Source organism: Psammomys obesus, unplaced genomic scaffold (assembly GCF_907164565.1).
Source record: "Psammomys obesus unplaced genomic scaffold, mPsaObe1.curated_primary_1811, whole genome shotgun sequence".
NCBI classification, from domain to species: domain Eukaryota; kingdom Metazoa; phylum Chordata; class Mammalia; order Rodentia; family Muridae; genus Psammomys; species Psammomys obesus.
Genome location: NW_026586550.1, coordinates 10694686 through 10838864, shown reverse-complemented (window position 1 = coordinate 10838864; position 144179 = coordinate 10694686). Strand labels below are relative to the sequence as shown.

At 40.5% G+C, this 144179-nt stretch overlaps 3 protein-coding genes, 1 long non-coding RNA gene and 1 other non-coding gene across 16 annotated transcripts in view; all 5 read right to left on the bottom strand.

The window, feature by feature from the left end:
• Luc7l2 (LUC7 like 2, pre-mRNA splicing factor) overlaps positions 1-19149 on the bottom strand; it is a 54966-nt gene extending 35817 nt beyond the window's left edge. For 2 of the 12 annotated variants that reach the window (XM_055602054.1, XM_055602055.1), the window contains exons 1-4: positions 18731-18800; positions 15772-15855; positions 3381-3451; positions 1719-1813 (exon numbers count right to left, since the gene is read on the bottom strand). In XM_055602054.1, the coding sequence (XP_055458029.1) occupies positions 1719-1813; positions 3381-3451; positions 15772-15809 (204 nt within the window). In that variant the 5' untranslated portion in view covers positions 15810-15855; positions 18731-18800. Of the gene's footprint in view, positions 1-1718; positions 1814-3380; positions 4253-6391; positions 6460-8426; positions 8488-11975; positions 13989-15771; positions 15856-18730 lie in introns of those variants that run through there. The other 10 variants (XM_055602056.1, XM_055602063.1, XM_055602058.1 and 7 more) reach the window with 9 other exon arrangements.
• Positions 19150-24546: 5397 nt separating this feature from the next.
• Fmc1 (formation of mitochondrial complex V assembly factor 1 homolog) lies at positions 24547-29601 on the bottom strand. Its single transcript, XM_055602066.1, has 2 exons — positions 29406-29601; positions 24547-24827 (listed from the first exon to the last, which is right to left on the bottom strand). Exons 1-2 carry the CDS (start codon positions 29541-29543, stop codon positions 24624-24626), a joined length of 342 nt encoding a protein of 113 aa, XP_055458041.1. The 5' UTR covers positions 29544-29601; the 3' UTR covers positions 24547-24623.
• Positions 29602-30064: 463 nt separating this feature from the next.
• Positions 30065-30137, bottom strand: Trnar-ccu (transfer RNA arginine (anticodon CCU)). Its single transcript has one exon. It is a non-coding gene; the product is annotated as a tRNA-Arg (tRNA).
• Positions 30138-31606: 1469 nt separating this feature from the next.
• Positions 31607-36434, bottom strand: LOC129672605 (uncharacterized). Its single transcript, XR_008719517.1, has 3 exons — positions 36175-36434; positions 33044-33315; positions 31607-32913 (listed from the first exon to the last, which is right to left on the bottom strand). It is a non-coding gene; the product is annotated as an uncharacterized LOC129672605 (long non-coding RNA).
• A 22008-nt stretch (positions 36435-58442) lies between these two features.
• Ubn2 (ubinuclein 2) lies at positions 58443-137688 on the bottom strand. Its single transcript, XM_055601994.1, has 17 exons — positions 136618-137688; positions 130695-130787; positions 119973-120074; positions 114399-114536; positions 112566-112669; positions 111525-112014; positions 103496-103566; positions 93579-93708; positions 89206-89324; positions 88547-88660; positions 87894-88037; positions 86345-86395; positions 83242-83284; positions 78927-80471; positions 70174-70405; positions 69814-69903; positions 58443-67113 (listed from the first exon to the last, which is right to left on the bottom strand). The coding sequence occupies exons 1-17, from the start codon at positions 137041-137043 to the stop codon at positions 67064-67066; spliced, it is 3942 nt and encodes a 1313-aa protein (XP_055457969.1). The 5' UTR covers positions 137044-137688; the 3' UTR covers positions 58443-67063.
• Between the last annotated feature and the right edge of the window lie 6491 nt (positions 137689-144179).

Here is a 144179-nt window from a genome sequence, read left to right as displayed (position 1 = left end):
AGTTGTGAGCCACCATGTGGTTGCTGGGAATTAACTCAGGACAACTGGAAGAGTAGACAGTGCTCTTAAATGCTGAGCCATCTCTCCAGCCCTAGACATGATTTTTATTTTTTTTAAGATTTATTTATTATTTACATGGTGTTCTGCCTGCATGTGTGCCTTCACGCCAGAAGAGGGCAGCAGATATCATTATAGATGGTTATGAGCCACCATGTACTTGCTGGGAATTGAACTCAGGACCACTGGAAGAGCAGACGGTGCTCTTAACCTCTGAGCCATCCCTCCAGCCCCAACATGATTTTTATAAACGAAAGGCAAATATAAAAACCTCTCAACAGTATGTCACAATAACGTAAACAGTAAAATGCTGGTTCTGAAAACACATACACATACTTGTGCTGGGCGGTGGTGGTGCACACCTGTAACCCCAGCACTTGGATGGCAGAGGCAGGGGGATCTTCTGAGTTCAAGGCCAGCCTGGCCTACAGAGTGAGTCCAGGACAGCCAAGGCTACACAGGGAAACCCTGTCTCAAAAACAAACAACAAAAAATTACTCTAGACAAAGAAGAATGTGCAACTATTTGGACAAAACTAAGAAATGATTAAAATAACACAGCAGGATGAGTTGAGAAGAAAAAAAAGAAGCAATAGTAGAAAAGGACATAAAGATGTTACCACAACCCAGTAGGATTTGTTGGAGGCAAAAGAATTATTATTAGTTCAAGGCCTGCCTGTGCTACTGAGAGGCTGGAGAGTTAGCTCTTGTTAAGGGCACTTGTCTTACAAAGGGCCCAGGTTCAATTCCCAGGACCCACACAGAAGTTCACCTCCTTGGGCATCAGGAATGCATGTGGTACAAAACACTCATAGACACATAATAATAACAACAAATAAACCTAAATAAAAAGTTTTTAAAAATACAAGTCAAATTACAAAATGAAAGAGAATGGAAGCACCTAGAATGCTAACGAAAAGCAAAAGCAGATGATAGCACACACTTAAAAATTCCACTTGTCAGTTAAGCTAGATGTGCTGGTGCACACCTGCAATCCCAGCACTCAAGGAGGCAGAGGCAAGCTGATCTCGGAGTTCAGAGGCTAGGCAGGGCTTACACAAAGAAACCCTATCTCGTGGGGGAAAAATAATTCTCCTCTTGTATTTTCTTACACTAATTCTAAAAAATCTACAAAGAGAAGAATGAAAGACATTCAAATGTAAGTAATAATAACTTAGGTAAAGTACAAACATAACAAGTAATTTAAAAGTAGATAACACTAGTAGGACAAAGTGAAACAAAGACAAACTACAGAAAACACACTGCAGGCAAGTTCAGCAAAAACCATGAACATCTTGGCCCCTATATTTTGAACCTTCAGTCCCTTCCTTTGTTATATTTGTAAAATCACTTACCATCCAAATCACTGCTTGCTTCAAAACTCAGCTAAAAAATAAGAGAAAGTAGCCAGGCACATTGGCTTACACACTTACACGCCTGTAATCCCAGCACTCAGGGGAGGGAGAGGCAGGCGGATCTCTGTGAGTTCAAGGCCGGCCTGGTCTAGAAAGTGAGTCCAGAACAGCCAAGGCTACTGAGAAACCCTGTCTCAAAAAACTAAAACCAATAAAATGTAATTTGCCAAAGAAAAGAAACTGGGACTTTACCAAGAGCTTCATTTTCTTAGCACACTAATAATAAGACAATTTAATAACCACGTACAGTTCCAGATAAGACATCGTGGGGGCAACAGTTGAGAAGGTGGCTCTTGCATACTCTGTCATCGCTGAATTTGATTCGTTGACGAGTAGTATCTCCTGTAATATAGAAAAGTTAATAATATTCAAGGTTAGACAACTAGACAGTTTATTTTTTGAAAGTCCTAGTTATCACTAGCTTTTGGTGTGTGACTGTATACACACACTATAAATCAACCCAGGAGGGATTAGTTTTTATATAACACCCTATAGAAAAACTATTTTAGACAACATGCAGCTGCAGTATATGTACTGCAAATGTAATTCAAATAGTCAAAGTGGGAAAGCAAAGCATTCTGTTAAATAAAAGGACTTTAGAAAAGCATAAGATTTTAGAGCAGGAGTGGACTTTACAGATTATCAAGACCAACTCCTTCATACTGCAGATGAGGAAAAATGAGGCCCCAGGAGGTTAAGCAACTTGCAGCAGACCCACCAAGAGTTTCTACTGGTATACAATGGTCTCTTCTTGACAGTAAGCACTAATTTATTTTGTAATTATTTACATTAATTGAAAACATAAAAGTAATCTTGCAAACATTGCATACACACTGCGAATCCCCACTGAACCCCAGACGCCATTTCTTCCACTATTTTGTTCCAGTTGAAGTGTCTCCCTTTTGCTGCTGGGAGGAGTTAGAGGGTAGAATAAGGTGTTTAAGAACGTACAAACCTGGAAGAAGGACTTACACACCAGTCAAACAAAGCCACATTGCCTAAATGAAATGTTAACTTTAATACCTCCAAAGATTCCATACATCCAACTTTCATGTGGTCTGTGCTATATATTGCCAAACCAGGCAAAATAAAATACATTCTGTGCTCATAAAATTAAAAAAAAAAAAAAAAATCCTAAGCAACAGAAGCAACCAACCTGCTTATCAAATATAGCTATTTACTCAAAAGCTTAAACAATCTAGAAAAAGGAAAGGTAACTAGCTAGAGTAACAACATAGAAATGTTAGTTACAACTCTTTTGCTTAGAATCTCTGAAGAAATAAAAGAAAAACTCACAGGTTGTTTCCTCTATGCAGAATGGTAAGCCCTAAAATGTGGTTTAGCCTTAAATTGATATCACTGATAAACGAAAACCTACTGGTGAATTACTGAAGCAAAAACCATTGAAACAAACCCAAAGAGAATTGTAAACACCTCTGCAGCTCACAGTATACCTAGAGCACTCCAAACATTTCAACTAGGAAGTAATTCTTAAATTAACTTCTGTAGTTTCACATGTGAATAACAAAAAAGTTCAAACTTTACCCCTTTTAAGTGGTCTTACATTGAAGAGCTTAACTTAATTCAACTATACACTATGGGGTAAGATTTTGTTCAAATTGTTTTAACTTGGTTAAAAAGATTTAAAGACATTCTGATTTGCAACTAGGACACATACATTTTCAAGAAAAATAATACTGCTAAAATCATAGCTTCAGAGTAGTTCAACAATAGGTTTTCTGAGGCTAGTCTCTAGTAGGTTATTTGTGACACAATTTGGAATAATTCATTTAGTGTTTAAGCCTGCTACTATAATATAGGTCACTTTGATGGCCTTTTATTTTCTTTTAAACACAACTGCTTCTGTTCCACATTCATTAACACATCTGAAAAGTTAGTGATAACTCACGGCTCGGCGAATGCGGGGCCTTTCTGAAACTCCCTTGCAGATTGAAGTAGGCAGGCATAGATACATTGAACCTTTACAAATAAAACAAGGGGCCAGATTGTTCAGTTTGTATAGAATAGACTCTGCCAGCAATTTCAATACAGCACCTAGAAGTACATGTTGACTGTAAAGTTTCTTGTATATGAAAACAAAAGTGAACAAAATCAGAGTGTTCGCTTGATTTGGTGTTTTGTTTGTTTTTGTTTGTTTTTTTTTTTTTTAACAATACTGACTTAACAAATACAAGCCTACAGAAAAATGTAACTGAAGATAATTAAAGCCCAAGACTGGAGCTCTAGGTCTATGTGAGAAATGCTTCAAAGAAGACTAGTGAGTGTCTCATATCAGAACCAAACTAGAAAAAGCTCACACCAGAAAGGAAAAATAAGGTAGACCCTTTTTGATCCTGGGAGGAGGGAGGAAAAAAAAAAACCACTTAGTTTAAAACTCTACTGTGATTATGTTAAGAACTTTAAAAGTGATGAATTTTTAGGGGGTGAGAGGTACTTACAAATCTAGGAATTACCCTGCTATCTAAGCTTTTTGGTAATGAAGTAGTATTGTCAGTTCAGACAATTGTAAAACATGGTTCATAGATATTCGTGAGGTCTTACAATAATGTTAAAATTTACAGAAGTTTCATTAATCAAACATGTCATCTAATAGGGTGCTCATTTTTGCTTTAAAAAAACTGCATTAAGGCTGGGCATGGTGGCACACACCTGCAATCACAGCACTCAGGAGGCAGAAGCAGGTGAATCTCTGTGAGTTCCAGGCCAACCTGGTCTACAAAGCGAGTCCAGGACACCCAAGGCTACACAGAGAAACCCTGTCTTAAGAAAGAAAAAAGAAAGAAAGAAATCACATTAAATGTAATAACAAGGTACACATGCCCTAAAAACACTATTAGATAAAGCATGAACAATTACAAATACGTAATAACAGTAGCCCTAGTAAACTTTAAAATGAAAAAGGAATCAATCCCTATAAATGCCAAAAAAAGTAGCAAAAATACCTCACTACAAAAGTACCAAAAATACCTCACTACAAACAAGCAGGTATTCCATAAACATTTGATAACTGTAGCAAAAATATCAACAATAGCTTTCAGATACTAGCCATTATAAAAATCTTTTTAATGAAATAATAAAACTAGTAGACAAAATATAATAATACTTGAGAGGGACTTGCAAGTAAGGATCTGCCTATTGATATTTTAGAAGTTCTACTTTGGGAGACTTTATGGTTAATATGTTTTTAAACAATTTTGGCTGCAAAATTACAAAATTTTTTAGAATTTGAATAAATTTGGGCTTATGACATAAAGTATAATTTAACTATACAATTTTAAGACAAAAATGCTTTAAATTTTAATTTTTGTCATAATATCTGGCCCAAACCATGTTTTTCAAAAGAAACCAGGTAAATAGCACCCATATAAGAGAAAAAAGGGGGAAAAAAAAAGGCTACAAATAGGAAGTGAGTATGAACAAAATAACCCTATACTATAGGATCTTATCAATTCAACATTTGTCTTCCCTGGTCATTTAATTGTACAAAAAAAAAAAAAAAATCTGAGTTAATTCCCCTAATAAACTAATAATATTAGTTTAAAAAACTAATAATAAATAATAGGAGGAAACTGCCCTGTCAATGATACTAGATCCTAATCATAGAATCAAACCAATTAGTGACCCTATCCTCTGTGTTACAAAATGAAAACAGAGCTTAAGACAAATATTCTGCTCCCCAGGAGCTGCATTTTCACTAGAGAAGTAGAACATACAAATAAACAATAACCTAAAACAGCGTAATTCAAGTGCCAAAGCGGTGTTTTAAACATAGAAGAACTACCACCAAAAAGATTGGAGAAACTGGGAAAGGCTTCATGGAATAAGCAGAAGCCAAAATCTGGACACTACACAAGACTTAGAGGAGAAAGAAGCATTGAAGACCATAATAGTATCATGGACAAAAGTTTACTAGGGCTTGAAGGTTTGGTGGAAACAGTAAGTAAACTATAGTCAACTTTGGCACATGGCTAAGTATGTTTGGAAATACACAAACTGAAGCCAAAAGTACAATTTTTAGAGGGTAGAATTTGGTGTTTTTAAAAAAAATCTTTCTTCAATCTATGTTCATTGCATATAAATAAAATTTAAGAAAAATTTAAAACAGGGCAGCAATTAGATCAAGTTGAGTCAAAAACAAATTATATTACCTATAAAAAGTCTTTCTGCCCTATTTTTAACTTCCACTTAAAATTAATTAAGCTATATATATATATATATCTATATATATATATATAATCATAATGTCAAGATTTTAGAATAAAGAACTAGACTTTTTTACTTTTAAGGCAGGGTCTCATGCAGCTCAAGTTATCCTTGAACTCACTATAAAAAAAAATGACTGTGATTCTAAAACTCCTACTTCTATCTCCAAGTGCTGGGATTATATATAGGCCCGCATCACCAGGTCCAGTGAGGAATCTGATCTAGAATTTTGGGTGGCCACAAATTTTTCATTTGAACAGAAGCACCAAAAGTTTTATTAATAATGGTCACCTACTATGTTCAGATACTATGTAACTCTCCAGTTACTTAAACTAAGGTGGTACTGAGGCATCAGTTTCACTCCAGGCTATGGACAGGCCTCCTGTTAAAACCAGGGTTCCTATTCAAACTGTACTCATTACTGCTCTCAAAATTCCCTTCAGATCTGCTGTGCAGGAAGAAAAACTTCATTGTAATATCCAATATGAAATTATGATCCTACTACCTGATATAAATATTACTAGTAGCACATAAGACCTTGGCCTAAGTAGTATCTGACAATGTACACATGCATGCTATTTTCCCAACCCCCTCCCCCTCAATATCTCCCACCCTCTCCCTCCCTTACAAACAATAAATTAATTGAACTTTCATAACTTTAGGTGCTATTTTAAAAACATCAAAATTTTACTTTACCCATTCTCTCCGATGCTCCCTGTATTTTTTTAAGCTGTGAGTGGATGACCATGCTATGTGATCAACAACTGTGAAGTTAGCAAAAGTGAACTGAGTTTAGTATTGTAATTTCAAAAGAACCTTTAAAGTTTGTAATACTTGACATATTAATGGTATGCAGAATCCTATCTTACTGTATATCATCAGGCATTAATGGCAAGCAATTTACAAAAGCAGTCAATATTTCTTTGTATAGACTTAGCTCAGAGCTCAGCTTCAGGAAAAAAAAGAATGAGCAGGAAATGTATCAGCATACAAAGCAATGGAAGTACCCATGTCTATAAATGAAGCAGAGGCAAGGACGGGGAAGCTCTCCCACATTTTCCTAGTATGACAAATGAAGTGTCCACTACCACCATCTGTAGATGTTAGTCTAGGATGTTTTATCACTCAGTCAGCTTGGAACACAGCAGGCCCCTTTTTTCTGAATAATATCCCCTTCCCTGACAAGAAAGCTAGAGCTAGAAAGAACTGAAAAGTAGTAGCTTCTTGTTTACCTAATCTCTCTTGAACTTCTAAAGAGACAAGGTATTGCTACCCTTTTTTTTTTTTCCAATATAAGCTGCACATCCACATAATATTGTAGAAATTATATATAAAAACCTATGGCCAGTTTCTAGTCTACTCCAGGGCAAGGAGATAATTTAAGAAATGCAAAATTAACCCCTTGCTTGTGTTCTCACATGAGCCAACGTGACTACTATACTGAGGAGTCAATCTGTCTGCATCTGTGTCTGCAGGCAAGAAGAGGGCACCAGATCTCATTATAGATGGTTATGAGCCACCATGTGGTTGCTGGAAATTGAACTCAGGACCTTTGGAAGAACAGCCAGTGCTCTTAACCTGAGGCATCTCTCCAGCCTAAAGAGGCTATTTCTTCATAATAATCCTTTGGTTAAATACAGTTCTGTACTTTAACAATAATCACTAATAGTTACTGGTATAATTCCAGCCATAACCGTCTTGACAAGCTTTTTAATTACAAAAAAAAAAAAAGTTAAGTGGGTGCTAGAGAGATGGCTCAGCAGTTAGGACCACTGGCTCCTCTTCCAGAGGACCTGGGTTCAATTCCAAGCACCTACATGGCAGCTCACAGCTGTCTGTAACTTGTAACTCCAGTTCCAGGGGATCCAACACCCTCACGTAGACATACATCCAGGCAAAACAGCAACACACACAAAATATAAATATAAATAAATAGAAGTGGAGAAAAGGCTTATACAAACTTTAAGATGCTACTATAATAATAATGGAAATATAAAAACAAATTCTAAAGAAACTACATCCAAAGACTATGCTCCAATCTTGTCTTTACTCATTATACAAAGGATAGAGTCTTGACAAGTACCAAAAATTAGTGCCATTATATTCTTGGGGACACCTACTTCAGCATTTTTTTTTAAAATCAGCATACTTCTCAGATTTAAGAGAAACATTACAATAGCCTAAAGTGTTGCTTCAGAAATTAAACTACAAAAGTTCACACAAAGGCAGACATAGCGCCTCATGCCTGCAGCCTCAGAATTTGGGAGGCTGAGGCAGTAGGACTGGCATTAACTTGAAGCCAGTGGTACCACAGTGAGTTCTAGACCTGACGGGAAGAGCTACAGAGTGAGACCTTATCTCAAAATACTTTTTAGAGTAAGGTTACACAGAACTGAACATGTCAAAAATTGCAGCCTGTTCAATTCTGATACAGTAACACTTGTACTCTGGCTATCTGGTGCCTTCTATCTAGAATTTTCTACATACAAAATTAGAAGTAATGGAATCCTTTTTTTCCTCCATTCTTATAGTTTTTTTTTTTCTTTTCTTTTGAGACAGGGTATCTCACTATGTAAACCACATTAGCTAGAATGTCTGACTCTTCTGCCTCAGTTTCCCAACTGCTGGAATTAAAGATGTGTAGCATCTTTGAAGAAACAGCTGAAAAGAACCAAAGATTGAATTATTAATTTAAAATACTACCAAAGAGCTGGGTATGGTGGTGGCTCACCTTTAATCCCAACACTCCCAATTCTGTTCCAGGCTACCAGGGCTATATAGTGAGACCCTGTCTTAAAAACAAACAGGATTCAATTGTTTGAAATAATTATAAACATCAAGGAAAACATTCCCAAAAATCAAAAAGGGAAGAAGAAAAACGAGGGTACTAAAAAAATAAGTGAAAACCTAATGAGTTAAAACAAAACAAAACAAACAAAAAAAAAAAAACCCACAGCATCAGGAAGGAAAGATAGCCTTGAAGCTACAAAACAGCACAACAGAAAAACTGTCATACTGAACATATGTTATATTCATAAGGGTTGCCTCTGAGGATTCTGCCAGCCATTTTTAAAATATGACCAAAATGTATAAGGTACTATTTGTTTATTCATATTGGTGTTTTGTTTGCAAAATTAGGTAACTATAATCAGTATAAGAAGAATATATCACTTAAATATGAGTATTTGTTTGTAAATATTTACACAATAGTATCTCTGGGATTATTGGTATCTCATGCTGTCGTCCAAGCACTCAAAAGGCAGAGGCAGAAGAATCACCTTGGGCAAGCTTGGGCAAGAGAGACAAAAACTAAAAAAGAAATGAAGGAAACACAAAAAGAAATAAGAAAAAGAATAATTTGGAAGACAAGAGGCAGGCAGGTCTTTGGGAATTTGAGGGATTTCAAGGACAGTCAGGACTACAAAGAAGAGACCCTATCTCAAAACAAACAAACAAACAAACAAACAAAAAGGACTAAAGGGAATTGGGGATATCAAGGAAAGTAGTTGTAATTTTACTGCTATCAATTAATTATACCCTAAAGTATATCACCTAACAATCAACTAAAACACTACTGTGCAGGCCTGGAAAGATGGCCCAATAGTTAAAGGAATTTGGATGCTCCTGTAGAGGACCTATGCTTGATTCCCCACACCCACATCAGGCAGGTCACAACTACTGTGACTCCACTTCTAGGAGATCCAATGCCCTTTTCTGCCCTCCTCTAGCACTGTACACATGAAGCACATATGGACAAGCAATTATACACATGCAAATACATTAACAAAAGAACAAAACAGAACACCACTTTAGTAAATATTACCTCTAATACTACAAATCAAACTGTGACACAAATTCCTCTATGATAAATCATCTCTTCTTTCCTAGCAGGTATGACCCTCTTGGTCCCCTTTCATTAATCACAATTATGCTCTCCTCACAGTTTCTATCACTATATTCTCATTTCACATTGCCACTGTGTTTGTGAAATATTGCAGAACTGGTGAATCTCATGAACGAAAACACTAAGGAAAAATGAGAAGCTAAGTTAAACAAAGTAATTTCATTCTGCATGTCTGGATGATCTCCCTAGCCACAGCCAAGAACTCTCTATTTCACAAGTTTGTTATTTCTGATTAGTCATTTCTACTCATGAGAAGATATAGATGCTATATATATATATATATATATATACATATATATATATATATATATATATATTACATCTTAAATGAATACCTAGAACAGTATTTTCTAATATGGAATTGGCACAAGATGATTTGGGGTGTCATTCAATTTTATCAACAAGATACTTACCACACAGAAAGAAACATTAACTCAAGAAAAAAGTTTCTACTTAATACACCTGACAAACTCTAACCTTAAGCATATGGAATTCTAAGTGACAAGAGTCTAAACTGAGCATGGTGATGTACCCTCTTAATCCCAGCACTTCCTAGGCAGAGGTTGAGGTCATCCTGTTCTACACTGAAGAGTTCCAGGCTAGCCAGGGCTACACTGTAAAACCCTGTCTCAAAACAAACAAACAAACAAACAAAACCCAGAGTCCAGCTGTATTTTCATAGCATACCCTATTTGTATTTATGTTTAGAGTAATAAAAATGTCTTTTTAAAATTAAAGTTAAGAATGGCTTCAAGGCACAGTCAATAACACCAACTGCTTGGAGAAGCAGGACCACAATTTCAAAGTCTGCCTAGAGCTACAGAAGATAAAGGTCAGTCTGGTATACACACAGAAACCTTGTCTAAAAAAAGCAAGTGCTGGAATATAGCACAAACAGTAGAGTGCTTGCCTTGTCCAATACCAAGCATTACCTTCCAACAGCCTGCATGAGCGTGTGTGTGTAAATTTTTTAGAAAGTATAGACAAAAAAATATTAGGTGAAGTGGGATGGTCCAGCCTTTAATCCCAGCACTTAGGGAAGCAGAGAAAGACGGACTTCTGAGTTCAAGGCCAACTTGGTCTACAGAGCAAGTTCCAGGACAGCCAGAACTACACAAAGAAACCCTGCCTCAAAAAAAAAAAAAAAAAGCAAAAAAGCTGGGTGTGGTGGTAGACACCTGTAATCCCAGCACTCAGGAGACAAAGGCAGGTGGATCTCTGTGATCCACCTGTGGATCAGCTGGAGCTACAAAGCAAGTCCAGGACAGCCAAGGCCACAGAGAAAAACCCTGTCTTGAAAAAAACCAAAATGAAAACAAAACAAAAAAAGAGAGGGATAGAGAATGGGAACATGCCTTTAAGCCCAGCACTCAGGAGGCAGAGGTAGGTGGATCTCTGTGAGTTCAAAGCCAGCATGGTCTACAGAGTGAGCTCCAGGAGGGCTACACAAAGAAACCCTGTCTCAAAAAACAAAAAAACAAACCTAAAACAAACAAAAATTCAAAGAAACTTCGTAAGATTTCTTAAACACAGATTGCTGGCTTCTAGCTCAAGAATAAGCATTTGAGTCTCTAAAGAGACTAAAGAATGCAGCACTGCTAGTCTGGGACACACTGTGACCCAGAACAGTAACCAACAAATGTTTTTGACTGGGGTCGAGGAAGGTGCTTAAGAGAGTTTGAGAGTCTCATTCTGGAGCCCAGGTTGGCCTCAAACACAGAAATTCTCCTGCCCAGCCTCTCACTAGGCATGATTACAGGTATGAGCCACTATATCTAGCGAAAAATAAATGTTTATTCGTAGAGTGCTTTGCCAAGAATGCATGAAGCCAAAACAGTGTGACACCCTAAAATTAGATGAAATAGCCCATGTCTGAAATTCTAGCATTCTCAAGTTGATCAGGAAGATCAGAAGTTCAAGGTCATCCTAGGATATAAGAATTCCTACTTCTAAAAATAAATAAGTTTACAAAAAGCAAGAATCCATAGAACCAAATCTTTATTTAAAACATCTTCAGCTGGGCACAGTGGAACACATCTGTAATTCTAGCACTCAGGGGAGGCAGAGGCAGGCAGATCTCTGAGTTCCTGACTAGGCTTATCTACAAAGGGAGTCCAGGATAGTCAAGGCTACAAAGAGAAAGCCTGTCTCAAAAAAAAAAAAAAAAGTAAAAATAAATAAAACACCTTCAAGCTCTAACTGCAAAGAGCATAATACAGAACTGAATACAACACAAAACTTGATTCACTAAGCCTCCATAAATATCCACCCTCCCTAACTGAAAAGCAAAGTTTTAGATAGTTTAGCTCTAAAATATAAAATTGAGGCCTACAGAAATCTGAGGTCTCAAGAAAAAAAAAAAAAAAAACAATTTACCATATTCTTGAAACAGGACAAAAGATTCAGCAAGGGCAGTTGGTTAAATTCTTTTCACGTTGATTCAAATAGGTCAAACATCAGTTGTACATGGTTCACAACTAAATTAGAACATATGGGTCAATAGAGAGAGTGTTTTCTACAAAAAAAAGAAGTTAAGTTCTTTCTCTGGCCAATGTTAAGGAACAAGATAAGACATTTATTCAATTGACTATACTAAATGTTACTTTCTCATGCCTTTGACTCAGCTAAAACAAAAACATGATATAAACATTAGTTTTTTAAAAATGACTTTCCTCTTTGTCCTCAATAATCCTTTCTTCCCATTTTTACCCAAGCAGCTACTAGTAAGTGATCATTTAAACCCAAAAGAACAGAGTAGAACAATGGTACATGCTAGTTGTCCCAGAACTTGGGAAGCTAAGGTAAGAGAACTGCTTGAGTCAAGAGTTCCAAGACCGGTATAAAACAAACAGCTGGAGCAGTAACTTCATTGCTAACGTGTTTTCTTACAAGCACAAGGAACCCATGTAAAAAAACGTTACCCACAGTGGTACACACTTATAATGCCAGCCTGCACAGACAAAGGCAGATAAATGCCAGGTCACTGGTCAGGGAGACAACACCAAAAGCTGTTCTTTACCTCTACATATACAAACCTGCATGTACATGCATGCACAGAACCACAACCACCCACAACCAAAAGGAACAGATTGGTTTTCCTTTGTGTGCTAAAGCTGTTAAGATTCTTGTCACAAACTTACCCTGTTTCACTCCCTCATTTTTTTTCTCCAACAAGATGTTCCAACTTCTTTCATCTTCTTAGTCTACAATTTCTTCATAGACTGATTGGGGTGGGTAGGACTGTTATGTTTCCTCAAAGTAGCTGCCCTGACTTGCTTCAGACACTTTGTGAGTGTAACCTAGACTGACCTCAAACTCATCATCTTCCTACTTCAGCCTCCCAAGTGACAGAATGCTAAGATTACACATGTAATCTTACAGGGGCTGGCAAAATGGCTCAAAGGTTAACAGCACTGGCTGTTCTTCCAAAGGTCCTGAGTTCAATTCCCAGCAACCATATGGTGGCACATAACCATCTACAATAAGATCTAGTGTCCTCTTCTGGCCTGCCAGCACACATGCAGGCAGAATACTGTATAAATAACAACTAAAATAAATCTTTAAAAAAAATTAATCTCCAGGCTTTCAATTTCACTTTTTGTTAGTCTGAGATAAGCGTTCACTCTGTAGCCCAGCCTGGTAGGCACTCCTGCTTCAGCCTCTCAAGTGATGGGATTAAAGGTATGTGTCACTATGTCCAAGTGGAAGCTCAGTAAGAACCATTTATCTCATTTATCTGTCTTGCCACTTACTGACCTTCATTCTTGTTAAACCATATATATATGTGCTCAGTCCCACTGCTTAGCTGAACCCTCACCAACTTCCAAGTTTCACTGTCTGTAAGAATCATGTTACAATGAACATTCAATGAACCTGAACATGACCATAACACCTATTCACTTTTGTAGTCCCCATCCTGAACATTTTTTTATCCTTAGCTGACATCCTACTTTAACTAGAAACATAGTTGCTACTTACAGTGGTTGCAAATACATAAAAAAATCATTTTCCTTCTGTTTTTGTTTTTACCTGAAATACTGTCTCAGAAACATAGGCTTACTTGAGTGCTAAACAACTGCAGAGATTTCAAGAGACTAGGGTTCTGTGAGATTTTTAGTTTTCTGGGCTGCTCTGTAGATAGAAATATTATTTACAGTTCAAAATGCAAAATGAGGGGGAAGCTTTAACTGATTCACTATTTAAGTGCTAACAAGGCTTTCAATGTTTTGGAGATGCCTTAACACTAACAATATCAAACAGTTACATACAGAAAAACTGGCCTTAGATGTACATGTTCTAGTCTAAGAAATATTCCATTGTGTTTTTTAAAATGTGTACTTGTACATTAAAGGCTATACTTCTTTTACTTAAAATGAACCAAATATAATAAAAGGATGGCTTACAATTCACCAAGATATAAGTATGATTCATTAAGATGAGAAGAATATTAAGAATATGTGTTGATGATAAATCAAGAAACACAAATTACAATAAAGATGATTTTACAATGAAGATAATCCACAGGGTGAAAAAAAACAATACTTCAAACCTTTGATTCAATAATTTTGCAGAAAGGCAGTAATGTTCTACACAGATGTAGATGTAATTACTTATATATTACTAAATTTGTATTAGGAATAGGAAAATTACTTTCTGAACTGCATTTTTCAAGGCATCACCTAAGATGACGATCTTTTTCAATTGTATATGTTATGACACACTGCACAACTGCTTAGCAGTTAAGATTAGCATCCTGTATTGACTAAGAAAGTACCATGCAGCTCAGTAAAATTACTATCCTAAATAGCTAAAATTATCTAAAAATTTTATGTATGTTTTGGTGTTTTGTTGATTTGGCTTTTTGAAATGGGGTCTCATGCAGCCTAGGGGTTACCTCGAATTAACTATGTAGCTGAGTCTGGCACACTCTTGATCCTCTTGCCTCCACCTCCCAAATGCTGGGATCCGAGCAAAGCCCCATACACAGCCAACAATGATCTACTAATACAGTAACATTGACCGACAGCCCTGACTGGCAAAGAAGAGCCCTGTTGGAGGTAAACAACCACTGGAGTGGCTTTTGTCCCTCAGGAGAGGCAGAAGGTAGGTTGTGGTACTGAGGGTTGAACCTATAGGTTGTTGCACATGCTAACAAAGTGTGCCCCCACTGAGATACATCCCCAGCTGTAACCAACTTCAGTCTGCTCAAAACAGCCCATCATCACGGGTGATACCACACAATTTTATTTCTATGATCTATACTTTGGGTCTACAGGTTGGCTTCCAAAGCACATTTAAATATACACGGTCATTCCTGGTTCATGTTAACCTTTCAGAAATGGTTTATGCGCCCATTTTAAAACAATTTTAAAGGATGGTACCCTCAGGACAACTTTCTGAACTTCAAACTTCTAAATTTAGGATATAATCTAGGTCCAGGTCCTAGGCCTAAGGATATAGTTTAGGAACTCAGCTTCCCTAGAATATGCAATGCCCAGAGTTTGAGCCTACCAATGGGGAGGTGGTGGTGCTTCCTTAGTCTTTCTGGAATCATGGCCAGAGACTTATAACCAAACTGTGTGCTCACAAAGAAGCTTTATGCCAAGGGACATTCTTACAATTAATTCAATCTAGTTAAAATGACCATGGCCCATCAAGGGCACTGAAATACTTTCTTTCAACTGTCACAAAAACAAATCTCAAAATATTTCTTAAATTTTCCTATGTGGGCCTTCCTGCTACCATCTGGAATATGTTTAGGAAAAATAAATTACCTGTCTCTTTTCTAAGACAGAATTTTAAAAATAATTAATCTTAAACTGGAGATAAAATAAATACTAGCAATGGGTATTGTGATTTTTCTCAAAAAAAAAAAAAAAAAAAAACAAACCTAATTATAGTTATTCAACACTTTTAGTATAACACAGAAAATTATTTCGCTTCCCATATACAACAGACTTAATTTGAGGCAAAAAGGTTATGTGACTTACCCAAGCTTCTAATTAGAAACCAGGTCTCCTGAATCTCAGCCCAGTGTTCTTTTCCTTAACCTATGATGTTTTATTAGAAAATTCCAAATATAGACAGACTCCCCTCCCCCCGTTACATGGGTTTGAGTTACACTGATTCACATATACAAACTTTATATAGTGTGACCAATGTTTCAACTCACGCGGTACCCTGCTTCCATATATGCAGTATGCCAGGCATCGGCACGATTTTCAGTGGCACACAGGCGGTTGCCACCACCAGGGCCCTAGGCAAAATTGCAAAGAAGGCAAAGTTTGTCTTTGGCCCTCCCATCTCCCTTATGCATTTCTCTCCCACCTCCTGGTCATCCCTCTGCCCAACCTCCCAATGCCATCATGCTGCCCTTCTGACTATCCAAAGCCCCACACACACCAAAGACCGTCCTTTCTTGAAGTGCCCAGTAATCTGAGTTACCTAGTTTCCTACCACTGCAATTCCTACTCCAAAGGGTTCTAGTGAGGTTTAATTACTTGCGTGATTAGCTGATTTAAGTAACTGATCATACACTTAACCAACAGACTTAAATCTCCAAGCAATTGAAAACTTAAAAATGCTTAGATAAGTTAGGGAAGAAATCCTTAGAAAGGGAGAGCAACATTTCCCAGAGCCCCAGAATTTCTTTACCATTTCAGACTCCTTCACAAAGACAATAATAAAGGTTAGGGCATAATCGCCATCTTAGGCACCACTACCCAAAATAGTCATGGCTGTTTTGGCTGCTTTTTTATTCTACAAAAGCCAAATCTCCTTTAAATACCCACCCTTACCTACCTTTTCCATCTCTCTCCCATTTCTGGATCCCCAATTCCACCTCTTAAAGCCAAACACACAGCATTTTTGGTAAGCTGCCCATGTGTGTAAACACACAATTTTCCATTATGTGATTCAGTGATATACCTATATCCCCTATCCTTGGATAACTTTAGGTTTACTGTATGCAAAAATAAACTAATTCTGATTTTATTTCAAGGTCCTGAATTACAAATTCATTAAATATGTGATAAGAAAGAAACGTATTATGTTATCTTGCATATATGAAAGAATTAATACGAGTATATCAAAAAAGTGAGTTTTTGTTTTTATCGAGCTACAGTCTCAACACACTAACACACCTGCCTAAATATTCATCCCCCTTTTCCACTTATCAATCAATCTATCAATCTATCTATTTTGTTTGAGGCAGGGTTTTGCCTTGACTCAAACTAGCCTGGAACTATGTATCCTAGGCTAGCCTTGAACTCACTGAAATCCTGCCTCAGCATCCTACCAAGCCAGAACTGATGTTTCTTAGAAATCAACACAGCACTGAAAATCAAATCATTTCAACTAAATACTATTGTTTACTCATAAACATGAGTTCATTCATAAGTTCAATTGGTCTGGTGGAAAAAAAAAAAAAAAAAAAAAAAAATCATCCAGGGCAAAGAGACACAAATATAAATTAAAAAAACAATGAATTTTAAGAACCCAGCTTCCTGCTAGGACTACACTGAGAAATTTAAAGGTATATGTACATACTGTAATAGTTCAGTTTTACAATACTAGAGGGGGCTGCTATCAGCAAATTGTTAGGTCATAGTTACCTTGATCCAACTACCTTCCCAGTAATATAAGAAAATCCTATCTATAAAGAAGATACCAATAATGGCATCCATTCAAATTAAAAGGACTACATAAGGAAGCCTTAAAGATTTCTAAATGTTATTACAAAGATTGAACTGTTAGGTTCCTGTACAAAGCCCCTTCTAAATAAATACCCTCACTCATGATTGAAAATGAGCAAAGTTAACACATGTTGCAATTATAAACATTCTTACCCAAATATGAAAGTTAGGTTATTCTAGTGCTATTTTTAATTAATGTTAACTTTCAAGGGATTACTTACTACACACAAATAAATACGTTCCAATTTCCATTCCTCTCTACACAACAATAAGTGAATCTGTCATCCACCTTGTTTACCTTAATGTTGTTCTATTAAGAAGCGTTCCCAGTTTTATTAAAACTTAACCATACACTGAAAGCTGTACAAGTATTGCTAAAAAGATTTTAAATAGGTTTTAACTTCTCCTGTATTTTTCAGCAAAGCGCTCAAAGAAAATTAATGGAATTTTCAAAAGCTAAATGTCTTCTCTTTTAAGTCAAACTTGTCAAGAAAAGAAAAACCAGCATTTAAATCGATAAGGAACTTGCCTTAAACGAGTTTTTACAAGTCAGAATTTGGATTTGTTTTTAAGAATGTGCTAAGCTTTAATTTGAAAGTACATAGTTAATCATTCCCAAAAAATTAACACTTCATCACTTTAGAAACTATCTAGAACAAAAGATAATCCAACACGTAGATAACTCCCTATAAAGATTCTAACCTAACTGCGTTTTAAAATGTCCATTCTACTTCAGAGGGCATCGAATTTCCAAACTGGTTCTGTTTAGGGCACATTAAAAATGTGTCAATATTTACTGAAGGAACGCCTCTATTAAGTTGTCTAACAAAATGGAGATCTCTGGGGGAAAAAAAAAAGCCTACAGTTCTACAAAATGGGGCCAAACACTCCCACTTAAGAAACCATGGTTTGGGTCAGATTTTCCACAAAAAAAAAAAAAAAAAAAAAAAAAAAAAGTGTGATTCTGTAGGGCTCGACGAAGCGTCCCTGGCACTGGGGTTAGTAGGGAAGGTTTCGTTAAGCCTCGGGAGGGGGGCGCCCGCACTCTAGAGGACGGCGGCGAGGGGCGATCCGACAGCCCGAGGTGAAGGAGCTGGCGTCCGCGGGTCCCTACTCCACAGCCGTAGCTGGCAGCCCGCTAGGCGAGGCGGCCTCGGGCTCGCCCAACCCCGGCCCGGCCGACAGGCTCGACCTCCCCTGCCTGCGTCCCGGCCCCGCCCCGCCTCGCCCCATTGGTAGCAGTTCCCGCCAATCCGCACGGGCACCGCCCCCAGGCCCGTCTGCCGAGCCCTGATTGGCCCGGACGAGAGCCGGGGCCCTCGGTTACCAATCTGGGAGCCCCTCGCCAGCCGCACGCGCGCACCCCGGCGCCCCCGCGGAGGCCTTCCCCCGGCCGGCGGCCCCTCCCCCACCCCCGGGGCTCCGGCAGCGACTTACCGTCCCGAGAGGTGCCCATTAACTGGTCCAGCATCGCGCGCATCTGGGCCTGCGCCGACATGGCGGCGGCGGCGTAGCGGGCGGGGGAGGGGCGCCGGCCGGGCCCTGGCGGGCGGGGGACCCAGGGGCAGGGATGGGGGAGGTGCGGCGCTGTCTCGGTAGCCGCCGCGGCCTCGAGGCCTGCGAGTGGGGAGGCGGAGGGGTCGCGGGAGAGTCCGGGCTGCGCTCCTCACGACGGCGTGGACGTGGAAGGTGGCAGCCCCCTCGAGAGCGAGCCCTCGTGCCCGCACTCTCCGTCCGGTTCCTGAGACAGACGCGACACGGGCTAAGCCGACTCTCGCCTCCTCCCGACACCGACACCCGCCAGAAGCCGTGAACCCCCCCTAGCGAGCTCTGACGCCGCTCGCCACCGCCGTCGCTGCGACGGGAGCGCGCACGCTGCTCGCGCCGAGTCGTTTCCCGTGAGGTTTCGGCCAATCGCCATCCAGCTAGCTACGCCCCGCCCACCCAGGGTCCCACCTTAACGGCTGGCGAGCGCGTGCACGCGTGGTGGCCCCGCCCCCCTGTGAGCTCAGATCTCGCGAGAATGTGCTCCTTGGCCGACTCTGGAGCCTCAGTGGCTCCAGGCGCCCAACCCTGTGCTGCCGGCTGCAGGTCATCTAGGCCCTATCTGCTTGCTGCGCCGGTGGCCCAGCCCCAGGTTAGCAAGTGCCAAGCTTAGAGCGAGTCGGAGTAAGTAGCTCGGCGGAAGCTCTCTGGTTGGTGCGCTCCTGACAGATGCTGGCGGAATCGCGAGCCCGTGGGAGGGCCCAGCCCTAGAGGAGGACACCTACCTAACCTTATCCTCAGCCTTTTTGCCACTGCCCCTCATCAGTGCCCGAGCCGGGACACGTCAGGTTCAGGAAATAACCCGCGAAGGCAGCACCCTGGGAAGCAGGCGTTTAGGACAGCTGGAAGCTGCTAGTCTGATTCGAGTCTGTGCACGTGAGAACTTGAGGCAGGCCATACTGCAGAGCGGCGTGTCCGCGGCAGGGCTGGGGCACAGGACAGCCTAGTGGGTTCTTGGCTGGCTGTCGCCCCGCACTCCTACGCCCTGCTAACTGCCACCTTTCCTCTGTAGTTGATTTCTTAATCTAATCTCAAGGCCTGTTGGGGGTGACCAAATGACATGAGGCCCAAGTGAGCCAATGGGAAGTACCTAGGCCACTGCAAAAAGAAACTGGAGATTCTTTTAAGCTGAAACGTCGCTAGTTTCTACATAATGGGAGGGAAATTAGGAATTTTTTTTGTTGTTTCATTATGATTGCACATACATTAAGGAGTTCCTATCTAGTGCTAGATCGATAATGATATAATAATATGAACGGGCAATCACAGTTTCGAGGCAAATTTAAGTATATACTGAGTCAATGCAAATTTTAATCATTGTTATCTTCAGCAATTTGCATGTATACATGTATATATCATTTCAGAGAACTTTTTGAGCTATGGTGTCACTGTTGTGAGAAAAATGGTCCTCGTTAAATGAGTAAGAATGCGGCGTAGGGTAGGGAATGACATTTTTTAGTTCTGCCGAAGCTAGGCAAACGAACACAAAGGGCAAAATAGTTGAGATGCCGATTTGGCTTGAAACCAGGTTTTTTTTTTTTTTTTTTGTACTGGTTTGTTTGTTAATTGCGTAATTGTATGTCTCTCCACCCTTTAGTTTTCATTGGTTGCACTCTTCCCCTGTGTAGCCTAGGTTGTCTTGGACTCCTTTGTTGACCAGACTGGCCTCGACTGCCTCTGCCTCCCTGAGTGCTGGGATTATAAGCGCACGCTAACTCCCTGCTCGTTGGCTGAATTCTTTTGGGACATAAAATCTTCCCAGATTCTAACATTACCCCCCTTCCAAATTCCTCAGCCTTTTGGTTCAAGACACAAAACATTATCCAGTGAATGTCTTGGGGCCCAAGATTCCCTACTCTTCTGGTTTGTGAGCCCAGTTGGGCAGCCTGTAACATTTCAACCCATGGATCAACTGAAAGGACCTAAACAAGCAGCCCTGCCAAATAGAGAACATGAGGGCCTCGAGCCTCCTGCTTCTCCGTGATTGTGAACCGAGCTTTATCTAAATGCAGCTCATGCTGATAATGGACCATATGATTTATTCTTAAACTATATAGATCAAGCTGCCCTAAACCTGCTCCAGCTACACTCGGGTTAGGCATGTACCCTAATGTCCAGTTCAAAAACTAAATTCTAAACAATTCCAAACAGCTATGTGCAGATATCCTTTGAAAAATGTTGTAGAAGAGGAGCTGAAGAAAGCCTTAGAGGTTAAAAACACTGGCTGTAGAGTGCCCAAGTTCTTAAGTTCCCATCAACCTCAGGACAGATACTCTAACAGACAATCCTCTAACTCAGGATGTGGTACTCTCTTCTGTCCTCTAGGGACACCGTGCACCCATGCACATAAATACATTGAGGTAAAACACTCTTATACATAAAAATGTTTTTGAAACAAATTTAGAAAACTGTACAAATTAACTGTGTTCTAGAGAGATGCACTATTATAGATATAGTATTATCCTGAGAAAAGAACACTAAAATGGCAAGGATTTATGTTTGAGTGTTAGTGTCTTTTGTTTGAGAGATGGCCTCACCATGTAACTGTGACTGGCCTAGAACTGACTGTGTAGACCAAGCTGTCCTGTGCCCTGTGACCAGGCATTTTGCTTTGTGGGGTTTAATCCAATTTAAAAAATAAAAACATTTAAGGATCAGAAGATAAGCCAGGTGTGGTGGCACATGCCTGTAATACCAGCAACTCAGGGAGACAGAGGCAGGTGCATCTCTGGGAGTACAAAGCCAACCTGGTCTACAAAGTGAGTCCAGGACAGCCAAGATTACACAGGGAAACCCTGTCTTGAAAAAACAAAAGGATCAGAAGACAATTTTCAGAGCTGATTCTCTACTACCATGTTAATCCCAGGAACCACATTTTAGGTTATTGGCTTGTCTTTACCTGTTGAGCCATCTTACACCCCAAATCCAGGGACTTGAGCATGCTAAACAGACCTCTGTTATTGAGCAGGATCCACCTGATGGTGTACTTCAAACCAACATCCATATAACCAGTGTTCATCTATTCACTTTCATTTTCAGTCCTTCTGACACTTCTGCCTTTCCATTTGGGATCATTTCTTTGTGTTTAAAGTTTTCTTAGTATGAGGTTCAGCAAACGGCAGCCCAGAAATCAAACCCACATTGCTGCCTTATTCAATTTGAGGTGGGGAATGTTGCTCTTTTGCTTTGGTTGGTTGGGCTGGTTAGTTTGAAATAGACCCTCAGTGTGGATCCCTGGCTCACCTGAAACTCATTCTATAGACCAGGGTTCCCTCAAACTCACAGAGCTCCACCTGCCTCTGCCTTCCAGGTGCTGGGATTAAAGGCATTCAGTACTATGCCCCAGTTTTTGGCTTTTGTAAAACAAGGTGTCACATAATTCAAGCTGACCTTAAACTTGCTATATAGCTGAAGAAAACCTTGAAATAATGAGGTTACAGCTCAGCACTGTTTTCAATCAAGTTTCACTGGAATACTGCCAGGCTCACTCACTCTTCTGTCTATAGCTGATTTTGCCCTTTAACCAAGAGTTGTAAGGTTATAATACTCATAATCTTATAATTTATAACCTTATAAGTTGTAAGGTTATATTATATGACCTGCAAGATTTATTATTTCTGTTTGCTTTTTTGAGACAGGGTTTCCCTGTGTCCTAGCTGTCCTTAAACTCCTTCTATAAACCAAGATGGCCTCAAACTCAGAAATCCACCTACCTTTGCCTCCCAAGTGCTGGAATTAAAGGTGTGAGCCATCACTGCCCTGATAAAAGTTACTTTTGTTTCATTTTGTTTTGTTTTTCAAGTCAAAGAGTTTCTCTGTGTAGCTCTGGCTGTCCTCAAATCACTGTAGACTAGGCTGGCCTGGAACTCAGAGATCTGCCTAGCTCTGCCTTCTGAGTGCTAGGTTAGAGGCGTGTGTCAACAATGCCCAGCCTCAGTGGATATAATTTTTTTTCTTCATTCTTCTAGGAGCAGAATTCAAGAAACAAACAAACCAAAAACATAGCTAATCCTGGTGACACATGCCTGTCACCTTAGCACTTGAAAATTGGAAGCATGAAGATAAGAAATTCAAAGCCGGCTTTGGGCTCATGATAAGTAAGCCAGTCCAGGCTACATGAGAACTTGTCCTAACCAAAAGAAAAAGAAAAAAGAAAGAAATTACTATAATCCCAGCTATTTGGGAAATAGAGGCAAATTCCAGAGTGCTCGGGTGTCATTCTGTGTTAATGGGAACATATCATAGTTGTGTACTTTTGTTTGTTTTTCTAGACAGGGTTTCTCTGTGTAGCTTTGGCTGTCCTGGACTCACTTTGTAGACAAGGCTGGCCTCGAGCTCACAGAGATCCTCCGGCCTCTGCCTCCTGAGTGCTGGGATTACAGGCAGGCCTGTGCACTGTGCCTGGCCATGGTTGTGTACTTTTATGAGACAGACACACTGGACCAGCAAATAGCCAATGCATTTGGAGCATAGGACTAAGATCCTGGATCCCACTGGGGAAAAAGAGCTGACTCCCTAAAACTGTCCTCTGACACCTCTCTGCACAATGGCATACAAACACCTACACTCAGACATATCATACAGTAAGAAAATAAAAATTGTAGATACACATCCATACATAATATGTTTGTCTAGGCATAGGAAACATGGAAAGATGCATAGTAAACTTAGTAATGTTTACCAAAAGTAATGAAAATGTGAGACGAGACAGGACAAACATAGTTATATTTATGGCATCAGAATAGGCCCATAAGGCAATAGCTTTTTTTTTTTTTTTTTTTTTTTTCCTTTCTTCTGAGACAGTGTTTCCTTTGTACCCTTGGCTGTCCTAGACTCATTTTGTAGACCAGGCTGGCCTTGTCTCTTCCTCCCTGAATGCTGGGATTACAAGCATGCACAATGGTGCCCTGCTTATTATGTTTATATTTTAAAATACTTAAGAGCCCAACATGGTAGTTCTTTAGTTCCAGCACTATGGAGGCAGAAGTAGGCAGGTCTTTATGAATTCAAGGCCAGTTCCAGGCCAGTCAGAACTACATAGTGATACCCTATCAAAAAAAAAAAGGCAAAACAAAAAATTTGTTTTAATTATGTATGTGCAGATGAGTGAAGGTGCCTGTAGAGACAAGAAGGGCCCGATTTCTTGAAACTAGAGTTACAAAACGTGGTTGTTAGCTACCCATCATGGGTGCTGGGAACCAAACTCGGATCTTCTGCAAAAGTAGTACACACACCCTTGACCACTAAGCCCATCTCTCCATTTATTACCAAAAACGAAACAAAACAAATAATCCAAGTTTGTAAAATTAGACCAAGCACAGCAGGGACTAGGGGACAGGCTCACAGGGTAAAGTGTGCACACGTAAGGGCCTGAGTTTGGATCCCTAGCACCCACATGGTCATGGCACTGCGTGCTTCTAACGCCAGAGCTGGAGAGCTGAGGCAAATCCTGGAGACTTGGTAGTCGGTCACTAAACCCAAAATAGTGAGCTCCAAGTTCAGTGAGAAAACTGTCTCAAGAAATAAGGCAGAGAAGTACCTAAGGAAGGCATTCTTTGTTGACCTCCACACGAATCTTCATGTGCAAGAGCACAGACACACGTCAGTGATCCCAGGGTAAAAAAGTTCAGCAAACTCACTTGCAGACACCTCCAATTTTATTTCCCTAACCACTCAGGCAACAAAAATACAGAAAGAAAACCCAAAACTACACTTTTAAAAATATTTAATGATAAATACAAATGGTTACAGTCTTGAATGAAGGAAGGTCTGAGGACTCTCTGCATCATGGCTCCCAGCCTTTCCCTCCAGGCTGACGGGGCAACTGGAGGCCCACCAAACCAGCCGACTCCTCCACTGACCGCTCACCCTTGCCATGAAATTCCTGATGAAGGGCTACATGTTGCCGGATGCTACGCAAGAGGCAAAGATAGGTGGCAGCTTGGAAGTGAAGCTCATGTTGGGCCCTGCACAACTTCTCACTTGTGACCTAAAAAAGTGATTAGCAAAGTCAGATACTCTGTCCACACCGCACTGTACCCACATACCCACAGAAGGAGTTACTAAGTGAGCTTTCTCTACAAAGGAAACAATACAAATGTGCATGGGTATGTGTTCACTACTGTCATAGGAATGGTGCAGAATTAAGAAAGCTGACCTCCTCCTTTGTTTGGTCACATAAAGAACATGCTTTCCTCCCTTAAATTAAGTCTACTTTGTGTTCTATAACTTCAACTATAAACCTTTTGTATGCGAGGGGGTGCATTAAAGAAAGCACTGAAATGACCACTCTGTGCTGTGTTTTTATTGTGACTGAGAGAGAAAATAACCAGAGGCATCGGAAGAGTCCTGAGGAGAAAGAAAAAGACCGGACATGGCTAGGACCTTGAGAGAACAAGAGATAGCCAATTTTAAGGAGAATAAGTAGCTGAGGGAAAAAGGAGTGAGGGAGCTGGAACAGTCCTGGGATTTGGGGATAGGGTGGGAGGAGCCAGTATGTCAGCATAGGGTCTTTGAAATGTATAATGAGTACTCATGAATAGGGATGGAGAAAAGCAACAGGTCAGCTTGGACTTTGATGTGCAACCATAGGTGCAATTCAATGGAGAGCCAAGTCCCTTCTTCCTGTAGCACAGGAAATGACTCCTTTGTGGGGTAGAAAACCAGTTTCACAAGTTCCTGAGGAGTGATGGCTTATTATATAACCTCTAGAAATCCTTCTGGAGTCCAGGCTGAGCTCATTTCTGGAAATACGGACTTCCTGAGACCTAACACCTTACACTCCAAATTCAGAAACTTCTCTACAAAATCATGGCTTTGTAGTCAATAGTTACAAAAGGAAGATAATATATGTACATATGTACACACATATATATATGAAATAAGTATGTTTTCCTTTTGTTTTTCAAGACAGGGTCTCTCTATGTAGCCTTGGCTGTCCTGAAACTCACTCTGTAGACCAGGCTGTCCTTGAACTCAGAGGTCCACTTGCCTCTGCCTCCCAAGTGCTGGGATTAAAGGCATTCGTACCATTGCCCATCGAAACAAGTATGTTTTCATATAACTTAAACTTGTTTTTACAATTTAACCATCTGGAAAATCTGGATTCTAATGACCTTAAGAAGCTATAAAGTCAGCCGGGCAGCAGTACACACCTGCACTCGCTGAGGGATTATAAACGTAATCTCTGTGAAACCCTGTCTTGAAAAAAAGCAAACAAACATAAAAGAAGCTATCAAGTCCATATCAATGTCCAGAGTAACTCCGAATCATGGTTATTCTTCCCAGTGCTTCATTTTTAGTCCTCTGTCCTTACTATTTTGGGGCTCCAAAGTTGTGAGAAAGGAGTGGGGACGTGAAGAATGTAAGCATAGATGGGGATGTCTGATTAGTCCCTGGGCACCACTGCATACATGAGTCCTTTTCTCAGTCTAAATATCTAAGGTTAAAATCTGAGAAGTCGAACATGTAATATTTAATGAATTACAGCAGTGCTGGGATTCAGAGCTGGGAAAAGCCCCTGAGGTGCCTATTTAATACACCAAAGCAGACCTGGCCTCCAGGTTCTCCCAGCATCCCTCAGTCCCTACCTGAACTTCCCAGCCCAGGGGCTTGGGTTTCCTGCCCCCCCAGAGGCTCTTCTCTATATAATCCAGACATTTTGGTTCATGTGTCATCTGTCCCTCACCCCACCCCGTTGTCCTGTCTCCCTGTTTACACAGTGACTTCCGTTACCTCCTGTGAGACCAGTGAACCCACCCTAGAGCTGCCCCCATAACCCTGCCTTTATATACTTTTCCTTTTAATCCTGCTTGAACTGATTCATTTTACCAGTGAAGAAGACCTACCAAGCAGCACTCAGCTGCTCTAATCAAAACTTCTTTAAATACAAGGAAGACTGGTCTGAAATTCAGTCTTCTTGTCTTGCACTTACAAATGCTGAGATTTACAGTTATGTGACACCATAGCACACCTGGGTCAAACTTAGTATATGTGTGGAGGGGCTCGAGTCTTATTATGTAACCAAGTCTGGCTTGGAAATCACTGTGATCTATCTCCAAAGAGCAAAGTATAGTTGCTAATACAGCTCAGTGGGTAAGGACACTTGCTGCCAGACCTGATGCCCAGCATTCAGTTCCCAAAAACCACAGTAGAGAAAGAGAACTGACTCTCCTATAAACTGCCTTCTGGCAGCCAGGCATGATGGTGGACCCCTATAATCCCAGCACTCAGGGGGATAGAAGCAGGTGGATCTCTGAGTTTAAGCCTGGTCTGCAAAGCAAATCCAGGACAGCCAAGGCTACACAGAGAAACCCTGTCTTGAAAAACCAAATAAATAAACTGTCTTCTGACCCTCACATATTTGTCATGTACACCCCAAAAGTATGTATGTATATACACACACCCACATATATATATATATATATATACACATCATATATATTAAAAGATGTAGGTAAAAAAGAAAGGGGTTCCTAATTGTATCCTTTCTCCCTAGGGAACAGAATAGATGAGCACAGAAAGTTTTTAGTTAGCCCTGAACCAGAAGAAAATAAAAATCATCCCCCATATTATTATGTGCATTCAGTACAGTGGGATTTCTTTTTTTTCCCCAGCACTGGAGATGGAACCCAGGGCCTCAGGCATGCTAAACAAGTAATGTCCTGCTACCTCTTACAATCAGCCTTGGTGGTTTGGGGAGTTTGATTTTGTTGTTTTGTTTTGTTTGGGTTTTTGTGAGTTTCTTGCAACAGGGTAGCTCATGGCTAGCCAGTAACTTTCTCTATACCAGCCTCGCCTTGAACTTAGTTATCTACCTGGATTAAAGCTTCGGGTCACCATACCTGGTGTTTTCCTGAGAAACTTGCCGTTACTGTTCTTCCGAGATAGAGTTTCACTATGGAGCTCTGGCTGTCCTGGAATTCAACTTTATACCAGGCTGGACTCCCAAATGCTGGGATTAAAGGCATGGGCCACTACACACAGCTTTCTGTGAACAATTTCAAAACCACTACAAAGCCCCCTTCAGGGGCAGTAATGTTACCTCTATAAGGCCCAGCTGCATTCACATATACTTTACCTTATCGTGCCCACAGCACTCTTAACCACTATTTGAAGCTGCTGGTTTTGCCTTTGAGTTAGGCATTTTCTTTTCCTTACTTTTCCTAACCTCCATTCGCTTGTGCTTAATAGCCTATCCATAGACTTTCTTAACCACACCTTCTTTCTAGCACTGCGTGATGGTTATCTACACCCTTGACGCTTCTTTATGCTAAGCGTGGTCTTAGTCCATGGCTCTTCAGGTGGACTGTAGCTTCTTAACAGGTGTGGCCCGTGAACATCTTCATTCGTTTGTTTTTCAGAGACAAGTTTTCTCTGTGTAGTCCTGGCTCTCCTGGAACACACTGTTCAAGGCCAGGCTGGCCTGGAACTCAGATCCACCTGCATCTGCTCCCTAGGATGAAAGACAGGTTTCGCCACCACCTGACACATCTTACTCTTGATTTTTGGCCCAAGTTCTTAGTACACAGTCCCTAACATTATGATTTTTTTAAAAGCTACGTGAATTTCAGTTCTAAGGTTTTACATTGCTCAAACTCAGCAGCTAAGATGATTGGTTATTAGGTTATCAGACATAGGTTTCCTTCCCCTAAATTGAAGCAGAACTATGCAGATAACTATCGCTGAGCCTTAGCTGCTCCACTTGCATTTGATCTTGTCCAAAAGGCGGAGAATTGATCATTACTTCATTTGGAAAATTAACCATTTTGCATTCCCTTCCGACTAAGAGGGTTAAGAACTGTGAATTTCACAATGGCATCGTCCCAAGGATAGCATTCTGTATGTTTATGTTTGATACAGCAGTAAAACGCACCCTGTTATACAGCAAGCTAATGATGCAGCGATCCCTACAGAATGAATACAAGACATTGCTTTCCTCAGTGATGAACAAGATATTAATAAAGCACAATGCCTTACTCTTGAACTCTTAACACATTCCCCACTAAATCATCTTAAACATTGATTTTTGCCTTTAATCACAGAGTTCAGGAGACAGGGTATCAGATGTGAGTTCAAGGTCAATCTGATCTACAGAGCAAATTCCAGGTCGGCCAGATTAATAGTGAAATTCTATGTGTACACACACACACACACAAACACGCATACACTACGCATAAACACTGCTTCCTATAAACACTTCAATGTGGAGAGGGTGCCCTTGTGCCTTTAAGTGTACCGACCCTTAAGGCCTCCTTCACACAGCGCCCGCCCCTTACCGCCATTCCACACCCCGTGTACCAGGCAACCAATGAAATCCTCAGAGACAGCTCCACCCTGGGGTGGCAGACACTGAGTCCCCGGGAGGTGCACCCCACGAGGCTCCTGGGTCAGTAGGGGAGTTGGGACCGCAGAATAGCCCAGGGCCTGGGCTAGGTAAGGAGGAAGGCAGGTGGAGGACGAGTCCGATCACACCCATATGTCCCGAGACCCCGCGGCCACCCTGCCGAGCCCGCCCTCTCCTCGCCCCTTCCCGAGGCCTGAGGCCCGCGGGACGCGGCTTCCGTACCCGATGTGCTCGGAAAGCCCTGAGCAGGTAGCGGTAGGCCGCCGTGTCGCGGTACGGTCTCCCGGCGGCCGCGTTCAGGTAGCGCAGCTCCCGCAGCAGCCCCCGCAGGGTGCGCGCCGGCGACCCCAGCGCCGCCATCTTCCCGTCCCTCCCGGCCTGCGCCCGCCGCGCCCACAGCGCCGTCTGCCGACGCCCCTGAGCTGGGAGGTCCCTACCTGGGTCCTTCCGACGGCGTCACGTCGGACTTCCGTTGGCCGGCGGCCGCGGGGAGTCAGCGACGACGTGGCTGGCAGGGGAGTGCGGGCCTGACGCAGGCCGCGCCAAAAAGATGTGGCCAGCCTCCCGGGGATGGCAGAGGCAAACACGCCGACCTCCAGGCGTTGATACCCGCAGCCTGGGGGGAAACGGACGGGTATCCTCATGCGGCCCCTCTACTAGTAAAACCTCACATCACTTTCTCTAGTTTTAAGCGTTGTGCGTGGCTTTCATGGGGGCAGAGACAGGAAGATCTCTGTGAGTTCAAGACCAACCTGGTCTACAGCGTGTGCTCCAGGACAGCTAGAGCTACGTAGAGAGACCATCTCTCAAAAATGAATGTACAAAAGGAGTAGGTTCGACTCACAGTAACAGTCAATAATAAAAGATGCGAAAAGAAACACCACCCCAGATGGGACTCGAACCCACAATCCCTGGCTTAGGAGGCCAATGCCTTATCCATTAGGCCACTGGGGCTTCTGCTGTTACCGCGCTGAAACACCATAATCAACTTACTTCCTGTCTCTACGTCATCACATTTTTTTTTTTTTTTAATCCTATCGCAAAGAACCAAACCTGTCGTCAGTATGAAGTGGATGCCTGCTGGGAAATGTAGTTTAGATACCAAGCGCCAGACCACAGTTTCACCTTGTAAGCAGTAGACGTAGGGAAAGCAGAACAGGCTCAGGCTTCTGCTCCTTTTGTTTACGCGAGCCTGTGTCTATGTGTAGTAGTCTGCGCCTGCGCAAAAGTGGACTTGGGGCCGTACAGAGCCAAAGGGGCTGAGAAACGGGCCGGGTCTTCGAGACTTGCCCCGATCCTATTCTTTGTAAGATTTTCTCGGGAAAAGCAAGCCCCTTCCACCTGGATTACCTTCGGGGTTTGCCTTTGCTCTAGCTGGTTGTTAGGGGGCGTTTGTGCAGTGGTCAGTTTCTGTTTCCGGTTGCAATTCCGAGGCCATTTCCGTAGCCAATAATGTGTTAGGATGGTTGTGTTTCGAATTTTCAAGTGGGCTATAAATACAGGACGGTAAGAAACTGTTTGTTACTATTATAGAAAGTGAGTTAGGAAAAATTTAGTTAGGTTTTTCCCTAATTATATACCTTGGACAAAACCACTCTTGGGAGTGGTCAGCGGGAGTTGAGACCGGGTTTCTCAGTGTAGCTCTGGAGGTCCTGACTTCACTCTGTAGACCGGGTCACTTCTTGTTACCCGCTGTTCAGATACCTGAGCTAGCCTCTTTCTCCACCTCAACAGCCTGCCTATCGCCTTAGTACTCCTACCTACCTCAGGGCTTGTTTGACTTGCTGAGTGGCTAGAAGCCACTCTAGGCCTTTATGCTTTAGATAGCATGACTTTTGTCATGCGTGGTGGCACCCTTAGGAGGGTGAGGCAGGAGGATTTCTAAGTTGGAAGCAGTCCTGGCCTAGTTTAGTTTCCAGGGCAGCCCGAGTGAGACCTTATCTCAAATAACATTTAAAAATAAAAAGTTGCGCTGGAGAAATGGCATAGAGACTGTTCTTCCAAAGGTCCTGAGTTCAATTCCCAGCAACCACATGGTGGCTCATAACCATCTATAGTGAGATATGATGGCCTCTTCTAGAATGCCAGACACACATGCAGGTAGAACACTGTATAGTCAAATAGAGGACAGTAAACTAATTATATTTATTTATTTATAATTGTGATTTTTACCATTCCAATTACACAGGATGCTTGGATTCTGTTTAAATCAGCTAGCTTCACCTTCTGAACTGCTTTCCTACCTACATTAATTAAAGACTAGCTAGCTTGCTATAGCGGAGACCTCAAACACACAGAAAAAATATCTTTTATTCTTTGTCAATTTCACACATGTAAATAATGCATTTTGACCATATGTACCCCCAACCTTTCCCTTCCCATCCTCAGAGTCCCCAGCTCATCCTTCCCACTTGCCCAAAACTCTCTTTGTGTTTTTCTTTTTGTGTTACTCATAATACATTGAATCCAACTCATGCTGCCTATTGGAATGTTGACAGGATTCATTCACTTGATCTCCTGCAGGCTTATCCAGGTCAGAGTTCATGAAAAGACGGCACCTCACAGTACATCTTCTGGATCCTACATGCTTTCCATCTCTCTTCTGATGTTTCCTGAGCCTTGGTGGGCCAAGGTGACATACGTAGGGTCTCTATGGCCTTCACAGCATAGTGACATCTGCAGGAGGCTCGGAGGCAGTTCCGTTCAACATGACTCAACAGTGTTGGTTCAAACTTCTGGGGTCTGACCCTTAATAGTTCATGTGTATTAAGCACAGCACAATTTGGTGAAAACTATTCTGGCTATAAGTAACTCAACTGACATGCACAAGAAAGCATACATAAATCTCGAGGAACAAATAAGGTAAATTCACATCAAACATGGCTATATTGAAACTCTTTGTAAAGTCTATAAAGATAAGTTCTCTAGGTTTACTGAGTAAGAAAATTAAATAAGGGTGTGGGGAAAAGTCATGGCCAGAGAAGTCTCCGGCCACACGGCACAGAAGCCACCAGGCTGCTAAGCACATCTGCTGCCAGTCTTCTGGAGAGAGAGCAGGAGCTGCATTCCTTCCTTCCCTTTAAGGAACAACCCAGTGTACTTGGCATTCCAAGTTTCCCTAGTACTTATCTGTGAACACAAAGACCTCCACACCTCCTACAGACACAAATATCCCCTATCGTGTTTAGCACTCAATAGACATCCCTCCTCATCACTTTGACCAGTTATAAGTCTCTGCATTAACTGTTGACCACTCCAGAGAGAAACTTTCCTTCCCTGGCTTGAGGGCAGTACTAATCTACAGATGCAAGCAAAATTCTTAGGAAGCAGTCTGCTAACATGTCATTTAGCAAAACAACACTAAGAGGTTCCTCCCTCTCTTGGGGTAACACCAACACAACTGACCCCTTGTCAACTCCACACACAAACAAATCACTAAGTAAGTCATAACCTTTCCATTCTTATGCATCCTGAAGATCTCACATTAAAAACAAAGAACTTTAAAAGTCCCACAGTCCTTATAAATTCAAGCACATTAACATTTCAGACTCTTTAAAATAGCCAATCTCTCTAAAAATCAAAAATCTCTTCTAAAAGTTTTAAGTCAGCCAGGCTGTGGTGGTCCATGCCTTTAATCCCAGCACTCGGGAGGCAGAGACAATCAGATCTCTGTGAGTTCAAGGCTAGCCTGGAAAACAAAATAAAGTTTGAAGTCTTCAGCTGTGGGCGCCTATAAAAAAAATCAAATTTAAATTAAATACTTTCTTCAAGAGAGAAGAACCAGTCACAATTTGAACTAAGCAAAACTGAATTCCAATAGTATAAGTAGCTCAATGTTTAATTATCTAGGATTCACTCACAGCCTCCTGGGCTCCTCCAAAGAGCATTCGTCACTTTTCCAGTTCTGCCCTCTGCAGCACACACAGCTTGTCTCCTCAGCGCCCGCTGGCTCTACTCCACTGCTGTTCTTGGTGGTCATCCAAGGCACTGGCATCTCCAAAACAGTAGGATCTTCTGCTGCCACTGGCCTGCACTTTCCCCAATGGCCTCTCATAGGCTCTCTTCATGGTGCCAAGCCTCAGCTATTCTCCAGGACCCCTTCAGGCCTTCCAAACGAGTACCACCTGGGAGACTTTTGTGAGACAGGGTTTCTTAGTGTTGCCTAGGCTGTCCGGGAACTCTGTGGCTCCAGGCTGGCCTCTAATTCAGATACCTACCTCCTGAGTGCTGGGATTAAAGGCATGTGTGGTTTTGTTTTCCTTTTCTACGTGCATGGATGTCTGTGTAAGGCTGTCAGGTGAATCAATGACTGAAGAAATTTAGAAGTAGTGTACGACTTGGTTTCATCTCAAGTGGACTTTACCCATCAGAAATCAGGAATGGTTAAAACAAAGTCAAAACACACATTGCTGTCTTTTATCTGCAAGCCCCCTGTGATAGAGCTGTCAATAAGTTATCAAGACAATGCCTTACAGCCTGGTTTTATGGAGGCATTTTCTCAGTTAAGGCTCCCTCCTTTCTAGTTTGTGTATCAAGTTGACATAGATTAGCCAGCACACTCCCTGTGGCCTATGACCTCCCAAGCTTTTGATCAGGCTTACAACACCAGGACTGAGTTTATTCCTGTGGAGCAGCCCTCAATCTCAATGCAAAAGCAGTTGGTTACCCCTCTAAACTTCATGGTACTATTACACAATAAGCACACCTTCCCTTGCTGGTTGATTCTACACAGGCAGAGTCAGCCGCAGAGAAACAGTTGATAGCTTTTTCTTCTATAGAAGCCTGCATAGTACCTTCTCCACTGTGAAAGCCACTCACCAGGGAAAAAGCTTCTTACACTCAGTTCTTCATCAATAGGCATTGCATCCTTGCACAGGTTGGATTCTAGAACCCGAACTAGAGATGGCAAGGGAATGAGAAAATGATGGACACACAAGCACATGTACCAAAAGGCTGGCATTGGATGGTCTGGGCTCTCCGATGGACAAACCCAAGCATCCCAGAAGCTCAGTGTGGTTATTATATACAATTGAACAGGGAAGTGGAGTTAGCACATAGAGACAGTCGAGGCAGGGCTGTCTTGTTATATACAGAACAAGGAGACAAGTTTAGCTAATCCTGGTAGAGGCAGTCCCTGAAGGCCATTTTCTGCACATACTGCCAACATCCATGCTTGCACCAGAGGAAGGCTTTGCTCTCCCACTAAGCTTCACCTCAAAGTGTGGAGGCTTTCCCAATTTCCCATAGCTCTAAGGCTTTGGTCCTTGACATGGCTGTGCCCATGTCAACAGCAGACATTACTCAGGACTTCATTCACAAAGGGCTTCTTCTTCTTCCCACAAGTAGAGTCTTACCATACAGTTTCAGTGGACCATCAAGAAATATACTCCAGTTAGCTGCACATATAATTAATATTCAGTAATAGCTAACCAGGTGGCAGCTTAAACTTGTGATCCTAGCACTTGGGAGACTTGAGACAGGATTGCTTTGATTTTGAGGCCTACCTGGCTACAGAGCGAGACCCTGAATCAAAATAACACATACTGGTAATCACTAAAGCACTGCTAGTATGGAGCGCAAGGGAAACTGAGGTGCCTCCTTACAGACTTGACCCCTCACCTTCTCTATACTTCCAACCTCTTTGTTGTCTCTACAGATCTTAAACTCAAATTCAGTTTTTTGTTTGTTTATTTGTGTTTTGCTTTTTGAGATGGAGTTTCTCTGTGTAGCCTTGGCTGTCCTGGATTCACTTTATAGATCGGGCTGGCCTCCAACTCGCAGAGATCCACCTGCCTCTGCCTCCCTGAGTGCTGGGTTTACAGGTGTGTGCCACCAAGCCAAGCTAAATTCACTCTTCTTATCATCAGCTGAGTCCACAAATATTCAAGAAACAAACATCCTAAAGGAACTGGGCCCTGATTTCTTCACCGGGGTCATCATAGGTTGGTGTCTCCTAAGGCAAAGTGAATAGAAACCCTTCAACAGCTAGGAGAGTGGCCAGGGGTTGGCATGAAAATGAAGCTTTGCATTTGCATCAGTCAGAGCACTTTTTAGTCCCACCACTCATTAGCTTCCTGCTGAGTTGCTAAGGTGGTGTTCCCCACTCTGGATTGTGTAGTTTCTGAGTCCTGTTGTTGTTATGTAGACCAGCCTGACCTGGAATTCACTATGCTTGGAATAGTCCATTTATTCGTTTGATATAATGTTTTTATTATTTGGAAATTTCACATACTGTACCCCATCCCATTTACTTCCCAGTGGAACCAGGTCCACTCCCCCTATTCTTATGAGTTCCCACAAACAAACAAACAAACACCAAGTCCAATTTCTGGTGCCATATACTCACGGAGCATGGTCAACTCCCTGTGGCCAGCCAGTCATGATCTATAATGATACTGTAGCAAGGGCCCATGCTAAGGTGTACCCCCTGAGGAATTATGCCAAGCAACAGATCTGGTATTTTAAAAAAAAATGTATTGGGGGGAGGAAGAGGAGGGCCTGGAGCAGAGGTAAAGACAATGAGTGAGCCATGAAGACAAAGAGGGACAGAAAGGGGACATCTAGAGAGAGACAGTGGGGGCAGAGACAACAGAGCTGGAACAGAGATTGCTGGGCTGGCGCGGTCCTTGTGGTCCTTGTATCCTGCGTGCAGCTGGTGCACCTGGTGGTGGCAGCTGATGCTGCAAGACGTTGCCAGGTCCCTGAGGGCAGCACAGCAGAATTGCCTGCACACTACCAAAGCCCCTTAGAGATAGAGGATTTCTCCTTCCTCCCTACCCTGCCAGAAGCCATCAGCTGTGAAGAGCTACACCTCAGCATCCTTACCACAATTCTTAAGGGTTCCCTTAAATGGCTTCCTGACTAGCCTGTTTCTTTTGGGGTAGGGGTGGGTGGTGGGGGGAGAGGGGTTGTCACAGAAGCCTCCTTTTTATGTCACCCCCAACTGTGAATCCGCAGTCATTCATACCACTGCAAAGTAAGCTTCCCTGACCTTTATAGTCAGCAGCAGCGCAGAGCATGGACATGGTTTCTGGCTACAGCATGGACCAAGGCATCACCCTCTTCAGTTCTTCCATTCTCCCCTGTGCCCCCGGCTCTGTTCTGCCATCTTTCCTTCCAGTTTCCTGAGTCCACTGTTGGTATAATGTTCTTATGGAGTATATACAATTTACCCTTGTTCATTCAAATGCTGATTTCTCTCCCCCACTATCTGGTTTCAATCTGGACATTGCACTGTGATGCTTATTCTAAGCATCACATGTCTCAAGTTTGTGTAAACATGCCACCATTTGTTCTCTGTAATTGTCAATTATACAACCAGCCAGTGCTGTGCAATGGAGAAAATAGGGTGGGACATCCTGGTCCAAAAGGGAGGAGAAGGAAGCGAGTAGGGTAGGAGGACAGAGACCGGCAGTAGAGGACTTTGAACCACATGGAGAGATGAACCAGATCTAAGATATGACTAAAAGCAAGTATAATGTGGAAAATCTGAATGGTAGGAAGCTATGCGGGCTTGAAGGTTTATGATAGAGTAACTATTGCCCAGCATTGTGCTCTAGGTTAATTAAATAAATCCTAGTCTCTGTGTGGTGATTTGGGTATGCAGCTGGTTTAGGAATAACCACTGCTTAACTAAAAGATAAATCAACAATAAATATTAATAACCCACAACAGTCCACTTTTTAAAAGCGGCTATCCATGGACCTGCCCTTTTCTAGTTTTTCCGGGGACACTGCTAGCTCTGCAGACTTCTCTGCCAACACCTCATCTCCCCTCCAAGCCTCCATGGGTCTCTCTGGCTCTTAGGAGCTTTGCTACCTTGGCAGGAGCCACCTCCCATCACAGCTGTGATTTGGGTTTCCGTCCTTCATAGCAATGACTTGTCCCTGGACCTGGTTCTTCAGCATCGGCTTTTCTCCACATGCTCCAGAGGCTCGTGGATGAAGTAGATGCTGTGTCAGACTGACTAGAAGCGCTGGCCCTGGGCAGACCCCAGCGCAGCTGGCCACTCAGGAGCATGCCCAAGCCGCAGGGTCTTCTCTTGGAGTAGACCTTTGTGAATAGTCGCTCGCTCACAGCAACTAGCTAGGCAAGTTAGCCTCAGGTTATTCTCTCATCATTTCATGCCAGTTTCTGCCCTTGGGCTTGAAGCTTGGTTTGCCATTTATTGCTGCTAAAATTCCTGCATTACTGCAGGTAGGCCCTTTGCTGAACTGTTGCCTTTCTGATCTAGTGATCACTTCTATAACTCTGGCCCCGGTTCATCTTTTCTGTGACTCAGACTTTATCTTTGTGTTTTCTCGGGACTTTCCAAGCCCAGCTAGAGCGCTTGTATCTCAGCTCTGCCATTTTCTGATTGAGCTCATAAGCAACTCCATGGACCAGGACTTCCCACAATAGCTCAGCTGTTGCTAGGTCTATGTCAGATTATGCTGGCTCTTGCTGCGGCTACCTGAAAATGGATATGAAATAATCTCTCCCTGTAACAGATAACGAAGTCATCTTACCAACCTCTAGTCCATAGTATCTGACTTTAAAAGGGAAATATGCAGGGAAATTACAGAGAGTGTTAGCAGTTACTCTCTCTCTCTCTCTCTCTTTTTTTTTTTTTTTTTAGATGTGTGTCTTAATATGTTGACCAGGCTGGCATTGAACTCAAAGCGATCTGCTTGCCTCTGCCTTCCAGTGCCGAGAGTAAAGGTGTGTGTCGCCATGCTTCCTTTCCTCAGATATTTAAAGTGTGTGGCTTGAAGATGAGATGTCCCATAAATGCTCATGTGTTTGAGCACTTGTGATATTTAATTGTGCAGCCATGTTATACCCCCAGCACAGGTCAATGAGCTCTAAATCCTACATTAACAGCCAAGCAGAGCTGAGCGAGGTAGCGCATGCCTTTAATCCCAGCACTCAATGAGGTGGAGGCAGGTAGATCTCTGTGAGTTCAAGGCCAGCCTGGTCTACAAAGCAAGTCCAGGACAGCCAAGCTACACAGAGAAACCCTGTCTCAAAACAACAAAACAAAACAAAATTTAAAGTTATGAGTATGTGTGCTTGTATGCAGACACCAGAAAAGGTGTCAGATGGCCTGGAGCTGAAGTCACAGGCCACTGTGAGCAGCCTGATGTGGGTGGTGGGAACTCTGTAAAAGGGGCAAGCACTCAACCACGAAGCCAGCTCTCCAGAACGCTAACTTTCAAAATTTTTTGATTAATTAATTGATTACAATTTATTCACTTTGTATTCCCTCTGCAGCTCTGTATTCCCACTGCATTCTCCTCCCTTCTTTCCTCCCAGCCCCACCCACAATGCCTCTTCTCCCTCTGTGCCCTTTCCCTAGTCCCCTGATAGGGAAGGTCCTCCCCCACTTCTATCTGACCCTAGCTTATCATGTCATCAAGGTTGGCTGCATCCTCCTCCTCTGTGGCCTGGCATGGCTGCAGCCCCCACCCCCCACCCTCGCAGGGGGAGGTGATCAAAGAGCCGGCCACTGAGTGGACTCTTACTTTTTAAGACAGTGGCTCACTAAATTGCACTGGCAGCTGTTGAAATTTAAAGCATCCTGCCTTAGCCTCCCAAGTAGCTGGGATTACAGGCACTGGGGCTCCTGGACCACCCCTCCAGGGGAACTGCCATGGAACTTGAGAGATGGAGCCTGTCCAAACCCCAGAAATCTCAAACTTGAGATTTCAAATCTCATCCTGAGAACAGAAAGCACTCTCCTTGCTTCCATTCCTGCCTCAGGAGCACGTGACACAACCCAAGGAGGTCACGTGAGCTTGTCACCTGTTACTTCACCCATGTAAATAGCGCATTGCCAGCAGCCTAGTCCCAGACAAAGAAAGATATTCACACCCAAACCCCTCGTAACTGCCCAAGGCTTATAAATCCCTGTTTCACATGAAATCAAGATCATCCGAGACTGGCTGTTTATTCTGAGCTGTAGTGCTGGGGAAAGAAGGTCCCCTTTTCCCCCAAAGAATTCATTGCTGGACCCTGGGACTTGACTGCTGGCTAGGCTGTCTCTCCCAGACCGGTGTGGCCTCTGTAGCAGCTCACCCTGTGAAGAGTTTAAGTCAGCTTGAATATAACTCCATTTTGAAATAAAGATCTTGACTGGGAACTGAATTCAAGTACCAGGAAATATCACAGAATGTACACCTGGCAGAAAACAAAGTTAACTCTCCTAGCAACAGCCTCCAGGAAATATAACAGAGTAAATGCTTCATAGAAAATAGAGACAAACTCCCTGGCAATAATCAATGGGAATCGGTTGAGAATCGGTAGGAAAATTCTCCCCAATATTTCAGATATAGTTTAGAAAAATAGCCATTGTGATTATATGCCTTAGCCATTGTGATTATGTGCTTCAGACAAGGTCACCCCGCCCTTGTCAGAATTGGGTGCTAAACTTCACCCAATTCTGTAACGCCAAGGCTTGTGCCCCCCTGCTTGCTGCCATGGAAACCCCCTGCTCACGGACTTTCCCTTTAAAACTCCTGCTCACTCAGAGCTTGGGGTCCCACTTCTCTACTGCTGCGCCAGTGAGACTTGGGTCCCGAGTTCGATCGCTCTCGTGATAAAGCTCTCTTGCAATTGCATCGAGTTGTCTCCTGGTGGTCTCTGAGGGTCCCGCGAACCTAGCATAACACCTGTTGCCATGGGCATCTGCTGTTCATCAGCTAGTCAGCTCAGATGGCAGCTGCTGTCTTTCAAGCCCATCTGTGTCAGCTATTCCAAAGCAGTCATTCTGTTTGCTCTAATCTGATTGGGCTTCCACTGCTGTCTGGTGCCAGTGAGCCAATACCCTTTTCTGTGGAGAAATCTTTTTCTCCGGCATCCCTGGCTAGATCCTGTGGCTCCACCCTTCCTCCCGGAGCCCTTCATCCTTCATCCTCTTCCACCCAAACTTACCTGGATCTTCCACCCGGAAGCGAATGCACTATCCGCACTCTGTCCAGAGGCATCTGGGCATTTCCAGGGAGCTTGGAACTATAACACGCGTTGACAATAGGCCCAGCTAAGTGCCCTTTATATGTTTGAAACTGTTAGGGTCCGAGAATCACTAAAGACCCCAGACTCAGGTAGTATGCAAAAGCCAAGAGTGTGTATTCTGCAGAAGTTTCCATCATGCTGGGGTCACCACCTTGACAAAAGGGTGACCTAAAAGTGAGCCCACAGGCTCACTTTAAAGGCTTTCCCAGTGTGGTGAGGTAATCTTTAAGGTGATTGGCTAGTGGTGGCTCAGAGAGTACTGGGGTATTTAGGATTGGTCAAGAACTTAGGGATTTGATCGTTTTGGCTCAGGCCTGCTGGTGAGGACTTACGCTGATTGGTTGCCCTCTACTTGTGGTTTTTCTAGGAATTGGCTTTGTATTCCAAGAAACAGAAACTTGGAACTAGTCAGGCAAAGTGTAAACTGAAGCCTGTCATGGAATCAGGATAGCCAACTAGATAGATACTAAATTTGCCCCTGCTCATCCAAACATCAACCAGGCCCTTTCAGAATAGATCAGGGCCATCCAGGATGGTATGCCAGTAGATTCCAGACCCCTCAGCCACCTTGACTGGGACTGGCTAGTGTCCATGGAAGCTACATGACTCCGATTAGGATTGGCTGGCTCCTTGGAATTAAGTCCCCTCAGTAACCAGATAAAAATATCACAACATTGGAAGTTTTGTTGGTGGTAGTTTTGTTGGTAGTTTTGTTTTTTAAAACATCTTAACTCTAGAACAGCCTGGCCTGGAACTCAATCCTCCTTCAGTCTTCTAAGTGCTGGGATTGCCTATGTGAGGCACCGCACAACCAGACATTACTGAAACTAGAAATCAGGCTTAGAAGCTACATGCCCAATAACTTGATAAACTAGTGTGGATCTGATCCAGTGAAACATCTTTGCTAGGAACACAGTCACTGAAGCTTACAGTGCTGGCACAGGGCAACAGCAGGCACTGGCCACCTGCTGTCTTAGTGAGGGTTCCTGCTTTTTTATTTTTGTTCTACACATACTGGTGTTTTTGACTGCATGCATGTTGTCGGTGTGAGGGTGCTGGATCCTCTGGAACAGAAGTTACAGACAGCTGAACATGGCCAGGTAGGTGGAATTCAACCTGGGACTTCCGGAAGAGCAGCCAATGCTGAGCCATCTCTCCAAGCCCTAGGGTTTCTGTTGCAGTGATAAAACGCCATGACCAAAATCAACCTGGGGAGTTATTTACTTCATCTTTTAGGTTGTAGTATGTCATCCAGGAAAGTCAGGACAGGAAGTCAAGGGAGGAGCCTGGAGGTAGGAACTGTGGTAGAAGCCATGAAGGAGTACAGCTTACTGGCTTTTTTCTCATGACCTGCTCAGCCTGTTTTTTTTTTTTTTTTTTTTTTTAGACCATCCAGGGCCACGAGCCCGAGGATGGCACCACCAACAGTGAATTGGGCCCTATCACTCAAGAAAATGTACAGGCCAGTTGACCTAAAACTAGCCCACTCACCCGCCAAATACTCAAGGTCAATGGTTAAAGCCAGCTTCTCTCAGACTGGGCATTATCCTAAGGTCACACCCTCTGACGGGTGTTTTTAGCTGCTCTGGCCTGGGTCATGTGGCCAGAGCATGGTCATCTTGTTTTGGGGGAAAGATGAGAAAGCAAGTGTATTATTTTTTGATGAATTTTACTAAGCTCCTGCTATGAGTCCTGTTCCTCTTCTCGTGCTTGGGAAACAAAAGCAATCGAAGTAGTTAAGAGCTCTACCAGGAAGAGCGTAAAACGTATGATATTTCTGCTGAGGTTGTTGGGGCCTGGGGCTTTGTAAGGTGTTCAGGGTCTTTACTGGCAATGTGATATCGAGCACAGAGCCAATCCTCCCCGTAGGACCCACCTCCTACACAGTGTTTTCAGCTGCGTATGTGTATGCAAGACAATGACCATATTTTTGAAATTGCTTTTTAGTTTTTCAGAGTATGGAATTACATCATTTCTCCCCTCCTTTTTTTCCCTCCAAATCCTCCCATATGCCCCTCCTAGTTCTTTCAAATTCATGGCTTCGTTCTCCTTTTCTTTTGTTTTTGCAGAAAGGGTTTCTCTGTGTAGCTCTGGCTGTCCTGGAACTCTGTAGACCAAGCTATCCTTGAACTCAGAGATCCACTTGTCTCTCTCTACCTCTAGACTCATGGCCTCTTTTTCATTATTGGTGTGTATGTTTTTTCCCAAATACAACCTGCTCAGACTATATAACGTTACTTGTATGTTTCCAGAGTTGACCATTTAATATTGGATGACCAGCTGGTATGCTCTTCCCTGGGAAAGACTTTCACTCTGAGCTTTCCTTAGTTACCAGTAGTAGTTCTCTATACATAGGGTCGAGGGCTTGTGGTCTCCCCTTCACCCACCCACCCTGCCCTGCCCACTTTGGCATATTTCTTGCAGTCTTTGCTCAGCTCATGTTTAAGCAGTCCTGTTGAAGCTTTTTCTGGAAACCTTGCTGCTGAGGTTGCAATCCGTCATGACTGGAAAGCCCTGAGCTTGGTGCAAAATGGAAGACTACCTTTGTTGGCAAGGCTTCCTCCTCTCTGCCCAGGGAGCCAGGATCCCCACACTCTCTACCTGAGGAATGTCACATAGTCCTTAGGGAAATTACAGGTCCATCTCCCTTTCTCCCAGAAGAACCTGGTCTGCAAGCACCAGGGACTCTTGGAATGCCTCTCCATGTAAATGAGATATCTTAGTACCTTATCCCTCCAACCAAAGATATATGCCCACTGCGGAAATCCCTACCACCTCCCCAAAGTTCTATATAACCTTTCTTCACCTCAAATAAAAGATCTGCCTCCCCAAAGCTGGTCCTGGAAGTTGTCATTTCCATCTGTACTTGGGGGATTCCGAACTACCTGTCCATCACCCCTGCTCCTTTTGCCTTTGTGGACCAATATGGTCTGACAATCCCCGGGGGCAGAGAGGGTCACAAAGCTTTATGGGTATATCTTATGATATTACTAGGAGACATAGTCTCACAGTTCTAGCTCTTCTAATTTTTTTTTCTCCTTCTTCCAAAATATTTCCTGAGCTGTAGGTGAGGGAACTGCTTTATAGATAGGCCTGTTGGTACTTTCAAGAGATCTTCCTCCACTTACCAGTCTCGTGGGAGCTCACATACATGCTGTCTATCCAGCTCAGCTCTTTATAAGGGGGTTCTGAAATATCAGCTTCTTATACCTGAAACTAGGGAAATGGGTCACTGTAGGTCCCATTCTTACCATGTGCAACCATGGCGGTGAGTGGCTACTTGGTTATGCTTCCAAGACTGAGGAAAATTGTATACAGTGTTGGGAGCTACAGAGATGGCTCAGGCTTCTGATCTTCCAGAAGATGAAAATTTGGTGCTGTGTACCCACACTAAGTTCCCACAGCTGCAGGTAACTGCAGCTCCATGGGAATCTGTCCTGCTCTCTGGCCTCTGTGGGCATCCACACACATAGCACGCAAACACACGGCATTCATGTGAAGACAGACGTGCGCACGCGCACACACACACAGAGTGTAAAAGGGAGCAGACAGATGTATATATCTGCTTCTTTCAACTGTCTGCTGTCTGCTTACATGCACTCTACAGCAGGGAGTTCTGGGCTTTCTGGGTTGTGTGCCCAAAGTCTTGCACCCTCTTCTTCAGGTACTTGTATTTTTACATTACAGGTTTGTAGTAAGTATTGAACCAAATAGTATGGATATTTTAAAGCATTTTTGTAAAGCAGAAATGAGGGCTACTTTCAAAAGTAAACAATATTGGAAAATATTTATTTATTAAAAATAAAAAGTCCTAATTCCCCAATAAAGATTATTTTATTGAAAACAATGTAATTCGATAGTTTCAGTATTTTGAAAAAAAAATCAGTTATCACATTATTTTGGACAACAAAAATCACAGTCATAAACATTTCTAAACATCCATTGTCAAAGTTTCTCATCATAGCATATTTGTCTTAAAATGTCAGTTAATATCTTATAGCTTTAAAAAAAAAATCCCTTTCAAACTTAAAGAGACCCATGAAATACACTCCTCTCTTTCTGTGTATCAGCTAGGAAGCTGGGTCAGTCAAGGTTCAGTGAGAACATGAGAAGCCACTGCAGGCCCTGAAGCAGGGAGCAGCTTCATGAGGGGCGTTTGAGGGCTGTAGGAGTTAGGAGCCAGGAGGGACTGTTTGCCGCCACACAGCCTTGCAGAGTAGAGAAGCTCGGCTGTTTCTGTTGCCTAGGGCAGCAAAGTGTGTGGCGTCCTCTGCGGTTGGTCTCAGTGGCTTGGAGGCTAGTAGAGAATGTTAAGTCTACCATGTCCTCCACATTCACTGATACTCACCAGCCAGTGACACCATTTCCCCTCCTCCTTGAGTGCACCAGCAGGAAGAAATCACACCCAGAACCTTTGAAGGCAGGGACTTGGGAAACGGGAGTTTCTATACTTTTAGTTCTGATGGTGCGCAGAGGCGCCTGTAGGGACATGGAATGAAGGCTGGTTCCCCAAACTATAAAACCGCAATACAGCACCCTCCTGACAGCCTCTGCCATTACGGTTGGCTGGAGAGAAGTCTTTATGTCAACGAAAAAATAGGTGAGTCATTTCTAACACTGCCAGCTCGCTGGAAGAGAAAGAGGCTCATGCTACTCCCCACACACTGGGGTTTCTACAATTACTTATAAGTGTAACTTTCAACTATTTTTTTTTTCCAGACAGGCTGGCCTGGAACTCACTTTGTAGCCAACTGACCTCCAACTTTTTGGGATTCTTCTGTCTTAGCCTCCATTTTAAGGAATGTGCCACTATGCCCAGCTAAGTTCTTACTTTTGATCAGATCCACTCTGTTGATAGCATCCTGTAGCATTTAAATTGCAGAACATTATAATCAGAAGAAAACGTGACTATTAACAAGTAAGCTGGACATGCTAGGGGGCAGCAGGGACAAGCTTTTTCTTTTCCCCATAGCTACCAGGAACCTCCAAGATGATTTCTTCCTCTCCTGCTACAAACTGAAGGTGGTTTACCCAGCTTTTCCAGGATATGCCAGACCATCTTTAGTTCTGAAGAAGTTCAGTCTGTATTACATCAAAACATCAAACCTTACTGAATGAACTGTTTCCCTTTGCCTGCTGAGGTGCTCCAGGCTGCACTGTGGCCAGGAGCTCCAACATAGCCAACCTGGTTTGCTGAGCTTCACAGATACAACATTCTGCTGCTGAACAGGCTCAAGAACAGCAGAGAGCACCCTTCATTCCTCATGAGCTCCCACAAATCTGCTGCAATAATACCTTTTTTTTCTACACCTGGATGAAATGTAAGCTTTAGCAGGCTCTTCTGGTAACACACAGGTTATGTTTTGTGATTTAAAAAAAATTCTTATCATTACTTTTAAAAGTCTTTTTTCTAGGTATCAAGTCTCATACACTGCCAGATCAAAACATCAAGTGTCATGCCACTGAAAACTTTGCTGTCCAGCTGAGAGGCCTGGGGCAGAAGGACTGAGGGCAGCATCCTTTGTCTCTCACATTTCCTCCTCCCCGTCTGCTAGCTTCTGTGCCAACAACGCTTCTATGCCCAGCTAAGGTCTTATTTTTGATCAGATCCACTCTGTTGATAGTGTCCTGTAGCATTTAAATTGCAGAACATTATAAGCCAGGTCTCCCTTGATTATTCAGGCTGGGCACTGGCTGTGTTGTCTCTAGTGACAGATCGGAATGCTGTCTCTTTTTTTGTTGCACTTTCTCACAGGTTCACAAAATCCTCTCCAGTCTCTTAAGTCCCACAGGGGCCCTCCCTAGTTGCATGCTAGAATTTTTGCCCCCATCCTTCATTTGCCAACAGTTCTGCCTTCCACTGGGCCATGGCACCCTGTGTACTCCCTCTGGATGGACACCACTTTTGAACCCCCGCCCACCCCAGCAGTACTGGGCACTGGCTCCAGGCTCTCATATGGATTTCTTCTTGAAAATGGTCCAACTGGCCTTCCTTCCTCTCTGAGGCACATGAAGATTCTGAGGATGTTACTGACTCCGTGAGCTGCTGTCTTCTCAAAGTGCTGGCCACAGACTGTAGACTTTTAGGAGTGAGTCTGATATGACTCTCGTAAGTCCCTCAAACTCTAGAAGGTGTGCTGGCCATACTGCCGAGGTCCTCAGGAAGGCGCCTGGTTGGGTTTGAGGTGAAAAGGAGCTTCAGGGAATCCTCTGACGGTGCAGCCCGGAGGTAGATGCTAGTGGTCCTTGCAGACTAGGAGCTAGGGCTTCATGGTCTGAGCATGTCCGCACAGTTCATCCAGCTCCTCTTCCCTTCAGAGCTCGGATACCTATTGCTTTGTTCTTGGCCTTTGAGGTCTCTGGTGAAACTGACAGAGAGCCCTGTTTTAATCCTTCTTCCTTATGGAATGTTCGTGAAGCAGGTTATCTCATGGGCCAGAGGTGACACAGAGTATGCCTTATGAACTGGGCTGTGTAGAGATAGTTAAACAGAACTATTAACTACTTTTATACTGTATGCTTACCTGAGTGTTTCAACAAAAAACAGGGGGGTGTATAGTTTTCACATAGGTACAATTAGATGTACAGAGATTTGTCAATATAAAGCACCTTGAAGTATTTGTGAGAACTTTAACATAAAAACCACTTTCCTGAAGCCTGATACAGCTGAAACATATGGAAAGGAGGTCAGATGGAGGAGGGACAGGCAAGAGACCCACTGCCGCATTTCCCAGGACAGGATATATTGATATGAGAGGGAGGGCTGAACTGTGCATTTCAACTTGCCTCTGGAAGTCAAGGGGAAAAAAAGTCAAAGCCTCAGACTGTCACAGTAGGAGGTCAGGTTATAGACCCACACAGAATGCTGGGGCTGGAGGAGTGACCTTCTTGTTAATAAAAATAACAAAACCAAAACTAGCTGTGTTGGTGCATGCCTGTAATCGCAGCTCTCTGTGAGTTCGAGGCCAGCCAGGTCTACAAAAGTGAGTCCAGGACAGCCAAGGCTCACAGAGAATCCCTGTCTTAAACAAACAAACAAACAAACAAACAAACCCAACCAAGACAAAACAAACCAACAACAAAGCCCTCTGCTCCCTGGCCTTTTGTTAGGAGGTTTTTCTGAGTCAGCTGAAAGTCTGGGGAGCGGCAGAGAAGGGTTCTCCCACAGGACTCCCTAACTGCTAGTGTTTACCACTCACATACATTAAAATTTATTCTACCTGGTCCCAAAATCCTGAGCTAAAAACTTAGTTTGGAGTGTTGGGTTATTAGTTCCCTACAGCCTGGAAGATGCAAACTCAAAAAATAGTACACTTTAGCCAGGCATGGTGGTAACCCCAAAGGCAGGAGAACCTCTGTGAGTTTAAGGCCAGCTCGGAAAACAGTGAGTTCCAGAACAGTCAGGACTCCATAGAGAGACCTGTCTCAAAAGTAAGTTAAGAGCACTGGCTGTTCTTCCAAAGGACCAGGTTCAGTGCCTAGGATTCACATGGTGGCTCACAACCATCTGCAATTCCAGTTCCATGGAATATGACGCCCTCTTCTGGCTTCTGAAGGATGAAGCATGCAAGCAGTACACAAACATGCAAGTAAAACACCTATATGTATAGCAAAACAAGACAGTAACAAAGCACACTTTAAATCCAGGATCAAAGAAGTCACAGCTAACATTCCAATGCACTGATTTCTGTGTAGAGTGACACAGGGGCACAGGCACGCACACTGTAAAGTGACAGAGAAGAGGAAAAAGAACACGCAGGCTCCAGGTTTGATTAGGATCCGAGCTGGTGCCTGTGCTCTGCTCTGGGACAGGTCTGGTGCTCCCAAGTGACTTGCTGCTCTTAGGACCTTGGCCTTATCTCTTACTAGATCTCAGCAGCTAAGAAAGCTGCTTAAACCCAGGGAAAAACAGAAACACAGGTTAAAACAATGTTACTTTAAGATTATAATCGGCATGCATGGATCTGGGCCACCTACACATGTGTAGCTGATGGGCAGCTCAGTCTTCATGTGGGTCGTCCCCTAGCAATTGGAGTGCTTCGGTCTCTGACATGCCTGCTTTGGATCACATTCCCCTATCTAGGTGCCTTGTTTAGCCTCAGAGGAAGAGGTTGTGCTTAATCCTGATGTGACTTAATGTGTTGGGGCAGGTTGGTATGGGGGAGGGGGCTTCCCTTTTTGGAGGAGAAGGTGAGGGAGGATTGGGGAAGAGAGTAGGAAGATGGGACTGGGAGGAGAAGAGGTGGGGAGGGTGCTTCAATCGGGATGTAAAGTGAATAATAAAAAAGTGTAATCACAACAAGAAAATAAACTGAGCAGAAAACCCAAAGAGAACAAGACAGATTAGGAATGGGCATCCAGGGGCTGGGAATATGTTAAGAGTGTTTGCCTAGCCTGCACAGGACCTCTGTCTGCTCTTCAGAGCTATATAAATCTGGTATGGTGGTGCACACCTGTGACCTCTATAATCCCTGCACCAAGATGGTGGACACCGGGCTAAAAGAAGACCAAAGGCAGCCTTAGCTACATCTCAAGTTCAAGGCCAACCTGGGACCGCCAGCCCCCCCCCAAAGAAAAAAACATGGGAGATATGTATATATATATATATATATATACATATATACACACACACATACATATAACACAAAGTCTCAGCACAAAAGGAAATAGATGTCATTAAGAGAATAAATCATAAGTGAGAATATTTAAAACTAACAATGAAAAGCACAAACTCAAAGGTCTCCTGGGACACTACAAGAGCAGAGAAAAACCCAAACTTCGACCAAAAAAAAAAAAAAAAAAAAAAAGCAAAATTTGAGAGCATTAAAACAAAGCATTAGAACAACATTAGCTTTCCAAACAGAAGCACCAGGCAGGGAAGGAAAGCAATGAAATTATACTTTTAAGTGACAAATGAAAACAAACAATTATATTCAGCTCAACTGTTATTTAAACATGAGACCTGGGAAGCTTATACCACAAAAAGCCCATCCAGAGACTTTTCTGAAATACATAATTTTATAATAAATTAAAAAATACTAATATTATATTTAATATACTATTTAATAAACACATGAAAAGGATAAAGTAAAAGCTGAGTAATGAGATGCCATTTTTGCTTAGGGCAGGTTAGATATAAACGACATCTTCTGGCTTCCATGAGTAGGTACTACATATATGTGGTGCACATATATACAAAGAGGAAAAGCACTCATAAACAGAAAAGGTATTTTTTAAAATAATTTATTTAATTTTATTTTATGTGCATTAGTGTGAAGGTGTCAGATCCCTTGGAATTGCCGTTAACAGACAGTTGTGAGCTGCCATGTGGGTGCTGGGAATTGAACCTGGGTCCTTTGGAAGAGCAGAGAGCACTCTTAACCCTCTTAACCACTGAGCCATCTCTCCAGCCCCCGAAAAAGTATTTTTTTTTAAATACAACTACATTAATTCAGAGTTCTTTGGAAAATTAGTAGAAAAAAAATAACAAGACTGAGTAAGAGGTAGAAGATGTACAATAAGCAAAATGAGTGTGAAAATGGAGAAAAACATAGAAAAGATTATATAAACAAAGGAAACTGTGGGTATATTTCTAAGAATTCCCTATGAGTGTTGCTTGTATATAGAAAATAATTGCATATGGAAAATAATTGAAATAATTCAACTTGTGCATATCATCTACATTCCCAAGCAACTTTAATTTCATAGCTACCACAAATCAAAACTTAAGCCAGGTATGAGGGTACAAGTCTGCAATTCCTGAACTGGGAGGTGAAGACAGCTGAGCTCCAGGCCAGCCTGAGTTACAGATCAATAGCCCAATCTCATAAAACAACACAACAAAGACTAGAATATGCACCACACTTACTAGAGAAAGTTTTACTATGGAGCGAAGGTTTAATGTTATCATTGAGGAATATAGGTGTTACTCTGATCACTGCTTAGCACCATGATAGACACGCCATATAGCACTCCGGGGAACAAAAGTTAAAGAACCGTCACTATTCTGGGCAATACTACTTTCAGCTGGGCTAGGGAAACAGCTTGCTGAAGATGTCCCAAGCCCTACGTTCAATACATAGAACCCCAGTTCTGAAAAGTAACACTTTCACTGGAAATCTAATAAAACATAACAGGAGTCACTAGAACATCAAAGCTTAGTTGCCAGATGGTAGCTTGGGAGTCAAGCTCATGCTTTCCACGTGTAAGGTTCTGGTATTAATCCCCAGTACCAACACCAACAAAATTAAAAACGTTTAGCAAAGATGCTGGGTACATCACCAGTTTTGAAAACTCAGTAGCTACTTGGGTGTGGTGGTATAAACCCGTAATCAAGTACTTAGGAAGCTGAATCAGAAGGACTTTCTATTCAAGGCCAGATCCTGCCACAACAGCACTGAGAGAGGTGAGGAAGGAGTAGTAACATAAGGCAAGGGCTGGGGCATGGCTCCATGGCACAGTGTCTGGGCCCCATCACTAGCACAGCAAAAAAGGCACAAAGGGAGAAAGAAAAGGAGAAAGAAAAGAGGGCAAGAAGAAAGGAAAAGACAATGGTAAGTATGCTGCCTTGTTGCACACTTAGAGAATTCAGAAGAGGAAGAGAGATGGAGAAGAGAGAAGTGGGGATGGGAGGCAGAGAATGAAATAAGAATAAGAATCAGTACAACGTTGGGCAAGATAGCATGAAGTCTCAACAATCAGAGGAGGCTGAGAGAAGACAGCATGAGCCCATAGACGACACTCAGCATCTTCACTTTAAATACCATGTATTCAAACTCTTTCTTCTTATCTTTCCTAGGACTTTTTCCGTTAAAAAGGTTCTATCTCGTCACCCTCATTTCTAATGCCACTTTAACAACAAAAATAATCAAGATTTTACTTCATTATAATGATTATTTTAAGTGTGTGTGTGTTTTGCCTGCACGCATGTCTGCATATCATGTACCTGCCTGGTGCTCAGAGAGTTCAGAAGAGGATATTGAATCCCCTGGGACTGAGTTGCAGATGGTTCTGAGTTGCCATGTGGGTGCTGGTAATCAAACCTGTATCCTCCAGAAGAGCAACAAGCGATCTGAAGCACTAAGCTATTTTCTCCAGCCCCCTAATGGTGCTTCTTCCTTCCTTCTGTTATAATTTTCTCTGCCCTCTCCCTGCTGAAGCTCCTGCTTTGACACCTGACAGTCTCACTGTGTGGACAAGATTGATCTCAAGCTTAAGATCCTTCTGCCTCAGCTTTTTTAGTTCTAGGGTTATAAGGGTGTGTTACCATGCTTGGCTAACAACATTCTCTAACACAAGTAACAAAAAACTAGAAACAGAGACTAGAATATTTTTATGAAAGCAATAACCACTGAGAACCCAAAGGACAGTACATAAGATCTCTGCAGAGAAAAGTATAACGCAGCTACTGTTCTAGCACCATGGCTGCTGGCGTGTGGCCATGCTCCCTTCTCTGACAATGGACCAACTCTGAAACTGTAAGCAAGCCCCAACTAAGTGCTTTTTAAAAAGTTGCTTTGGTCACAGTTTCTTCATAGCAACAGAAAAGTAACTAAGACAAGCTTCAAAAAAATTTTATGTATATAGGTGTTTTGCCTGCCCGAAGATCTGGACACCATGTGTGTGCCTAGTTCCCCAAAGAGGGAACTGGATCTCCTGTGACTGGAGTTACAGATGGTTATAAGCTGCCATGTGGGTGCTGAGAATCCACCTGGGTCCTCTGGAGGTGCAGCCAGTGCTCTTAACTCCTAAGCCAATTCTACCCACCTCAGTTTGATTTTTAATGCAATGTGATTTTTTTGAGAGAGGCAGCGACTTACTGCGTAGACCAGGCTGGCCTTAAACTCAGAGAGATGTACCTGCATCTGACCCTGGAGGGCTGGGATTAAAGGTGTGTGCTACTCATGCCAAGCACAATGTGAGTTAAAAAATTTAAGATTCCATTTTTATGCATGTGAGGTTTTGCTTGCATGTGCGTCTGTGTACTATGTGAATGTCCACCGACGTTAACGAGAGAGCACTGGTATGGGAAGGCAAGGAAATGGATGAACTGTAGACTTGCCTCCTCAGGGGGAGAGGTCACTTTACCTAGCTTATGTGACTTAAGTAGCAAACCTGGTGCTTCCCTTCTCTGCACTGTCTCATTGCACGGTAGCTCAGTCTTCTGTTACCATTTTTTTCCCCTTAGTACTGAATATTGCTTCCTGCATCTACGGCAGGATCACCAGGCAGTGTGGACACTTGGTTGGTATCTGATTTGCTACAAGGACTAAACGTGTTTGGCTGGCACATGTGTGGCTACTGTCATTCTTTCTGCAGCCCTGCTCCCTTCCAATTTGTTGCCATCTTCAACCCTACCTTTCTTTGCCATTCAACAATGCTCTGTCCTATAGCTTCACAAAACAGGAGTGTGTAGAGCTGAGGTCAGGATTGTAAGCACCTGCCGTAGGCACTATTCCTTCCTTATACAACAAAAATATTAAATATTTTTTTCTTCTTTAGTAAAAGGATGAAAATTGGAAAAAAAAAAAAAAAAGAGGATTGCACTGGATTCCCTGGAGCTGGAGTTAGGGTGGTTGTGAGCGGCCATGCAGGGGCAGCTGGGTTTTCTCTGCATGAACAAGTGTTCATAACCATTGAGCCACCTCCCCAGTCCCGCACAGTGTGAATTTTTTTTAAAGATTTATTTATTGTGTATACAGTGTTCTGCCTGCATGTGATCCCATTATACATGGTCATGAGCCACCATGTGGTTGCTGGGAATTGAACTCAGGACCCCTGGGAGAGCAACTAGTGCTCTTAACCTCTGAGCCATCTCTCCAGCCCACAGTGTGAAATTTATATGACAATAAAAATCCACAATTATTTCAAGCAACACAGGTGGGCAGAGGACAACTGGGAAAGTGATGTAAAGTAGCCAAATCCACAGGAGTGACCAATAGGACGGTGCTGCTGCAGAAGTCCACAGTCCCATGGGGCACAACAGAGCTCAGAGGCAGATGCTTCTGCACATGAGAACTGGACAGAGGACAAAATCTGGACCACAAGTTGACCGGACAGGACTTACTAGGCGGTTTGAGAAGATGCCTTAGTAAATTAAATAGACAGCAGATGGGTAACAGAAGAGAGTGGTGCCAAGTCTTCGAGGAGAAAATGGGAGGAAATCTGTGGTCTAGGAGAGGGAAGCATAACAGCCACATACTGTCATTCATATATCCTGCAGCCCCACTGCAACGACGTCTCATTATGTAGCTTAGGCTAGTCTCAAACTCACAATCCTCCTGCTTCAACCTCCTGAGTGTGTGCTACCATGATTGCTAAGCTTGATCATTAAAAGGCAAAGATTTCTGTTCAGTAAAGGGTGTCATATACAAAGTTAAGACAGGGGATGGATAAAAATATGACATCTAAACTGACAAGAGAGCATCTACAATGAAGACAAAAAGTACATTTGAAAAGCAGGCAAAGATGAACAAGTAATTCCCAGAAAGGGAGATTAGCTAGAGCTTTTTTTAAAAAAACTTTTTCTGTGGTAGTAAGAACTTCAAGACAAACTAGGTACCTACCTCAGGAAATGAGCACTTTACAGTAGGATACACTTAGGAAGGGTGACACAACAGATCGCATCAGCACACAAGCACACAGAATAATGCAGATAACTCAATACGAAAAGGCAGGGGACATTTGTAAGAGTACCAATTGAATATATTAAATCTCTGTGTATGCAAAGTAATGCTACTTACCAGGATGCATATCTAAGGGAACATATCAGAAAAAGAAATAGGTGCTTATAAGATGGGGCAGTATAGGGTGAGGGACTAAAGGATGGACAGAGGGACACACTGTATGATCAGAGACGGGAACTGACATGTTAGAAGCCATACACGCTCACATATAGCTTGGAACTGCAGTAGCAAATAGGCTATAAAGCAAGAGCCTGAGGCCAGCAGCAGGTAGGCTACCTGTGAAGAGACCTTTAGTGACCACTACATAAAACATCACCGGAACCAGGGTAACATTTGAAAGACTACTGGGTATACAAGATTTCTCTTACTTTGTAAGTCAGCAGTTTCTGACACCTGTGATGAAAGCATTTTAGTTGGGTTTTATCCATATCTGTATGCTAAGCAGTGATCACAGCAGATTTCCACAAAGCTGTTTTGTTTCACTGTTTTGGAAAAATGGGAAAATGAAGAGGAAGCATGCACTGAGAAATAAATGAAAGAATGGCTGTAGTAGTTGCCATTTACTAGTATGGCACTCTGCTAGGCAATGCCTATATGTCTCTAATCCAACTACTCTCAGTTGGGAAAGATGGGCAAGGAAAATGCATTTTAAGTGAGTTTCATAGTGGAGCCACGTGAACCCAAGTCTGTCTGATGACAACTTACTCTCCTTCATAGTATGCTACCCTACTAGTAAAACAATAGTAGAGAGACAGTGAGGGGCCACACACCAGGACACAGGCGGTAAATACACACAGAAAAGGAACATCCACAAACACATGTCGATATATAGGTTTCTGAGATGGTAAGACGAACTAGTATCTATCTGGAGATGAGGCGACTGTCATCCTTTGAAAAGCACAGGATCTCTCCTACAGTGGGACAGCACTCTTGTTCTGATAGGATCTCACGTATCCCTGATTGATCTCAAACTCTTGATGTAGCTGAGGATGATCTGAGCTCCTATCCATCTCCCAAGAGGTGAGATTACAAGCATGTAGTGGCATGCTCAACTTTTGGTCCTTTTTAGTAATGCTATAAAGTGTTAGTCAATATTATGTTAGACAGCATTCCTATACGGTTACTGTAATGCTAGAGATACACTTGGACCCAAACCTCTACACATTCTACAAATCCCACCCCTGGGATTTGTAAAAGCAAAGTATGTTCATCAATAATTTGTTAAATCTTGGCTTGAAATTCCATCTAGCCCCATCCTACATCACTCTTTTTTTTTTTTTTTTTTCTCCATGGTGAAGAACAAAACCTGCTTCCTTTTTAACATTTTTTTCTTTCTTTCCTTTTCTTAATTTTGAGACAGGGTCATACTACCTAGCCCACATAGACCATGGCAGCCCCTCATTCAGCCTCTTTAACAAATACCCTGCTGGCATTAAAGGGTCTACCCTGCCACACTCCAGTAACACTTCCTTCTATACATCTGATCCTCAATTATACATGCCAGAATCAGTCTTACCCTTTTATTTCTTGAGTCTTTGAACTATTACCTTATTTTGAAACCCTTTAACTGCTTGGATGACCATTCTTCAAGTAACTTTTCTGAGTTCCATTTCCATATACAGAATAAGTGATAACATGATTATGCCAGCAATATCGACATACAGCTGTAACCTAGCATTTAGGAGTTTGAGGGTAGGAGGATTACAAGTTCAAGGCTAGCACAGGTAACAAAGAGAAACCCTGTCTCAAAAACTGTAGTATATGTCATTAATAGTAAAGCTATGCTTATTTGCTGCTTTGTGTAAAATAGTGTGTCAAACCAAGAATGGATTTTTTTTAAAAGTACATTTAGAGAAAGGAGAGAGACAGAGACAGACACCGACACCGACACCGACACACACACACACACAGAGAGAGAGAGAGAGGAGAGAGAGAGCATGAACTTGTAACAGACAGAGGGTAACTTCTGGGAGTTGGTTCTCCTTCCACCACGTGGGCCAAGGATCAAACTCAGGGTATTAGGCTTGACAGGCTACTAGGCTTTGCTTACTGAGCCATCTTGCTGGTCCAATAACAGATCTTTTAACTACTCTGGCCAATAACAAGGGCATCGTTAGGAGCCTGGAGAGATAGCTCAGGGCTTAAGAGCACAGTCTGCTCTACTTCCAGAGGACCCAAATTCAGTTCCTTACACTCATACCAGCTGGTTCACAACTGCCTATAACTTCACTTACAGGGGACAACTCTCTTTTGGCCTTTACGGGCACTCACATACACACTAATGTATATCCATATGACACACACATTTACATGTAAGTAAAAATCAAAATAAATCCCGAAAAAATAAAATGGTGCCTTTAATACTGACAAAAGGCTGACATCATTAATTAAATCAGATTATTTAACTCAGGGGTTGTGAAGTTTTTGGGAGGTGTTAAGAAGTGCTTTCAAGCCAGGCATGGTGGCGCATGCTTGTGATTCCAGCACTCAGGAGGCAGAGGTAGATGGATCTCTGAGTTCGAGGACAGCCTAGTCTACAAAGTGAGTTCAGGACTACACAGAGAAACCCTGTCTGGAAAAAAAAGAGAAAAATACCTTAAGGGCCAGTAAAAATAACAAGTAAGAACACAGACACACATCTTTAATTAGTAGTTCAAGGTCACTGACCCCGTATGTCCTTTTTATCTTCAAGACAACACTGAAACCACACAATGTAAAAGGAAAATAAGTAAATAAATAAGAACAAGCATTCAAAGCACCCTTCATTTTTTTTTGGGGGGGGGTCTATGTCCTTGTCTGTATTTCCTATGCATAAATATGTATCATCGACACCCACACGCCGCTGCCTACGGGAAGGATCAAGTGAGCCTGCACTGGCACTATCCGCCTTCCTCAGCCACTCCAGCACACACATCCCAGCATACCCCCTTGTCACTGCTTCCTGACTGTTAGTTCCCGACCTCTCCTTGGAAGTCTACCTCTAGCTTTTCCTGCTCCTCGGAGCCTTTCTGTGCTGGTGGCAAGTCAAAGGAACACATTTTTTTTTTTAAATATACATACAGTTTGAATGATTCATTTTGTACATTGTCAAGTGATTGTAAGCTGTTTAAAACAAAGTGAGTGGGCTGTGCCCTTTCTTTTATTATTATACTGGGCCTAGGTACAGTGTAATACAGCTAAGTCTCTCAACCCCTGCTGACAGCGGAACATGTTAACCCAATAACACAAGAGACACGAGAGTAATATTTACATTCCTCTTTATTTAATACAACAAACATATACAAGAAAAAAAAAAACCCACTCATGTATAAGGTCCTGTCATGGTAGACAGGACACAGCTATACTTAATCAAATAAGGCTCTCATTTCAAAATGGGTTTGCTAGCTCCACCTGGAATATGAACAAGGCTGTTGCAAAGTAAAATGAACAAAAATCCTTGCACTGAAGGAGTGTATCTTGGGGCCAGTTTAATAAGTTCACAGATGCATGTTTAGGAATGTTTATGCTCTCATATATCCAAAACTTATCAGAGGTCTTATGAAATGTGAGGTTCTTTTGTTGTTAACTCTAAAACTAGGAATCACCAAAGTGTGGAAGCTTTAGTGCTAGAGTTCAAAGGATACTGTAACTAGATCATGAATGCAAAGGCAATATGGCTGTGGGAGAGGGGCTTAGTCCCTAATATACTTCCCATTTGCTAGTACTACGTGGACCACTGGAAAAGCAGAACAAAGAACCTCCTTCTAGCTCAGTGCAGGGTCAATAGCAGCAGCCTGTCCATATTCCTGCTGAGCTGAACTCGAAATTCAACAAGCACCAGTTTGTCTCAAAAGAGCCTTATACACACACACACACACACACACACACACACACACACACACACAAACATCATCACCACCCCCTTTTATTAAATTTATTTATTTATTGTTTACTAAAATAATACAAAAAGGGGAGACAGGTATATTTACAAAACTCCATGGCTGGTACAGTACATAATTTTTAAGACACACTAAATGCTACAATCTTTCAGGTCCTGAGATTATTACAAATACCAACTCAAAGCTTGTGTTCAGGTCCAGTTTTTAGAGGAAAAAAAATATCCCAAAGTATTAAGTCACACATTTATTAGAAATACAGCATATATTCCTTCAAGTTAGCAAAAACGCACCTTCCTACAAGCAGATACAACACAGTAACTGGGGCCTTTACCGCAAAGGACCATCCAGTCCCCAGGCTCCGTTCTTGGAGACTGGCTTGCAAACATGGTGTAGCCTCTGTGTAGCATGGAGGTGACTAAAGGAAGAACTGCTTTCCCGGTAGACGCAGCTTTGTTCTTCCTTCTGCTACTAAACAAAAGTCTCCTCTTATCTACACTTTTACTGTAGGGTTGGAAATATGTGCTTAATCAGACTAAAATTCAGATTTGTTTTCCAGTTATAGCAAATAGGTCTGCAGTTCCATGGTAAGTCTTACAATCATAAATAAACCTTACTCATAAGTAGAGAGAGAAAACACCCATCTCTTAGTCACCTTGGTTAGACTTAAGTTCACTGTTTGGGGCACAAAATTTACCAGCCAGAGATTTTTCTTCCTTTTCTTAAAGTTTGATACCGGTTAACAAGAGAAACTATGGGGACATTCAAATTAACGCACTCTCCTCTAAGAACAGTTTAGCACTCCAATATTTTCTAGAATAAGATAGTTTTCCAATGACAGTTGACAACAGGTCACTGAAAAGCTTGGCTGTCTTCTCTGAGGCTAAATCCACATTAGAGGAAGCTGTGTGGGAGGGAAAGCAACCTTCACAGGGAGAAGGCCCCTGATGATCATATGTCAAAAGGTACATACAATCTATTACGGACGCAGAGATGAAATTTCAAGAAAGCTGACAGAAGTTGACTCAACATTCTAACTATTTAAAACAAATACTCTGTACAATGGACAAAAATATTTTTTCCTTTTTATGTTACTAGCCAAAATTGGGCAAATCCTTGGTAATTTTGCAAGTGAGGAGGAAAAATCTTTCTGACAGGCCATAATGTTTCTGCAAACAGTAGAGGTAAGCAAAAAAAAAAAAAAAAAAAAAAAAAAAAAAAAAAGGAAAGTTTATGATTTTAAGTGCGGAAAATACAATACGGTTGTGAAATTTTAAGCACAGGTTGTCACAGAGACGCACAGTGGCTAGTCTTGGTTGCTGTTGACTCCTAAATGGACTCTGAGGAGAACGAAGCCGCTGACTTTCATGTCATCTCAGGTAAGTAAACTTATCTGTATTTCAACCAGAGCTCTATTTAACAAGCATCTAAAGACCAGACTTAGTATAAAACAGAATACTGCAGCAAAGTTGGGGCAAATAAGAGGTTTCTGAGGGACTTAAAACTGGAACTAAGGATCAATGGTCTGCTGTTCTAGGGGAGGTATGAAAACAGGCAAGGCAAACTGTTATTACCTAACAAAGATCTGTCTCACCTCTGAAGAACCTTGAAAGGTGCTGGGATGACCAGGTCATGTAAAAATGAGATGTTATTGTTATACTGCTGTGTATGAACGTCCAAAAGCTTTGCACATGCTGAGCAAGAGCTCTACCACTGAGCTATACCCTCAACCTAGAAAATCTTTTTTTTTTTTTTTTTTTAAATACAAATAAAAAGAGAAAAAGTTGCAATCATCAGTGATCCCCAAGTTCCGGACTATGTATGGAGCCTTAATTGCACTACAGAGACTTCAAAATGTGTTGCTGCCTTGTTTTCGTAGCAGTGTAAAAAGTCTGAGTACTAACTGCTATGAAATACGCAGGAAATACGCAGGAAAGAGAAATAAGCAGAAACATCACTACACAAAGAGATCACAACTAGCCACTTTAAAGCAAGTAGTATTTTGAGTGTGCATAAGAAGTGTCATTTAAGCATCAGGCTAGTCAAAGGTATTTCCACTAAAGTCTAAAGATAATCTATGCTTGTATCCTCTACTAAGATGTAAGTTATCCCCTGTATCATCTTTGTGTTTGATGGGGACAGATAGCAGAAAGAGGGAGAAGAGGATGTGGAAACAATTTACCTTGTCTCTCTAGCTCTGGCACAGGCATCTTACCCTGTAGTAGAGCAAGAGCTCACACCAAAGGCAAGAATGAAGATGACAGAAAAACAGAAAAACTCATTATTTGATTATTTCAACATTTGAAACTGTTTTCAATCAGAGCCCAAGGCAACTTTCCAGCTCTGTAAACCTGAACACTATTTTAAATTTCTCAGCAGTATACTGGGGTGACTTCATCATAAAATTTCAAACAGGTTCCATAACATTAATGCTAGGTCTGCACAGAAAAAGGATTTTCAGCTAGCTTTTTATGCAAAGTTCACATTTTAGGGCAGACAAATACAGATGATATATCTATTTTAGGCATCTGTTAACCATTCCCAGAGGAAACACACACACTGAACAAAAACTCTAACTCTCATTACTCTGGGTTGAAATCTTAGCATTTGTTACTGAGGAATGGACGTAATGTGGAAAATGAACTATGTGCCTATCTGCATAGCTGGGAGTGAGAGGCCAAGAAAAAAGGCCTTATCTGGAGAAGAGGAAAACAACAACAACAACAACAGAAATCCCCAAAGTGATTTAAACAAAAACAACAACAAATATGAGAAAATCCCCTCAGACTAGAGACTGACCAGGTCTGAGCCATTTCTGGGGTCAGTCCAGATGTTAGGCTGTTCAGGCCTAGTGCTTTTTCCTAACTCACTTGAGCTGGGTAAACTGTTCCTCAACCCTGCACTCTCTTTGCTGAGCCCAAATATGTGCTGTAACTTACACTTAATCATATACACACTCTCTCACACACTATTTAACTCTAACAAAACCACAGCATCCATTTGTTTTTGTTGTTATTGTTTTAAGGAGAAAAATTTTATGTATTACTACTTAGTGTACATGAATGGAAGGTGAGATAAAATGATCCTAATTTCCTCCTGGAAGCTAAGAAAATCATGTTTCCTTCTATCCTGACCATCTTCACCTCTACCCCAGCTAGGAAGTTAATCCTGTCTTCCTTCTCCCGTTTTTCTACAATGTGAGCAGCTGTTGACTCTAACTTGCTCGTGGGCTGAAGAAGCATGAAATACAAAGCTAAAAGTACCCACAGCTGTCCAAGTGTGGGCCCGTCCCACCCTCCAGGGCAAAGATGGATAATCCTCCAGATACAGGAGTAGTATGCAGGGTCTGATTTACTCTTAGAAAGGTAAAAACTTAGTTTTCCATCTCCAAGCAAGTACTACAAGGATAACAGATTCAAAGGTAGAAAGACAAAGGAGGCTGTAATAACCTTTCAGAATCATTTATCAGTAATTCAAACATTATCTAAGTTTACTTTCACAACCTTCACAAACATCATACAAGTAATAACATCATAAAAGCTTTAAAAATCTATTGGTAGTTAAGAAACTTAGTGTCATCCCCCCTTTGATTTAATCTGAAACTAATAATTCTATCACACTACAAATATGGTTTAAATATCAAATATGCATCTAAATTAAAATTCCAGTGATTTTTTTAAACTTAAAGACCATAGGGTGCTCTTTATATCCACTATAAAGAAAACATTTGTTTTTTCAACCTCTGCAGGAAGATAAAATTATAATTATATAGGATGTTCTAGAAAAACAAAATATTTTTGAAACAGTAAAGTCTCTGATATCCCTGGGAGGTAGGTGATTATTATTATACCCAATTTTCTCATGGGTAATCTGAGGCACGAAGGTTAAATGACTTCCCCCTAGATAAAGTAGTTTAGGAATTAACACTCACTACTGATCCTAGTTGCCTGACAACAGTTTTGCTATGAGGAGCCTCTTCGTTTAGCCACAAGTCTCCTTTTCCAATTAAAACTTTACTTAAAATGGGGGGGGGGGTCTTTTGTAGATATATTTGTACCATTTAGAGGATCAGTTCAAATTAGTCTCTTTCAACATGTCACATCTAAACAAAACAAAACAAAACCCAAAAGTCTTAAGATACTGAAAGTTATGTTATTCTGCTCAAAGAGAATATTTAAACAATCATGAAATCAGAGCAAAACCTAATCATCTGGCAAATAAATAGACTGAAAAATTCTCAACTATGTCGCAGATGATATGAGTGTTTCCTCACTATCTAAAAATCTAAGTTTATTGAAGTTTTAAAAGGTACTGAGCTATATAATTTAAAGATTGTTTTTTAGACAAAAACATCTTTTAATATTGATACGGTGCCAACTTCCTTCCAAGTGTATTTAGATACCACCCATGGTTCCAGCTCTAGCCTACACGGACTGAATCTTGTCTGCATAGGGCACCATAGCAACTTGACCCACAAGATACTCTTGTTATTCTGATGCTTTCTCATATACTACTTCTGCCTAGTGTGAAGGGTAGAGAGGAGTGGATTACATCCAGAAATAGTCAAGGAGTCCACCGAGTTTATTATGCTTGCAATAACCAACACATGTTTTATATATAATGCCCTATATATATACACACATATATATTAAGTTCTACAGATATTCAGAAGGCGAAGCCAGCATCATGTGCAAAAACTACTTCCCGATCTGCCCATCTGAATCAACTGAAAGCAATGGAATAAACAAGGCAGAAGTTCTGAAATGTCAAAAGGGCAGTGCTTAGAAAGATTGCCATAAAACAGCTATTCCTGGTTTTCAACACACTGTGCATCTCATACTTGTGTCCACACACACAGCAGAAGGAACAGCATTATAACATCACATGATTTTGGCAAGTCTGAGATTCTTTCCCCTGAATCTCCTGACTTAATTAGTCTGTACTAATTAAGGTATCTGTACTAATTAGGGTATCTGAAAAGTTTCAAAAGAGGGGAGAAAATGAAAGAAATAAAAGGCACTTAACAAAGACAAAGGCCTGAATTGAGCATGGTTTAGAGGAGTAATATAAGCATTTTACCAGAGATAAGAAATTATTTACAAAGAGTTAAACTTTTCCCTTAAAATCTTATAAAATAAAATTGCATAACATGTTTGTGATCATTTATCTACTACTGTACTTTTTCTGCTTTGTTTTTACAAAACCAAAAGCACCTCCAAAGCAAACACCAACAAAGAGTCGCACATGCACGCTAGAAGTAAAAGTGCCCTTCAGAGAACATCGGGCCGGCAGGAGCACTTGTGCTAAAGCACAGCGCAGTTCTCAAGTTTGGCCTGGATTATAGATTTTTCTTTCTTCTATTTTCAATTTGAAAAACAAAACAAAATGAAAACCAACAAAGGAAAAAAAATTCAAAACCTAGATAATAACAACAACAATACAAGGACCAGTGTGCTTTTATAGTACACTCCTAAAATAAAGTACCCTAGTTCTATACAGGGGTCAAAGGACATGACAAAATCTCCTACAAATAAAGCAGTTAAAGTCAACCAACACAGGCAAAGTTCATCTTCCAAACGTAGCAGCAAGTAGGACAGACAACGAGTTCTAGAGACGATCCCAAAGGACAGAGTTCTCATAACCAATGGCAGTCACAATAACAGTAGAATTTTCGTTTCAGAAAGTCTTGAACCAAGTAGAGGTGGAAAGGGCTGTGGGAGAGGGCAACCAGAGGAGAGAGAATAGGGGTGCCTACCCTTTCCATCTCTGCATAGTAAACAATTTAGATCTGCTTTGGGAAAAAACATCCTGGGTTAAGATTAGTTTCAATAAGCTGTTTCCAAGCAGGTGTCAAACCCACAGTCTTCATAGAGATATATGCCCGGTTCTTTCCCCAGTGCTGGGATCCAAATAAGCCTTATTCAGTGTCTATGACACAAAACAATATAATTTGGGCTAATAACATCCATCAAAGGGGTGGTGGGCATGAAAGAATGTACTAATTGAATCTTCTTGATTTCTTCAAAGTATCAGGACTTTGTTATTACAGATTAACTTGGCTTCTTTTCCCCAAATCTTTTCTCCAGACTGTTTTGTAATCATGATTTCCCACTCTCTGTTCTCAGAAGCATGAGAATTATAATTTAATTTTAACAGAAATTATTGCTTGCATTTATTTCAGAGGCTCTGAATGAGCTTGACACTTTGCTCCCAAACAGTCTCCAACTGAGGTCCAGCACTGCTGACCGAGGACAGCTGTGTGGACGAGTATTGCTTGTGAATACTGAGGATCACCTTGTGTGCACAGTAACAGCTTATACATAGTGAAGGCAATTTCAAATATAAGACAGTTGGAAACAGACAGCTTAATCTTCCTGAATCAAGCACCCCATGAGTGGGACCTAAGTGTGCTCATTTACTTCTGCATTTGGATGTTGCTAATGTTCTTTAGCGATACACATTGCTCTTTACAGCTATCCTTTCCAGTTACTCACCATTTTAAAAATAACATAATTTAACTTTAAGTGCAAAAATACAGTATGAATCACAAGTCTCTGTTAAAAAATAACCAACTTATATGTTTGTTTAGTAATAAAAACTGTAAAGACAGGTAGCCATATGTATGGACACCGTTTTCAATGTTATGATATAGAAAGAAATGTATTTACATGTAGAAAGGACTTTGATTTGTTTGGATAACATGAAAGGGTTGCTGGAGTGGGGATCTGACAGCAGTCCTTAAGGAATCAAGACTGACAGGAACAGAATATACTTTACATATCATATTCTCAGAGCCCAGGGTAATTTCATAAAATGACATGGGAAATCTTGTTCTTTTCTAATGATGGCAAAGAACCATCAAGGGTCTTCATATAGCACGGTTCAGAATTGACAGATTTAAAAAACTACAATTATTGTTTGACTTTTAATAGCAATTGATTTATATGAATGTGTGTATATGTAAATATACAAACACACAGGTATCAGCAGGAAGAACGACTAATACACACTGACTTCTCCCTGGGTAGAGAAAATGAAGCACAAGGCGGCCTTCCTAAACAGATACCCCAGCAAAGCAACCCAGGTAGTATGAGCAACCATGTGAAAGGAGGTCGCCTGTGCTGGAGTAAGCCAAGAGCTGAGCAAGTTTCTCTAACTAAGAGACCTTTCAAATGAACATGCTAAGTTCAAGTCAAACTTCTTTGCAATGTCCCAGTATCTTCCCAACGTATCTACCGGGGCTCATACAGCATCTGTATTTGTTTTATTGGTAAACTAAATTCCTACAGTCAAGAAATTATACCAATGATTCCTTTCCTTTTTATCCCCCCCTTCTTTTTTGAGACAGGGTCTCATTGTCAGCTCAGTACAGACTAGCCTGGGACTTGCTGCTATATATTCCAGGCTGGCCTCAAACCTGAGATATTCCAGCCTCAGCCTCCTGAGTGCTGGGATTACAAACCAGCATTCCCAGCTTCAATGGTTCTTCTAAACAATCATTTTCCTTTACTGTAACAAGTTCTTGGAACTATAGTTTTCAATTATTCATTGGCTTTTTGCTATGAAACATGCCAATGTGACTTTGAAGTCAAATTATAGGCATAAAAATCTCAGCAGAACTGTGGTTGGTTTTTATAGTCCTAGCGGGTTCTTGGGACTTTTCTTTATCAAAGGAAAATGGGTCTGGTTAACACTCTTATCTGAATAAAACTTAATGGTACTGGGTAATATGTAATAAGAATATGACAGCAATCTTGTTATTACCAGGCTAGTCTGTTTTTGCAGGCTAGTCTATCAGCATATATAAACTAAAGTTACATCACTTAGAGCTTATGCTATTCTTGGATAATTTGAAAATACTCAGAAGTTTAAGATTCAAGGGGTATCGCAATGCAGTTGAGGCAAAATAAAATGTATCCAAAGAGAACTGTATGCTTTCTCCTTCACATCATTCATTGCCTCTATTTGCATACAGAAACTAGAATTAAAGAATCTTATTATCTGTAAATTGACTTGAATTTCAACATTCTGGGTAAATCCGAGTAAAAATTGAAGATTCCAAATGCTCAAAACATTTTTACTGTATCGGATATGGGTCAGAAAGCTTCATTGTGATAGTTATAAAAGGTGATCCCTTGTGCATATCAGTATTCCAACTAAAATTCATCCCTTTAAAAATACGTCAGAATGAAAAACAGTATTCTATTATATACATATATGTGTGTGTGTGTGTGTGTGTGTATATATATATATATATATATATACACATATATATATATACATATACATATATATGCTATTTGTTTGACCCATGAAGAAACAGATGCTGTGCACACTCCTGTTTATATCACCAGCTCTAGTCACCTCAAGTACCACTAGTGAAAGAGCTTGTGCAGTGAGGGAGCTGCAGTTCTTGGCAGGCTGCAAGGGAGATGAGCAGCAAAGCAGCAGCCCAACAACAAAGATCCCACATCTCAAGAGAAAATGTGAGCAGTCACTTCTGCACATCAGGACTAGAAACAAATATTAACCAGCCAATGCCAGATGACAAGTCACCCGCAGACAAGAGATCAGTACCTACTTCTGAACGGAGGGTGGCACCAACCCTTTTACAGAAAGGGGTTACCTATATTTTGTCTGTTAAGAGCAACAAGCTCACTTTCCTGACTTTAAAAATCTAGACGCTATAGTAATATATATCACTGTGCTGCAGCCACTTTGCTGAAGCATCTTCAGTCCACTGACTTGCACAGGAAACTGCTACATACTGGAGAAGATTCAAGTTTGCTCAGGACATTTGAGTATACAGTACTCTTCTGCTACTGTCTGGAGAGCATCATGCAACTGACTGTGGCAAATCTGTCCACTAAACAGACATGACTGATTCTCCTCCAACTGGGCTAATTCTACATTTAGTTACTTTACTTATGCACTTACATATAGAGTGTTCAGATCTGACCCCCAGGATGGATGGATGGCCATTTACCCAAATCCTTTCAACTTCCTTCCTTCTCCCCCAGGTTAAAAAAAAAAAAAAAAAATCAAATTGATACTTCTGTGGGTTTGACAGCTGAGTCTCTTTTAAGTAGGTTAACATGGGAACTTTGATTCTAAGAGACCAAAGGTCACTAACTTTGCACAAAAGTATTTCTTCCTCCTGCACCTGGCTTTGCTCAAGTAACATTTTCTTTCCTTTTCCTCCTCACCACAGTGCTTGGGACGAGAATGTAAACATCGAAAGAAACAGCAGCCCTGTGACCACATAAGACTTCCCATCAGTAGGTCCGGTCAGCCCAGCCAAGTGGTTCCTCTCTCGCTTGCTGGAAAGTCACTGAGGTTTCCGTGGTAACTTAGTGTCCCCTTTATTTTGGCCTCCATCTGAGAAAAAAAAAAACAATAATTTGATATGGTTTGCATATTGTAAGAAAGAAAGAAAAAAGCAAGAAAAATTAGTTTATTGTGAATTACATTTCTAAAAAGATAAGTGTTATCTCACAAGGTGATGGCATTATGGTAGCTGATTAAACAGAAGAGGCAGAAACTCAGTGACTGACAACTATTCCAGCAGGTGTGGAGCATTTATTTTCCTCATAGCCATATCCTGTGCTGGGTTATGGCGGAGCCAGCTTATACAAAGCCCACCTTCAAGGGACCTACTACATCTTTTGATTCCTTTGGAAGACTAGGCCAATTTTATTTTCTTGTAAGTGAAATTAAACATTTTGTCACAATATAGCATGTGATAATTCTGAAGTATTCTGAACACAGCACACTGGCAGTGAAGAAAGTCCAGCTATGTCTTTGTTTAGGTACTAGCCTTGTGGTACAAAAGCAAGTCTGCTGCTGGACAGCTTAGTTTCCACATCTACCAATGCTACTTCCCTTCCCTGTTTACAGAAAATATGTAACCATTCTATGTAATCCTCAGCCAAGTACTTCTAAAAACACTGGTAGAAGAAAAAATGGGGTAAGGAAGACCCAACAACCTAGAGGGTCAATAGAATGTAGTCCCCATGAGTTAGTACTACTAGTGAGGAAAGGGAAGACCCAAAGACAAGCTCTGCCTGAGAGAAGACAACACGGGAAGGAAACTCTTCAAGAGAAGAGGAATGGCATGGCCAGTTCCTCATGTCATATCCAATCCTCTTGAAAACCATTTTAAAAAAATTAAAAAAAGGACTGTCTTGGAGGAAAACCTGTATCAATATCAATGATTATTTCAAAGTTGTATTAACAGTTATACTAAATAAGCAGGGCTTTTTTTCATTCATAGAAAGTTATGTGTACACACACACATACATACTTGTAGAAAGAAATTATTTGATCTATGGTATAACAAAATTATTAAAATGGTAAGGTACTATTAAAACAAGATTTTGTTCAAAGTAACATTGTTTAATTATCAAAATAAAACCATCGTATTAACTGGACTGTGAAATTCTTCATAGCACAGTTTGGTGCAGTATGACCGTGGCCAAGTCTGGCCTACATCTGCTTTTGTTAATATAGTTTTATTGGAAGTCAACTTTACTTGTTTATAAGTCATTTATGGCTATTTTATATTACAATGATAAAGTTGGGCAGTTATAAACAAACAAACAAAAAAACAGGATCGTAGAGACTGCAAAGTCCAAAATGCTTATTATTTGTGCTGCCCAGGTATGGTGGCACACAGCATACAATGAGTTCAAGGAAAGTATGATGTATAAAAAAAGTTGCAGGCCAGCCAAAGTCTATACAGAGAGACCCGTCTCAAAAAACAAACAGGCAGACAAAAACAAAAAAGCCCCCTTTTGACCTGTTTTATACAGGATGTCTATTAAAAACACACTTTCTTCCCCCCGTCAGTGTGGGGTAAAAGAAGTGATACTGAAGCTTTTCAAACTGGTGGTTCTACATTTAAAACCCGAACTCAAGTTTAATGCCTTATATTGTACTTTTTGAGTAAAAAGTTTTAAACTTAAATTTCAGTTATTTGGGAAATACTTGGTATCCCTTTTCTTGTTCTGGGAGAGTGATGTTGGCCAGACAGGAAGTTAGTTCACATAAAACATGAATCATGAAAGTTACAATCACATTAATCATCAAGAGTACATGTCCCCAACTGGATCACACAACAGGAATACATTCAAGTCAAATTAAGTTCGGGAATCAAATGGGGTCCTACTCTCAAGAATGAGTCGTGGGCAGCTGACCACAGAAATGACCACCGGATCAACAATAGCCTATTGCCTCAAGACTGCTGCATAGCTCTGCCCTATGCTCAAAAGGAAGCCAGCTTAAAGACAGTTTAGTTTAGTTTAAATTTTATGTATATGGGTGTTTTGCCTGCATGTATTTATGTACATCATGTGTGCCTGGTGTCCATGGAGGCCAGAAAGGGCAACATGTCCCTTCAAGTTACAGATGATTCTGAGCTGCCATGTTGATGCTGGGAACTGAATTTGGGTTCTCTGTAAGAGCAATAAGTGACTTTAGCTGTTGAGTCCTTTAATATAAACTTTAAAAAAATGTATGTGTACACAATGTGTGCCACAGTGTTATGTGGCAGTGAGAGAAGACTTTGGTGGAGTTGTTCTCTTTACCTCTTTTTGTGGGTTCTGGGGACTTCAGTTAATCATTTTATGAATCCATTTTAGGCAACATGTCTGTATAATAAAATCCTTCAAAATAGTCTTCTGGTGTCTACCAGACCTCATTTATTTATTTTCCTTTCTCTTTTCTTTTTTTTTTTTTAAGGATTTATTTATTTATTATATATATACACAGTGTTCTGCCTGAATGTATGCTTGCATACCAGAAGAGGGCACTAGCCCTCATTATAGATAGTTGTGAGCCACCATGTGGTTGCTGGGAATTGAACTCAGAACCTCTGGAAGAGCAGCCAGTTCTCTTAATTTCTGAGCCATCTCTCCAGCCCCCTTTTCCTTTCTCTTAAAAGTACCTGTCGCCACTGAGGAGCCAGTCAAATGAAAAAAACTTTCCCTAACATTTTGTCATTCCATTTATACGGTTTGAAGAAAGTTTAACCAGCATCTAAAATCAACTATAAACAATGGAAACCAGCAGCTTGCTTACCATTAAATGCTTGCTGTAAATGTGTAGGCAGAGGTGAGTGGGAAAGTGTTGCTGCGTGCTGAGTTCCTGGCTGTAAACTCTTTAGTAAATCTGAGAGGAAAACAGATTTGTCAATGATCTTTAAGATATGAGCCCCTTAGATCAAACTCAAAAATAATGTATCTACCACCAGCCTAAGCCCCAGATCTAAGAGCTTTCTAATACAACAGCACGCATTATTTATAAAAAGTTGACTTATGTAAACAGAGTCATAAGTGTGCTAAGAAATCCGCAAACTTTGGCTTTCTCTTACATACTGCATTATAATTGAAATGCGGCCTAGACGGCTCGTTTGTTTATTTAAAAGAGAGTCCCACTTACTCTGAGTTAGGCTATGATGGAAAGCGGCTGAGGTAGATCCAGAGGTGGTTGTCACGCCAGCTGTGTCCGTTCCAAAGCCAAGTAGCTCCAAGGGAAACTGGAAGGGCATGGTCACTGGAACAAGGCCACCCAGCATCCCAAAGGGAGTCACAGTTTGATTTGTTACAGACAAAGGTGATGTCATGAGAGTCAGAGGTGAGGCATTAGCCAAAAGTGGTGCTCCTGCTGTGGACTGTGTAGAAACCAGGGGTCAAAATAGATTAAGAAATAAAGCATTGAACCTAAATTGATTTAACATTTTCATGGATGCAAGACTGTGCCTTTGTCTGTTCTAACAAATGAGAGAAAGAAATTAAGACTGAGGTGAAAAATAAAATCCAAATAGTTACTAATAATGGTTCTGAAAATCTGCAAATATTTGAAAATTTTTGAATTCACAGCTCTTTCATCAGCACTGTAGTCTGCTTCTTAGCTGTTCAATGCCCACTCTTGCTTGTAAACCTCAAAGTCCCAAACTTACATTTCCCCTTCTCTTCTTCTCCTTCCAAAAACCACAGACACAAATCACTCAGAAATAATTCCAGTCAATTTCACTGGGCCTCTGCAGGCTCACTTTCCCGGCACAAGGCCTAAACTCCTGCCCTCATTCTACCGCTTTCATCACAGCACCTGAAGCAGATGAGGCCCTCCGAAAGCTCCTCATCCTTGGTCTTACCTGTGCTTCCCCAGAGCTGGTAACTGCCCAACTTACACAAAAGCTCTGTGAGCTAGCACTGCATACCTGCCAATAGACACTTTTCTTTCTTTCTCTTTTTCTTTCTACAACTTCATTGTTATTTGTGGATTTTCCCCATCTCTCAGTAACAATATAATATTATTTGTATCCCTTTAAAAAAATAAAACTTACTGAATGACAGCCTATTTTCAACCCTACCTAGTTTCGCTAGCACCGCTGAAGGCTGGTCTCCATTGCACTGCTTTTCTGAAATTAAACTCCTAAGTAGAAGTGTTTTCTTGCTGAGCAGTAATGGTACATGCCTTTAGTCCTAGCACTCATGGAGGCAAAGGCAGGCAGATCTCTGTGAGTTTAAGGTCAGCCTTGTCTACAGAGTGAGGTCCAGGACAGCCAGGGCTACAGACAGCAGCCCTGTCTCGAAAAATGGGGTGGGGGAGTGTTTTGTTACTCCTTTACGTGGGCTTTGAGGCCCTGATTATGAGTCAGAGATCTGCTAATGTTGGTGAGCTTCCATAGGAAGCTACTTAAATATTCTTTGAGCTAAGTCAGCTCTTCAAATGACTTTCTATGCAACAATTAAATGATTTTCCCAATTCTGATCTTTCTTTGCTATGGGCACTTATCAAACATTTCTTTGATACATCCAACTTTCTTAGAAGCAAGCATCATACACTACAGTCCTGCTACTGGGATTTTTCTTTTGTAGCCTATAATGAATGTCTCCTTTAAAATGTTATAGTTTTAATTGTGATTAGAAAGCTGGAATTATTTTTTTTTTTTTTAAATTTAGAGACGGAGAGATGACTCAGTGACTAAGAATACTGACTCACTTATAGAGAACCAGAGTTTAGTTTCCAGCACCCACCTCAGGCAGGTTCACAGCACTCTAACTCCAGCTCTAGGCAAGATCCAATGCCCTCTTCTGGCTTCCATGGGCACCTAAGTACTTTATAAAAAAACTTGAGAGTACATGCGTACACACGCACACAATTTAGTGGATGTGATGGTTCAAACCTTCAGTTCCGACAGTGGGAGGACAGACCCAGGAGGATCTGAGTTTGAGGCCAGCCTGGTCTACATAGCAAGTTTCAGGCCAGCTACAACTTCCAAAAAGCTTTTTTTTTTTTTAAGTTAGTAATATATATTAGCTATTGTTGATTTTATGTGCTATTTCTAATGAGTTCTAAAGTAACTCATTAATTAAAGACTGATGTTTTATTTATTTGTTTTTCAAACAGGGTCTCTGTGGAGCCCAGGCCACCGTGGAACTCATTATGAAATAAACTAACTTTGAAATCAATTCTTCCAGCCTCAGTCTTTTAAGCACTGTGATTATAGGTGGACAACACATGCCTGTTAAGGGCTATAGATTTTCTTTTCTTTTTCAGGGGTTGGGGAGAGAAGCACAGTTCGAGACAGAGTAATCTTGTAACCTTGGCTGTCCTGGAACTCGTGCTGTAGACCAAGCTGGCCTCAAACTCACAGAGATTTACCTCCTTCCCCAAATGCTGAGGTTAAAGGCATGCGCCACGGCACCTGGCTAAGGTTTTATTTCTTAATATGTTAGAAAATATATGTAACTTTCCTATATATACATATATATATATATATGTATGTATATATGTATATATGTATGTATGTACGTGTGTGTGATATTACACATTATTACACACTCCAGGGTCCATAACACTGAACAAAAAGGTGAGAGCATTCACCAGAAGCCTTCTTATTTTGGTTCCACTACTCAATTTCTTCCCCTTTCCTCCTTTCGTTACCACTGGTATTTATAAATTCAGTCCTAATCCGTCACCTCAATTTTGATCCTATGATCAGATTTCAGTGAGTACCACCACTTAGGTTTCCAACCTTCAACTGACCTGACATGTCCTAATCACCAGGCCTCCACCTCATCTTGTCATTAGCAAGCACTTCTTCAGGTACTTGGGCCTGCAACCTTAAGTTTGCAGGTCTCATAACTGAAGGACAGTTTCTTCTTAATCCAACTTTCTTTTTACACCTAAGTACTAATCTTCAACACTTTAAGTGATCCTTTCTAGAGTTGCCAGCCTTTTTCTTTACTATGCCAATTATGATACACAGTGGGTACATTTAAGAAAAAAAACCCAGTTAGGAATAATACTTTTTTTTGTTTGTTTTTTTAAAGAAATAATACTTTTTTAAAGCAACTAGGATATAAAGGATCCTGTATCAATTTAAAAGTAAGCAATAATGGTTCCTTCATTTTAAATGGTAGTCTGTTATAGTTTCAAGATAGTCTCTCCTACTATGTCCAGAATGTACTCCCTCAACGAAAACAGTAAATAATGCAAATGAGTTGACCCTTTTAAAGCCTTTCTGCAAGAGTCTAACTGAAGCATTACAGCAGATGGAGAAGGTAAGTTAGGGCAAGTTCCTATTTTTAAAAATAACTTGAATATTAGCAACTAAAAAGAATGTTATAACAAATGTTTTACACTTTCTAAGAATTTTCCAAATCTGATTTTTTTTTTTATGGAACTGGAATGTCTGGGGACTTCAATGCTACACTGACTTTTGGGAAGTAGAAACTCTGTTTATAAAATCTGGGAGCACAGAAAAGCTGTCAACATTATCTAGATAAACGGAATATATAGTGTCCATAATCAGACATGTTTTCTATGCTTTCTCCATTTTGAGAAAAAATATGAACGGAAACTGCTTTTCACAGGCAGGCACTTGATCTTATGAAGATATCCATTCATTCTGTCTAGTGAGAAAGCTGTTTCCCACTCACCCAAATAATATTCTGAAATACACACATACCATTCTCTTGGTTAAGACCTCCTTTTAACAGCTTCCCTTCCACACAGAGTAAGAGTAAACCCTAAATCTTTACAATGTCCCCTTCACCCAATGTTGGTCTCTCCCCAGTTTGGTCATATGGCAACAAGAGGGTTCTTTCACCTGGCATTTTTATACTGCTGTTTCTTTTCCTCTAGTCCATACCAAATTCCTATTTTTTCTACACATGGCTGTGCCCTATTCTTCCAACTCTCAGCTCAAATCAAATAGTATTTCCTTTAATAGTCTTCTGAAGTCTCTAATGTTAGCAATAGTCAATTTTTAACATTTTTTCAAAGCACATGCTTTTAAAGAAAACTGTGTCAAAGCAGATGCTGAGACTCATAACCAAACCTTTGGCACAGTGTGGGGGATCATATGAAGGAAGGAGGAATTAGTATATCCTAAAGGGGACAAGGAGCCCCACAAGGTCCAAATATATCTGAGCACAGGGGTCTTCTATGAGACTGTTTATCCAACCAAGGATCATGCATGGATATAACCTACAACCCCTGCTCAGACATAGCCCATAGCAGTTCAGTATCCCAGTGGGTTCCCTAGTAAGGGGGACAGGAATTGTTTCTGACATGAACTCATGAACTTCCCCTCCCCCCTGAGGGAGAAACAGTCTTGCTAGGCCACAGATAAGGACATTGCAACCATCCTGAAGATACCTGATAAGCTAGGGCCAGACGGAAGGAGAGGAGGACACCCCCTCTCAGTGGACTCGGAAGGGGGCAGGGAGGAGATGAGGGAGGGAGGGGAGGATTGGGAGGGAAAGAGGGAGAGGGTTACAGCTGGGATACAAGTGAATGTATAAAATTATTTAAAAATAAAAAAATATTAAAAATAAATAAAGACAATGTAAGGCAGCTTTCTGCCCCAACAAACAAACAAACAAACAAACAAACAAACAAACAAACAAACAAACAACCCTGTGGTGTTTAGCTTATCTAAAAGATATGCTCCATGAGAGCAGGCATAACATGTTGTTCACCCTGGTTCCCCAGCACATAAAAGAAAGCCTGGTCCATAGTATCCACTTTGCTTACTGAATGATGGCTTTTAGAATCACAAAATGGCAAATATGGGGTCATACAAAGTCAGTAAGTTGAAAGTCAAGAAAAAGGAAGAATGCTCTGGAAGGAAAGTTATTAAGCAGAAAGTAGACAGAGCTAATAATCTGGACTCAAAGATTTGAACTTTAAACCTTGGTTCAGTGACTTATCTATTTCACCATGCTATGGATAGCACTGCAGATGCCTTGTAGACAGTAGGTGCAGGCTTCACGAGCAATGAGTCCCAAACGTACTCCCTCATCATGAACATCTGTTTTCAGCACAAGGCACATCTGGAGGCTACAAGCAGCCAAGAAGATTTGAGATGTTGTCACCAGAAAACTACCCAGTGGCAGAGGTGACTGCTGACTTTTTCTTGAGTCAAACCAGTAAGACAGAGAAGGACAGATCAAAGAGGGCAGGCACCCTGGGGTTTCCACATCATAAAGCTACTTGGGAGTGGAAGAGTACCAGGAAGGAACTTGTCAGGAACACAGATTTTGTCATTCAGCTTTCCTGATGACAGATCAGCTATTCTTATGATATTTGAATGGATTCCTTTGGAATAAATGATAATCAAATACAAGAAGGCCAGGGAGATTTTAGAGGTGAAAAAAGGTGAAGGACAATTTAACCAGACACTTGAAGGCAATGAAGTAAAAAACAAAACAAAACCAAAATTTAAGTGTAGAAAACTCCCCTAACATTTTATAATAACAAAGTAAATGAAGTCAAAACTGTAATAGTACAATAAAGACAATACTTATTAGAAGATTTAACCCAAATCTGATTATTATTTCAGAAAAATGGTATAGCTATATAAGAACCATAATTCTTATTTTTATAATCAAAATCACAAGATAATACAATGGTAACATTTATAAAATTAAGAGTTTGTCATCCATCCATCCACCCATCCATCCATCCTTCCATCCATCCATTTCTTCTTCTTCTTCTTTGAGACAAGGTCTCACTATGTAGCCTTAACTGGCTTGAAACTCACTATGAAGATGAGGCTGAGCTCAAACTCAGAGATCTGCTTGCCTCTGCCTGGGATTAAAGGTGAGCCACACCAGACCTGGTCATCACTCACTCTTGTGAGCTGGAAATGGTGGTGCATGTACCAATAATCCCAGCACATGGGAAGTAGTGACCTTATTAAGGTTTTATCTCAGAAAACAAAACAAAGCAAAACAAAAAACCTTGGATGGTAAGTAGGAGGGTACAGGACCAGGAACTACCAGTTTTGTTAAGACTTTAACTTTTTCTTTGATCAAATTAAAGGTTAATTTTAGAAAGAGTCACCTCTCTAGCAACTATGAATAGTAATGACGGCTAGTTCCCAGTTACCTCTAGTTAACCATTTTAACAAACAATCCCCATTACAGTGTATCTGACATTTGTTATTTTCCTCTCGCTCTAAGAAAAGGCCTCACTATCTTGCATAGGCTGGACTTGAACTTATGGGCTCAAGGGATCCTCCTGCCTCAGTGCTGGGCTGTAGGTGAAGAAAACCCCACTCAGCTTTATCTTATGATGAAAACATTTTTTACATAGACAAAATATCAATATGAATTTCAACCAATAAAATGCCAGTAAATTGATTTGTTCTGCATTAGTATTTCTGAACCCACATGAGTGGAAAAATGATAATTGATATTATTAAGAGTGTATTCAACACTAAGTCTTACACAATACTGAAACGCATGAAGCCTCTACAAAAAGCAATGGGAAAACTTTTCATTACATTTCCAACCCATAAAAATAGGAGGCAACAAGAAGTTAAAGCATTCCCTAGACAGCTCATTTCACAGATGAGAATCATGTTCTCAAAGATTTAGGACCAAGGACTTGTACATCATAAAATATGTACTTTAAAAAGGTATTTGCAACATAATATTATGTAAGGTTTTTTTTTTAAAACACCCTACAAGAAAAAGGTGGTGGGTAGAGGTAGTTTTTTTTTTAATCTCTAAATTTGTTCATGGTGAATATATATTACTTCAGGAGGAAAAAAATATTAAAGAAGCCACATCATTAATGTGAAGGAAAAGTCTCTGAAAGCTTCAAAATGTAGACAAGACAGAGAAATGACACAATAACACAATACAAGTTACTACAGAAGTCAGAGCCAAGAAACCTGTGAACAACTCGAGACATGTTAGTCCAAGGTTGTCATTCAGCAGCCATGTAGTAGGAGGACTGCTGCAAGACTGAAGCTAGCCGGGGCTACAGAGTAAGATCCTGTCTCAAAAACAAACAAAACCCAACAAGAAGCAACAACAACAAAACCCTTCTCAAAATAACCCTAAGGTAAGTGGACTATATCAGCACATGCTAGGAATCTCAGCTTCAGGGCTAGGTAGGAGAGCCTGGCCAGTCAGGTCTATGTACAAATGTCAACTCTATAAACATAGCACTGAATCAGAAACTACTACCAAACACAGAATAACATAGCCTTTATTTTTTTATTAAAAAAAATCTTAAAATTACATTTATTCTTGGGTAGGGGAAACTGTGCCATGTGTACATGTGGGCATAGAGGCCAGAGAACAACTTTGGGGAGTCTGTTTCTCCGTCCACCATGTAGAGCCAGGGACTGAGCTCTCGTCGTCAGGCTTGGTGGCAAGCACCTTTACCTGTTTAGCCACCTCACTGGCTGAGAATAAACTATTCTTGAGCTGAAAAAATAGGTAGGTAGGTCTGAGGTTCATTATGTTCTAATTACAAAATTAATGAAAACTAGATAAACACAGCTACAGCCCAAGGATACTGGGATTTAAAGGTAAACGTTCTAGTCATTTCAGCAGACAAAACACATAACAGAGAATAAAGTAATCTGCATGGCCTCAGACTTTTCTATAATCCTAAATACAAAGCAAGGAAATCTGAGTGAAGTTAGTGAGCTAGGAAGTCTATTCTCATGTGTTACAACATAGAAAGAAGTAATCAGGTGTGCAAAAGCAATGGTAAATACTATTTGTGTCTCTTTCAGTAAAGAGTCCCTAGCTAATTGAGGGAAAAGTTTAAACTAAAAACCAACAAACTGAGAAAATGTGGTATATAGGCACTCCAACATCAGCAGACAGAATTAAACATGAATAACTAGAAAGTTAATGTAAAATAAAAATTTGGAGAGGAAAAATGCTTAAAGAAAAAATACAGATGTATACATTTGGCTAATGAACAAAACCTCACTGGTTAAGAGCATGTGCTGTTCTTTCAGAGGACTAGAGGTTGGTTCCCAGCACTGCCTGTAACTCCAGCTCCAAAGAGCAGTCGCCCTTTTCTGGCCTCCTTAAACACGCACCTAATACACACATCACGCCCCATACACATTTATAAAGACAGAAGAAAAGACAAGGAGACAGGTGAATATATGTTGAACTCCTGCACTACTAATACGTTGTTCTTGCTTTTAATAAGAGTTTTAATAAGAGAGTTTGTGGAGATTTTCCCCCCTCAACAGTGTGTCATACAGTTCATTCTGGCCTTGACCTCGCTGTGTAACCAAGGAAAACTTTGAACTTCTGAGCATCTGGCCTCCACCTTCCAAGAGTAATGATTGCAGGAGTGTACTACCATGTCTGGCTAAAAGATAAAGTTTTAAATATAGACTCAAGTTTTGTTTTTCAAAACAAATAATAAAGTAAATATGATTTTTTCCCCCTGGTATTAGGGATTGGACTTGAAGTTTCACACATGCTAGAGAGACTATCAGTGAGCTAACACCCCCATATTCTCATTCTATCTTCTAAAGTTTTATTTTTTTTAAAATTTTAGTAAGACTCTTGTTATGCAGCCCAGGTTAGCTCAGAATTCCCTATATACAGCCCAGGCTGGCCTTCAACTTGAGTTCTTCCTGCTTCAGCCTTTCATGTACTAGGACTGCATACACACATACTTGTATGGCACCATACATACATACTTGGTTGAAAAAAAAAATTAAAAACCCACATTCCAACAAAAACTTCACCCAGCACTATATCAGCATTGAGAAAATTCCACGGCCATGGCTATATTCAGCCTACTAAAAAGACACACTTTATGTTGTATATATCACGTGGAATGTCATTAAGGTGACTCAGAAAGTTTGTGCATTCTCACGTTTATCACATAAATACGCAGTACATACATACCTGCACACTGGCTGTTACCACTGAAGGCCCTGAGGCAGAGGTTGGTCTATGTGGAATAGACAACGGTTTAGTAGCACCCTGTGTTCCACTTCCTGTTCCCCCAGATAGACTAGTCCTATTAGCTCCACTTGAATTAAGGTTGCTACCTCTGCTGGCAGGTACATTCATTGGAATTCCACTCAAGCTGTTCTTCCCAACAGTTCCAGTGGACGATGAGTTTGTGAGTTTAGAAGGGGCCTGAAGAGTTTTTGTAGTCGGAAGGCCAGAGGTGCGATTTGAGGGCAACAAATTCAGAGTGGGAGACTGTCTGCTGATGCTCATTCCACTAGACTGTTTATGGACAGGGTTGTTACTGGTGGAGTGGCTACTCTGGGCTACTAGTGTGTTTGGACTGGAAGAACTTGGGCATACAGCAGGCTTGGGAGTTGGGTTGGATTTAGAAATCAATTTAGTAGAGATTGAAGGCTTAGCTGACAGAGGGGGTTTGGGTGAGGCAGAAGGCTTAGGTGAGGGCAAAGGTTTGGGAGATGTGGCCGGTTTGGGAGATGCGGCAAGTTTGGGAGATGCAGCCATTGAGAAGGGAGATTTAAAACCCTGCGTAGAGATTTGTGATACCATAGCCTTGGCTAAATAGTTACTGGAGGTAGTGGTGCTTGGTGCTGTCCTAGAAACCAGGGGGTGGGGCCCCTGAGACCCATTTCCAGGTGATGGGGTAGACAAAGGGAGGCGGTACATCAGTGGCTTATCTGAAGTCTTGAGTAGTTGGGACGAACAGGAAAGTTGGGGATTATTACTTAGTTTTACCACTGGGTTGGTCTGTGATTTACTAATGGTGGCTTGTAATGGAGACACATAGTTCTGCTGGACAGCTGAATGCTGGTGCACCTTTGTTACTTGTGTTAATGAAGAAGCATCTTGGGCCTCTGATGTTCCCAGAGCGTGAGAGGAGGCAGCAGCTTGGGCTTGGGAGGAGGAGACATGAGTCTGTGAAGAGGAAGAAGCATGTATCTGGCTTGCCCTTTGCAGTCCTTGCTGGAGAAGCCTGGCTGGCAAAGGTTCTAAGGAAACTTTAGGGTTCTGAATTGAAGAACCAGCAATAAGGCCTGAAGAAATACCAGTATGAGCTAAGTCCTGGGGTTTCTTTGGTACTGGCCCCGTGTGACCAGCAATAAGACTTGATGAGTGCGCAGTCTGAGTAGAATCTAGTTTTTTGGGAGTAGCCAGTGGTAACTTACTCATGATACTTGCTAGTTTCTCTTCTCTCAGTCCTGGACGAGGTTTTGTAGTTGGCACATTTAGCCTTGAACCAACTGAGGGGCCCTTGTTGCCATTGTTGATGACAGCTAAAGCTTCAGATACAAGGTCCAGTGAAGACGAGTGGTAAGAAAGGTCTTCATCCAGGGAGTCATCAAGGCAGATGGTTTCTTGGGCTGGTGTTGAGCTAGAGCTGGCTGAGGCAATGATGGATGTGCTGGAACTTGTGGATGGACCAACTGAAGCCACCAAGGATGCAGGAGCTTTTGGGTCTTTTTTTGGACTACATTCCTAGCACAAGTAACATCATATTGGAAAAAAATAGTTAATTATAGATTTTAAATTTAGTTTTTACAAGACTAAGACATTCTTATAACTAAAATTATTTTTTAGTTATTTTGCTTGTTCTGACACAGGTCTGTTCAGAGCCTTGCCTGTCCTGGCACTCCCTATGGAGATCAGACTGGCCCTGAGCTTACAAAGACCCACCTGCCTCTGCCTCCTTCCTGCTGGTACTAAAGGCATGTGTCACTGTACTCAGCCCCCCCCCTTTTTAATTAAAGATAGAAATCTTGAGAAGACTGCCAAAACCAAAATAATGTTGAGAAGACAGTGCTCTATGCAGCAATCCTGACAGCACAGTGTGTGGCAATACCATGCCTTGCAAGTCATCTCACCAGGACTTGAACATGGGGCTGAAGGACACTGACTGAGGGAGACATCAACATACTTCAATTCCAGCCTATCCACCACCGTACACAGGAAAACCAGTGAGTTATTCAACCGCATTAAATCATAGGTCTACTCATTATGATGGACATTATTTGTAATTTATCAGATATGTGTTTAGTGTCTCCTACGAGTAAGGTTCTCCCGTAAGAAAATAAATCAGTGATTAAACGCTTGATATCTACGTGAATATTGTCTGTTAAATTATAATTTAAATTATAGTTTAAAATATTCAGAGCAAAAGAAAAATATTAGCAAGTTAAAAAGCAACCATTTATTTGTTGAGAGTAAATAAAGTACTATATTTCTTGTTTTAGATAAAGTCAAAACTACTACACAGATCAACAAATCATCTCAGAAGCTCTATTAGTTCCTTAGAACGGTCTTATACACTGTTTTTTAGAGCTACATCACTTACCTTCAGCATAGAGGACAAAGAATGAACAACAAGGGTCTTTACCATCACTTCCTACAGTGTTACAGTAAGTAAGCTGTTAAGAATGCTGTTACCGTCTAACTTACACATCACTTGTCCTAAATTTTTATTCCAAGAACTCCAATTTGAAACCTAGCTACGTAGCATGGGTACGATATCATCAGGGTCATACTGTCAGCTTAAGATGAGAGGGTAATACATGAGACCTATGCTTGCGCATGCCAACAATCCAAGCACACTATCACTAAAACGCCATCATTAGAGTACAGGACTGAGGTGGGGGCAATAATATCAAATGTATTACTTGTACAGGGTAGCAGAGTCTCATTATTCCAGGTTAACCTCCAACTCTTTATCAAGCTCAGTATCAGCTTGAACTTCTAATCCTCCTGTTTCCACCTCCTGAGTGCTGGGATTATAGTCACGTTCTACCATGACTGCTTTATGTAATGTGAGGGCTTCAAGCATGCTAGGTAAGCACTTTTCAAATGAGCTATATCCATGGCCCAGATATGTCTGCTTTTAGGGATATTTTTATTACTTTTCCACCTTAAATATTAATTTTGGCAGTGAAGGAAGACTTGTTCTTGGCTAAAGAATAAAAGAAATGTGGGAGGGATCACAATCCAGTTTCCCCTAAGCACTGTTAAGATTATTTTCTGTTCTTTTTTTCTTGGCAATGGGAGCAGGTTGAGACATGGTCTAGGTATCGCTAGAAGACAGAATGGCCCCAAACTTGTTGCAATTCTTCTGCCTCTGTGGCCAGAACGCTGGGAGTACAGATAAGCACCAACATTCCCAGGTAATTTTATGTTCTAAATTAACAATCTATGCCATTTGTCCTTTTGGGAATTTGTGGTGTCCACTGACTCTAACCTGTACTAATATATCCTCCCACATAGTCTATGTTTCAGACAGTAAGCTCATGGGTTTTGTTTTGTCCTGTGTGTTGTGGGTCTAGCGCTTTTTTGTGGTGCTGAGATTGAGCAGAGGGTCTCTGGCATGCCAAGTATAAGCTTTGCCTGGGCTCTGCCTACCGTTTGTATGTTTGACTTAGAAGTAGGTAAGCCTAGGATATGGAACATTACACGGCACAAAATCTGCTTCTGCATGCTGCCCTGGGTCATTGCTAAATCAGTAAATGACTCTGCCACCTTAGGGCTTTGTTACATTGTGCAAGGAATGCAAATTAAACTCCTAACAAAGGGGACATTTTCAGGCAGCGCTATCTTTCTTCAATTTTGCCTTGGCTATAACAGAAAATTTTCTTTGTTTCTCTGCTGGCACATAGATACTCCCCCTCCCCGTCTGTAACTAAAGATGCTATTCTTTCAGCCTTACTCGGGCTTCTTTTCTATTTCTGACTTGTACTAACCCCAGAAAATCCTACCTGCTATATTCTGAGAAGAGGGTGAAAAGAAAGATGTGATGGGTAGTCTCCTCAAGGAAAATGAAGGCCTCAGCAACAGACCACCAACTTGGAAGCTCCTCTTTGACTCTGAACTTCTCCTTTGTATTTATAATCTTAGCTATGGTTTTTGAACAAGGTTTCTCTGTGTAGCCCTGACTGTCCTAGAACTCACTCCATAGACAAGGCTGGACTTAAACTCAAGAGATCCTCTTGCCTCTGCCTCTTGAGTGCTGGGATTAAAGGCATGTACAACTATGTCCAGATAAACATGTTTTTAAAGAACATTTGTTACATTTTATTCAACATTTCTATGTAGAATTAATGTATGCAAATTACACAGCTCCACAACTATCTACTTCTCAAATGGACTTTAATGAAGTTGAAAACAAGCAACTTAGCATAGCACCTCATGCGTCCTTTTCATTCTAAGAATCTATCCCAACACTCACCAATTAGGACCAACTACAGATATGCTGAACTCTTACCTTGACTTTGGGTTTTGATGCAGGAATCACCTTTTTCTTTGCCCTACAATAAGATTAAAATGAAGGTCATTCATTTCAAAAAGCAGTTGTATGTTAGGAATTATAGCAGACTATTCTAATCAATTCATTCCACTGTTTGAAAACCTCTTTGAAGGCAGGAACTATATAGAAGTACTCAGCTTGCCTGGGGATAGTCAGCAATATTTTTCTAATTCAAATTGACTAAAGGCAAATAATTCCTAAAATAAGAAACACAGATAAGAAAAAAAAAATAAAAACCATACATAAATAAATAAAACATAAAATAATTCAAAAGAGGTTAGCCTAAGAAAACTTACTTCAAAGGATTGCTAAGAAATCACAATTATTTGTACGCAAACAGCTTCAAGGTATGCCAAACACAAATCAGGGCAATGGATTATTAATGACATTTTATTTTATTTAAGAAAAAAATTTTAAGGTTTTATTGAAAATTATTTTTAATTGCAAAAATCAAATGAAAATTGTTAGAATGATAACAAATCAATCAATCAATTAATTAAAAGGAAAGAAGGAAGTTTTGTGAGTTTGAGGTCACTCTGGTCTGCATAGTAAGTTCCAGGCCAGCCTGAGCTACATAGTGAGACCCACTCTCAAAATAAATAAAGCAAAAAACTTTTTTTTTTTTTTTTTTTTTTTGAGACAGGGTTTCTCTGTATAGCCTTTGGCTGTCATGGTACTCACTCTTTAGACCAGGCTGGCCTCGAACTCACAGAGATCTGCCTGCCTCTGCCTCCCAGAGTGCTGAGATTAAATATGTGCACCACCACTGCCCAGCTTAAAGCATGGAACTCTGAATATTTAGGAACCAGCATGAAACATCTGCCAATATGCAGCTTCAGGAAGGCAACAGCAATTCTCCATGTTGTTTTGGAAGGAAGCCAGCAAAGCATTAAGACAGCCATATTTACCAATCCTATTTTCTTTTTTTCTTTTTGGGTGGGAGGTATTTAAGGGGTTTTCTGTGCAGTCCTGGCTGTTCTTGAACTCACTCTGTAAACTAGTCTGGCCTCAAACTCAGAGATCTGCCTGCCTCTTCCTCCCTAATGCTGGGATTAAAGTTGTATGCTACCATCACCTGGCTTACTTATTTTCTGCTACAAATAAACAAACAAATAAATCTCAAAGGTGGCAGTAATAATGGAACTATTTTTCAAAAGCTGAGAAGAGGGCTAGGATTTAGTTAAATGGCAGAACACTTGTCTGGCATGTATAAAAGCCTAGGCTCAATGCCCAGCATTGATGGGAGCCACACATAGTGGCAAGTACTCATGATCTGATCTACCTGAGAATTAGAGGCAGGAGAATCACTTAAATCTCAGGAATTTAACACCAGACTGGGCAACAAAGCAAGACTCTGTCTTAAAAGAGAATACAGTGAATAACTGAAACAATAATAGATCGCTGATGATATACTTATAAAGTGTCCTTTTTAAACACTAAAAATTTTCCATTTCTTCTAACTGTATGCATAAAAGGGAAAGGAGGAATTTTATAATATCATCCCCCCCAAATAATAATGTGCTGTCTTAGCAAAATTACATTAGAAGTACATTAAAGCACTCAGCAAATTATCTTCATAACTTTATATATTTCAATAACTTTTTTTTAAGTGCTGGAGATGAAAGCAAAAGCCTTATGCATGGTAGGTAAGTACTCTACCAACTGAGCTATTTTCCCAGCAGATCAACATGTACCCCCAAAAGCAAGCACAAACAAAACATGGCATCTTGCTGTGCACTGGGGGAAGAAAGGCCCACTCTTAAATAACAGTCTCACTGGGCTGCGCATGCAGCTCAGTAGGAGAGTACTTCCCAGCATATGCTGGGAACTTGTGCTTAACTTCTGCTATAAACATATTTTAAAGTTTGATGTTAATTTTTTAGAGACTGTATATCTGTGTACTGGTATAAAAATGCAGCAGTGCACATATGGAGGTAAGAAGGCAACTTTCAGAAGTTGGTTGTCCACTTTTACCATTGGGTTCTAGGGATCCCATTCAAGCCTATCCACTGAACCATCTCTCAGACCTAGAAATTTATAGTAATTTGTATAAAACTGTGTTTGTTTTTCTGTTTCTCTCTTACCCTGGCTAGCATTAAAATTATTGAGACTCTATTATATCTGTTTAATAAGCTTCATAACACAACAACTGAACAGTTATTACTCTATTCTTAACCCTCTTAAACTATTCTGGCTTCCTCTTTGCCAAAATCCCCAAGATACTTGCAATTTATGGCTTTCTCTGCTCCAGCTGAATTCCCTACCTTCCTACTCTAATTCCTCCTCCTCTGGCTGGCAGGATGTCCAGCCCTGTTCTCTCCCCTGCTTTACTGGCATAACAGGGGACAACTGGGGAGCAGTGTTTACACAACATTGAGACGGTAGTTTCTTAGAACAGGACTGCAACCAGATGTGGGGTGTGGTACAGAAATAAGCATTTAAATTATAGAATAACCTTATGCTTACAGAAATCTGGTCTTTATCTTTACTAAGGAAACAGTCAGTTCTGTACACAAGGAAGAATACTATAAGCTTAGTTCATCTAATGTAGTTACCCATGCAGACAGCAAAAACAAGGTGAGTTAACCTAAGCTCCCCACTACATGGTTCCATAATCTACAGGCTTCCCACTCTAGACTGGGAAGGTTTGGAGACTATCTCAGGACTGTTTCCAAAATCAGCAATTCAAAGAACATAAAAAACAAAACAAAACAAAAGGTTAGTAACACAGAGATGACCTAACGGAATACTTAAGTCTTACCTGTCAATCAGCATTTTTGTAAGTAATAGAAGTAATACTTTTTTAATTATTTATTTATTCATGTATATAGTATTTATTCTGTGTGCATGTATGCCTGCAGGCCAGAAGAGGACATTAGACCTCATTATAGATGGTTATGAGCCACATGTGGTTGCTGGAAGTTGAACTCAGGACCTTTGGAAGAGCACACAGTGCTCTTAACCTCTGAGTCATCTCTCTAGCCCCCATATTTTTGTTTCTTAAAAACCATATAACATGAATAAAAACAAATGGAGAAACCTGGAATCAGCATTTACTCACGGAGCAGAAGTAAGATGATTATGTACACTCCGGCTTTCCTTAAAAAGCATTCTGTAAAAATTAAAAGACAAAGTTACTTTTTACAGTAAAGAACACTGTAATGGCTTCACTTTTTTATTTTTAGCATACAAGATTTTGTTGTCTGGCCTAGACGAAGTCAAGACCTCAAAGTCAAACTCAGCATTGCAGCTCAGGCTGACCTTGAACTCAAAATCCTTAACCACAAAAGTACTAACTACTTTATTTAATAACATATTTCGTGAAAAGTTTTGTATTGTTTCTATATATGCGGAAGTTTTAACAAATCAACAGAGAAGATTGTTTATGCTATTTTAAGATGATAGGTTGAGGCCTGCAGAGATGGCTCAGAGGTTAGGAGCACTAGTTACTCTTCCAAAGGTCCTGAGTTCAATTCTAGCAACCACATGGTGACTCACAACCATCGCACGACCTAATGAGATCTAGTGCCCTCTTCTGGTGTGCAGGCATACATGCACACAGAACACTGTATGCATAATAAATAAATAAAATTTTTAAAAAAGATGATAGGTTGTAGCTAGGTGCTAATGGAGTACTACTTTAATCCCAGCACTTGGGAGGTAGAGACAGGCAGATTTCTGAGTTTGAGGTTAGCTTGGTCTACAGAGAGTTTCAGCACACCCAGGGCTACAGAGAAGAAACTATATAACAGAAAACCAAAACCAAAACCAAATAAAAGTAAGTTGATAGCCAAGTTTTTTGTTTTTTTGTTTTTTTTTTTTTTTTAATTCTCTCAAAATTCCTCCAGCCAGGCATGGTGGCACATATTTTATGACTTCCAGTATTCAGGAAGCAGAGGCAAGGAGATCTTTGTGAGTTCAAGCCTAGTCTGGTCTATGTAGATCCGCCTGGCTTTGAACCCACCTGCTTCAAATGCACTGAGATTGGAGGTGTGCCCCACCATGACCAGTGATTTTGTGTTTCTTAAGATGGTTTCACTATGTAGGCTGGCCTCAAACCAGCAACTCTTCTGCATCATTATTAGTGATGTGTTACAAGTGTGTGACACTACATCCAGCTCTGCTCTAAATCCAGCATGTGGTTTCTTTCTATTTGTTAAAAGCCCCTCAAGTTTACAACCTTTCCCTTAATACTCAACTCAGAAGCAAAAAAAGAAAAGTAATTTGAGTTAAAAACAAAATCTTTTACACTTATCTTATTATTCTATTTTCACAAAGTTGTAAGTTTTGTTAAGTGCTGATGATCTGAAATACTACACATACACATACATAGTTGTTTTTGTTTTGTTTAGTTGAGACATGGGTCTCTCGATGTAGTCAAGGCCTGTAACACTATATATTAATAGAATGTTGAACATGAAAGTTCTTATTTTAAATAATTTTTTTGAGATTATAATGTCTCCTTCCCTTTTCTCTATCCAAACCTTCCCATGTATCACTCCCTAAATACATTAAGTTCTTAGCAAAATTAATGTGATGTGTGTGTTTGTACAAATATATATATTGACATTAAGAAAACACAACAAAATCTATAAAGGCACACTTCTTACCTTGCCTGCATCCAGCCCTTAGGCCACAGTGGCTTCACCTCTGTCTCCATGAAGGATTTAAGATAATCCTCAGCAGACTGGCTTTTATTTGGCTCTAATTCATAGCATCCCAATTTGATCTCAACAAGGTTACATAATAAAGTTCTAAACAGATTAAAAATGTATATTGATATAGAACTCTGAATTGTGAAACTAAAGAAAATAAGATTCAAAACAGGTATTTTCGAAGCACACAAATCTGGTGGCAATAAAGAATATTAGCTAAAGAATTCAAACAATGATGAGAGAAATAAGTTCTAACACTGACCATTCATTTTGTAACCCCCACCATGAAACAATGGCCTTTGGTACCTTTCTTTAAATGAGTAAAGATTTAACAGGATAATTGGGGTACAGCAAAGCAAAGAGTTCACAAAAGAATAGGTATTACATGCTTATCCTTCTGCAACTAGAACGACTTCACTCCACTGAATAGCTGATTAAATGTGTTACATAAAATCCCAAACACCAAAAACACCCTGAGAAAATTATACCAGATTAATTAATATTCTTGAGTATGTTTTCTTACACATTAATCTTTGGTTGCATCCAATCTAGTCCTCTACTTTCTGCAGATTCTTCTTCTCATTGTATCTTTGACTAACAAAACTCACCTTATGGTGTCATCCCAGTGAAATTTCTTTCGTGGGCCTATGACTCGTTTCCCTGGTTTCTCATCATCATCATCATCGGATCCATTTTTTTCCCGTTCTTCATCTGCTTGCAACCTAAAATGAAAAACATTTTATGAAGCAAAGTTTTAACCCAGAATTCACAATACTTCAGCCAAGTCTTTACTCAAAACAGAACAAACAGCAAGCTGTATTTCCACATAATATGGTGAATTCAGAACCAGTATAAAGTGGCTGAGTAAATAAGGCCTTTAAATTGTTAATACAGAGGTACAGCTGCTCATCCTTTAGATCAAAATCTGTATGTCTAGCCCCAGCTTAGTCAAATTGGTCAACATGAGAAATGCCTAGTCAGCATTAGCTTTTAGCCTTCTTCCCGGCTAGCCTGGAACCTGGATTACCCTGCTGAAACCTCCTAATTTCTGATAGGTTAGGCATGTCCCATGATGCCCACCTAGGCTCTTGCTTTGTTCATACCATACACTAACCAGACAAAGCTTTTGACAGCAAAGCAGTTGATTGGGAAGTGTCACATCACTTAGGACATATTCAATGACATCATTTCAATGGTATACAATGTATACTTAAGAACATCAGCTAAAAGTGACTTTCCAAAGTCAGCCCAAAGCAGAGGTACCTACTTGGCACACTTGGCTTGACTGCGAGCCTGGCAGTCCTCTTGGTATTTAAACAGCTGTTCAGGCATGACGTTGCTAACAGCCAGCTTCAGTTTCTGCAGAGGTTCTCTTAAACGATCATCCTGGGGAGGTGGGAGGGACATAATTAGAGTTTTTTCACTCTATAAGCAGTAGGTTTGATTTCAATAGGTGAAATCAAACTTCACATATTGATTACAGACCTGAAATGTTATCTAACACGGCTACTTCTTCTATAGCACTGACTTGTCAATAGACACACTGGAAGCAAAATTAGGATGGCTGTGTTTTCTTCTACACCAAGCACAACCCCAGTTTTCAACTGCTACTTAAGGATTCTTAAGGATGAGTCCAAGTTTTGGCCAATAACCTTTATGAACAAATGGTAACACAAATATTGGCCAATAACCTTTATGAACAAATGGTAACACAAATAACCTGGAGAATGGGACAGATATTGCCCAGACTATTATTTGACTCCTGCTTGGAAGATATACCCAAGGAAGACACTACTCTGAAATACTTCAACACACAGAGTGCTTTGGTGACTGCCCACAGGTTGTGGGCTTCCTGCTCTCCCACTGGTTAGCAATTATAACTTTTGCTGCAAGCAAAAACTAAGTTCAAGCCAAATGAAAGAGGAAACGGAAACTCTTCTCCATATGAGTTCAGCACAGAAAGAAAATAAGAATTTTACATCTGACAGCTTAAAGCAGCCAACAGCAGCATTTTCTTTTTTTGTTTTGAGACAGGGTTTGTCTGTGTAGGTTTGGCTGTCCTGGACTTGCTCTGTAGACCAGGCTGGCCTCAAACTCTCAGAAATCTGCCTGCCTCTGCCTCCCAGGGTGTTGGGATTACAGGCGTGTGCCACTGCGCCTGGCTTAGCCAAAAGCATTTTCATCTTGCAAATAACATATATTTTAAGTGCTTAAAATCTTCATTGTTGTCATAGGCTCAGAAATATCTTAACTGTTTTTTCACTGAAGCAAATAAGGACTAAGGCATACCAAGAAAGCCTTCACCCTGTGCTAGTCCCTGAGTCCCGAAACAAATCATCATAATTTTTGATAAAAGTTGTATTTAAAACATGAAAATTATGACTAGAAACTATTTTAACCTATTCCATGAATATCAATTAATAAGTAAGCATGTAATAGGGTCTAGCATAATACACTGTTTGTAAAGATCTCACATTTTGCATCAAGGTTTCTTAAGGAAATATGTAGTTAAGATGCCCTCCCTGGAAAATGTCAAATATCCATTAACAGTGAAACAAAGAAGCTAAAGGAGATACATTTATATAATGGACAATTTTACACAGTTCAGTAGAAATGTATTTCTACTATATGTAGACACATATCTGAGGCACAACACAGTGTCAGAAAGCAAGTTACAGAAGAAAACAATTTATTTCTATTTATGTGACAGTCAAACAATGTAAAGTTTACAATACAATGTTTAGGGATATAAACAGTATGACAAAGCTTATATAAAAAGACCAACAAGAACAAGATAGATAGTGTCTTTCTCCCACAGCCAATAAAATATTAAATAACTTCAATTGTTTCTCTGTAAATAGTTTTGTTTTTATTTATTTTTGTTGTTGTTTTTGAGAGGGTATGTACCTCTGGTTGTCCTAGAAGTCAGAATATAGCACAGGCTGGCCTCTGCCTCCAGAGTGCTGGGATTAAAGGCGTGCACTACTACAGCTGGCCCAAAATATTTAATAATCTGGGGCTGGGACTGTAGCTAGGTTGGTTGAAGACTGAGGTTTGATTCCCAGAAAGATATAAAACCAGCTGAGGTGAGGCCAATCATGGTTGTGCGTATCTTTAATCTCAGGATTGAGGAGGCAGTGGCAGGCCAGTCTAATTTACATAGCCAGTCCTAGGCTAGCCAAAGCCAAAAACAAAAAACATAGGAAGATAGACCCACACTGTTCTGTTCCAAGACCCCACATGGCAGCTAACACAACCGTTGCCTCCAGTTTTGGGGGAGCTAACACCTTCCTTTGTCCTCTATGGACACCATGAACATTCATGGTATACAGATGTACATTCATACAGAAAATAAAAATAAAAACTAACAAAAACAAGCCAAGTGCTGAAGGCCTACAATCCCAATCTCCAAATGTAAACCCTGCTACATCTGGGTTAGTCTCAGCCTTATGCCCTAGATTTCTCAAAAAGGAAAAAAGTATTTTAATTTTATATTTAAATCTTTTTTATTTATTACAATTTATTCATTTGTATCCCAGCTGTAGTCCCCTCGCTCAGCCCCTCCCAATCCTGCCCTCCCTCCCTCTTCTCTACCAATGCCCCTTCCCCAATCCACTGATAGGGGAGGTCCTCCTCCCCTTCCCTCTGACCTTAGTCTATCAGCTCTCATCAGGACTGGCTGCACTGTCTTCCTCTGTGGCCTGGTAAGGCTGACCCCTCCCCTCAGGCGGAGGTGATCAAAGAGCCAGCCACTGAGTTCATGTCAGAGACAGTCTTTGTTCCCCTTATTAGAGAACCCAGTTGGACACTGAGCTGCCATGGGCTACATCTGTGCAGGGGGTTCTAGGATATCTCTATGAATGGTCCTTGGTGGAAGTATCAGTCTCAGAAAAGACCCCTGGGCCCAGATTTTTTTGGTTCTGTTGCTCTCCTTGTGGAGCTCCAGTCCCCCCCCAGGATCCTTCTATCTCCCCATTCTTTCATAAGATTCTCTACACTCTGCCCAAAGTTTGGCTATGTAATCCAATTAAAAAATGGGGTACAGAGCTAAACAAGAGAATTCTCAATAAAGGAATATCGAATGATAGAGAAACACTTAATGAAATGCTCAGCATCCTTAGCCATCAGGGATAGTCAAATCAAAACAACCCTGAGATTTCACCTTACACCCATGAGAATGGCTAACATCGAAAACTCAAGTGACAACACATGCCAGAGAGGATGTGGAGAAAGGGGAACATTCTTCCATTGCTGGTAGGAATGTAAATTTGTACAGCCACTTTGGAAATCAATCTGGCGCTTTCTCAGAAAATTAGGAATAGTGCTACTCAAGATATACAGGCATATATATATATATATATATACCTCAAGATATACAGGCATATATCCAAAAGATGTTCAAGTATACAAACAAGGACATTTGCTCAACCATGTTTGTAGCAGCTTTAATCGTAACAGCCAGAATCTGGAAACAACCCAGATGTCAATTGAGGAATGGATCCAGAAATTGTGGTACATTTACACAATGGAATACTACTCAGCAATTAAAAACAAGGATAATCATGACATTTGCAGGCAAATGGTGGGAATTAGAAAAGATCATCCTCAGTGAGGTATTTCAGAAGCAGAAAGACATACATGGTATATACTCACTTCTAAGTGGATATTAGACATATAATATAGGATAATCTACTAAGCAGGAAGGAGGACTCTGGGTAAGATACTCAATCCTCATTCAGAAAGGCAAATGGGATGGACTTCGGAAGAGGACGAAAACAAGAACAAGACAGGAGACTACCACAGAGGCCTCTGAAAGACTACCCAGCAGGGTATCAAAGTAGATACCGAGACTCATAGTCAAACTTTGGGAAAAAGTGTTTTATGCTATGCAAAATGGTGTTTCTCTGGCTTGAGTGTGGTGGTGAATACCTTTAATCCTACCGCTGCTGATGATCTCTGTGAGTTCAAGGTCAACCTGCTGTATATAGTGAGCTCCAGGACAGCCAAGACACATAATGAGACCCTGTCTCAGAAAATAAAAACTAAAAAGTATTTCTGCTTCTAGTTCTATTTTATCAAAATGTTTGTCCTTTGAATTTTGGCTCCAACTGCCATATATCTAAAGTTGCCAGCAAAAATACAAAATATGAAATAGCAATACAATTTCCTTGTTCCCTAATCTACTTTGAATCAAGAAGGAACTATAATTCCTCAACTCAAAAAAAGTCATTGGTAACAGAAATGAGTGCCTTGATAAATAATTCTGTTTGTGGTACCTACTATATTGATTTTCTGGTCCAAGAATCCATGCCTTAGGAATCAGTACTTTTCATTTAAACTTATCAACTGTTAAATTAAATTTTCTAAAGAATTATGTGTGCATCACACATGAACATGTTGTTGTTGCACATGCCATGGTATATTTGTGGAATCCAGAGGACAGTTGCCCGACAAGTGGCTTCACCTGATGAGCCATCTTGCCAGGCCTAAAGAAGGTGCTCTTAAACACCGTTAGTAACACCCTATGTTTATTAAACGTGTAACAAGACTACAAGTATGGACTATAAAGAATAAAGACTCTGAGCAAATGTTTTCTTGCTTACTGTTACAAAGCCAAAGATGGAGGTATCCTCTACTTACTTGAACGTTAAGATGTAACTTCTTTAGACGTTTCACCAGTGCTTCCTTATTGCATGGAACAAATGCTTCAAGGTGGGAGTAGACACCACTACGAATGACAGGGCCTAGATCTTGTAGCTGTAACTCGATGCTGACCAAAAACAAAAACAAAACACACAACAGTAAACAACATAGAATCTCTTTTACATAGCACCATGTAAGGCAGAAAGGTGGCAGGTCTAAGGCTAACCTAGTCTATGAAGCAAGTTCCAGGACAGCCAGGACTACACAGAGAAACCCTCGCTTGAAAATCAGTCAAACAAACAAAAACAAAACAAAGGCGACAAGTAAGCAGATGTTTTCAAAACTACATTTATCATAGTACCTACGGCACTTTCCTTTATGGTATCTGAAAAGGCAAAGCTCCTCATACCCGTGTGTTTAATAGTTTATTCAATTTATTGTAAAGGAGTAGTTCTCACTTCCCCTTTTTTGACAGGAAACTAATTGTTAAATCTGCATTCTGCCCAGTAGCTATTTAATTTTGATGGACCATCCTGCCTCCATTTTAAGATTAGAAGCTAACTTGCTATAAGATCAAAATACCTTCCTTCCTGTTTTTTGTATAACTTAAAATTTGACCATGTCCTGACCCATTTTCTGGAATCTGACATGTTCCACACTCCATACCCTAATCTTCACTCTGTTAAGATGTTTTACCAAGTTCCTATGTAACCAAAATCCTTGGAAACTCCCCTAGTCTTGCATTTTTTTGGGTCTACGTAATCCTCACTTTCTCCTACAGTCAATGCTATTTTCTCAAACACTTTAGGGAAATAGCCTATCTGACAGGAAAGAAAGTTCACTTAATGTGAACAAAAAATTTTGCTTCAGTGGCCTCATTAGGTGGGATTAAATTTTGGAGGTCCCAACAAGATCAACACTCCAACACAAATTCTGAAGCCAGACCTTCACTTTGGGACTCCAGGAGCAGCATGCTGCCTCAGGAAGTGTACACTTAAAGATGTTCCAAGGCTCTGAGGCAAGCTTTCTGTCTAGCAGGTTGTCAGAGAGAACTGCTATACAAAAAAAGAAATTAGCAAGTACCTATCTAAGGAGGCCTCCATCAGTAAGACATAGTAAGGCATCTCCTTACTATGACATCTAGTACTAGCCTGCCAGGATTCCATCTGAGACAGTAAGGGTGCCTGATGAGTTACACGAACTCCTGTCCAGGGTTCGTGAGATGTCACACTACACATAAAACATGTGTTTTTGGCACCTGGTTCTTGGTCCTTCACGGTTTATTTTGTGTTTTATTTTCTCCTGTCTAGGGCACTATTGAGAAGTCAGGTTGCCCACTTGGTTCTTGGATACTGGAAGCCAAGACAGAAATTGATTAAATATATAGAAGAAGGTGGTTACCACATGTTTTGTTTTTGACTGCTTTCTTCCGACTACTGAATGTTCTATGTTCTGCTCACTGGTTTGTTTGTTTTCTGTCTCCATCCCTTCAATGTTTTATGTTCTTCTGTGTTTGTTAGTTTCATTTTTGCTATCTCTTTAAATTTGCCATCTCTGCTGCCACCACAGGGGCCCACCCAGCCTCAGGAGCTAATCTAGGAGATAGCTGAGATGGGCACTACCCAGAGAGCCAGGGCAGGTGGCTGGGTACACTCAAGGTCTGCAGTGCCGGGTTGGGGTGAGGGTGGGAGGTGAATGCAACCCAAGGCCTGGCAGAAGATAGACCTGTCTCGCCTTCGGTATGACTGCTAGTCTAGAATTACCATTATTTTGAGCTCTCCCTCTACTCACGAAATTCAGTTCTTAGGTATGAATAATACTGAAATACTACTTTATACGCCGTTCTACTTTATTGAAAGCCTGGCTCTGTAATTGTATATAACTTCTATCACTCTAAACTCACTCATGTTTGTTTAAAAATTTCTGTCTTATGTCAGACAACCCACCTAATTTTGTTAGCCACTGTCAGAAGAGTATTTTCTAACTGAAAGTCCTGTCCCCAGTCAAAAGATATGGTTGGACTATACAACATAGATTTCCAGGATTATGGGTAAAAACCAACACCCAACACCAAGGGCCCAACACCAAGGTCCTATAATTGTTCAACTAACCATTTAGTCACTTCCGTCCATATTAAATAATACTTGTTAATAAAATACTAAAGCTGCACCTCCATGAATTTATATACAAAAATGTGCCTAGTGCTGGCAGCCAAACTTTGTAATGTAAGAGTCACCTAGATGGTACTGGTTTTAAAAGCATGAAAGGGTTCATGGAGAACAGCTAAACGTTGGCACTATATAGCAGAACTGGAATTCCTGAAACGAGCCTAGGTAAAATTGAGCCCAAGTGCAATAAGGGACCTGAGCAATTCTGGTAATGCCAGTGCCATATGACGACCATGAAGAATAGCAGTCACAATGAAACAGAGCCAACTGCAGCCTAGGGGGTAAGCTATAGGGGATGCTGCCCACAGTGGATGGAGCCAGAGAAGTGACCTGGGTCCGTTAGAGGAACCCAAAAGATCATAAACGAATCCCAGATATTAAGCATTGAGTTGTTTACACTGTTCAAGTTTGTTCTTGCCTCACCCAGAGAATAACTGTGCCCTGTTCTGAGAACAGGGCTCCCAGAGGAGCCCTGGGATATTCCTATCTTATAATGCAGCAGGACAATGACCTAAAGCAGTCCAGCAAAGAGCTTATGGAATTTCTTTCCTTACCTAAAGATTATTCAGGCTAACAAAAACTGACTTAGGAATATATGTATAGCCTCTTTGTCTTTGCTAACTTTATTAAGCTTTACCTATTTTGATAAACTGAGTCATACAAGAGACTTTGATATTCTATAATTATGCACTATGCAAAGACTAGGAAAATAAAGTTGCCAGTCTTCCTATGGACTGCATTTATGATTTAAAGTTATATTTTAATATTAAAATAGCTTCAACTCAAAATTTTAATTTTTTAAAGGCTAAGCCTAACAGGGGTCAAAGTGTAAATACTAATCTTATAAACGCAACTAACTTTTTTGTAAACTGTTAAAGATAATTAAAACATGTAAGTTACCTTATAAATGATAAAATTTTTTAATGTGTTCAAAACTATACTTGTAGTCATCCTAAATACAAATATAAATTATTTACAAAAATAAACTTTGTTTAGACTCCTGTGTTTTCAAGGTTAAACGTAACACAAATAACTAAACATAATTAAGACTTATTTAAAATCAGGTATACTTAATAATAGGTACTGAAAAGTTTTCAGAGTTCTACTGAATATGGCATTTAAAATGTTTCATGGAAAAAACTTCCTATGATAGACAGAAATACCAGTTCCTAGTAGCAAACATAAGGTCTCCAAAGAAGAGAGATGAGGCACAGACAGGTATTCTGGTGACACTAACCCTGGGAAAAACTGCTACATGCCTAAACTGTGGAAAGTGTTGAGTTGACTGCCTTCTGAGGCCTAAGTCAAAGTCAGCCACTATTCCCAAGATCCTCATCCACAGGAAACTCTCTCAGATCTTCTGGGCATGGCAGCCAAAGGCCTGTTATCCTGTGCAGCAGCTGCAGATGCAATGCTGATGACAGAGACCTTTGTCCCAACAAACTACTGATGGAGCCTAGAATAACTGCCCAAGTAGTCTTAAGTCTCTGTCACTTTAATTGCTATTTCCTGCTATGATTTATCTTTCTCAGATCTCTAATGATATTGATGGCTAACTGTAGTTTTATCAATTTAGCAACAGCTGCCTGGTTAACAGGTTTCATATATGAAATCCAGGCCTTGAGCCAGATGTGGTGACATACACACCTGTAATCCCATCACTCAAGAGAAAGAGGCAGGCGGATCTCTGAGTTTGAGGCCAGCCTGATCTACAGAGCAAGTTCCAGGACAGCCAGGAATACACAGAGAAACTCTCTCGAAACAACAACAATAACCCACCACCAACAAAAAAACCCAAACAAACAAACAGGCCTAATTTTTCTGGAGCCATTAGATCTCCTGATGAAAAAGGAAAACTCATAGACAGGTTTACTTTGTGAACAGGTTTCATATTTAAGAACAAACAGATTTCAGTAAGTTTTTACTATTTGTTTATTTAAAAAACTTAATTTGCACTGACTGTTCTCAATAATTAACCACATGTTTAATGATAAATAACTGGATAAAAAAATTTAAGGTTTATATAAATTATAAAGGTTTAAAAATTATTTAAAATGCAAGTTATAAACATCTAAAGATACGAAAACTTAAATTAACTTTTAAGGGTCTAAAAAGTTATTTGAAATAAAAGATTCAGATTTCTTTCTCTCTTTATGCTACTGTTATATTAAGATTTCAAAGGTTCAGAGTTCTGGTTTTTTTTTTTTTTTTTTTTTTTTAAATTAAAGGCTACAGCGCCACGTGTTCCCAGATGGTCTCCCATCCAAGTACTAACCAGGCCCACTCCTACTTAGCACGTTCAGGGTGGTATGGCAGTCGATAAAGGTTCAGAGTTTTAACATTCATCAATGGAGTTCTGACAAGCTGGTAAAGCAGTGACTACAATTATCAGTCACAAATTCAAGATTTTAAATTTCCTTTGGTTGTCTTCTAAGTATAGACTTAAATATGCTTTTCATCATGCTAAAAACATTTCTGTCCAATCTATATATCCAGCCCTCTGAACAGAGAAAAGAATGTTCATGCTTTTTAACCCAAAGCCATAGTAGCTTTGGTTCAAAATCTGTTTTGAAAACATGAGTCTACTTCAGCTATTTCTCAGACACCTGTTACCTGGTTTTTCTACTTTGTGGATTTCAATACAGATTACAATGTATTTACAAGTGTACAAAACTAATGTATCTAAAACTCTTATGTTTTTTGTAAACTTAAAGATTTAAATAAGCTTCAGCAGGGAGGTGGTGATCATCCCACCTCTGGGAGGCAGAGGCAGGTGGATCTCTGAGTTTGAGGCCAGCATGGACTACAGATCAAGTTCCAGGACAGCCAGAGCCACACAGAGAAATCCTGTCTCCAAAAACAAACAAACAAACAAACAAACAAACAAACAAACAAACGATCTAAATAAGCTTCAACGAGTTGCAACCTGAATCCTCCTGTCACAGGTCAAATGGACTATAAGTACTCCTGTCATGATAATTAACATCATAAGCTTCCCTGGGAGGTCCAAATGTAAATTTTTCCTTTAAGTTCCTTAACTTTAACTTGTTTCTAGTCTATATCTGTCCCAGCAGATTTCCACTTGGCTGACAAAAACCACCTAGGAATCAGCTGTGCACTACAAATTTTTCCAAGGATAATCTACACCAGGCCAGACCCAAGCAGTCCTTCAAACCAGAGAGCCCTGGATTTGCTGAAAGCTAATTTGAAACAGTCCAGCAGACATGATTGCTCTGTCTCTTCAGCTGGCTCCATGAGCCGGATACTCTTGACATTGCCTAGGTCTCCTCCTGGCCTTCCTGGACCCTGACAATTTCAGCTGAGAAGCAATTACAGAAGAGAATACATCATCCCTTATCCTCAACAAAGGCTGGGATGGTAGGTCCAAAGGAAACTGGCAAATGGGACAAAATGGCTATCTATAATGCCTAATGGCATACCAGGCTCCCTCATTTCCAAAAAGGTACCTGTTAAAACCAAACAGGCCAAAATTTATCAACAATAGCTTCATGACCTCAAATAGTTCTACAGTATGAGAGGGTACTTGACCTGCTCTATACAGAACTAAGAGGATGACTTGAAGAAAAGCTATTTTCTGAGCTAACCAACTAGAAATAATTCGAGAGACCCTAGGCAGGATACAAATTTGGTCCCTCACCAAATAAAAACTGCAAATACTTGTCTCCTGCCAGCATTATCAACCTATAAAAATTGATAAAAATGGCCATCCCTTGTCAGGATTTGAAAGGGACACATAAGACAAAGGGGAATGAGGATCAACCCAACTTCATCAGTTACTAGGTCAGAACAAACTCATTCTTGTTTTCTGTAAAACTTAAATTTGATCTTGTCTTAGATAGAAAAGGCAAGGATCTCTCTGAACTCAAGGCCAGCCTAGTCTATATAGGAGCTCCAGGCCAGCCAAGGCTACTTAGTGAGACCTTGTGTCAAAACAAAAACAACAAAGTAAAACAAATTGGGGCTCTTGGTCACAAATTATGTCCAAGTCACCACAGATAATTACAGGACAACATTCAGGGAGATTAGGAAACCTTCAACATCAAATGAATTTATAACCTCTAAGATATACCATAATTTCAATCTGGTGGCGGCAGCAGCACACACCTTTAATTCCAGTGCTTAGGAGGTAGAGGCAGGCAGATCTCTGTGAGTTTGAGGCTTGGTCTAAAAAGCAAGTTCCAAGATAGCCAGGGCTACAAAGTAACTGTCCTGAAAAAAACAAACTAAACCAAACCAACCCAACCAAACAAAGAAATATAATTTCAGGAAAGAAAAATAAAACAGACAAAAATCATACTCTTTAGAATTAGTAAAAGAAAAACCCCTGGTATGAGGAAAACTGTAAATACTGAATAGGTTAAAGCAAGAACACACATAGGGAAACAACACCACAGTCACGAGCGCTACACAGAAATGTTTGGCTGTTTGCCCTTGGCTACACAGTTAACTAAGGCCCGAGACTCCTAGTAGGTGGAGTTCTGAACTTATTGTTAAAAGTTAGTTGAGAGTGAAAATAAAATACAAACTCTCAAAGTTCTGAAATTCCACATAAGTCTAGAGTGACTAAAGGAGGCAGTTTAAAAAGTTATTGGTTTCTAAAAATGATAACTCAGATAAGGAAAAGCTGCCTCCCTGAGAAGAAACCAACTGCTAAGTCCTCTGTATACTGCCATTCATGTCACTACTCATTCAAAGAGCACCAGAGAGATAGCTTGAAGGTCTTGCAGGGGCTGTCCAGCAAACTGAGTGCTGGCCTACTGTAATCTGAGTGAAACTGCAGCCAGAAGCTCATTATCTATTAGGAATGCCTGCTTTAGATAACAGGGAAGAAAATCAAGTGAGTATGTTGTGTACTTGTTAATTCAAGTCAAATCCAACTAGATTAAAAAAAAAAAAAAAAAGGTAAACCAAAGAAATTAACCTTTTTCTCCTCAACAAAAGGAAGAAATAGTGAGGCCAATACACCTGAGTAATGCCATGGAATTACTACCTCAAAAAAGCATCACATTACAACAGTAACGCTGTCCAGAAGATGTGTTTCAGATAGAGAAAAAAGGCCAGGAACAGTAATAAAGTGACTAGGAGAAGAAACCTCAACTTTGAGCTTGAAAAAGTCTGAAGAACTGAAGGCATGCCTTTTGTGAAATGAGCAGTAGATGGGAGTGGTAAGTAGAGCTGGAGAGAGAGATGCGTTAGCAGTTAAGGATACTGACCCTCTTCCAGAGACCCAGGCTTGGTTCCCAACATTCATATGGTGCCTAACAACTGTTTGTAATTCTAATTCCAACGGATATGACACCCTCTTCTGGCCTCCTTGGGTACCAGGCACATACATGGTGCAGTTACATAAGTGCAGGCAAAACAGTCATACATAAAATAAAATTAAAACATCCTTAAAAAGAAACAAAAGCCTGTTAATGGAATGACAACAATGTGTTTACCTGTACTGCCAGAGCACAAGAACGGGCTCTTGACTCTCCCAGGGGAAAACAGATTTCCCCTCTTATAGAGGAAATGGGAAGAAAAAGAGGGAGGGGAACAGGGAGAGAGCAAAAAGGCCAGTATTGGCCATGAGGAAAGAGTAGATCTAGTATACAGGGAAAGAAAAAATGGCTAGTGAGATCTGATTATGGAATCTGGGACAAGTCTGATGAGTAACAGTTGTACTGTCTAGTGAATCTGGAATTTAAAAGTAATCAGAAAATGTGGCAGCACAATTTTACATTTCACAATTATACATAATGAAAAACACCCTTTTATATCTAATATTTCTCTTATGTTATTTTAAAAGACAGGACTCATAGACGCATTGCTTGCTCTTATCTTTCTGATACTATACAATACCAGATCGGACCGATTATTTCATCATATAAGCATAATGTGCTTTTTCCCTCACGACCACAATATTGTCTAGTTCTGTCTCCAGTCAATTGTATGCTTATCCTATAACCAACCATTAAAATCTATGAGCCAACTATTTACAAGTACATCTTATTTGGCTACAACCTTCAAATTTGCAGCTTCACTACTATCAAACTCTGAGTATATTGATAATAAATCTAAAAATCTGCTCATTTAAATACAATCCATGTCATATATGAACCTTCATCTTTTTCTTTCCTTATTTGATTTCTGTAACTTTCACATAAACTTAGAGCCAAGATTTGTTTCTTTCAAGACAGGGTTTCTCTGTGTAGCCCTTGTTGTCCTGGAACTCACTCTGTAGACTCAGTGTGGCTTCAAACTCAAGAGATTCACCTGACTTTTCCTCTCACCTATACTACTACGCCTAGCTCCAAGATTTTTTCTTTGAGCCACAGTTTCCATTGGCTACAAATTTTGTATGAAATTATAATAACCATCATTAAATAATCACAGAATCATCTGTCTCAATTCTGAGTAATGGGAATAGGTGGACAATTACACCACTTTGAATAAGTACTCTAAACTCTCACAGACATTTTCATATAAGGTGACACAAAATGCACCTAGAACTAGCTGAATAGTCAACCTGCATAGTGGTCATTTGCTCTAAAAGCTAGGAATATCAAAGGCTGTAACTACCATAAGTAGTATGGCAAACAAATGCATCTCTATCTCACAGATCAATTAATAAAATATTTTAAAACAACATTCATATATGTATGTGCATGTGTGTATATATACATATGGTACCGTGTATATATACATATATATATGGTACTATGGAGTACATGTGAGAAGGCCAGAAGACAAATTGTAGATTTGCTTCTCACCTTCAACAAGATGGGTCCCAGGGATCAAACTCAGGTCATCAGATTTGATGTTAAGCACTTTATCCATTGAGCCATATCATTGGTTTCCACAGGTCAACTATGTGTACATTTATAGCTTTTTTATTTTTTAAAGACAAAGTCTCATAAAGCCCAGGCAAGTCTATAACTTAATATTATTCCTGAAGGTGACCTTGAATTTCCTGGTTCTCCTGGCTCCACCTCTATAGTGTGGGGATAACAGGTATAAAATATCACCCCCAGTTTTATGCAGTACTGGGGAATCTGATCCAGACCTTTATAAATTAAAGGCAAGAACTGTTGCAGTTGAAATGTGTCTCATTATATGATGATGATGATGATGTGCACGCACCATGAGTGCAGATGTGAGTGAATGCATGCCATGAGTGTGTGGGGCTCAAGTGATAACACTGGGGGTGGGTTTTCTCCTCTCATCTGGGTCCTAGGGTTCAAACTAAGAACAAGCTTGCATGGCAAGTAATTTACCACTGAATCACCTCATTGGCTCTCAACTTACATCCTAAGCTAGCCTCAAATTTGTAGTTCTCTTGCCTCAGCCTCTTGGTGCTGGGAACAGAGGCATGAACCACCATTCTCTCAGAGTTTTAATTAATTAATTAGTTTATTTATTTGAGATACAGTATCAAGTAGCCCAGGCTGGCCTTCAACTCACAATGTAGCTGAGGATGACCTTTAGCTGTTCAGCCTTCACCTATGAAGTGCTAGAATTACAGATGTGTGCCACTCAAGTCTAATGCACACCCAAGGCTTTCAAGCATGCTAAGCAAGCACTCTACTGACTCAGCAGCCTGCAATGTTAGCTGTTTGTTATCTTTTCTTTCTTTTAAGGCAGGAATTGTACCCAACCCCACACAAACGCTAGGCAAGCATTCTATCACTGAGGTTTATTCCCAGTCCAGGTTTAAAAAGAAAAACGATAGAAATCACTTACTCAAGAAGAATATTATTCATATCCTGTGTAAAGAATTTTTTCCTTCCTTCTTCATCAAAAAGTTTGGCAGCCTAGAAAAACAAGAAAAACAGACAATGTAATTCACAATTACTGACATGAATTATCTAACAACAACAATAATAATAAACTTCATTATTAGTAAAATACCACAAATTTTGACCCAGAGTCATGCAAAGCCATTTGAAATCCAAATCAAATAGGCTCTCATGTATATATGTTTGCTGTAGTGGCTGTAACCGCCAATAGACTTACTAGCTTAAAAAACAGAGACTTAATTCTTTCACTTGGACATTCAAAATCAGTACCAGTGTACTAAAATCAAAGTGACACAGGGCTAGGCTGTCTTTCAGAGAGCATTAAAAACAAAAACAAACAAACAAACAAACAAAAAAACCAACAACAACAACAAAAAAGATAAAATCCCAAGATGTTAAAAGCAAAGCATACAGTGAGTAGTAAGCACAACATACGGAACTGAAAGTATCACTTAAAATAAAGCAACTTCCCAAGGGTCATTTAAATGATAGCCACAATGAAATACTATACGTACAAAGAAGCAATGTGAAAATACATTAGTACTACCTTTTTTTAGACTTACTCATCATCAAAGGTCACAAAAAGTATGAAACTGAAAACTGAGTATCAATCCTATGATAAAAAGTGCTTGCCAAGAGAAACACTTAAAGTAATGTTCAACATCCTTAGTCGTAAGGAAAATGAAAATCAAAATGACCCATCAGAATGGCTAAGATCAAAAACTCAAGTGACAACACATGCTGGAGAGGATGTGGAGAAAGGGGAACCCTCCTCCATTGCTGGTGGGAATGTAAACTTGTACAACCACTCTGGAAAGCAATCTGGTGCTTCCTCAGACAACTAGGAATAGCGCTTCCTCAAGATCCAGCTATACCACTCCTAGGTAAATATCCAAAAGAGGCTCAAGTACACAATAAGGACATTTGCTCAACCATGTTTGTAGAAGCCTTATTTGTAATAGCCAGAAGCTGGAAACAGCCCAGATGCCCCTCAGTAGAGGAATGGATACAGAAATTGTGGTACATCTACACAATGGAATATTACTCAGCAATAAAAAACAAGGAGATCATAAAATTTGCAGGTAAATGGTGGGACCTGGAAAAGATCATCCTGAGTGAGGTATCCCAGAAGCAGAAAGACACACAAGGTATATCCTCACTCATGTAGGCACGTAATATAAGATAAACGTACTAAAATCTGTACACCTAGAGAAACTAATCTAGAGGGAGGAATCTGGCTAAAATGCTCAATCCCCATCCCAAAAGGTCAGAAGAAGAAGAAAACAGGAAACAAGTTAAGAGCCTCCCACAGAGGGCCTCTGAAAGGCTCTGCCCTGCAGACTATCAAAGCAGATGTTGAGACTTATGGCCAAACTTTGGGCAGAATGCAGGGAATCTTATGAATGAAGTGGGAAATAGGAAGATTTGGAGAGGACAGGAGGTCCACAAGGAGAGCAACAGAACCAAAAAATTTGAACACAGGGGTCTTTCCTGAGACTCATACTCCAACCAAGTACCATGCATGGAGATAACCTAGAACCCCTGCACAGATGGGCAGTTCAGTGTCCAAGTGTGTTCCATAGTAATGGGAACAGGGACTGCTTCTGACATGAACTGATTGGCTTGCTCTTTGATCACCTCCCCCTGAGGGGGGAGCAGCCTTACCAGGCCACAGAGGAAAACATTGCAGCCACTCCTGATGAGATCTGATAGACTAAGATCAGAAGGAAGGAGAGGAAGACCTCCCCTATCAGTGGACTTGCAGAAGGGCATTCGTGAAAAAGGAGGAGGGAGGATAGGACTGGGAGGGGAGGAGGGAGGGGTTTATGGGGGAATACAAAGTGAATAAAGTGTAATTAAAAAAAAGTGCTTGCCAAAATGTTTAAAGTATACAACAGACATTTCCTTTGAGTGAAAACACATGAAGAATTATAACACACACACACACACACATGCCCAGGCACACACACACTGAGAAAGATATATGCTCCGTATGTAGTCCAGACTAGTCTTGAGCTTGGTGATTCTCCTGAATCAGACTCCAGAGTACTAGGATCATAGGCATCTGCCATTGTATCCACCTTAAACTCTATAATCTTAAAAGCTTTAATGTCATTAAAAATTAGACTTAGCCAAAAATCAGACTTAGTATTCAAGTCAGACTTAGTATTCAAGTCATAAATATGTATTTATCTAAATAAAAATGCCAGGCAACAGTACTTTCTGCTCTTGTCATTAATGTTAGGACTTCCATTTTGTTTTATTATTTAAACTGCTAGGTTTTACCTACTGATAATGTCAATCCACATCATTTTTTCTGTGCTGAGGAAAACCAGGACCCTGTAATGTTAGGCAAGTTCCCAAACACTGAGCTAAGCTCCCAGCCCTCAAACCACAGTATTTAAAACATTTTTTTAATATTATTTATTACAATCTATTCACTTTGTATCCCGGCTGTAGCCCCCTCCCTCATCTCCTCCGGGTCCCACCTTCCTTTCCTCTTCTCCCCTTAGGCCCCTCCTCTAGTCCACTGATAGGGGAGGTCCTACTCCAGTACTATCTGACCCTAGCCTATCAGGTCTCATCAGGACTGTCTGGATCCTCTTTCTCTGTGGCCTTGCCAGGGGGAGGTGATCAAAGAGCAGACAAATGAGTTCATGCCAGTGACTGCCACTGCTCCCCTTACTAGGAAACCCACATGGAGACTGAGCAGCCCATGGGCTACATCTGGGCAAGGGTCTAGGTACTCTCCATGCATGGTGCTTGGTTGCTTCATCAGTCTCTGCAGGACCCTTTGAGCCCAGATTTTTTGGCTCTGTTGGTCTCCTTGTGGAGCTCCTGAAACCACAATATTTTAAAAACAAGATTATTTCTGTTCCCTACAGAATGTCCTCGACAGCAGGACATTCTATATGAATGAATTGTTTAACTTTGTATTTGTTTTTAGTTTGTAGTCTATACTTTATATTGACTATCATATAGATCTGCAAAAACAATCAGAGGTTGGTATTATACATTCCCCAAATCTTAAAAATAGGGAGCCAAAAACATAGAAGAGTTACACAAGATGCCCCTAAATGAAATTGCTAGCAAGTTGTGCAGTCAAGATTTAGGCTAAGGCCTTCTGTGTAAACTGTAAAACTGCTGCACAGCAGACACTGGCTGACTGCAGTAGTCTAGCTTCTACATAATTAAGAGCAATAAAAAAAAAATCAAGGAATAAGTACAAACTAATTACATAAGCTTGAGGATAATATTGTCACCACTGAACTTCCTCTTAACCAGGTAACTAGAAGCAAAAGAGTTTTTAACTTAGAAACGCTGCCACAATCACTTATGGCAGAATAGTCAAAGGCAGGTCATGTCAAGAGCCATGAGATGCTCACAGATTAGACAGAGCTAACACAAAACTTCCATCTCTGCCAAGCTTCCAAAATATTTGACAGTTTCACATGCTTTAGGTAGAAAAGGCAAATTTCCAAGACATACTTCTTAGACAGGATGAAGATTAGGCATGTGTAAAAGACAGAAATATACAATGAAAGCCAGAATGAAAAGGAAACTTAAAAAGAAAAAAAAAAAAACTTAGGTCAAGTATTTATTCATTGCAAAGTAAAAAATGAACAGCGAAGCAGTTTATCAGATAGACACAAATGTTTCAGCCAAAGATAAATTTCATCTGCTGAAGAAAAAGCACCATCTTATATTTCAAAGAAAGACACAAAGAACTAGTGTGCATCAGTAAGTGAACCTTTTTATTGGCGATTTCCAACTAAAGGCTGGATTGAGCCTGTCATGGCCACTGCAGACAGATATCTTTTGATGTGAGATATCACAGGACCTTTTTAGGACCAGAATATTCCCATAGCTACCTGAGTAGCGTATGAAGAAAGTGGCTTATATGACAGAGTGTGTGCTACGTAATGCAACTGTCTTAACCCTGAATCTTGCCTTGGCAAGTTAAACATTAGAAGGCTTTCAGAGTATCATTTAGCCATGCTGCATCTAAGTCTCCTTAGCCTTCATACTATGTGCTCAGACCCAGTCAGGTTACTATCTCTTGAGAGAAATGGCAATAGCACATTCAGGGCAGAACATCTGGTTATGTTTTTCCCCCCTAAATAAACAGTACCTAATATTACTAATAACTCCATCTTGAAACACTGTATCATATCACCAGTGCTTTTTTTTTTTTTTTTCCTCCTGAGATAGGGTTTTTCTGTGTAGACTAGGCTGGCCTTGAACTCACAGAGGTCTCTGCCTCCCTCAGTGCTGGGATTACAGGAGCGTGCCACTGCGACCAGCTCACAAGCACTATAATGTAGTATGTATGTATGTATGTATGTATGTATGTATGTATGTAAGTAAGTAAGTAAGTAAGCATGTGCTGGGCCTGCACATGCTTCCTGCTTTTCCTCTGCTACATGCCTGTATGCTCTCTGGGCAACTTCATTGAGTTCACTGCATTTGCATGTCAGGCGTTTCCCTCTCTCAGGGTTATAATCTTTTTCACTGTTTGGCATGGTGGACACTGATTTTGTTTTCTGGTGCTTCTCCATGACCAGTTCGGCTGGCTATCTATCTATCTATCTATCTATCTATCTATCTATCTATCTATCTATCTGATTTCTCCATGTAGCCCTGGCTGTCCTGGACTAGCTCTGTATTTATTTATTTGTATTCTGGGCTGTCCTGGACTAGCTCTGTAGACGATTTATTTATTTATTTATTTATTTTATATTTTTGGGTTTCCTTGTGTTGCCCTGGCTGTCCTGGACTCGCTTTGTAGACCAGGCTAGCCTTAAACTCACAGAGATCCACCTGCTTCTGCCTTCCTGAGTGCTGGGATTACAGGTGTGCATCACCATGCCTGGCCACTGGCACTTTTTAATTTTTATTTTATTTCTTTTATTTTTTGGTTTTTCAAGACAGGGCTTCTCTGTGTAACTTTGGCTGTCTTGGAACCTAGAAGATACCCAAGTGATCAAGACTGGCGCAAAAGGAAATGGGGAAAACAGGAAGATGAGGTGACTCCTGGTGCTTAAATGTCACTTGTTACTTTCAGGATGTGTGCTCTTGTTGAATTATTTAGCCGCTCTCCACTTAAGTTTCTTGTAAATAAAGCTTGTACTTCAAATACAGGATTGTCAAGAAAATTAAAGAAAAAAAAAAGAAGCCTCAAATTAAGAGTTATGGCTCTACTCAATAGTACAATGGTTGCTTGGCATGCACAAAACCCTAAATTCAAATGTCAGGACAATTAAAAAGACAGACAGACAAACTCATAAACAGATTAGGTCTACAGACCTCACCAGCAGAGATCGAGACCATCTTAAAGTGCAAGGGTTGGCAAAAACAGCCAAGCACCGAAGGGAAAGAGAAACCACCCTGGAGTGTGCAAAGATGGGCAAAAACGTCAAAGGACACTTCATACTGATCAAGGGAACAAATCCTCAAAGCATTACAATCTTAAATAAGTATGCAATAAATCTGGATACGCTCACCTCTACAAAGCAAATACTTCCAGATGTAGAGTAACAGATTAACACACACACACAAACACACATTATCAGTAGATGACTTTAATACCCCCACTTTCATCAACCCTCTCACTAATGGATGGATCATATAAATAAAAAATGAAGAGAGAATTAGTTAAATGACATTATAGATCAAATGGAGCTAACATATCTGTACAGAACATTCCATCCAACCACCAGAACATATACATTCTCATTGAACCTACCCTAAAATATTGGGATACAAAATATCTCTCAATAAGTTAAAAAAAACAAAACAAACAAACAAACAAAAAAAACAAACCCAACCCTCCCACCCCCCGCCATGTATCAAAAGCAATAGGAACCACAGAAAATAGACCAGGCATGGCGTCAAAAGCCTTTAATCCCAGAAACTAAGGATAACAAGGGACAAATATCAACAGAACAAAAGACAACAAATCCATGTTAAACGGAGACAAACTTGAAGTATTTCCACTAAAATCAGGAAAGACAAGGACGCCTATTCTCTCCACTCCTGTCCAACATAGCAGTTAAAGTAACAGAGTAACAAGACAAGGACAAAAGTCAGAAAAACACCACCAATAACAACTGAAAGAAAAACAAAAAATGAAACACTCTGACTAAATCTAAGCAAGGAAATAAAAGACTTGTACATAGACGCAGGAGAGAACTTTACAAACACAACTCTGGAAGTACAGGAATTAAGACCAACAACTCCAAATGGAACCTCATGAAACGTTTTTTTCTATATATCATTCTAATAAAGAGAAAACTAAACACCAGGAAAACAAACAACCCATTATTGCTGCTCTTCATAACAGCCAGCAAATAGCCTAGATGTCAATCAACAATGAATGGTGAGTAAAAACATGGTACATTTAACTGTAAGGAAAATTCAGCTGTAAAGAAAAATGAAATTAACTTTATGGGAAAATGACCAGAGTTGGAAATAATCATTCTAAGACAATCCAGACCCTGAAAAATGCACAGTCTATCTCATTTGTGTACGCTAGCTTTGAATTTTCTGATCTGTTTAATCTGGAGGAACCAGAGGTCAGGACCAGCAGTAACCCCGGCCTCAGGGATCCCATGCTCTCTTCTGGCCTCCACAGAACGAGCACACCTGTGCCCAAACCACTGCCCTACGCACATAATTAACAATGATCTAAAATCTTTAAGAAATACAGTCGACATTGGCAATGAGCTCTTTTAACACACTTCCTCTAAATTCTGGACTGAGAAAGGAAATTCAAATAAATAAAAACAAAGAGCAGCCTAATTAATAAGTTACAACCTTAGAAGAAACACTAAATAGCAAATACAAGAGTAAAATAATCAATCAATAAAGTCAAAGGGTCAGTTGACAGAAAAGAATTCTTCTGCTCCCAACATAGGACAATTCAATATTTCAGAGATAAAAGAATAAACACAACATAGGGATGGTTTAAATAGAGACATCTTAGGAGAAAAAAAGCAGAATAGAGAAGTTCATACATTACAAAGAATTATTTGTAGTTAAAAAAAAAAAACAACACTTCACATTTGTGGATTAAAATCCAAAAAAAAAAAAAACCCACCAGTTTAATAATGGCTACTTCTGCTAGAGGTGAGTAATTCAAATTTTTCCTCATATATGAAGTGGATTCTATATTGTTTACAGTAGATGGGCCAGTCTTGGCCTCCGCTGCTGGAACTGCATACACACTACCACACCTGGTTTATATTACTTTTATAATCAGGGGAAGAAAATTCAAAATTACTCAAATATGGCATGGATTTAGACAAACATGCTAAAGTAATCAAAAATCAATTTAAGCCAGGCCTGCCAAATTTGAACACAAACTATTCTGTATCTCAGATGAAAGGCAGATGTAGGAGGCTGGGTTTGCAGCTAGTTAAACTAACAAATGAGCCCAAGTACGAGGAGAAACCTAATGTGACAGCTGTCATAGTGGGACTACAACTAATGCTTACTATAGCTTCTGATTAGCTAGAGAAATAGACCATAAAATAACTATGGGCTCAAAATGTGGCTCAGAGGTAGAACTCTTTTTCAAGCCAAATTTCTCTGTGTAGCCTTGGCTATTCTAGAACTTGCTCTGTAGCCCAGGCTGGCCTCAAGCTAACAGATATTTGCCTGCCTCTACCTGGAACTAAAGGCATGCGCTGTCGCCGGCTCCCCCACCCACCTAGTGGTATAACTCTTGACTAGGTTATAGAAAGCCCAGGATTTGATCCCTTGAAACTGAAAAAATAAATAATGAAACAGAACAAGACTACATGATAAAACAGTTTGGACCAAGTAAGTTCAGGTAAACTTGCACAGTGCTACTAGGTATATATAGCCGATGTCTAAAAGAGACTATGGAAAATAAGAAGTTGCTTGGACTATGGGTCTTTAAACTACATGTTTGTGTGGCAAATAAAAACCAAAAGCATCATTACACTTACTACACGAAGGTCCTCAATGCGTTTCTCAAGAAGCACAGGTAGACCGTCTGGAAGTGTAGGAACCACCTTAGGCGTAACCTGAGAGGTGAAGGTGGGCTGTGTGGTGTTTCCGTTTTCTCCCCCTGACTCAGAGAGGGGACTGCCATCAGAAGTAGCATCCAGTAATCTGTCAAAGTCAAAATCATCTAGCATCTCTAGGGCATTTTCAGCTTCCTGAAACAGTTCATGTTCATTTGTGCTAACAAAAATAGGGAGATCTGGATCAGCACTGTTTAGACTTAAGTCTGGGATGTCATCCCCCAGGCCTGTGGCAGCACAAGAGGGCTTAGGCAGAGAGGAAGTTGACGGGGTCACTGGGACTTTAGGGGTAGATTCCTTCTTCAATGCATCCTTCTCTTTTTGAAATTTTCGTATCATGGCAGCCAGAGAAAGGGAATCTTTATATCGCTTCTTCTTTTTTTCAGACTTGTGTGAATTTAGAGCCACAACTCTGTGAAGGAAAACAAAAAACAAAAAACAAAAACTGGTTGGACTGAATCATTTGAAAAGTTCATCCTCAATGTAAATAAGTAAAATAATTAAATCATGCGGGAGGTGTCTTCTTAGTTTCTTATTAAAGTATACTTTCACGCTAGCACCCTCTCACCACCTTCTGGGTGACATGACAAGGTCTCACAAAGCCTATGCTGGCCTCAAACTCCTTACATATCATTCTTAGGATGTACTTGAACTCATGCTTCAACCTCCCAAGTCCTAGAATTAGAGATTTGTGCTAATACATGTGGCTTAAACTGGTTCTTCGAGGTTAAAAAGTTATAATGAACAAGATAGTCAGTGAAAATTCTGTAAGTGTAATCTGAAACACCATGAGTGAGTTTCATTAGATGACAAAGCCTCCTGCTTATTAACAGTAACCACAATATTATTAAAAAGCAGTGGGTCATTATGAAATTAAATGTAAGTAAATACATTAGTGGTGAATATATATTTCTAAAAGGAAACTGTAGTATTTGTAGTACTAATAGGCTTAATTTAGCATACCCCAGCTGTTTGGGTACTTTTTTCCTTGGCTTCCTCTCTTTTTCTCCTTCTTCTTTCCGCTTCCGCTTCTTTACCTCAATATCATCATCTTTTATTTTGGGAACCTACAAAATGATAAGAGAATGTATCATTTATCAGCCTATCAATATTTTCCTTTGACGTTGGCAATGAAGCGTTTAAGATTTTTAAGGTGTCAGTGTTGGAAATACTTGCTAGAAGTGCACGTTCTTGGGCCTGAGTATTCTTACCTGTTTTTGTTGTTACTGTTGTGTATGTGTTTAGGTGTGTGAGTACAAAGGAGCAACAATAGGTGCCTTCTTCAATTGTTCACCTTATTTCAAACAGGCTTTTTCAATGAACATGGAGCTCATCAATTAGGCTAAACTGGCTTGTGGGCAAGCCCAGATTTCCTCCTGTTGGCACCGCTCCAGTGTTTGGATTACAGGTGTATGACACCAGGGCAGGCTTTTACATAGGTGCTCCAATTATAGGCATGTGCCACCACACTAGGCTTCTTAAATAGGTGCTGGGAATGCAAACTTAATTCCTCATGCAATGGTGCAAACTCTGTAACAATTGAGCCATCTCACCAGCCTCTCCACTGTGGCTTTGATTCAGATCACTGGGGCCTTAAGAGTTGACATTTTGAATAAGGATTTTAGTGGTTCTGGTCGAAATAAAGTCTTTGACCCCACAGCTATGGACAATATTCACTTTACAGCTATAGTAAAACAAAAAAAAGTTGTTACAAATTAGGTTTAAGAGAAGTTAATGTTTATGAATGGCTCTTGTATGTATAAAAAAAATCCTAATTTCTTGTTTGCTTGTTTTTTTTTGTTTTATTTTTGGAGACAGGATTTTACCCTGTAGCCTTGGCTGGCTATGGAGACCAGGCTAAGTAAGATTTACCTACCTCTACCTCCCAAATGGTAAAAATAAAGATTTTATTTGTTTGTTTGGTTTTTGTGTTTTTTTTTTTTTAATAATGTGGAGATCCTTGTGTATAGGAAGGAAGCACTCTACCATTAAACTATATCCCCTGTCCATATCAATAAAAATTTAAACATAATTAAGTAAAATTTCACTAAACAATAGTATTTTACTTTTCCTTATGTTCATAGTTGTGGCACAAATAATATTCAAAAAGTCTATCTTAAGAACAGGTATGGTGGCACATGCCTTTAATCCCAGCATTCAAGAGGCTGAAGCAGATAGATCTCTGTAAATGTAAAGCCAATCTGATCAGCATAGCAAGTTCCAGGCATCAGTGTTACAAGTATACCCTGTGGCCAGCAAGATGGCTCAGCAGGTAAAAGTGCTTGCCATGCAAGCCTGATGGCCCAATCCCCAGAGCTCATGTTGGAGGGAGAAATCCACTCTGAAAAGAATCCACTCTGAAAAGAATGGCATACACATACCCATAACTTACACATACTCATCATATATACACTCACAATAATTTTTAAAAAGTGAACAACCGCTGGAGAGATGGCTCAGAGGTTAAGAGTTCAATTCCCAGAAACCACATGGTGGCTCCTAACCATTTATAATGAGATCTGGTGCCCTCTTCTGGCATGTAGGCAGAACACTACATACATAATAAATAAATAAATCTTAATAAACAAAACAAAAGCTAAAAAAAAAAAAAAGTGAACAACCAAAAAACTAAAAATTATACTGGTCTTTGCGGGTATAGCTCAGCAGTAGAGTGCTTATTTAACATGCAAGAACTCCTGGGCTTGATTTTTAGCAAGCACAGCAAAACTATAAACAAAACAGAAGGCATAACATATTAATTATATGCTCTCCTTGATGCTGAGATGTCAAACTCACCTTGGGTGGCTTGTGCTTTTGGTTATCTGTAATATCATCATCTTCAGTATCTGAAGCTTGGCGAAACTGCAGAGTGCCAGTGTTGATATAGAAGCCTCCATATTTTGTTGTTAGAGAAGCAGGGACTAATTCATCATACTAGAGCAAAGAAAGTTTCAAATATACTCTCCTGTCTATAATTCTATAAACATGTCAAAGAACAGCACTTACTGACAATTTCCTTAAATACTAACTACAAATCCAGCAATCCTACTACTGGGCACACTCCCAAAGAGCATGAAATCAGTAAGTCAAAGAGATACTATGCTTCTGCGCTTCATTTGCAAAAGCCAAGACACTGAAGCAACCTAAGTGTTCATCAAAAAAATGAATGGAATAGTAAAATGTAGTACCTTTATATAATGAAACATTATTTGGTATTAAAAAAGAAAACCAGAGCTGGGCATGGCAGTACACAGCTTTAATCCCACAACCTGGAAGGCAGAGGTAGGTTGACCTCTGTGAGCTCAAGGCTAGCCAGATCTACATAGAAAATCAGGATCACAAAAGCTAGAGAGTGAAACCCTGTCTCAGAGGGGGCAAAAAAAAAAAAAAAAAAAAAAAAAAAAAAAAAAAAAAAAAAAAAAAGCCAGCAAATCCTACCATTTGCAATATGTACAAGACATTATGTTAAGTGAAATAAGCCAGCACAGAGAACTGAATGCCACATACCATTTTTTGTATGTGGACTCTATGCTGAATTCATAAAAGTACAATGTTAGCTATCAGAGGTTTGGGATGAGGAAGATACTGGTTAATAAACTTTATATTTGTATTTCAAAATATCTAGGAAAAGGTTTTTTAATGTCCTCACCAAAAAGAAACGATGTTTGAGTGATCATTCAGGCCAATTATCCTTATCATTTGATCACTGAAATGTGTACATTATCAAAGTATTATACTATACCTCATAAATATATATTGCTTTTTGTTAATTTAAAATAAATGAGGGAGGGAGATCAAAACTCCAAGAAAGCTACTTACAGAATAAGTTTAGAAAACGTTAAAATCTGGAATAAAAGGCAGTTGTGATCATTCAGTTTATTTAAGAAAGGAATTTCCAGAAGAATTCTGGAAGATGTTCTGTGGATAAAGAGTTAAAGGAATAATGGTACTATTCCTGCTACTGTTGTTCTAGTTTTTCTTATAACATAGCAAAATAAAATTCCAGTTTATTTGTTGGATAATGTTCTAAACACATATCCAACAAGCCAAAAATAAGGAAATAAACAGCAGCTTCAGAGAAAGAAAAAAAATAAATCCTTTTACCTTTGGCCTTTATAAGCATCTCATGCAAACCAAGGACTTCTAGTATACCTTGCTCTATCCTTCCTGATAACAGTTCTAAGGAGAAGCTGAAATATACTGAAGCAGAGAACTGAACATTCAGATAAGAAGCAAGTCCTTAAAAACCCTACCAATATGCAATTTTATTAATAAGGAGATAATACAGAATAAAATTCTGTCTTGCCTCTATGAGTAAGTAGAAATATATATTATATATATACATATATATTTATTAAGTATTTAAAAGAAAAGAAGCATACATCTCTAAGGAAAGCAGAAAACCAACTATACAGTCAACTATATACTTGAGAATATGGCATGAGCCAGGCACTATGCTGGAGAATCTAACTTATAACATGTCCTCAAAACCCCACAGTTTAATGTTTATCATTATTTCACCCAGTGGAGAGGGTCAAAAAGCAAATATTAAATTGAGGCCAATCTTAAGTGATCAAAGTGTCTGAGAAAGCACTCAGTACATAGTAGTACTAAGATGCCTGTAACCAGGAGACCTCTCTACTCTATTCCTGGGAGTCTGCAGATCACACTTGGTTTTTAAAGAAACATCCTTGGGGGTGAAGAGATGGCTTAGCAGTTTATAGCACTGGCTGCTCCTTCAGAGAACCTAGGGTTCAATTCCTATCACTCATGTGGTGGCTCACAACCATCCCTAACATCCCTAACTCAAGTTTCAGGGGATCCAATGCCCTCTTCTGAGGCACACGTGATACACAAGCACACATTCAGACAAAACATCCATATATATTATATATATATATATATATATATATATATATGTATGTATATTAAACAAATCTTAAAAAGAAAAACGGATTGTCACAGGGAAGGAAAAAAAATCCATATTCTACTGGCTACTATAAGAATATAAGGCATGGTGGCACACATCTTTAATTCCAGCAATTGGGAGGCAGAGGCAGGTGGAACTCTGTGAGTTCAAGGTCAGCCTGGTCTACATAGAGAATACCAGGACACCCAGGGTTACATAGGGAGACCCTGTCTCTGAAAAGAAAAAGAAAATTATTAAGGCTAAGCATAAAAGATGTGACTTTAAGTTGTTTCTTTCAAAAGTTATAGAAAAATAATTTTACAAGTTTATGCTTAATGTAAAAAAAATGAAATACAAAAAGAGAAATGAACTCCTTTTTTTAATTTACTAGATATATATAGGTGCTCTTCACACCTCTCAAAAAAGGTCAGTATTACTGGCAAGTGAAAGAAAAGATTAAAAATGATCACATGATGAGATGAACATTCCTGTATCTTTGGTTCCAGATACTAGTTCTTAATACTTCTTTACATGGATATTTCTCTTTGGTCTTCATGACACCCTCGGGAGGCAGGGAAGGCAAACATTTTTCCTGTTTTGCCGGTAGGAACAGGTAAGAATCAATCCAAAACCATTTCATGCTTGTAATAAAGTCACCGGCCAATCCCCTCCCTAAAGCAGACCACTTCTTCATGGGGGAAACACTCACCCCAGAGATTCAGGGTAACCTTAAATGCTCCAAGCCTGCTGCTGAGCTCTCTCTCCCCTGACACTGCTCAGAATAAACTGAGCCATTTAAGGGGAACAAAGTTAAGGCAATGAAACAACTTAAGATATCCTAGCTCTAGATCTTATCTTAGCCAGAGACTAACAAGAACTCAGGAAAACCTCTGAACATTAACTTTTGGCAGTTACACATATTCAGTCCTTTTACAATATGGAAAAACAAAGGTGAGACTGATTTCAGGCCTTTTAGTAATATAAGGTATCAGAGGACTAAACGTTCACTGGGAACAGATGATTTTTTTAGTCTCTATAAAATAATTTATTAACATGAAAAGCTTATTGACAAATCAAAACAAACAAGGAGTCATTTTATTGGATTATAATTGTTTTATGGTTGAATTAGATAAAAACAGTTGATTTTTAAAAGACCAATAACAAAAGGTTACTAAATGTAGAAATCAAAAACTTATACCTATAAAATTCATCCTTATTAAAGTAGCAGCTTTCAAATTTTCTTCAAGAGCAAAAAATACTACATATTAAAACCCAGAATATATACATCATCTATGACAGACGCTTTCTTATTTGATTTTGTTTTCTTAGAAATACTAGTCAGAGCTGGAGAGATGCATCACCAGTTAAGATAATTTGCAGAGACCGCAAATCAGATTCCCAGCACCCACCTGGTGGCTCACCACTATAATTGCAGTCCCAAGGGATCCTATGTCTTCTGACCTCCGCCCCCAAACACCAGGCATGCATGTTGTGCACACAGATACACATGGGCAAAACACTCATACATACATACAATAATAAAAGAAGAAACTACTAGTCACATGGTCTAAAATGGTATGTATTTCATGTATTAGCTACAAAATTAAACTTGAAAAACACTTTATTTAAATACTCTAAATACTACTAATGATATCAAAAACCCCATCGATTAACCCACTGTACGGTTTCCATTATAAGGCACTATTAAAACTGAACCGAGAGGTAGTGGCACCTTTAATCACAGATATTAGGAGGCAGAGGAGGGGAATGTCTGAATTCAAGGACAGCCTGGACTACAGAGCAAGTCTGAGGACAGCCAAGGCTGTCTTCAGAGAAACCCTGTCTTGCCCTACTCTCTTCTAAAAAAAAAAAAAAAAAAAAAAAACCTTGCCAAAATTATGATGAGAGGCTGCCAGATATCAGGAGACCAGGAGGCATGGGCAGAGCACAGAGAATTTTTAAAGGGAAACAAATCTGTACAGTGATAATGGCAGACATATGTCAATCAACACTTGTATAAACCCACAGAATCTATCACACCAGCAGGTACAAACTTAGGTGGTAATGGTGTACTGATGTAGGTTCATCGCCTGGAACAAGTGCACCACCATGGTACAATGTGTTGATAGGAAAGGATGGCACGTGAGTGCATGCATGCATGTGTGTGCAGTCGGGGTGGATATGTACTTTCTATTATGTTTGGCTGTGAATCCAAAACTGTTCTAGCTGGACACGGTGATACAGGGAGATCTCTCTTGAGTTTGAGGCCAGCTTGCTCTACATAATATATTCCAAGACAGCCAGAACTATACAGTAAGACCCTGTCTCAAAAAACTAAAAACAACAGCCAGAGGAATGGGGAGTAGGGGTGGCACACACTTTTAATCCCAGCACTCCGGAGGCAGAGGCAGGCAGATCTCTGAGTTCAAGGCCAGCCTGTTCTACAGAGTGAGTTCCAGAACAGCCAAGGCTACACAAACCCTGCCTCCAACAAACAAACAAACAAACAAACAAACACCTGCTCTAAAATAGTTTATTAACTTAAAATAACTCATTATGTAAAAGTATAAGAACATGCAATGGCCATGACTGCATTTTTCTTTTGGGTAAGCCAGAATTTTAAATCTATATATCAACATTATTACTAATGTTTGATACATGTTAATGTTCCTCAACCATATTTAAATTCATTTTATTTGAATCGCAAACTAACTCTGGGAGGTAGTATTGTACAGAAAACTGGGTAACACTGACATGCTTTCTTGATCAAATGTCAAATTAGGAACTGATATAAAACTAAAACCTAGCAGCCAGGTGCTGTGGCGCTCGCCTGTAATCCCAGCACTCAGGGAGGCAGAGGCAGGCAGATATCTGTGAGTTCAAGGCCATCCTGGTCCATAAAGTGAGGACGTGAAAGCTCAGCAAATTACTACCTTGTTGGTAAACCAGGACTTGCTGGCCAAGCTCAGCCTAACAGTTTGTTACCCAGCCTGCCAGGGATGAATTTTGCATTTTTTAAGCGGTGGAGAAAACATCAAATTAAATATTCTGTGATGCATGAAAATTACATGAGTTTAAATTTCACAGCATATCAGTCAAGTTTCACTCTTAACATTGCTACACTAATTCCTTACATATTCTCTGTGACTGCTCTTGTGCTACAGTAGAAGTGCTGCAGAGACACCATATGGTCCAGTCTAAAATATTTACCACATGGCCCTTGATGGTTTGCCAAACCCTGGCCTACGAGAGCAATATAGTAACAACTTAACACCAACAAGCCAACATTACAAAAATGTAAATCTCCAGTATTAAAAACAAAAACAAAAACCAAAACAAACCTTCAAGCCACACAATCAGCTTTAAAAAGCATAAATAAGCATTTATTGAAAAAATTTAGTGACTGTGCCTTGATTTCTAGTGTCAAAAGCTTACTGCCATATTAAAGATATATTACTCACAGCCTCTGAGTTATCAATAAATGGATCTGTCTCATCATAGCCAAAGCCTATATCAATTAAATCTTGCAGCCGATCCTTCCGGTGCTTACGGGCTTTCCCACCCTGCAAAGAAGAGAGATGTTAGACTCATTTAGTACCTGTACTGTTCCCATATAGATTGAAAAAAAAAAAAAAAAAAAAAAAAAAACACCTGTAAGAAGAATACACATAATCTTTGAAGAGAAACCCTCCGTAGGCAACTAGATCTCCCTATATTTTGTATATAAACTTAGTGACTGCTTCTTCAGAGCAGAACAAGTCGGACAAAGCAGCTATAAGATAGAAAATCTGTCAACACTTCCTCAACCACACAGTCAACATTAACAATAACAACAACAATTAATAAGTCAAATTGCTGGCATCTATCTTTGCAATAATAAAAAATAATTTTCAACTCTGTGATCTTCCTTTCAAAAACCTGTAACCTTTGCTCAGCCATGTCTATAAAATAAGTGATCCATGTACTGCAAAGCCATGATTACAAAAGCCAAGAAAAACACAAAAAAAGTCAATCTTTTTGGGCATGGTGGCACATGCTTTTAATCCAAGCACTTGAGAAGCAGAGGCAGGTGGATCTCTGTGAGTTCAAGGTCAGCCTACAAGGTCAGTTTAGTGAGTTCTAAAACAGCCAGAGCTACTCTGTCTCCAAAAAGAAGAAAAGAAAAATAATAACTCTAGATAAGCCTTAAGAGAGAACTCACCCCCAAAGTTATCCTCTGACCTCCACAAGTGCTATGGGCACAGGACTGTCTCATATACACATACTCACTAAATAAAAACATTCTTTAAAAAATAATTATTGTATCATATATATATATATATATATATATATATATATATATATATATGAGCATTGCCTTCATATATGTATGTGCACAGGTGTGTGCCTGGTTTTCTCACAAGTCAGAAGAGAACATTGGATTCCCTGAAACTGGAGTTAATTATGGGTGCTGAGAACCAAACCTGCATCTTGTGTATGACCAGCAAATGATTTTAATTAACCAATGAGCCATTTCTCTAAAGCCCTTCTTTTATTTATGTTTTTAAAATAATTTATTTATTTTGTGTGCATTAGTGTGAAGGTGTCAGATCCCTTGGAATCAGCATTACAGACTGTTGTGAGCTGCCATGTGGGTGCTGGGAATTGAACCTGGGCCCTTTGGAAGAGCATATACAGGACTCTTAACCACTGAGCCATCTTCTCCAGCCCCCTTCTTTTATTTTTCAGACATAGTTTTTATTTTCAGTTGTGTGTATGTACATATACATGGACATATGTATGTATACACACACACACACACACACACACACACACACACACACACACACACACAGGGTAGGTGCCCTCAGCAGCCAGAAGAGGGCATCAGATCCCCTGGTGCTGGTGTTACAAAGTAGTCAGCTACCTGATATGGGTGCTGAGAACCACACTTAGGACCTCTGAAAGAGCATTAAATCCTCTTAGCCACCAAACCATCTCTCCAGGCCCCAAAACATACTCTTAAAAGTTATACTTAGAAGGTTATATAATTGTACACACAGACACGAAAAAATATGAAAACAAGCACACACAGGAACTGGTGAAGTCAGATCACAGTCTGTTGTTTACCCTGTTCTCAAGTGTACGGTGCTAAAGTCCAGTCTCCAGTTTTTAAAGAGTACAGTCATGTGAGGTATAACCCTCTGAGTATCTAGCTGGGTGATGAGCACAAGAGTCTCTTCTACTGTATTTGAAACTTGTGAACCTATAATTATACATAAATGAAATGTGTCTAAGGCAAAACAATGGCAAAAACAAACCAGGTCTTGGACACTGCATTATTCAAGTTATACCTGGCTGATCACAGTGTAAAGAGCTCATTATATCTCAGATACAAAACATTACTTATAACTCTAGAAGTTTACATAAGCTTGCAATAAGTAGTTTAAACAGGAAGCAGCCTTCCTCTGGTGCCACAAAAACAGGTCTGTGAGTTCTGCTTTTAAGCCTCATTTTGGATATTTACATTTACAGATTCAAACCCAACTATGATTTTAAAGAATCCCTGCATCATCTCTTCATCCTGTGAAGAGGAAGGAGGAGGAAGAGGAAACTACCAAGGTTCTGGCCTTTCAACTTGTTACTTCCAAGGCACAGTGGGCTCTGCAGAAAGGATAAGGGAAGATGTGAATCTTTACTGTCACTTGGTTCCAGTTCTTACAGGGGCTGACTTTAATGCAAATTAAGTCTAGTGTTTAAAGATGGATACATTTAATACAATGTATCTTTAAATAAAAACTAAATGCAAAGAAAATGATACTTGGCGGGCAAAAGGTCAACACTGAAATTATAAACAATGTCTCTAAGGCAGTACCCTCCCTCAGAGTGACTTCCAAAGGCAATTCTAACAGAAGGCTGTTTGCCATATATACTAATATTGAAACACTTAACCCGTCACTTCCATGTCCCCTCCCAAACACACCCTCAGTGGGGAATAAGTAAATGGAAGCCAGGCAGTGGTGGCACTCACCTTTAATCCCAGCACTCAGGAGGCAGAGGCAAACAGATCTCTATGAGCCTGGAATACAGAGCCAGTTCCAGAACAGCCAGGGCTACACAGAGAAGGATAGTCTCAAACCAGCCGTACAAAACAAACAAACATCCTAGCACTCAGGGAGGCAGAAGCAGTCAGATCTCTGAGTTTGAGGCCAGCCTGATGTACAAAGCTAATTCAGAACAGCTAGGACTACACAGAGAAAGCCTGTCTCAAAAAAAAAAAACAAAAAACAAAAAACAAAAAACAAACAAAAAAAAACAATCATCTAAAACAAAACCTTTTAAAATTCTATTAAGAATTACATACTATATTTTAAACCGGTATTTAGGATTTTAAAGTATCTGCTGAGGGCTTGGGACTTCGCTCAATGGCCAAGTGCATGCTCAGCGTAAACGCAATCCTGGATTCTATTCCTAACAGAAACAAAATGTATGTCAAAACATGTCAAAAATTTAAGCTACGGAAAGCATGCCTGAAATTCTAGTCCTTGGGAAGCTGAGACAAGAGGACTAAAAATTCAATGCCACTGTTCTACATGGAAAGTTAAAAAAAAAAAGCAATATGCTAAAATATCAGAGGTGATTTATGTTCTTTTAAATCTTTTTATTTTTATTTTATGGATACTGAGTGTTTTGCCTACATTTATCAGGTATACCATGTGCATGCCTGGTGCCCACCAAATGCAGAAGGTGGCACTTAATCCTCTGGAATTGGAGTTCTGGACAACTCTAAGCTGTCATATTGGTGCTGGGAGGTGAGCCCAGGTCTTCTGCTCTTAGCCACTGAGGCACCTTTCTACCCCCCCCCGCCCCCCGAGAATTTAACTTCTTATTCCCAAAGAACTAAAAGCAAGATAATCTGCTTAAGAAATTTACCAAGCACCTACAGTGAGCACAGTAAGGTGGCCTTTGTGGACTGTACAGTATGGTCGCCAGGAGAAAGATTAATGACTACACTAATTACAAACAGTACAAAGGAAAATTACACGAAGGTTGTGCGGAGTCCTTTATAACAGATAACATAATCAAGTCTTTCCTAAGACACTTATTCTTAGACAAAACACATACAGTTAAACACTTGGGGGAGGCCTTGAGTTACACCAAGATAAAAGTTAAAAACAGTTAAAGAGACTCATTTTCTATCTAGAAAACTGTTAAGAGACATTACAGAGCCTGTGGGGTCACTTTTTAGCTAAAGCCTTCAAGTCAGTGTTGGAATTCAAATCAGTGTCCACACTGCCATGTCTCCAGATCAACTTCTCCCGCACAGTGCCCGTGGTTTCACACTTACAGGGCTAAGCTAGCAAGATAACCCAGAGATCAGAGGCACCTGCACACAGATCCAATCCCTAGATTATACTCATGGCAGGAGAAACAAGACTCCCAGGAGCACACACACTTCATTCATTACCTGATAAAATTAAAAGTAACAACAGCCGTCGTTAACAAGGATGTAGAGGAACTAACCATCTCCTATTTTGCTTGTGGAGACACAAAGGGATATAACAGCCTGTCGTGAAATCCTATACTTATAATCTCAGCACTTGGGAAAGCTGGGGTAGAAAGATCATGAGTGTGAGATTAGCCTTGGCTAAAGAGTAAGATACTGCCTTAGAAACAAATACACATACAAACAGGCCAGGCACATGCCTATAATCCCAGCATTCAGAAAGAGGAGGAGGATATCTGAGTTTGAGGCCAGTCTGGCCTCCATAAGGGAGCTCCAGGACAGGACTACATAGAAAGGCCCTGTTTCAAAAAACAGAAAAGGAGCAAACCCAACAGCCACCTTAAGAATGGTACAGTAGTCGCCTATGTAACACCAGTGCAGGGTGGAAAGAGGAAGACAGATCCCAGAGCTCCCTGGTCAGCCAATCTAGCTGATCCACTGAAAGATCCTGTCCCAAAAAATAAGGTTCTCTAGCCTGCACACACACCCGAGAGCACACTTGTGCACACAACAAACACAAATATGCATTCCACGTGAGAGAGAGAGAACACACAATAAAAATGGGTGGTCTTTTTTCTTTTATGTTTATTATTCTGTGTGGGTCCACAAGAGAGCACACATCCAGAAGCCAGAGGACAAACTGTAAAAGCTGGTCTTCTACCATGTAGGTCCCAGGGACCAAGCTCAGGTCTCCCAGCTTGGCAGCAAGTGCTTTTTTAACCTGCCATCCATTTCACTGCCCACACTTTTTTTTTTTTTAACGTACGTTATCTCACCAGGCAGTGGTGGCACACGCCTTTAATCCTGGCATTCCAGAGGCAGAGGCAAGTGGATTGCTGTGAGTTTGAGGCCAGCCTGGTCTAAAGATCAAGTTCCAGGACACAGAGAAACTCTGCCTCAAAAAAAAAAAAAAAAAAAAGCAATTTATCACTACATTGCACCACACTATACTTGAACTTACTATGTAGCTCAAGGGTGACTTGAACAACTGGGACAACCCTCAGCCTCCCAAGTGCTGAGGTTACAGGCCTGAGCTACTATACCCACACTGAAAATTTATGTTAATATGAAATGTATGCTGTGATTTTTTTTTTTTTTAGAGCAGCTTTATGTGTGATAGTCAGAAACTAAACCCTGGGGCCAGGGGAACAGCTCTGAATGTACAGACACTCTGTAGCCAAGTATGATGACTTGAGTTCAGTTCCTAGAACTTCCAAGGTAGCAGAGGAAAATCAACTCCTGAACATTCTCCTCTGAATCAGACATGGGCAGAAAATAGAAAAATACATTTTACAAAAACAAATAAAACCCCCATAACTCTGAAAACAGTACAATGTGTGCTTACTGGATAAAACACTGGAAGACCCACTGACATATGAGACCCAAAGTTGGCTCTCAAAAGCCACCATACTAAACCAAAGAAGTTCAACACAGACAAGGTTCATTTATAGGAAGTTCTAGAAAAAAAAAAAAACAAACCCCCCCCCCCAAAAAACACACACACACACAAAAAAAACAAACAACAACAACAACAACAACAAAAAAACCAAAAAACAAAACCAGACCAGAGGTTGCCAGGGCTTGGGCTAGAGGTAGAGGACTGTCTGCCAAGAAGGAAACTTCATGGGGAGATAAAAATGGCCTATACCATGACTGTAGTCACACTTAGAGTGTGTGCCTTTATTAAAACTCACCAAGCTGAACAATTAAAACTGATGAGCTAGAGTTAAATTATACCTCAATAATTCTAACTTCAAAGTGTGTCATTCATTTCTTTCTTCTCTACTTTCCTTGCTTCTCAATCTCTCCCCTTTTAATGTTAAAATCTTTGCCAGAACTAGGGTCAGACCAAGAATTACTATTCCTATTTCAAGTCTGTCTCGCACAAAACTTTGCTTAGGCTTAGTCACACCTCCAGCTTCCTTTCCATCCTAACTGCCAGGTCTAGAAAGCTGGTCACTGTTTTCACCTAATGTACTCAATCCCTTGGCTAGCCTAGCTTCCATCAAGTTTACTACTATATCTTACTCCTCATTGAATCCTACCATCTCTCATACCTCAGCTGGACTTGTAAATTTTTTTCTAGGATGATAATTAAAATCACAACCACCCTTTTCTGTTCATCGAATACTTTCAGAGTAGGGGCATAAGACACAATTAGCTGACTATAATTTGCCTGGGGCAATCTAAAAACAAAACAAACAACAAATGCACAGTCCGTATTAGTGATGAGCAAATAAGGAAGAACAAACAGCTTATTTGTAAAATTAGGAACATGCGTTAGAGTCTAGTCAAGGTTACCAGCTTCTTGCCACTGAAAATGACTGTTTAATTGTTAGCACTCAATGGAGCAGCATAGTAATGCTGTTAAATAGGGTAAATCCTTTTGTTTTTAAGTGTGAATCTTAAAAAGATTATCAAAAAGAACTAACTAAAGCTTTGATTATAATATTAATTGTAATCTCACCAAGCATCCTATTATTAACAGTATCAAATGGTATAACTATATTTCACATAACCATGAAATGCTGACAGCCATTAAAAAACTAAAGGCTTTATAAGGAGTGAGAAAGCAGTTTGAAAATCTTATTTACAATTCAGGTTAATCAGAGAAAGGTCACTATGAGTGTTTTTAAACATCAAAGGGCCAACAATAACGGCTCAGTGGTAAAGACACTTGCTGCCAAGCCAGACAACAAAGCTTGATACCCCAAGACCTACACAGTAGAATGAGAAAACAGACTTCCAACAGCTGTTCTCGGACATCCACACATGTAATATGCATGTGTGCACCTAAACACACAACACATAAAATATATAACTATATAATTTTTAAATTTAAAAACAAGTGGTTGTAGAGATGCTCAGACAGTTATGGGCATTTGTGGCCTCTGCAGAGAAGCCTGGGGGTTTGACTATAGCACCCACAAGGCAGTTTACACCCATCTGTAATTCCAGGCTGATAGCTACAACTTGCTATGTAGCCTAGGCTGTTCTCAAAACATGTTAACTCCTACGTCAGCATCTAAGTACTATGAAGACAGGCCTGCACTACAATGTAAGTCTGCCTTGGAAAGATACATTCAACAGACGCCTAAAAGGAGTGTATGCAATGTGAATTTTAAACATTATATTGAATCACTTTTTCAGTATCTTTAGCAAGACTGTTTCCTGCAACAAAATTAGTCTTAATTCATAATTTTCTAAACCCTTTTTATTACATTAACTAGACCTTATCAAAATCAAATTGTACTTCCATACAAATTAAAAATATCTTCCATGTTGTTAATCTCAAATGAAGAACCCTTTTAAAGTTCATTTTCTAAGCACTCCTTCATGATGACTCAGTCATTAGTACTGGCTTAACCTGATAATCAGTATCTCAAGCCAATGCTGAAAGATTACAACATCAGTAAACTGAAAAAAACAAAACAAGCTATTCCTAGGACAGGACCCCATTGCCTCCGTGACATAAGTAGAGGAAAGCATCAATGTTCACTGATGACTTCTGGCAGAGAGCGAGCAGGACATTAATTGGTAAGAGGCTATATCACTGAGAAGGAAGTAAACACCCTGGTTACAAAACTTCTCAATTTGTACCACAGCCCTCTACAATTACATCTTTTTATATCCATGCTGATTTCAACCTAATAAAAAAGCCTACAGTTTTAAATTAGCGGAAATAGTTACCTGCACAGAAATACTAACACACATTTTGATAACCATCACTATGAGTATAAGATCTTCCACATGTCCTAAAACTGCTGTCTCATAATAGGTCTGAGAGGGAGACTGAAAATATATTTAGCTCAGAGGCCACACAATGAAAATGGCTCAAAAAAAGGAATTTTTAAAAAAGGTACTGTTTGAAAAAGGATTTCTTTTTCCTTTAAGACTATCCTATCCCTTAAAGTTTTAAAAGATAATTTTATGATTTTAATATACATTCAACTCTTGATATCCTGAATTGGTTCCAGGAACCCTAACATAACAAAATCTCCAGATGTTCAAATATCCTATATAAAATGTATATATATAAAATATATAACCCACTTGAATCCTGCTATATACTTTATCTCTAGATATTTATAATCCCAAGCGCAATGTGAAAGTTTATATAGTTATAAACCTGTATGGTTTAGGGAATAATACTAAGCAAAAAGTCTTCACATGTAAAACACAGGTACACTTTTTTTTAATACTTCTGATCTTCAGTGGTTGAATCCACGGAGGCAGAACCTACAATTATGGTGGGCTGGTTCCACACTACTATTTTATTTTATTTTGTTTGTGTTTTTTCAAGACAGGGTCTCTCTATGTAGTTCTGGATGTCCTGGTGCTTGCTCTTAGACCAGCTTGAACTCACAGACAGCACCACATCAGCCTGGGTTCAGACCAGGGTTAGTCCACAGAACACTAAATTCATTGGTATTTGTGTTTTACAAGTAGAATTCATTTTGTAGTGATCTTAACAAGTTTGCCCAAACTGTATACAAAACTTTAACAATTTGAGTCTTAGGGACCATACCCAATAAAAAAACAAAACAGAAGAAAACCAGATCTTGGGAAGCTCCCCAAATGCTCTATCTTCTCAATAGTTACAACTCACCAATGAGTGATTAAAATTCTTAAAATGATTGCATGCTTTTGTAATATCCCCTTCCCAGTGCCTTATCCGAGGGAACTGTTGAAAGTATTTCACAATTGATTGTGAAGTCACTGAACAGAATTCTTTTTTTTTTTTCCCCCAGGCACACACAACTTTAATTCTAGCACTTGGGAAGCATAGATAGATAGATAGATAGATAAGATAGACAAACAGACAGACATATAATAAATAGATAGATAGCAAGCAAGAAAGAAAATACTTTGACATGTATTTAGTTATTTTGGAGGAAAGTACATGCACAGACCACGATGCACATGTGGATGTCAGAGAACTACTTGTAAAAGTCAGCTTTCCTCACTCAAGTTTCAGGAATCGGACTCAGGTCCATCAGGCAAAAGTACCTTTATCTGCTGAGCCATCTCGCCAGTATAACATATTTCACAGTCTACACCGAAATAAAACCCACAAGTTTTAGAACTATACAGAGAGGGTATGTCAGACAGAGAGATGGACACTGAGAGACAAAGAAACAGACAAAGTTAATGTCGCACTGGGTTGTCACCCTGACCTGCAACTCAGAGTCCCATGTGCAGCACTGTGCTAGACATTTTCACGGAGATTACTGAATTTATATCCAATCCTAGAAATGGAAGTTTTCAAAACATGTGGAGGAACAAAAATAGAGAAATCACCAAGAGTAATCTTTTGGGCATCACAAGTTATACCTTGTCCTACCAAACTAAGAGAACAAGTCTAAATCCATTAAAATGAACTCTGTTCCCTGCTCTGACATACACCACCTAGGAATCATCTTAAAACAATAGCCAGAACCTAGGATGTTTAGCTTTAGCATCTGCAACATTAACTATGAGATAAGAGACAGGAAGATCATGAGTTTCAGGCCATCCTGGGTTACAAAGTGAGACTGTCTTAAAACAACAAAACCAAAAACTAAAAATAAAATGTGATTAAAAAAATAAAATCCTCACTACAAATTAAGAGTAGATTTTTTTTGTTATCTTTTCTTTAAGAACACCTACCATTTCATTTGTTTTAGTGATGAGCTACAGAATATATACCTAGAAGGACTCTAAAAAGAATCTCAGTTTACAGATATGAAAGCTGGGGCTTAAAGAGCAAAATAACTCCACCCAAAGGACATAATTTGTTGGTGTCAAAGAGTGGCCTAAACCCGACTCAAATTCTACTCTATTCTGGTATTTGTCTCACGCAGGAGCCAAAAAGTGTCAACTCGAATTCAAGTGGCAGTTTGAGGCTAACAGGAAAGGCAAAGCCAGTTAATACTGACATCCTATCTCTGTGAAGCATTTCTAATGCTCACAGAGGAAAATGCAGCCTCACTTCTCAACTCATCAAGAGTCGTTAAAGCCGTGACAAACAGCATAGAATTAAAGCTTTCTATGAATAGTTATGCTAAAAGTTAAGGAAAATGCTATATGAAAATTATAGTATACTTTTATAACATATTATTTATATATTTTCTATTAAAAAAAGCTGCTATATTGTTGCATGGAATACAGGATATGCATCAATATTTAAGGTAAGTATGACATAGAGAAGTTTTATATTGATTCTGATGGATTCTTAAGATTCTTACAGTCCACGCACTCTCTTAAAAAGGAAGAAGGGTGATGAACTGCTATAAAAAAAAAAGTTCTCATCAGCAGTAGTAGGGGAGCAGGGTTAGAGCTATACACAGCTGAATGTGTTGCCTATTCTTGACCTTGCATGACCATGGACCACTCACTTAACCTTGGGCTTAGAGCCTCATTCCTTCACCTGTAAAGACAGTAAATATTTCTTACCTTCTAGGCTAGGTTTGGTTTTTTGTAGGATTTGTTAAGCAAACTGCCTAGATTATAGAAGGACTGACTATAACAAATACAGCCTATTAACACAGTCAGGACAAACCTGTAAAACTGTCTGGCTGTCAAAACCATTCATTCAGCTTCAATTTGTGAGATCAAGATAAGTAAGCAGTTGCTATTTTTAGGGCCTCCCAACTAGCTGCACAAAGAAAACAGGCCAATAGGGTAAAATTACCTAGGTGATCACTATTATACTCACATATTTCATTTCAAACTTCTTAGCCAACATTTCCACTTCTTGCCTCTCCTTATGCTCATCAGTAAATGGGTCTTCTGTATGAACAAGCTTCTTCTGATTTAAAGGAAACGGGGAAAGAAACACAGTATTAGCACCACTTCCACTACACTGCCATATACTAATCACATATCAACTATAGTTCAGTATAACTGAACTATATATTTAATATATATCAAAGTTATTAATGTTACAGTTTTTTGTAACTACATCTGTTGTATTATTTCCAGACTTGAATATACCTTTAAATTTCAATGAATCAATTTTTCCTAATATAAATAAATAGGTCAAAAGCATTAAAAGCCATTTTTTAAAATGATGGTTCACATTAGGACTTACACAAAACTGTACAATTTTTTGATGGTCAAGAATTTAAAAATCTGTATTTGCTCCACTTGCAAAATGACCCCATCCCAAATAAAGCAATCTCTCCCCCAGACCAACATTAGGTAAAAATAAATTTTATTTTGATATTACCCCTAAACAGTAGACTGCTTCAGCCATGAAATATCCCTAAAAAGGCATTCAAATTATTAATTGTAGAATCAAGACTCATCTTATGCTTACAAGTTATTACTGCGGCTGTCCTGGCTTTCTGCTGAACTTATAATCAATAATTTCTATATCACCTGTCTCCCATCAGTAGATACCTATTCAAAAAATATATAAAGCTAAAAAATGTGCAAGAGCTCATCATGGCTTCCTCCTAACAGTACAGAATGAAACACTTCTAAAATACAGTTTAAAACACACAGACCATGCACACACAATAAGCAAATATCCCACAGTCGCCACCCACTTGCTAGAACAGATAAACTTGTATGCTTTCCTAACTTTACTACTTTTGCCATTTTAAAAATGTATTCTTATTGTGTGCTGCATGATGTGGGTGGGTGGACATGTGCACACATGTGAAGGTCACAGCGCAACTCTGTGAGGCTGGTTCTCTCCTTGCACCTTCCTGTGGACACTGGGGATTGAACTCAGGTGAGCAGTCTTGCGTCGACCTCAGCTTACTATTGCAGTAGTCAAGTTTTATATAAATGCTTTTCAGTGCACAAAAAAGCTAAGAGCTACTTTTAAAAAATACAATTTTTATCCAATTTTAGAATTTTACTTTGAAAGTAAAATTGGTCTCGTTGTTTGCTTGTTTTGTATTTTGGAGATAGGTAGGGCCTTACTACATAGTCTTGGATGACCTGGAACTCACTACATACACCAGGATGGACTCGAACTCAGAGATCCTGCTGATTCTCCCTCCCTAGTGCTGGGATTAAAAGTGTGCACAACCACACCCATCGGAAAGTAAATTTTTAAAGGGTTAATTTTGAAAAAACTGATATAGCAACTTTAAATAATTAAAAATGATAAACATAAAAATATTCAACCAGGACAAATATGGAACTAAGGTACTTCATCATAGATATAAAGACCGAAGATACACAAAAAATCAGCCTAAAACATAACAGGGAAACATGGGCAGGATGAAGACAGAGGGTTCACAACACATCAGAATAAACACAGACTCCTTAAGATTTTAAGGAGTTAATTTTATAATCAATTTCTAAATGTAGTAATAAATATTTATAGAATTTATCCTAATTGGCATTATTAATGAAACACAAACAACCCAAGAGGAAACAAACTAGCAAAATCAGTCTGGCAAGAAAAGTAAACACTAAATTTGGGGTATAGTAGTCCCCCCTAAAGTTAGTGCAAAGGACTGAAGCAAACAGTATGTTTTGTTGTTATAAATTGTTCCCTCCCATCACTGTGTAGTCCAAATACTAGGTCTTTATTACCAGTCTGATGGGGATTTTCTTGAACCCAGAACCTTTCATATGCTAGTCAAGAGTTCTACCACTGAGCTTTATCCCCAATCCAGCCAGACTTATTTTACATATGCAAATATAAACAAAGATTTGTATTATTATTTCCTTTCCTAACTAAGAATCACCTGTATATGTCATTCTAAAATTTTTTTCAAGACAGGATTTCACTATACAGTCTAGGCTGGCCTCAAACTCACAATCCTGCCTTAGTACCCTGATTCAAAGATGTATCACCATATCCAGCCTGTTCTAAAATATTCTGTATACTTAATACAGGCATCAAGATCTATCTTTTGTTTACAATATGGTCTATAAAATTAAAAAAACTCACTTCTCCTTTAGAGTTAAGAATAATGGGGGCAATCTCAACACTCAGGAAGCTAAGGTAGGAAGCCTGACAGAAGTTCGAGGCCAACCTGGGCTACACAGTAAAACCTTACTTCAAAGCAACAAACACCCACAAAGAATCATCACTTTTTCCCAATTAAAAACGCAAGAAAAATCTAAAGAATCTCCCCCACCACAGTAGCAGTAGCTGATAATTTGCAGGTGAAACAAATTGCAAACTATCAGCTACTTATGTGTAAAGTCTATGCAATGATTTTCTCCTTTGACCTTAGCATGTTCAAGTCTTTCATAGGTCTCATCCAACATATGAAGTGACAAGCATCAGAATACCACAGAGTTCTGTAACAGTGCAGTTACATCACCCCTTGTTTTTCTCTTTATAGGAAACATTTAATTCACTGCGTTCTCAAATGAGTGCTCAGGTTATCTGATTTTTTGGTTTGCTAAGAACTGAACTTTTTTCTAATGTATTTGTCATGTCCACAAGGTACTTCATAATGGACTACTGTCAGCAATATCAAACAAACTAATCTTTCAGAATGGGGATGACTCCAACGTCTCAGTCACCACTCGAACCACAATTATGACATAATACCATAAAGAGCAAGGCAAAGGGCTGACCTAACCTGCAGGTGATCTTGCTTTTTAGAGTTAGCCAAAATATGCTTTTGCTCATCTATGTGGAAACACCTCAGCTGTATTTCTGTTAATTGGGATTGCACACTTCATTTAGCAGGTAGGGAGTTTACTTAAATGTACCCCAGTGCTGATGGTACTTACACACATCGTTGTTTTAACAGCCCACAGCTACCCACTTCCACTTGACAAATCTTTTAACTGATATACGGCTATTTAAAAGTTGAGACAAGCCAGGTGTGGTGGAGAGCTCCTGTAATCCCAGCACTCGTGGAGGCAGAGGCAGGCGGATCACTGTGAGTTTGAGGCTAGCCTGGTCTACAAAGGGAGTCCTGGATAGCCAAGGCTACACAGAGAAACCCTGTCTTGAAAACAAAACAAAACAAAAACAAACAAAAATTGGGACTTTTTCTTCTAATTTTACTTAGCCTACTATGGGTACAGTATTTAATTACAGTAACTCAAAATTAAAATATTTTAGAAAAATTATAACTAAAAATAAATCTGAGCCAAGCCTGATGGTTCAGGGCTGTAATCCCAGCTACTTAGGAATCTAAAACAGCAATATCATGAATTCAAGGCCAATATAGGCTACAAAGTAAGTTCAAGGCCAGCCTAAGCAATTTAAAATATCTTGTCTCAAAAACAAAGGATGGGGTGTTACTTGGAGTCATGTCAGTAATATAACATATCCCTGGCCTAGCATGTTCAAGGCCCTTGGGTTAAGTCTCAGCGGAGGGGGGGGCTTCCCAGAGGAGGAAAACCAATCTCCAGACAGTCTCCAGTTGGTCACTCTGCTAGGATTTCCCTTTATGGAACCATCACAATTCACTTACAGAATTGTGTTACTTATGTGTTACTTATACGTTCTTAGGTAATAAATACACTAAGTGAGACTAATCATAGGAAAATGTGGCAAACTTTCCCCACAAAAGCATACCACATAAAAAACAGAATTCTTTTGTGGAATTATAAGATATATGGCTGAATACACAATAAGAAAATTGGACCAATAAATCTCTAAATTGATAGTATGTAAGAAGCAAACAACAGAATTAAATCCAATTCACCTGTCTCCTAGAACATAAAAGTATAGCCACATACCAAGCATTGCTTTAAGGGAAAGATCACATATACAACAGTAAATACCACAGAGCAGTAAATACTGTAAATACAGTAAATACTGTAGAGCAGGCTAAATGGTAAGTACCATACAGCTAAGTAGATAGCAGATGAAAACACCTAGGTTAGCCTGGCATGACAGCACACACCCTTGACGCCAGCGCTACGGGTCTGAGTTTGAGAAGTGGTCTAGGAGTGAATTCCGGGGTAGCCTGGACTACACAAACAAACCCTGTCTCAAAAAACCAAACCAAACCAAAAAAACATCTAGGTTAGTGTAGGTATTTTTACAATGTTTGCACAACGACAAAACACTAACTAGTATGATGTATTTTTACCTAAAGATGGCTTTTGTCTTGCCGTTTTCTTACACTTATTTGTGTGTGTGAACAATTTGCAGATGGCGACTCTCCTCCACCACGTGCATGCTGGGGATGGAACTCAGGTCTTCAGGCTTGGCAGTAAGGACATTTATCTGCTGAGCCGTTCTGTCACCCGGTTTTGTTTTTTGAGGCAGGGCCTCACTACGTGGCCCTGGACTCTCCGTTCTTCCACCCCAGCCTTCAGAGTGCTCCATGCCTAGCTAAAAAATGTTTTTGCATCTGTAACTTATGAAATTATAAAAATTGGACACCTTCATTTTAATTTTATTTTTTAAAAAAATGCTGCAATCTAATAAACAAAAACGCCATGTTTATATAAAAAAGAATTCTGAATGAACTGAGTCTACAGGACAGGACGTAATGTGAAAGTGACCAAAATGGTCTCTACCCCTAACAATTGGATTTCTCTGAAAACATTTAGTAATGATGGCCACACAACAATACTTGCAACAAGCCATCAAAAGATTATCTGGCACAAAATACAGACTAACGATATTATTCAGTGTGAGACTTTTGACCAGAGTCCTTCACTGCAACAACAAAGATAGTTGATGAAAGGAACTAATGAATTCTGGAGTCCATTAGACCCGCTCAAAAGCCCAGCCTAATAAAGAGTATAGTCACTAAACAAGAGAGCAATGTCTGTCTGTCTGCCTGCCTGTCTCTTTCTACCAAGTCCCCCTCCTAAAGATCACCAACCCACAACAATAAAAATTACAGTCACCGACAAACCGCTGTCCTAATCCCCATTGTTCACCGCTTCCCTCAAAAGAGATACCTATGTATTTTCCTAAGTTTTTTTTTTTTTTTTTTTAAATTCAAAGCCAACGTTTTTCCATAATTCTCCAAAAGATCGCAACGGACAAATATCCCCAACTGGAACTAATGGGAGCCAAAAAATAATATGAGTGGACAGCCACCGAGTAAGACAGGAGACCTTTCCATTCAAAGACAATATGCACAAACTCAACACACACAAAGCTAACAATATTTACCAACACGAGCGTAACCACATTAACGAATCCACTTTTTCATTCCTAACGTGGAATCTTTAGTTTCTGAAAATGTTTAATTTCTCTGAAATCCCCTTCAATCAAGGAAAATAAACCACCCGGCCACGAGCCCATCTCAGCAGCCCTGGCGCCCGGTACAGCTGGGTTGAGGAAAGATGAGGATGAGCCGGGGTCACACAATCTCTCCGCTTCAGACCGGGGGGCGTGTCCCCCAAGGTTTTTTCGCTTCCCTTCTACCGGAACGACAGACGGAGCGCCACAAGAAGCCAGCCGCGCGGCTCGCGGGGCCTCGGGATTTGGTGAGGGGAACAGAAAGGAAAAGGAGGAAAAAGCTGAGGTTTCGAAAGGTGCACAGGAACACCGGCTCGGCGCGGTGCGGAGGGGGCGGCCTCGGCCACCCGGGCGGGCCGGGCCGCGCGGCTCCCACCCCGTCTAGCCGCCGAGCCCCCGCCACCCCACCCCCGGGACGAGCGAAGTGCAGAGCAGCCCGGGCAGGCGGCGGTCCGGAGGCGCCCGGGCTGTGGGGCGGCCGGGAGAGAGGGACCCTCTGTACCCGTTGTTCTCCGCACAGCAGCAGCTCCGGGTAGCTGAACTCCACGCAGCTTTCGTCCGTGGGGTCCTTGAGCACCAGCTCCAGGCGCACCGTCTCCCTCGGCGGTCGCGGCGGCGGCTCCGCCCGGGAAGCCGACTCCCGCGGAGGGGCGGGCTGCAGGGGCAGCGGCGGCGGCGGCGGCTCCGGCCGCGGGGGCTCGCGCTGCAGGGCCATGGGCGGCTCGGCGCGGCTGCCCTCGCGCTGGGGGAGCGGCTTGTCGCGCGCCGGGGGCTGCGCGTCAGCGCGGGGGGCCGGCTCCGCCCGGGCCGGCTCGCGGTACGGCTGCGGCTCCAGCCGGGGGGGCTCGCGCTCGGCGCCCGCGAAGTCGGCCTCGCGCCGCCTCACCGGTGACAGGCTAATGAACGCGACTCTGCGCGGCTCCGCCATCCCCACTGTTCTGGCCCTCGGCGCTCGCTCGAGCCGGCTCTCGCCTCGACGCCGCACGGCGTGCCCGCCCGCCTTTCCTTCCGCTCTCCGTCACGTTTCTTCCCTCCGGCACCCTCAGCCGTCTCCGCGGACGCCACCGTGAGTGCGGACCGGGTCCCTGTCCCCGCTACAACGTTCTGATGGGCTCCGCCACCATCGCCAGGGTCGCCGCGGCCGCCATGTTGGATCCCCCACATAAATAGAAGCAGGCCGCTGAGCGGGCGCATGCGCACACCGGAGACGCTCGCGTCCACAGTCGTGGCTGTTGCTCAGATTTCTTCTCAACAGTCTGAAGTCCAGACAGCCCGGCGGAAGTGACGTCACAGACAGCCCTGTCTCCGTGGCAACGGGGACGCTAGCTACGCTGTAGCTCCAGAGGAAGGCTTTGGGGTTCCCGGAGTGATTTCCTCTTCTCTCCCGGAAACCGAGGCACGCTCGCGGATCCCTCGGGGTGAGCGTCGTGATGTGCCTGGGACAGACCCAGTCATGGCGCCGGGTCCCGCCCGACGTCGGCCTCTGGCTCTGGGCAACAGGGAGCAGGCTTGTCAGCTGAGGACTCCGGCAGACCCTGGAAAGGGGTGAAGGACTCGCGGCCGGGCCGCGGGGCCTGCCCGGTCGGTGCCCGGGCCCCTGCGGAGGTGTCCAGGGTAGAAAGGCGAAGGCTTGACTCGCCCCAGACCCCCTCCCCCCGAAAGTGCCACGCTGCCTCCCACACCGCTGCCTCCCACATTTCTCCCTCGCCGCGTTGCGCATGGCGATGAGACGCGCAATGAATGACGCGCCCCAGTTGGGAAATGGAACTGGCAAAAGAACAGTTCGCGAAGACTTGCACGTCTTAGCAGGGTTTGGTGTTATTTTAGGGGACACACTCTCAGGGAAACAAATGTTAGATGGCTCATTTCTGGGTGGGAAGGAATGCTGGTTAGGCTTCCTTGGAGCATCTGGGGGAGACGAATTGGAATGCAGATTTTAAAGGATGAGAATTACTGGCCCTTTTAATCTCTTCAGGAGAAAGTGAATTTGAAAGCTCTCTTTACATGTCTCAAGGAAACCCAAGCTTGTTAATTGCGTTAGCTACATTGGATGTTGAGGAGCTGAGGCAAAGAGATATAGATAGATATTTTTAATAGGCTGGTATTTGCTCTTCTGTTCCTTTCCAAAGATGTACCAAATGGTGATGAAATCTTCAAAAGTCGCTCGTAGCTCTAAACCAGGTGTGGAGGTGCACACCTTTAGTCTCAGAAAGAGGCAGACTGTTCAACACCAGCTACAACCAGCTCCAAGCCAGCCAGCACTTTTTTTTTTTTTTTTTTTTTTTTGAGATAGAGTTTCTCTGTGTAGCCTTAGCTGTCTTGGACTTTGCAGACCAGGTTGGCCTTGTATTCACAGAGCTCTGCCTTCTGCCTCCCTGAGTGCTGGGATTAAGGGCATGCCCGGCTCAGACAGGTGGAGCCAGACTGGTCTACTTAGTGAGTTCCAAGCCAGCCAGAGCTACATAGTGAGACCCTATCTGAAAACAACAAGGATGGTGAAGAATCTCTTCTAACTTTAAAATGCTGCAATATTTCCTTGGCACCATGTTTTATCTCCATCATTTCTTGCACTACCCCTGATTTTGATTGGACCTCTGTTTCTGACAGTGTTACAATGGGGCAATTAATGTTTCGGAAACACTCTAAAGTGAGCTCTAAACCTGTCTTCAGTTTTTGCAGTTTGTTCCAAAGATTGCAGTCTGTTTGTCCTTGTGCCAAGCTCGTCTGTAGGTATACCCTCATCCAACATTATCATCTGCTGAGTACTTTCCCAATAATTTCAACCTCAGTCTACATAAGAAGTAGATTCTAATTGCTGGCATAAGCTGTTCTTATCGGCACTCAAGAGGCTGAGGCCGGTGGATCTCTGTGAGTGTGGGGCCAGCCTAATCCACAGAGTTCCTGGACAGCCAGAACTAAGTAGTGAGACCCTGTCTAAAAAAAAAAAAAAAAAAAAGGGCGTAAGTAGTTTCTACACTGTAACCCATTGTCCACACACACGCATGCGTGCCCCCAAACACAAGTCTAATGTACCTTACTGTGTAGCACAGAGTAAAAATAATGATGGAGTTCAAAGGACAACTTTGTGGAATCTGTTCTCTCCTTCCAGGTGGCCAGGCTGGCACAGCATTTGCCTTTATCTCACAAGTCATCTTGTTGGCCTAGAATTGTTTAAATTTTAATTTCTAGTTTAGAATATATTTTCCTACACACACAGTAATAACTATATAAAACTGGTTTGTGCCAGAAGTAGTGGCTCATGCCTGTAATCCCAGCACTTGGGAGTCAGAGGCAGGCCCGATCTCTGTAAGTTTGAGGCCAGCCTCGTCCAGAAAGTAAGTCTAGGACAGCCAAGGCTACACCTAGAAACCCTGTCTCAATAAAACAACAAACAAACTGGTTTGCTACATGTATCTAGCATAAAAGTGTTTCACATTTTTTCATTCTAAATGCTCTGTAACAGTTTAGATTGTGACATCACCAAGAACAAGTTTTTGGCTAGTTTATTTGGCAAAAAGCATATGTATCATATTGTATCTATCAGTGCTGAATGAAGTAGTTTTTGTTTTAATTTGCTTTTCTCTTTGAGATGGACTCTTAAGGCTTTCCACAACTTGGTTGACATGAAACTCACTATTTAGACCAGGCTGGCCTTGAACTCAGAGATCCTTTTGCCTCTGCCTCCCTAGTACTGGGATTAAAGGCATGCACCAACATCCCTGGCTGGTTTTCAATCCTTAATATGATTCATTTTTTCTTTTGCTGTATCAATAGGCAATTAATACGGTCATTTTAAGATTTGCATTAACAGGGACTGGAGAGATGGCTCAGTAGTTGAGACCTCTGGGCCCACTTCCAAAGGTCCCGGGTTCCCAGTACCCACATGGCAGTTCCTAACTGTCTATAGCTTCAGTTCCAGAAGACATCCTCACACACACATACAAGCTGTCAGAATACCAATGTACATAAAATAAATCATTTCAAGAAAGATTTGCATTAACTGAGAAGTTGTATCAGTAACTTTACATTTTAAGAACATATCTAAAGGGAAAGTTTCATCCTAGTGAAGTTATAGGTGTAATTATTTTATTTTGTTTTCAAGCTTGAATAGTTAAGACTGTTCCTTAACTACTGACCATTCTAACTCATCTCCTGGGTGATGAGGTTATTATAGATATGTCATAGCACATCCAGCTATCTTGTGAATTTTGAAAGTATTAAACTTTGCCTGGTGGTCATGCCTTTAATCCCAGCACTCAGGAGGCAGGGATAGGCCTGAGATTGAGCCCAGGCTGGTATACAGAGTTCCAGGAAGACCAGGACTACACAGGGAAACCCTGTCTCAAAAATTTAAAACACACACACACACACTTGGAAGGCAGAGGCAGACAGATCTCTGTTAGTCTGAGGTCAGCCTGTTATCACAGACCAAGTTCCAGCACAGCCAAAGCTACACAAACCCTGGCTCAAAAACAAAACAGAAAACACGCACTTGCGTGCACACACACACACCACACACACAGGTTCTGTTGAGTTTGCTAAAGAGTTTCTTGACCTTGAGGTTAAAACTATATAGTGAGAACTAGGTTGCCTGGTTCTCTAACTCTACTTCTGTTGCTTGCTATGAAACCCTCTGTGACCTTTACACAAAGTCAATTAAGCAGTTTGTGTCTCAGTTTTCTAATTTGTAAAATAGGAATAATAATATGTATAATATATGTATATATTGTAAGATACACAACTTAAAGCACTGATATTGGGCAGGTGTGTTGGTTCACCTAGTGAAAGTGACTGCAGCTAATCCTGACGACCTGAGGTCAATCTTTATGACCTGCATGGTGGAAGGACAAAACCACCCCCCAGTGTGTTCCCTGATTGTCGCACACATGCCACGAAACACGTGCCCACATGCACACAAATTAAATATATATAATAATTTAAAAATAGTGTTTGAATTAAGTGGGTTAATGTTTGTGAGGTATTTGGAACAGGGAGGGGAAATGTTATTTTCTTTGTGGCCTAATGTGCAGCCAATTTTATTGAATGGCCCATGAGTCCTTGAAGGGGAGGTCTATTCTTTAGCATATTAATCTATTGCTTATTCCCAATAATATTTAGATTACTGCAGGCTTTACTTATATTTTTTATTTCACCTTTCATGACCTGCCATTCTCTCTCATTTTTGCTTTTCAAATATTGGTGCTTTTCCTTTGTTTCATATTCATATTCATTGTATTTATCAGGAAACAGCTTTCATCATTCAACGTGTTTCTTTGACTTGCTTAATGATTTTGACCTGGATCCAACCTTGTTTGATTGTGGCACCTGCTCTCTCTCTTTGCATTTTCCCAGTCGCACCACTGTTCCTCTTTACTGTTAATGTTCATGAATTACTTTGCTCTCAGGAAGCAAGCAGTCCAGAGTTGAATTTCACTTTGTGATCCAATCTGCCAATCTTTTGTTTTAATAGGTGACATAATCCCATATATAGTTTTGAACATGCATACAAGAGGTATGTCTGAGCAGAGACATACTACATTAGTTTTTATTTTTTTTCTCCTTATAGCTTTCCAAAACTTGAGATTGTCTAGTTGCTATGTTTTTGTATGTATTGCTTCTGATAATTTAAATGGTTTATATTCTTGTGTAATGAGTTAAAATTAAAATGATCTTAATTCTCAATTTCTTTGGATGTTGTCTACAATGTTAGCTCTTTGTGTGTATTTTATATTTAACTTGTAATTATAAGGTACATCCATGCCTGTGACTAGATTTATCACTAGTAAATGACACTAATGCACTCATACTACTGTCCACCTTTCTGTCTAGATAAAATGCTTTGTTACAGGTGACATTTTAAAAAGATTGATTTATGTGTATGTGTGTCTGCCTGTGTTAATGTGTACCGTGTGTGTTCAGGTACCCACAGAGACTAGAAGAGGGCCTCAGACCCCCTTGAGCTGTACTGACATGTTGCTGTGAGCCCAGTGTGTATGTTGGGAACCAAACTCTGTTCCTCCAGTGGAACAGCAAGCACTCTTTACTGCTGAGCCATGTCTCCAGCCCTAATCAGGGCTGATTTATTTTTAAATCTTGATTTTATTCCTGTTCTTGTTCCTCTCTTGTGCTCATATCCTACAGATTCCTAGCTGCATTGTCTCTGTGGTTTGGTTATTATCTTGGAGGAACTTAAGTTTTCCTGAAAAGCTGCTGTAATGAACATGTGGATGGGGACAAGGGACGGTGTGCTCACCTAGCAGGCCTTCTCTGCTGATACTGAGGTTAGATTAACTCTTCACCACTTCATTTGATAAGCAGCTGGGGAGGATGCTCTCTACAAATACTGCTTGTATTTCTGATGTCCTGCTGGCTCCTCAGCATCTCAGAACTATACCCAAGGAGATTTTATGTTAAAATATTGCTTCACCATATTTTAATTAAACAGGAAGATTTTGGGTTCTTTCTGTGTGTCTGTATCTGCTCCTATACCATCTCCCCTGACCTTTTTTTTCTCTTACACACACACACACACACACACACACACACACACACACACACATGCACACCATTCATGCATGTGGACACATCCAATCTCCTAAACATAATTGGCATCTTTGGTTGAATCAGTATTTGTTGCTTACAGTTTGTTATTTTCAAGATTTGCCTTATATATATGAACGTTTTGGCTGAATGTATTTATGTTCTCCACGTGCATGCTGGTGCTCACAGAGTTCAGGAGAAAGAATTGAGACCCCTGGAGTTAAAGTTAGTAATGGTTATGAATCACCATGTCAGTGCTGGAAACTGAACCCTGGTTCTCTGCACAAATAATAAGTGCTCTTGACCTTTGAGCCTTCTCTCTAATTCTGCTTACAGTCTTGTAAACCATATAAATTTTAACAGCTGAACATTTTTCCTTTCCTAAACCTTCAGAAGCCATTGTTTTCGCCACTGTTCTGCCTGACATACCTCCAAACTCCCTTCTCAATGTGGTCTAGGTGAAGTTAGTATTTATTAGGTGAAGTCAGTCCTGGAGTTCTATGTTGTGATGCCTGGGACTGCTGTACAGTGGTCCTGAATCTGCTTGCACCCAAGCCTCCCATCACCTTTAAGTTAGAGCCCCTGTTTCTTATATGATATGTCTTTTTTCTCTGTTTCCATGTTTTTAGATGGTGCATACCATATATATATATATATATATATATATATATATATGGTATGCATATCTAGATATGAAAAATACCTGTTCATCTATGTAGGCATATTTTTTGTCTATTTTATTGGGTTCTTACACCTCTACCTCTCTTCCTACCCTAGTCCCTTCCAGTCCCCCAACACTAGGTAGGAGAGAAAGAAGGTTAGAGGAGAAAGAGGGGATTGAGGCCTTTTTAGGCTACTTCCTGCTGATTAGGGGCACGGAGTTCCTTGGGGCAATTCCAATCTTCGTCTTGTCAGGATATCTCCAACTTCTTGTCTCTTTTCTTTTGACCACTTGACAAATCAGCAACAGCACCAGGAGGGGCAGGAACCAGCAGGAGGAACAGCTGCACCTCCTCTCTTGGGGCTCTGGTCTTTTTGTTACCCTCTCTACAGTCCCCAGAATTAAACTGTCTTCATCTGGCAGAGACGTGATTCTGCCAGCGCATGCATGAGGCAAACTGGTCTGCTGCTGTGGACAATCTGAAGCAGCCCCATATCCCACACCTGGGATTAAAACAAAAACATATTCATAGAGCATAACACCTTCACATGGATTCCAGGGATGAAACTCAGGCTACCCACCAGGCTGTAAAGAAGCAGTTCTTAACCTGTGGGTTGGGACCCCTTGGAGGCCAAACAATGCTTTCACAGGAGTCACCTAAGACCGTTGAAAAACACAGATATTTATATTACAATTCACAATAGTAGCAAAATTACAGTTATAAAGTAGCAAAAATAATTTTAGGTTTGGGAGTCACCACAACATGAGGAGCTGTGTTAAATGGTCACAGCATTAGGAAGGTTGAGAACCGGTACTCTAGAGTCAAGAACCTTTACCTGTGGAGCCATCTTGCTAGGCTTCCC

Excerpts from the sequence above, each read along its gene's own strand:
- Fmc1 (XM_055602066.1), bottom strand. The coding sequence starts at position 29,543 with ATGGCGGCGCTGGGGTCGCCGGCGCGCACCCTGCGGGGGCTGCTGCGG. Across the intron at positions 24,828-29,405 it reads GGGCTTTCCGAGCACATCGG|GTCACAAGTGAGAAGTTGTG; the intron begins GTACGGAAGCCG and ends TCACTTTTTTAG.
- Ubn2 (XM_055601994.1), bottom strand. The coding sequence starts at position 137,043 with ATGGCGGAGCCGCGCAGAGTCGCGTTCATTAGCCTGTCACCGGTGAGG. Across the intron at positions 89,325-93,578 it reads AGTTACATCTTAACGTTCAA|GATGATCGTTTAAGAGAACC; the intron begins GTAAGTAGAGGA and ends CCACCTCCCCAG. Across the intron at positions 88,038-88,546 it reads CACTGGGATGACACCATAAG|AACTTTATTATGTAACCTTG; the intron begins GTGAGTTTTGTT and ends TAATCTGTTTAG.